This window comes from Mirounga angustirostris, unplaced genomic scaffold, assembly GCF_029215605.1.
Source record: "Mirounga angustirostris isolate CCGP_5_RB_7025 unplaced genomic scaffold, mMirAng1.0.hap1 SCAF_2, whole genome shotgun sequence".
NCBI lineage: Eukaryota > Metazoa > Chordata > Mammalia > Carnivora > Phocidae > Mirounga > Mirounga angustirostris.
In genome coordinates, this window is record NW_026991710.1 from 181,576,410 (window position 1) to 181,693,299 (window position 116,890).

General features: G+C 40.6%; 1 protein-coding gene and 1 long non-coding RNA gene across 2 annotated transcripts; one reads left to right on the plus strand and one right to left on the minus strand.

The window, feature by feature from the left end:
* Nucleotides 1-10,093: 10,093 nt before the first annotated feature.
* On the minus strand, nt 10,094-116,357 carry MTMR7 (myotubularin related protein 7). Its single transcript, XM_064585616.1, has 14 exons — nt 116,232-116,357; nt 74,553-74,675; nt 73,065-73,227; nt 65,666-65,823; nt 55,527-55,655; nt 47,602-47,736; nt 38,605-38,737; nt 21,586-21,695; nt 20,111-20,236; nt 18,268-18,317; nt 16,771-16,971; nt 15,359-15,499; nt 13,706-13,832; nt 10,094-10,456 (listed from the first exon to the last, which is right to left on the minus strand). Exons 1-14 carry the CDS (start codon nt 116,253-116,255, stop codon nt 10,094-10,096), a joined length of 1,983 nt encoding a protein of 660 aa, XP_064441686.1. The 5' UTR covers nt 116,256-116,357.
* On the plus strand, nt 13,829-47,691 carry LOC135363701 (uncharacterized). Its single transcript, XR_010409719.1, has 7 exons — nt 13,829-14,955; nt 21,334-21,702; nt 22,818-22,976; nt 24,038-24,251; nt 37,298-37,440; nt 45,592-45,923; nt 47,553-47,691. It is a non-coding gene; the product is annotated as an uncharacterized LOC135363701 (long non-coding RNA).
* Nucleotides 116,358-116,890: the final 533 nt, after the last annotated feature.

Below are 116,890 nucleotides of genomic sequence, written 5' to 3' on the forward strand. Positions count from 1 at the left end.
TTTTAAAGTTTATTTTGTCTGACATAACTATTGCTATTCCAGCTTTCTTTTCCATTTTCATGTATCTTGCATCCCTTCCCATTCAGTATATGTGTGTTTTCATCTGTAGTGAGTCTCTTGTAAACAGCATCTTGTTTTTTTTATCCATTCAGCCACCCTTTGTCTTTTGATTGGAGCATTTAGTTCATTTACATTTATAGTAATTACTAATGGGTATGAATTTATTGCCATTTTCTTAATTTTTTTCTGGTTGTTTTTATAATCTCTATTTCATTCTTCCTCTCTTCCCTTGTGTTGGTGACTTTCTTTAGTGTTACCCTTGGATTCCTTTTCTCTTGCTGTGTATTTATTACAGGTTTTTTGTTTGTTGTTACCAGAAGGTTCATATATAACAACCTATGTGTATAGCAGTCTTTTTTAAGTTGGTGGTTGCTTAAGTTCGAACACATTCTAAAAATAATACATACAAAAATACAAAAATAATACTCCCCTGTCCCACGTTTTATGTTTTTGATGTCATACTTTACATCCTTTTATTTTGTGAATCCCTTAAATGATTATTATAGATATAATTAATTTTGCTTCTTTTGTCTTTTAATCTTCATGCTATATAATTGGTTGATCCATTATTTTTACTCTATGTTTGTTTTTATCAGTCAAATTTTTTTCTTTCATTTTTTTTCTTATTTCTAGTTATGGGCTTTTCTGCATAAAGGAATCCTTGTAATATATTTTGCAAAGTGGTTTAGTGGTGATGAACTCTTTTAGTTTTTTCTTGTCTAGGAAATTCTTTATTTTCCCTTCAATTCTGAATAATAACCTTGCCAGGTAGAGTATTCTTGGTTGTAGGTTTGGGTTTTTTTTCTCTCAGCAGTTTAAATATATTGTGCCACTTTCTTCTGACCTGTAATTTTTCTATTGAAAAATCAGCTGATAGTTCTATGGGGGAGAGGGCTCCTTTGTAAGTAACTAATTGTTTTTCTCTTGCTGCTTTTAAGATACTCTCTTTATCTTTAATTTTTGACCTTTTAATTATAATGTGTCTTAGTGTGGATCTCTTTGGGTTTCTCTTGTTTGAGACTTGTGCTTCCTGGACCTGCATGTCTGTTTCCTTTCCCAGATTAGAGAAGTTTTCAGCCGTTATTTCTTCAAGTAAAGTTTCTACTCTTTTTTCTTTTCCTTCTGGGATTCCCTGTGATGTGATTTTTAGTATTCTTGATGTCTCAGGGATCCCTTAAACTATCATTTTTTTTTTCCTGTTCAGTTTGGGTAGTTTTCACCACCCTGTCTTCCAGATTGTTGATCCATTTTTCTTTATCATATAATCTGCTGTTTATTCCCTCTAGTGTAGTTTTCATTTCTGGTATTTTACTCTTCAGTTAGGATTGGTACTTTCTTATATTTTTTCTTTGTTGAAATTTTCACCTTGTCATCCATTGTTCTTCCAAGTTTAATAAGCGTCTTTATGGCCATTACTTTGAACTATTTGTTAGATCAACCATCTCCATTTTGTTTCGTTCTTTTTCTGAGGTTTTTAGTTCTAGGTTTTCTTTTGGAACATACTATTCTGTCTCCTCGTTTTGTCTCTCTTTGTTTCTTTCTATGTATTAGGTAGTTCAGCTATGTCTCCTAGTCTGGATAGCTTTTGGTAGGGGATATCCTGTAGGGCCCAGAAGCGCCATCTCCATTGGCCACCAGAGCCAGGTGCTCCAAGGTTGCCACCTGTGTTGGCTGTGTGCTCCCTCTTGTTGTGGTGGGTCCACAAATGCTGTGGGCACAGTGGTAGGCAGGGATGGCCCCTAGCGTGAGTGGTTGCAAGGGGCAACCATGAATCCTGTAGGGTAACTGGTTGGCAGGAGTAACCCTTGGCCTGGAAGGCTGTGGGTCCTGACCTCAACTGCTGCTCATGCGTTGGTAGGTGTGGTCATTCTATTTTAATATTTTGAGGATGCTCCATACTGTTTTCTGTACTGGTCGCACCAGTTTACAGTTCTACCAATAGTGCACAAGTGTTCCTTTCATCCACATCCTTACCAGCATTTGTTATATCTTGTCTTGTTGAGGATGGCCACCCTAAGAGGCATGAGGTGATATGTCAGTGATTTTGATTTGCATCTTTTCGTATAACTGTTGCCTTTCGTGTGTCTTTTATGGGGAAATGTCTAGTCAAGTCTTTTGCCCATTTTAAATTGGATTACTTTTATTTTTGTTATTGTGTTTTTATAAGTTCTTTCTGTTTTTTTGGATATTCACTCCCTATCAGATATGTAGTTTGCAGTATTTTTTTCCCATTTCATAAGTTATCTTTTCACTTTGTTGGTTGTTTCTTTTGCAAAAGAAACTTTTAGTTTGATGTAATCCCACTTGTTGATTTTTTATTTTGTTGTTTGTGCTTTAGGTGTTACATCCAAAAAAGTCATGACCAAGACCCATGGTAAGGAACTTTTTTCCTTTTTTTAATTTAGGAGTTTCATTTTTCAAGTCTCACATATAAGTCTTTAATCCGTTTTGAGTTAATTTTTGTAAGAGGTGTAAGATAGGTGTATAATTTCATTCTTTAACATGTGAACATCCAGTTTTCCCAGCACCATTCATTGAAGAAACTGTCTTTCTCCAGAGTGTTCTTGGCTCCGTTGTCAAGTAATAGTTGACCCTATATGTTTGGGTTTATTTCTGAGCTCTCAGTTCTCTTCACTGATCTATTTGTCTGCTTTTGTGATAGTACCATACTGTTTTGATTACTATAGCTTTATGGTATAGCTTGTACTGCTTTTTTCTTTTTTGTCAGGATGTCTTTGACTATTCAGAGTCTTTTGTTGTTCCGTATAAATTTTAGGAATTTTCCCTACTTCTGTAGGAAAATGCCACGGGAATCTTGATAAGGATTTGCATGAATCTATAAATGGATTTTGGCAAGTATGGACATTTTAACAATATTAGTTTTTTCCAGTCTGACAACACAGGATACCTTTCCATGTATTTGAGTCGTCTTTAGTTTCATCAATTTATTATAGTTTTCAGAGTAGAGATCTTTTACTTCCTTGGTTAAATTTATTCCTCAGTACTTTATTGCTTTTGGTGCTATTGTAAATGGGATTGTGTTCTTTATTTCTTTTTCAGGTAATTTGTTATTGTATAGAAATGGTACAAATTTTTGTATGTTAATTGAGTATCCTACAGCTTTACTGAATTCATTGATTAGACCTAACATTTTTTTTGGTGGAGTCTTTAGGATTTTCTATTTATAAAATCATGTCATATATAAATAGAGAAAAATCTTACTTCTTCATCTCCCTTTTTTTTTTTTTTAAGATTTTATTTATTTATTTGAGAGAGAGAGTGAGAGAAAGAAAGAGCACAAGAAGAGGGAGCGGGAGAGGGAGAAGCAGACTCCCTGCTGAGCAGGTAGCCCAATGCGGGACTCGATCCCGGGACTCCAGGATCATGACCTGAGCCGAAGGCAGTCGCTTAACCAACTGAGCCACCCAGGCGCCCTCTTCATCTCCATTTCTAATGCCTTTTATTTCTTGCCTGATTGCTCTGTCAAAGACTTCCCAATACAGCGTTGACTATGAGTGGTGAGAGTGGGCACACATGTCATGTTCCCTATCTTAAAGGAAAAGCTTTCACCCTTTGACCATTGAATATTGGAATAGATGTAGACTTATCATATATGGCCTTTATTATGTTGAGATTCATTCCTCCTATATGTAATCGGTAAGAGTTTTTATCATGAAAGGATGTTGCATTTTTTCAAATGCTTTTTCTGTACCTATTGCAATGATCACATGATTTTTTTCTTTTATTAATGTCATGTATCACATTGATTGATTGACACATGTTGAGTCATCCTTGCATCCCAGGTATAAATCACCCTTGATCATTGTAAATAATCCTTTTCATGAGCTGCTGAAGTCAGTTTGCTAGTATTTTGTTGAGAATTTTTGCATCTCTGTCATCAGGGATATTGGTTCATAGTTTTCTGGTGGTATCTTTTTCTGGCTTTGGTTATTGGTGATGTTGGCTTGTAAAATGAGTTTGGAAGTGTCACCTGTTTGATTTCTTAGAAGAATTTCAGAAGGATCAGTGTTAATTTTACTTTAAATATTTGTTAAAGTTTACCAGTGAAGACGTCTAGTCTTGGAATTTTCTTCATTGGGAGAGTTTTAATTACTCATTAAATCTCCATACCAGTAATTAGTCTAATTCAGACTGTTTCTTCTCAATTCCAGTCTCAGTAGTAGTAGTCTCAGTTGTATGCTTCTAAGAATTATTTAATTTCTTATAACATTTTCCTGTTTGTTGGCATATGATTGTTCATATTAGCCTTTTATGATTCTCTGTATTTCTGTAGTATCAGTTGTAATATCTCCATGTTTCATTTATAATTTTGTTGATTTGGTTCCTCATTTTTCCTTGATTTATCTAATAGTTTGTCAATTATATATATTCAAAAATCTACCTCTTAGTTTGGTTAATGTTTTCTATTGCTCTCCTCTTCCCTCCTTCATTTAGTTCTTCTGTAATCTTTACTTCCTTCCTTATGCTAGCCTGGGGTTCACTTTGTTATTCTTTTTCTACTTCTTAAGGCCTGGAGTTAGATGGTTTATCTGGGATGTTTTATTGCTATGAACTTTCTTCTTTGAATTGCTTTTACTGCATCTCACAATTGTTATTTGTCTCAAGATATTTTATTTCCACTTTAATTTCTTTGATTCCCTTCAGGAGAGTGTTGTTTAATTTCCATTTTTTTCTGCAGTTTTCCTCGTTACTGATTTCTAGTTTCATACCATTATGGTCAGAGAAGATATTTGGTATGATTTCAGTGTTCTTGAATTTGCTAAGAATTGTTTTTTGGCCTAACATGTTCTATCCTAGAAAATGTTCCATTTACACCTGGGAAGAATGTATTCTCTCCAGAGAGAAAGTTCTGTATATCACTGTTAAGTCCATTTTGTCTGTTGTGTTACTCAAATCTGCTTTTTCCTTATTGATTTGCTATCTGCATGATCTATCCATTGTTGAGTGGAGTATTAAATCCCCAACTATTACTGTATTGTTGCTTATTTCTCCTTTTAGGTCTGTTCATTTTTGCTCTATGTCTTTATGTGCTCTGACTGTAACATTGGGTGCATAAATATTTATAATTGTTACATCATCTTGATGTATTCACCCCCTTATCTTTTATATAATGACCTTCTTTGTCTCTTTTTACAATTTTTTAAAGATTTTATTTGAGAGAGAGATAACGAGCAAGGGAAGGGGCAGAGGCAGAGAGAGAAGCAGACTCCCTGCTGAGCAGGGAGCCAGACATGGGGCTTGATCCTGGGCCCCTGGGATCATGACCTGAGCTGAAGGCAGACGCTTAACTGACTGAGCCACCCAGGTACCCACTTTTTACAGTTCTTAAAGTCTATTTTGTCTGATATAAGTATAGCTACCCCTGGTTTTTTTATTGTTGTTGTTGGTTTGGGTTTTTTTTTTTTGGTTACCAATTGCTTGAAATGTCTTTCTTCACTTTCAGTCTACCTTTAAGTCTGAAATGGGTCTCTTGTAGATTACCATTTGAGTCTTGTTATTTTAATCCACATAGCCTTTCTGTGTCTTTGGAAAATTTAATCTATTGACATTTAAGGTAATTATGGATAAGGATTTACTATTGCCATTTTGTTGTTTTGTGTTTGTTTTGTAGATCCATTTGTTCCTTGTTTCTTATTCTTTTGTCTTTGTGGTTTGATGTCTTGTCATTATCAGTATACTTTGACTTCTTTGTCATCTTTTGTATAATTACTAAAGTTTTTCCCTGTGTTACCATGAGGCTTACATAAAATATCTTAAAATTTAACATCCTATTTTTAACTAATAGCAGCTTTAATTGAATTCCTAAGCTTTACACTTCTCACATCCTCACATTTTAGTTAATTAATGTTGCAATTTACATTTTTCTTATTGTGTAGTTAATATCAGATTATTAAAGATATGGTTACTTTTACTGTTTGTCTTTAAATTTCAAACTAGAGTCTTAAGTGACTTACACACCACCATTACCCTATTACAGAATCCATTTTTTTACTATTTATCATTACCAGTGAGTTTTACACTGCCTTCTTATGTTTCTATGCTATTAACTAGTGATCTTATATTTTCACTCAAAGAGCTCCCTATAGAATCTCTTGTAAGACAGGTTTAGTGGTAATGAAATCACTCAGCCTTTGTCTATCTGGCAAAGTCTATCCCTCCTTTATTTCTGAAGGACAGCTTCAGTGGGTATAGAATTCTTGATTGAAACTTTGGGTTTTTCTTATTTTGAATATGTCATCCCATTGTTTTCAGACCTGAAAAATTTCTGTTGAGAGGTCCACCTTTAGCCTTATTTGGGGTTCCCTTTTTTGTAATCTCTCTTTTCTCTTGCTGCTTTCAAAAGTCTTTGTCTTTGTTGGCATTTAATTGTAAAGTGTCTTGATTTAGCCCTATTTGAGTTCAACCTGTTTGGGTCCTTAGGGCCTCCTGGATCTGGGTATCTATTTCTCTACCCAGGTTTGGGAAGTTTTCAGCCATTATTGCTCTAAATATACTTTCTATCCATTTCTTTTTCTCCTGGTATTCCCATAATGCAAATATTATTTGTTTTCATTGTGTCCTATACTTCCTGTAGCCCCTCTTCACTTTGTTTTCATTTTTTTTCTTTTTGCTCCTCTGACTGAATAATTTCAATTGTTTTTCTTCCAGTTCATTGCTTTGTTCTTCTGCATGGTTGAGTCTGTTTTTGAAACTCTTTATTGAATTTTTTGATTCAGTTACTATATTTTTTAGCTCTAGGATTTGGAGTGTGTTTGATGATTTCTATTTCTCTGTTGAACTTCTTGGTCATGTATTGTTTTCCTAATTTTGTTTAGCTGTCTGAGTGTTCTTACAGTTCACTAAACTTCTTTATGAGAATTATTCTCAATTCTTTATCTGACAGCTCACAGATCTCCATTTCTTTTGGGTCAGTTAGTAGAGCTTCATCTGTTTCCTTTGGTGGTATCGTACTTACCTGATTTTTCACAAGATCTTTGATTCCCTAGGTTGCATTTGAGTAAGGGGTCTCCTCTTCCAGACTTAGCATGTTTGATTTGGCAGAGACATTTCTTACCAGTCAGCTCAGTCTGGGTTTCTGGACATGTCTGCTGATAACATCCTTGGGTAGGTGGGGCCTCCTATTAGAGTCTATTTTTGGGCAAGGCAGCTATTCATGCTCTGAGTTCAGAGGTATGTCAGGGACTGAGAATAGCTGGATAGCACTGCTGGCTTGGTTCCCTACTCAAGTCAGACTGTGGGATGGTCTTTGTGATTTCCTGGATTCTCTGGTTAGGCTTGCTAGAAGGTTGGGACTGGGTATTATATTTAGCCTTTGTTGGGGCTGTGAATTATCCTCTCTGCCCTAGCAGGGCAGTAGGATGGAACCCAGGGCCTGCATAGGTTGTCTGGGGACCTGATTCGGCAAGAGTTGCACTGAATATCCTGGTCAGATGAGACCACTGGTTTTGCTCTACAGACATGGAAAGCCATGTGCTGTGCTCTATTCAAGTGCCCTGTGAATGGGGATGTTGGGTGGGCTATGCAGTTTCCTGTGTGCTCTGGTTAGGTTCCCTGTGTGGGTGGGTTGAAGGTTGTGTTCAGCAGTAAGTGGGGCTGTGAACTAGTTTCCCTGGTCGGGTGCAGCAGGAGAAGCAGCTCAAAGGCCATTAATGCTTTGTGGTCTTGACTCAAGCCAACCCATGCCTCAAGTTCCCTGGCCAAACAAGACCACTGTTTTTTGGTGCTATCAGTTCTGCCCACCTATTTCTTGGCTTAAGAGTTGCTGGATCACACAGCTTCCAGGTGTTTTTGTCAGCCCTTCCTGTCAGATGGAGCAGGAGGCCATGCTTTGTAGATGTGGGGGCTGGAGATGGCTAGGTCTCTGGTTACTGTGTGGGCAAGAGCCCACTTTAGGCAACTCCGAACTTTCCTGAATAGATGTTCTGATCAGGAGGGTAGCTGTGGCTCAGCTCTTCTGCCAAGGCATGAGAAGACCAGGCACCAGGGCCAGCAGAACTCCTTCTTTGGGGACCCACATTTGGCAGGCCTGAACCCTGCCGAGTTCCCCAGATTGTGCCACTGACCTGGTTTGCAGATGAACAAAACCACTGGTTGGGACTATTACTTAGGCTGTGCTCACAGGAACTGTCTTCCAACTCCCAAGTGTTGGTTGTTGGAAGCCCCTCTCCTCTTCTCTTGTCACAGGCTCCTAGTGGTTGAGCCCCATGGCTTTCCCGTTAGTCCTTGTGGAGTGAAACCTGAGGGGCTCCAGCTAAGCAACCCACAACATTGGGTGGGTGGGAGGCTGGATGTCACCCATGGGCTCTCCCCCTAGAGGAACCGTAGGCTCAAGGGGGAATCTCTCCATGTAGTACTGAGCCAGCCTGGAGGAGGGGCAATGTGGTCAGCATGTAGCTGTCCCTCTTACCCTTCTAATGCAGTCTGTCTTGGTCTCTCTTGTGTTGGGGGGGGGCCTTAGCCTCACTCCTGAGCGCTCTAGGATCCTCTCAGTGGTATCTTGTCCATGAACAGTTGTTAGTCTTCTTGTGAAGGGGGGCAAAGTCAGAAACAACCTCTGTCACCATGTTGGTGATGTTATTCCTCTTCCCTCTCTTACCTTATTCCCATTTCAGCAAAATTTAATACCTTATTTAACAAATTTAACCTATTCAAAATACTGATGTAGGGGTGCCTGGGTGGCTTAGTCAGTTTAGCATATGACTCTTGATTTCGGCACAGGTCATAGTCTCAGGGTTGTGAGATTGGGCCCCATGTCAGGCTCCGTGAGCAGCAGGGAGTCTGCCTGAGATTCTCTCTCTCCCCCACCCTCCCCTCATTTGATTATAAAAGTGGGCCCTTTACATTCTAGAATGTAATGATAATTAAAAACCATGCAGTTGTAAATGTTATTTATCTCTGTCTAAACTTTCTCCACTAAGTTTCTTCAGATCAAAAGTTTATAATCAAACTCTTTTCAGAACTTTCAGCAGTCAGTGGTTACTAATGTTAAGTCATATTAACCAGTTACACAGTTTCTAAAACAATAGGTGATAAAACTTATTCTATTGTTAAATAGACAGGACAACCAAATTCTCTAGTTTTTAACTGGTGTTCTTATCAAAATGTTACACTGCTAACTTTGTTATACTAAATGCATCAGGCTGGTGGTTGGCCCACACTGTCGTGGTAATGCAATCTCTGGAATAGTAATAAAAGGTTATTTTAAAATGCTATGTTTTATAACATTTATAATTTAAACTGTTATATTTAATATGATCTGAATTCATATTTTAAGAACCAAAGAGTAAATGTTGCTTCTATTTTATTAGGTATTAGACCCGTGTTAGAGAAGAAGTGAATTATAATGTTTCAGCGTTTTTTAAATGATGAGATTCCAGAAAAAGGAAACAAGATTATAATAACAATTCAAAATATATTATTTAAGGAAAAGTTAAAGTGATCATTAAACCTGAAAGATAAGCTCAAGCAATTACAAAGCTCCTCAGTTAGAGACACATCTGCCAACCAAAAGGGGTGCGTTTCCACAGTGTACTCTGTCACTAGAAATACTGGTAACAGGATGGAAGGCAATGTCAGATATTCTAGAAAACAAAATATGTATCTGGAAGTGAAATACAGGGAAAGACTGAAGATAACAGGTTTGAGGGGAGAAGGAGTCGGGGCACCTTTTGAGCAGATGCATGCTATGACAAGGAAGATTTGCAATGATAACTCAGGTGATGGAAGAGGTCAGCACTACGTAGTGAACAAAACTTTCAGAGTCTAGAACAACATTTAAAATGGGGAATTTTCCGTTTATATATGTTTGATAAAAGAAATGGCTACTTCCTGTTCTTCAACAGCTGAAGAAACTAAGAGTTGGGCTGTTCTTTCCCTTTTCATTGCTACATTTTACAATTCTCAATGACACGTGCCATTTCTTGAATTACTTTTTATTTTAAATTGCACTGCTCCCTTATTTTTGGAAAGCGTTTCTTGTGTGTCCTTTATTTTGGATCCGCACAGGGGAACTTCAGGCGGTGAGAGACACCGCTTCATCCGAGTCACGGTCCTTGCCACTGTCTTCACTGGGTGCACACTCCCCACCACTTGGGGACCGGCAGCTCAAATCCTCCACCCCAGACTCCTGATCACTGTTGGCCGACAGATCTGGATCTGAGCTTTTCAAATTGTCTTGGGGTAGAATGAGAGCAGAATCCTCATCACCTTGGGAAGGGCTCCTGGATGGAAATGATTTCGTATTTCCACTGTAATCCTGAGGAGTGTTGGCTGTGCTGTTGTCTGAGGTGGAAAACCCTGAGTGTTTGCTGGGCTCACTCTGCTTACTCTTCACTTTAGTGTGATTCAACTGGACTTTTTGAATTTTTTCCAGCCTCTAAAAAAAACCGGAAACATAAATAATTTAGCATTTATTACTTTCCAGCTGAGTATAATGTTAAGAACATGGGATTTAAGTGGACATGGGTTCAAAGCTAGATTTTATGACCTTGGACAAAACAGTTAGATTCTCCGAGACTTGGTTTCTTCATCTCTAATTAAGGAAGGTAATACCTGCCTTAGTATATAGATTTTCTGTAAAATGCACAAAAAACAAGCAAAAAACAAAAAAAACTATGTAAAGCACCTGGCAATCAGGAGTCATCCTTCTTTCTATACCTGTAAGGTTTTACATAATGATTTTCATCCTGTGAACTCAAAATACATTTTTTTTTAACATCAGGAATGAGGTGTTTATTATCTAAGTTTATAAATTAAGATATAAGTCAATTACCATAAACTGCCCCCCCCCCAAATATACAATTCGTTGGTTTTAGTATAGTCACAAGGTTACACAACAATTAACTACTACCTAATTCCAAAATATTTTCATCCCCAAAGAAAACCCCATATCCATTAGTAGTTACTCCCCATTCCCCCTTCCGACAGCCCTGGCAACCACTAAGTTACTTTCTAGCTCTATGGATTTGCCTAGTCTGAACATTTCCTATAAATGGAATCATAAACCATGTGTTTTTTCATGTCTGGCTTCTTTTCCCTTAGTTTATGTTCTTGGGGTTCATCCACAATGTAGCATGTATCAATACTTCATTCCTTTTTATGACTAAATAATACTACATTGCATGAATATCCATATTTTATTTATCTCTTCATCAGATGATGGACATTTGGGTTGTTCAAAATACATTTTACCAGATTTCATCCTTTGGCATCAGCAAGGGAGGTGTTAAAAGATCAAGTATTACCTAATCATTTCAAAAGCATTCACCCTAAGTTGTTGTGTGCAAAGAGCATTGTACTGGGCAATATAAGTAACAGAGATAAATACAGATCCAGCCATAAGGAACTTGGAGTATGGAGGCAGAATTCAGGTAATGTAAGAATTTGGAAGAGGTCAAAATAATTTAAGAGGGCAGGTGGGATGGCTAGAGGGAAGAGATCTGAATAAGCTTCAGGAATGAAGGAGCATTTTAACAGGACTGTGAAGGAATTAAACTGGGGGGGGTGCTGGTGATGGTTAGAGCATTTATGGCAGGAGGGACAGTGAGAAGAAAAACACAAAAGTAGGAAGAGGTCATTGTGTACAAGAAGCAGAGAACAGTTAAATTTGAGCAAGGGCAACAACATGGATGGAACTAGAAGGTATTTTGCTAAGCAAAATAAGTCAATCAGAGAGAGACAATTATCATATGATCTCACTCATATGTGGAATTTAAGAAACAAGGCAGAGCATCATAGGGGAAGAAAGGAAAAAACAAAGTAAGACAAAACCAGAGAGGGAGATAAACCTTAAGAGACTCAATCTTAGGAAACAAACTGAGGGTTGCTGGAGGGGAAGGGGTCAGGGGGTGATGGACAGTGGGGAGGGTATGTATTGTAATGAGCACTAGGTAGTATATAAGACCCAGAATCACAGACCTGTACCCCTGAAACAAATAATACATTATATGTTAGTTAAATAAAAAATTTTTAAATTTGAGCAAGGACAATAGTAGAGAATAAAGCTGAAAGGACTGATTACTGAATTATGGGAAAATTTAAATGCCAGACTAAGGGGTTCTGACTTTGTTATAAAGGAAAAAGAGCCAATGTCTTTTAATTAAGGTTTTTCTAAGTAAATTTTTTTTTTCATTTTTAGTATTTTAACAAAAAGAATATTGGAACAGACCAGGAGAATCCTAAGCTTTTCATAAAGCTTGGGTACCTTTAGGAAGAGGAAATAAAACTGGCCTACTGATGTTGTGAGTGGACTTAAAAATGGCAAAAATCATAGAGGCTTTTACACCAGAGCTCTGGAATCCTAAAAACCTAACCTTTGCTTCATTTCAGTTGTCTCTGTGTTCAAGGTCTGTCAGCCCTGGAGGAAATTCACAATCATTGTGGAGCTCGAAAGATTCTCCATCAGAATCTCTGGGCTTAGAGCCCTGGTAGTAGGATTTTTTGTGAGGTGATTTTGATGCACAAAAACTATTTCTCCAGTCATGTAAACTTAAGGTCGAGCTCTCCATACAGGATCAAAGATGGTTTGTTTCACCCTTGCAGATTTATAATAGATTAAGATTTATGCTTGATTTCAAAAATTCTCAAAACCAACAGTTTACTAGTGACAGAATTTGTTTCATCCATCTGGCTCCTGTATGGACTTGAGTGTGCAACCCTAGACCTAAGTTCTTCTGTGGTACTTCTATCTTGAAAGGTGATGTTTCCTGGTAATGTTATGGGAACAACCAGAGAAGTCAGCCTCACCAGCTACCTCTACATGACTATCTATATTGGTGGGGTCCCTGAACCATAGTGCATGTCCCCCAGGCCATCATTCTCAGGGGTGACTATCCATTAGTAAAGGAGTAGACTTTGTTGGAACTCGTCTTGTGATAATTTCGTCAACTTTCATTTCATTAGACATTACCAATCTACACCACATATGATCTTAGGAGCGGGGAGAAAAGGCCTTTCATCTTATTTTAATATTTAGTCTCAATTCAGAATTCTGGTCCAGACCACAGGAATTGGTTGCCAGTTCTTGAGCAAGTGAATGACCTGATGATGCCATGGAGTTTTAAGATGAGTGAAGCAGAATGAAGCAAAGAATCCAAGTGGTTTTAGTGAGTAACTAAACCATGGTATCACTGGAAACAAAGTTATATAATTAGCAAAAATATGTATATTATAACCTTCCTGGCCAATTACTGGGAAATTATAAAAGCCAAAAATTAGGCTGTTGCTAAGTTGGTCTCAGCTATTACCATTCATAGGCTAATGTAATAATAATATTCTAAAAAGTAGAGAAAATTTTACCACATGTGCATATATCTGATTTTGTTCTTTCACTCTGAATCCCATTTTTTAATGTACCTTTCAGAAAGAATTTTAGTTCTCTCAAATAACAGTAATAAATAAAACCTGACCTATTATAGGAATAACCAACAAGTTCAGCAAACCATGTGAGTGAGCCCCGAGCCAGATATCTAGGTGGGGTTCTGTTTCAGGTTATCCACTTAGCTAAAAATATGAAATGGCTATGTTGCTGCGTTCACATATCCTGAGTCATAAGAGGTGTTCATGGAACAGTGGTTGTCAAGAAATAAGCATCAAAAAGAGACGAATAAGAACGAGCGTGTCTTACTTCTTCCAGGGCCTCTAGTTCTTCCTGCAGCTGCTGGGTCTCCTCCTTCACTGCCATAAGGTAATCCGTAACAGACTGTCGGGGCTGCAGTCCCTTTTCAAAGCGATTGTACATCCCATTCCAAAACCTGCAAAAGATGGCAGAGCTTTAGGATACTGCCATAGCAGTCTGTAAATTCACTCCCTCAAGTCTTCTAAGGTATCTATAATGCCGGAGTCCTAAAGTCCTAATGATCACGAATTACGGGCTCAAAGACGACACTTACTTAAGGTAATGATTTCATGTTGATGTTCTCTTTTTCTTGGGTCAGTAAAGTTCTTTCAGGAGGATAAATTCATGGTGAGTCTACTTGTACATATGGTCCTGAAATAAGAAGGCCTGTATCTTTCTAAAGTAGACCGAAGTAGCCATATTACCATATTTTTTTCTTTTTAAGAAAATGGCTCTTAGTTTTGAAGTAAACTTGGAAAATTAGTGATTATATTAACATTTAGAATCTCTCAGTTGCAGATTTGAGGGTTTTGGCTTGTCTTTTTTTTTTTTTAATCACAACCACCAAAAATTGACATTTCCGTTTGCAATAAATCTTTCTTCTTTTATCCTACACAATAAAGCATACTGGATTGCAAAGAATAAATAGTATTATCACAGGGATGTCTGTAGATCTATGCTTTACTTAGAAAAGTACTTTGAGGGCAGGGTTTTAGTATCATTCATTGTTTTATCCATAGTGCCTAGAATAGTGCTGGACCCTCTATAACATATTTGTTGACTGGCTATTACTAACAAATTAGGAGCAATACAATTGATTGCATTGTATCTCAACAGCTCTCAAAACTGCTGTTTTATGGCTTTTTTTTTTTTTTCCAGTGTGACAGTAGTCTTTAAAATTCTGGGCAAATAATTAGATAGAAATAATTAAGAACAAAAGCAAATTGATGAGGGGAAAAAAAAAAACTATAGAGGAAGCCACTAAGCACTAAGTATGTTTTCGGGGGTGCATAGGGAGAAAGAATGTGGTTTCTCAGTTTGTTCTGTGTAAGTTTGTCTTTTTGCTGACCTCTGAGACATCCTTCACATCATACAACTTCCACATAGAGAAGCCAAAGGATAAAATATAACCTACATCTCTAATAGAATCTGTAGGATGCCACCCTGCTCTCCCCATCCCAATATATATACAGTCTTAAAAATAATTTATTTCCACAGGGAAATAGTTCCACTAGGCAGAGTTTCAGCAGAAAAAGAAGGTAAGCTAAGTCATGATCACTACCTAAACTTGTGATTCCACATTTAACTTACAAGACACTTGGTTTACCTGGTCCATCCTTTCCTCTATCCTTTCTTGCTTCCTTCCTTTCTTCTTCCCTCCCTCTCTGTTTTTTGGTTCTAATAATACTGGAACTTACATTTTTAAAGATCATTATTATAAAACACTGACTTCTTAAGAATTCCATATGTAGGGGGAAGGAAGGGGAGAGGGGACACTGGCAAAAATACCAGATCAGGTATTTAAAGCATCCTCTTTTAGTGTGTTTTACATCCAAAAAAAAAGCCTTAAGGCTCAGTGTTCATCTGCTTTGGCCTCCAGATAAACAGTGGCAGAATCTAGGTTCATAAGCATACTGAGTAAGGTCCTAGAGGTTTACATACTTGTACATGAAGTTGAATGGCGTTGAGGGGAGACAAAGTGTTCCCCAGGTCTGACTGTGATCAGCTCTAAATAGAGGATTCATATAGTCAGCCCGATTCTTCCACAGGTGAGCCCATAAAGAGTATGTTCTTTCTTGAATTCTGTTATAAAGAAAAGAAGCCTGAAAATGACCCATCTTGGTTCTTAGCAATTGTAGATATGTAATATTAAAACTGGAAAGGGACCAATAATTGTTAGATGAATATCCCATGTCCCTGTTCTGTAGCAGGGAAATTTACAGTCTGTGTGTCCTCGTGATCTAGCAGAAGGGCACTGTAAGAGTCTCAACTTCTCTGCCATCTGAACTGGCCTGGACAAGATGTTTAATTCCTCTGAGTGTAAAACAAAACTTTATGTAATTTGGGGGAAATTTTTCCCCAAATAATCACTGAAATTTTATTATTTGCTAGGTAGTATTTAAATGCTTCACCTGTTTTCTCTGATCCAGCCCTCACTGAACTCCTACGAGATCTGTCCATTGTACAGGTGAGGAAACCGAGGCTAAGAGAGATTGAGCAGTTTCTCTCAAAGTCACATAGTCACAAAGACACATAGTGAGTGGAATAGCCAGGATTCAAAGGCAAGCAGACACCATTAAAGTGATGGGTCTGTCACAGCAAAGCACAAAACTGTCTAGGAAAAGAGGTGAGCTTGAAGGAAGCACTCTGCTGCTTTTCATCATTTACCATTTAGCAGGAATCACACTTGAAGTTCGTGAGAGAAAACAAACTAGTATGCACCTGAAAAAGCCATTTTCTTTCTGTTCAGACTATATAAAACCAGTAAAGTCCATTTTACTTGAACTGATCATTTCCAGAATTAAATCTGGTATCATATACACCAGAGTTAAAATCATTTTATGAACATTTCAAAACTGTTCTCTCATTGCAATTCATAAAGCACTTTGCTGTTCAGTTTTTGACTTAGCAATTTATTTTAAATTCTACATTTCACTGACTTTCCTCCTGGTTAAAAACAACACAGTTTTAATCTGAGTAAAAGAATGACTGGAGTTTCGAATTTGCTTTCCCAGTTAGATTTGCAGTTCTTACTCGGAGAGTATATCCACTGAAGATGTCTAACTTTTTCCTTTTAAGTACAAAAATTGCTTCCTCTGACTCCAGGAAGTTTCCTTTCAATGTGAGTGCATCAAGTCTGCCACCCTGTCTGTGGATGTCAGTGGGGCAAATGAGCTTGTGTCTATCTTTGTCACTGACATTAAACCGTTTATGAAGTGATGTCAGGAAAAAGAAAATAACTTTCATCTGCCAGTATCGCTACGTGGCTAAAATAGTCTCCAGAATTTTAAAATGTCATCTGAAATTCTCAATCACAAAATCCTTAGATAAAAATTAAACAGGAAAACACTTACTTGAGCTCTTGTCGCTCCTTTTGGCTATTACATAAGAAGTTTCCAAACTGGCAGGAATAAATGTGATGTTGAATGTGAATCAGAAATCTCTCATTGAACTCAAAGGCACAGGGAAATTGTTCCATTAGCTGCCAGACACACTCAATGAACTGATCAATAACTGGAGAGATTTCTTTTGGATCACCATCTAGATTGCCATATCTATACAACAAAATATTAAGAGACTTTATAGGAAGTTGAGGTTTTTTATTTACAAAGCTATAAATGCAAAAGCCCTAGTTTACATACAAGAAGACCTAATTTCTAGACAAACCTTATAAACCTGGGGTGCAGAAGTGGAAAAAATTAACTTCTTAAATTCCACTTTCAAGAGAAACTGTACTGAAGGTCTGGCTAGAAAAGGGACGTACAGTTACAAAAGAAAGCATCAGTGCAAGAGAGAAAATTCAAGGAAACTTGCCATGGCAAAAGAACATTCTTTTTTTTTAAGAGCATTCTTTAATTCAAGTTGTAAAAGTACATTCGCGACTTTTGAAGTAAATCTTCCGCTTTTTTAATAGAGCATTCTTTAATTCAAGTTTCCCAAAAGTACTTCAGGACTTTTGAAATAAATCTTCCACTTTATTTAATTAGCAATTTGTGGGAGTGTTAAGAGTTTTTCGCTTTTGCACTGTTTTGTTGGAAGGGAAGAGGAAGAAAGACAACTTGAAAAAAAATGTGGTTTCCTAAGTTTCTCAGGATATTTTTAGAGCAATGTTAAAACCTGTCCCATAATTTATTTTCCATGTGACAATTCCCATACTCCCAGACTCCCATACCTTTATATCTCCCATCTTTGTTTTTCAAGAGTACATCAGAAGCTTCTCCCTCACATTTGTATTGATTTTTTTAAGTAGGTTCCATGCCCAGCATGAAGCCCAACATGGGCTTGAACTCACAACCCTGAGATCAAGACCCAAGCCAAGATCAAGAATCAGATGCTCGACTGACTGAGCAACCCAGGCACCCCTTGTATTGATTTTTAAATGAAGACTGCCTAGTCCTTTACACTATCATGTGAATTTTAGAATCCAAAAGGGTTATTTGGGTGCCATCAAATTCAAAATAACAATATAGAACCTCATCTGCTCAGCAATGGATGACCAACTTTAGGAATAGAAATGAGTAAAGATCAGTTTAGAGTTCTTCCAAGAACTTCTTCTCAGAAGTTTCAGTTCCACTCAACTTGGTAGCTTTAAAAAGGGTTTCCTCGTGAAACAATTATATAGCTAGTCTTTGTCCATTTCCACATTCTTTCTGTCCATTATCCTCTATCTCAGAGATACTGCTGCCACTAGATGGTAGAACTTCATGATACAATGTATACAACAAAACTTTAACTTTTTGAATAAGATACACAAAATAAGGCTATTTTCCCCACTAAATTGAAAACTTCAGAAACAGAGTTTTTTTTGTCCTACACATTCAAAACAACAGATTTTTAAGTATTTTTTTTACCTGTGATTAAACTTATGACCAAAGGAAATCCAGTCCTTTTCAATTAATACCTATACGAAAAAGAATATAAATATCATGGAGAGAAGAAAACAAGGAAAAATAAGAGACCCCAACCAACAATGTTGAAGGATTCAAAGGATCTTGGAGAAGTCACTATCCTCAGGTAGTGCAGATGAATGCACACTCATTGTCCACCAACACAGATGGGTAGCAGAAGGGCAAGCTGAAGGTCATCCACAGGAAAAATAAGTGGGAATGGATATTTGAAAACGTAATAGCAGCACCCACTGAGTGTTTTCTAGAAACACTGTTCATAGTGCTTCATATATAATCTCATTTCACTGTGGGACAAGTATGATCACTCATTTTGCAGAAGGGGAAACTGAAAAAGAGGTTAAATACGTCTAAGATCACGCTACTAAGAAGTGGTTGATGCTACCTCATAACCTAGTTCTTTCTACACCAAAGCCCATCTCTTAACCAACAGGTCTCAGGGTAATATCAAATACCAACCTTCTTACAAGAACAATTAGGAGTATATTCCTGTGATCTTTACTACACATTAGAAAAATCCTAAAATGACAGGTGTTGGGGACATGATAGAGGAGTTTCAGCCCTGCTTTGGAGTTGGGGTAACATAAGTTTACAATCTCAAATTATCTGGATTTTAAAAAGAATCAAGTAATACAGACCGATCCCATCGCTATCACCAGTGCTCTAAAATGGCCAGAGATTTCCCTTAAAAAATATGGAGTGGTTGAAGTTTGCCCTTGACAACACGTAAATTTAATGGGGCAGAATCAAAAAGAATCCATGGTGGTAGAGGATGGTATGAAGGAATGTGTGAGCCAGAAACCCTCCAGTCTCCAAATGGAAAGGAAGGAACCCTAACCTCAGTCCAGGGGAGGGGTCTGAAGCTGGAGGATCACTCTGATGTCTCAATGCTATCACGGGGAATTGGAAGTTCTCTGACACTTTCCAAAAAAGGAGAAAAAGAAAAAGCCCATAAAGGAAACCTGCCTCTGCCTCTCCTCTCTTGTACCCAGAGTGTCAGCTGATCTTTCTCGGTGAAGGCGATCGAGCAGTAGAGATAGCCCATTCAGGCTCCTCTGTCAGCATCTATCCCTAGCATGGATGCAGGATCCACTGAAGCACTTTCTACCAAATCATGGTGCCAGAGGCAAGAACCAGGAACCACTTAGGAAGCCCCTCCAGTCATGTTAGGAACAGGGCTCCAGCTTGGCCAGAACTTCACCATCCCAGTAACTACACAAATATTCTGCAGGTGGAAGGAACACGTTGCACTGTGATGCACACCTAAAAGGTGAAAATCTAGGAAGGGATGTGCTCATAATTTCAACAGAGAGCACAGAAACACTGAAATTTCAGTACTCTCAGCTATAGTTGTGAAGGACTACCTAAAAAAATCAAAGTAGTAAAAAGTTTTTCCTCTCAAGGACTTTGCATGCAGAGGACAGAAAATTTTTTCTCCAAATATTTTTTCCTGAAAAATGTTTCCTACCACATGTTCACATGCTACCTCAAACTTGATTTATGAGCGAATAATGTATAAAATTCACTATTTTACAGACTACTGAATATATTTTATATTTGCCCCCAAATTCACATTTAATAATTAGCACTAATTTGAATTGGTTCCAATATCCCAGAAATTCACTTCTTTACTCCAAGACCATTTTCTACCTCTTCCCCTTTAATCTTGCTGATCTACTAAGAGAAAAATAACAGAGAGAGGGAAAAACAAGTTGCCAACAGTTGCCGAAAGGGAGGTCCATTTTGTTCAAGGCCCTGCGTGGGGCAGAAGCCCGGCGGCCGCACTCACCATAAAGCCCCTCAGAGTCCGGTAATGCGGATCCAGCAGGAGGCCGGCCACTGAGCACGCTTGGGCAGTCCTGTCCCAGCCGTCCGAGCAGTGAACAAGCACGCTCGCCCCTTCCTCTGAAACTGCCTAACAAACACAGGACCAGCAAAGAGTCAGAAAGAATGGCTAACAAAAAGGAAAAACGTCTCCTCAGACCTAGGTTTGGTTTTTATACCTATAGAAAGAAAAGGGGGAGAAAATAATAATAATTAAAAAAAACATAACCGAAAACAGCTAATTGAGTGTTTCGTGCCCCATCCAGTTAGGGTAGAGCCAAGGAGTCATATGATGCTGGCAACCAAAACTTTTCCTTCCCATTATACCCAGGAGCCACCCCAGAGCACTGCAACTACGTATACGTGCTACGCTTCTGAGCACCTCCAACCCTCCCGTCGGGGTTCGTAAGACCTTTCCAATATTGAAATTCTGCAGCTGCTACTGGTCTCAATCATTTCCAAAAAGGGAAAGACACAAAAATTATATGTAGTAAAACTATGAAATTAGAGATAAAAGGATAGGCGTCAAGTAATGGATCCTGGGGTAGGGGAAGGAAGAGAAAATAAGGTAAAAATTATAGCAGGGAGTCTCAAAAGAATTTCTGTCTGCTACTGCAAATGCACACAATTTTTAGCTGAGTGTTCTGGCAGGAAACATAAACTGGGAGACATAGTAGAGATTGCAACATAGCACTTTCACTACCAGAAATCCTATTTATTATTTATTCACTTTCTGTGTCCCATACCAGAATGCAAGCTCTTGTGAGAGAAGAGACTTGATCTGGTTTATTTGGCATTGCCTGCTCTGCACTTACAAAAGTGCCTTGCACTAAATAAATACTTGGTAAATAAGTGAATTATCTAATAAAGGGGAGCATACCATATCCTCAGAAAAGACATGGTTGTCTTTAGGTATAAATCTGAGAGGTATTTATAAAAACAAACAGAACCAACAAAAAACACTGAGAAAATAGATAATGCATCTAAAACCTGCTTACATGAAAGTCACAGCAAGGTTGTTCCCGTGGCAGAAGGGAACCTACCTACCAGGTCTGGAAACATGACTTGTTTACGCCATCGTGGCAAAGAAGTTGCGGTTTACTAAGATGGAAGACCGGCCTTGGTTACTGAAGTGTCACACATTTGGATGTATGTACTCTCCAGTAAAAAATTCTTTCCTCCATTTAGGGCCAGGCCTACCCGAAGAGAGAATACTCTGAAAATGTTTTACCGTTTACCGCTGTGCCGCCACCCTATCAACGAGCACTGTCCTCTCTTTCGCAGCAGTCACATGTTAAGAGGCCAAACACGGTGGTCGGCAAAGCCAGCTCCCCACTGGGCGAGCCACAGCTTACTATGCGGCAGCCTCAGCAGATGGGGAGGAAACAGCCTCTCTGGTCTGAAGTCAGAGTTCGCTGGCAGCGCTGCCCTTACCCATACCTTCGCGATGAAGATCCCTGCATCCATGATGGCCTTGATGTGCCTTAACCAGCCCGAGTTCTCCAGTCCCCACAGAAAGTCACTCATTGAGGGAGATTTCAGTTCACACACTGCAAGGTAAATCATGTGATGAAAGCAAACTTAAGACAATCTCTTACTTTATATATGCTCATGCGTGCAGGCAGTTTGTTCACGATTCCCTTCATCGCTGTATTTTCTGGAAGAAACTAAGTCAGGATATATGTCCATACTTACTAAAATTGATTCTACTGAACCACTTCAAATGAGGCTCTTCTACCTTCTCTGGTCCTAGGGGATGCTGCACTTGTTCAGAAGTATTATGTTTGTAAGGTTTAAACTCCAATATTAATGAAAATCATGGACCACAGTAAAGGACCAGCAGAGAAGATCTATTTACCCTTCCAGCAAAGATTGGCAGTGGGCCATGAATGAGCGGGCTACAGAGGAAAGTTCTTGTAACGAACCCCAGCACCTGCCCAGTTACAACTCTGTAGCACCCAACCACTTCCGTTTAGGACCACTGTGAAAACACAAAACCACCATCCCAAACATCTCAGAAGGAAATGCTCCAACTCTCCTTGCCAACAACCCCCACCCACTGGGAGGAAAGCCTAGGAACTTAAAACTGAGATCCTGTCCTTCTGAACTGCTTCTCCAGCATCAAGTTAGGGGCTTTCCCTTTGACTGAAAATAAAGGTCAGCTAGAATCATAATATCTGTGTTTACACTCAAGCGGGTGTGTCAACACCTCTATATTATCACAAGCAATTTCAGCTCTAGAGCTTACTTTTAGTTAATGTAAAAGTTTTAGAGCTAGTGTTCTGACTACGTATCAGAAATAGACATTCCACAGTAAATGGGTTTTATACCTATGAAGTAGTTTTGAGGAATCCTGTAAGTCAATGACAAATAATGTTCCATACACGTTTCTGTTTGTTTGCTAAAGTATATTTTCTTGTATTCTGCGATGCTGTGATACACGCAGGGAGTAGGGAGCCCTTTCTCCTACTCCCAGCGCTGTCTGTCCCTAGCTCTACAGTCTTGCACAAGTCATTTCAACCTTTTTGAGCCTCGATCTCTTCATGTTTAAAATAGGCAAGGTGTACTAAACTATATCTAAGTGTCCTTCCAACGCTAAACTCCCAGATTCAACTTTGTTAACTCTTCCAAAATAGAGCGCAGTCGGTTAAGTGTCCAACTCTTGGTTTCAGCTCCAGCTCTCATCTCAGGGTCCTGTAATCAAGTCCCAAGCCCCCAGGTCCTGCCCTGCGCTCAGCGTGGAGTCTGTTGTCCCTCTCCCTCCTCCGCTCGTGCTCCCGTGCCTTCTCTCTCTCGCAAGTAAAGAAGTAAAATCTTTAAAAAAGAGAAAGGTATTGTACATTTGGAAAAGAGTAACTGTTAATTACAATATTTCTTAACTGTCTTTTCCTCAGACATGCCACATGAGAGGGTTCACTCTCTTTTTCCACAATATAAGAGCGACATTAAAACACACACACACATAAATTCGGAGTCATAGAGGACAGCAATGATGAAGAAAATAACACCAAAATTCCCAGCAAAAGGCCCTACTTAAGAAAACCGTATTATAAATGTGTTTAGGCAAAATCCCAAACTCTTGCTGAGCTGGAAGCACAGCTCCAGTGACCTAATAAGCAGCTAGAGAACTGAGTTCTCTCTGGCAGGGCTCTGACTCGCGAGCACTGTCCCTTTGTCTGAGGTTACAGTGCTACCCCCTCCCACTCACATCACACACTCTCCTGATAAAGCACATGCAGAACAATACGGGAAAGCTTTTTTCCCTTTGCTGAAGCTCAGGGAAAAATACACAGACTGATGCACAGAATCAACGGCTCTGTGGGTCAGCCCCGTGCCCCTCGGCACTCAGCAGCAGGGTGTTTGCAAGGTTCTGGTCTCCTTAGTCATGAAAACGTGTTAAGTTGTGAAATATTTGAACATATAAAAGGTTTTAAAATAATGTAACGGACACTCAGACTGGCCACAATTATTTCAGATCTCTCAAAGAAAAAAATGTTACAAAGTCCCATGTTCCTATGTCATCCTGCTCTTCCGCCTGAAGTCTGTGAACATTGCCAGGCAGGGGTACGTCCCTTCACTACTTACTAGCTGTGTAATCTTGGACACTCTAATTAGCCTCTCTGTGCCTCAGTTTACTTGGGTGTAAAGTGGGGATAATAGCCCATCAGTTATTTTACATGTTGCTTTATAAGTTAGTCCTCATGACTATTAATTATCCTCATTCACACTTCTAGCCTTTGCAACTTGATTTTAGCCAACATTTTATTTTTGAGACTTCCATATTATGTAAGTAGATTTCACTCATTTGACAAGCATATAATATTCCACTCTATAAATATATGATTATCTATTTCCCTACTGTTGTTTCTTCTTTTTCAATATTTACCAACAGTGCCTCAAAAGACATCTGTCTACAATCTCCTTGTGGAAAATCCCCGTCCATGCATTTCAATAAGTGAAACGGGCTGGGTCAGAGGGTCCTAACCACGTATTGCCAAACCGCTCTCCGAAGGAGTTGGCCCAGTCTGCATCCTCACCAACAGGGTGGGAGAATTCCTTTCTGGTAGTGCCAATGCTGTCAGTTTGGTCACCGTTATTTCTCTAAGGTGATTAATGCCAGTTTTTTGTTTTCATTTCTTCTACTGTCTGGATGAATCAGTTTTTTTCTGGATTCACTATGCACGCTTCCTTGCGTGCATGCATATGTGCGTGCGTGTTGTCTCCGTCTTCCATGGTGGGCTTTCCTCAAGTGTGTGGTGATCTCTGTCCAATCATAGGTAAGCACGGGGCACTAAAAGGTGTCTGGAAGTGCTGGGTGCACAAGCAAGTCTCTCAGCTGCAGGGCTTTGCTGCGTGACCTGTGGCTGGTGTGAGCCCCCAAACTCCAGGACCAGCAAGTCCTTTCTCGTGGGATGGCTGCAGGCCCCAGGGAGGGACTTTCAAACACCGGAGGGACTCATAGGACTGGCTGTCATTGTGCTCAGAGCAGAGCTGGGAGGTGAACCACAGGTAGTCTTCTCCCTTACTCTTACTTACTGCCTCCTTTTTTGGCCTGGTATTTCCTGCCCATTCTCCCAGCTATGCCTGCTCTCTGTGAGCCCAGAGTGTCTCTCGTCAACCTTTCCGGAGAGTTCCTCATCATCTTCCCTTGTGAAGGTGAGGGAAGAGGCTTCACTGGGCAGCACAGGGGAGAGAGGAGGCTGGGTGTCTGAGGACAAACATTCAACCAGTCCGCCTGTTTCAGAGGAAACTGATGCTTCATTCTGGAGCTTTCTGAGGGTCTGCAGGACTGTCTGGCTGGCTTCTATGTTTCTCACACACCCACCATAAATTTCAGCTTTTGTCTAGTCCATTACTCATGCATCCATTTTCCAGCATTGAAATTTTTGTTGCTGCCAACTCCTCTCCCATTCTCCCACTGTCTCACTCTTTTCTTCTCTTTCTTTCTTTTTATGCCACTTCCTTATCATTTTAGCAGGGGCCAGGGGAAGTGGATGAGTATATGCACCAGTATGCCAAGTATAACTGGAACAGGGATGATCAAATTTTGGGTCTGTGTGAGGCAGGACATGGAACGGAGATTCCCAGTATCAAACTGAGCCATTAAAAAAAAAAAAAAATCCACTTGTGGACTCAGGGTGATGACCAGGATGCCTGGACTCCACATGAGGAAAATAAAAATTTATCCTGAGAAAATAAAAAAAAAATTTTTTTTTAAATGTATCCCCAGGATGTTGAAACCCTAGGTCTAGTCTCATACGTGTTTGGGATCCAAAAGCATCTTTTCCTATGTGCAGGATTCCCTAGTTGAGAAATTACCATATTTGGCCTGGAGTCTTATGATACCTGACAGAAAGAAGCAAACCAAAAAACTGCTCAGGAGCAACACTTGTGGAATCCCACAGAAAAATTGACTGAATAGAATAAAAAATTACAACACACCAAGAAACGGTATTCTCAAGTAAGAGCAAAGAGACAGAGAAAAAAAGATACAGGATTAGCACCCCCAAGAACATGATATACTAGAACAGTAATCTGAAGTGAAGTTTAATATATTTGAATTGGAGCAGGAGAATGGAAGGCTCCAACAGAATATAAAAAGGATCATTTTGCTGATGTGTTTGAGTTCACACTTCTAGCAGCCTGGGGAAAAAGTCACGTTAGCCCCTGCGGTGGGGCTGTATGGCCATCTCTGCTAATTCCCAGCCAGGATTCCCACACTGCCCTCTCCGGGGTGCCAGGTTAGCATTCAGCACAGCTATCTGCAGGCTATCTGGAAGGCAAAGGGACGCAGCCATGTTTAACTCTGTAGAGCAGTGCGGACTCCCTCCTTTATGAACGTCAGGGAAGACAGTAAGTTGTTCTAGAAAGGAAATACAACCAGAGTAACTTTATAAAAAGCCTCAGCTGAAAAGGATACTTACACAATAATAATGTACACACTGAATAAGGAGCTAATCAAAGGAATGTGAAAGGTAGAGAGTGTATGAAAGCCATCATTCCTCCTCCATAGAGGGACACGGGCAGACCATACATAAAGGGGAAAAATGAAGCAACCGCAGTGAACTCGGGTGACACTAGAAACCTGGAGGCCGAGGCCTAAGGTAAAAATAAGCGGTTACCCGAGAAGCAGGAACGGAAGTGGGCATAGTTGGGGAAGAGGATTTTGCTCTTGTTTTGGTTATAAACATAGAATTATTTGATTTTTTTAAAGACCCTCTATAATTGCAAGATTTTTTGAAACATAAAAGCTAAATTTAAGCAATATCTGAAGGCTTCAGCCTTCCCTGAAGGCAATTCCCCCCTCTCTTTTCCCCTCCCCCTCCCCTTTCCTTCTGGGACCTGGAGAGTTCCTCTTCTTTCTTTTCTAACAGTTTTGTGATAGAATTTACTTACAGTGCAATTCAAAGTGTATGATGATTTTTAGTATATTCATGGAGTTGTGTATCCATCACCATATTCAATTCCAGAATGTTTTCATCACCCCTAAAAGAAACCCATTAGCAGTCACCCCCATTTTCCCTCCCCCCAGCCCTAGGCAACCACTCATCTACTTTCTTTCTGTATAGATTTGCATATTCCAGATACTTCATATAAAGTGAAGCATACAATATGTGGTTCATCCTGAGTGGCTTCTTCCCCTTAGTATAATGCAAGTTGCAGCATGTGAGTACTTCATTCCCTTTAAGGCCAAATATTTCACAGGACGGATACGCCCCATTTTTTACCCATTCATCAACTGATGGGCATTTGGGTTATTTCTACTTCTGGGCTCTGATGAATAATGCTGCTATGAATATTCATGTACAAGTTCTACATGGAAGTATGTTTCGTTTCTCATGGGGACATACCTAGGATTGAACTCGCTAGGTCACACGGTTTCACCGCTTGAGAAGCTACCAGAGGGGCTGTCTTCCTCAGCAGCTGCACCCGGTTACATCCCACGAGCAGTGCGTGAGGGTTCTGATGTCCCCACATCTGCACCAACGCTTGTTATCACTTGGCTTTTTGACTCCTGCCTCCCTAGTGGATGCGCAATGCTGTCTCACTGTGGTCTCCATTACCCGAGGGCTCATTCCTCGTCTTGCTTACAAGTTCAGTCACTCATTTAAGGAAATGTTTGCTATATTTATCTGGCATTTCTAGGTGTTCTTATCAGAGGGTGTTTCATATTTAATCTGACATCTTGGGAATTGGGAAGGCCTCCGTATTTCACTTAGATTTTAGTTTTATGTGAACTAACCTGCACACCTTAGTAATAATCGCAATTTGTGCAGGGACGACAGCACGTGGTACTGGTCAAGGCCATGGGCTTCAGAGTCCGATCCTCTGGCATTCAAATTCCAGCTCTGTGCCCCAACAATGCAACCTGGAGCTAGTTACCCAAGCCTTGATTTCCTCAAGCGTGCCATGGGGATAAAACACCTTCCTCAGAGCATTAATTGAAGGGTGAAATGAGATAATACATATACACTACGCCGGGAGATAGAAGATTCAGAAATGGTAGCTATGAAATATGCTTTATTATGTGTTCATCCAGTGTGGTGTCCTGACAGGAAGGAGATACAGACTCACTCACACCCGACCTCAAAGCTGAGGCTTAGAAAGGTCAGAACACAAAGTGATCAAGAGCAGGAGAGCCCAAGTCTTCTGACAAAGAAGCCTAGAGTTTCTGCCACCACACCACAGCTACCCTGGTGGGTTTAACTAGAAATAGTACTACTAGTAGTAATAATAATAGCAAAACTTAAATAGTACTTACCAGGTGCCAGACACTCCTCCAGGTGCTTCCCATACTATAGTTTTTTAATCCTCATGGCAATCATAGGAAGAAGGTACTATTATTATCCTTATTTTATGAAAGTGGAAGCCAATGCAAAGAGAGGTTAAGTAACTTGTCCAAGGTCACCGGCTGATAAGCAGTGAGGCTCGGATTCATTCTGGCTCCAAAGTCCGTGCTCTTAAGCAATGTCTATCGATCTCAGTTATATGATTTTTTTGTAATTCAAACACGGACCACTCTAAATGCTCCTTGCCTCCCACCTACTATCAGCTTAAAGATTACACACTTGGTCACTCAAAACTGTACCATCCAGTGTGTGTCGCATGTGGCTGTTGAATATCTGAGATGGAGCAAGTCTGAACTGAGATACGCTGTGAGTGCAAAGTAGATCCCAAATGTCAAAGACTTAGTATCAAAAAAAGAATAAAAAATATCTCACGAATAGTTTTTGTAATGACTACATGTTGAAATGATAATATGTGGGATGTATCAAATTAAATACAAACGTATTCTGAAAATCCACCCATTTCCTTGCACTTTTTTTGATGCAGCCACTAGAAAATGTATAATTACAAATGTTGTCCGCACGTGTGACTTCCATTACACTTCTCTGGGATAGCAGCTATTTAGACTCTTCGAGGAAGATTAGCCTGATTAGCAGTCTTCCAGCATTTCTGCACATGTACCCTTGCAATAATGTTTTAAATTAGGTACGCTCTCGTGCACCCTGGAATAATACATCATAACAAGACTGAGGATGTGATAAAGGGTGTGTTTGTCTTTTGTAAAGTTGGCAAGAGGGCATTTAGGAGGGGAAATGGCCAAGGAGGGATGGCTTCCAGCCTGGGCCAAGGAACCTTCCAAGGCAGTTTTAGGAAGGAGAGTACCTCGAAGTTGATGCTGTGAAGCCAGCTAGCCAGGGTGCACTTCCTAAGTCTTCCCGCGAGCTCAGGGGTGTGTACCCAGTTGGAAGACAGACTGGATTCTGATGAAGGCAGAAGGACAGCCTCTAGGTAAAACTGGGCAGGCCCTGCTTCCCTTCCCAGTGACACGGCCCAGCAGTACCACTCGGCTCCTGCAGGGGGCAGGCTCGCCTCTGCCCGTGCACCCAGCGGTGGGAAGTGCCTGAAATTCCAGCACTCGCAGGGCCCTCTCGCCACTCCCTGGGCGCCTGCTGTTTGGTCTGTTTAACCCCAGGCCATGACCCAAAGTGTTCAACTTCATCCTAAAATACACACATTCCACCACGTAGAGTCTCAGGACTCCACTGATTCCTTTAAATCTTTCACAGATAACATGACCTTGCAAACAGTTTTGTTTTTTTTTCTTTTCACCAAATAGGCCAAACTTTCTGGTTGTTATTATAGGGCTTAGGGCTAGTTGGCATTCCTGTTTATTTCAAAAGGTCCAGGGAGCCTGAGGGATATCTTGGCATCCAAACCCTGAAGCTCAGCCGGAGAACAAATGATCCTTTTCACCTTCTCTTCCCACAAGGCATGGAAACGACAGCAAGTTTAAAAATAAGACACCAGGCTTTCCAGCTAACCTGGAGATGGTCTGTGCCAAAAGCAAGAGAGGAACAGACAGCTCCCAGAAACAGGGCCCTAAAATGTACTGCCAGAGAGAATGTTCCAGTGTTTCCCTCTTCATTTAGCTCACTCAGCAAGGAGACAAGCTGCTGTATCCCCTGCCAGGCCAACTCCTTTCTTCCCACACTGCGAATGGCTCCTTGTTGAACATTTCCGTTTTCAGGAACACTAAAGCTGGGTACGTTAAGTAAAATAACCTCACCAGGTTTTCAAGAAAGGTACCCACTTCAAGGGTGTTCTCCTGCTAAATGCTGAGCGGCCGGGTAAAAGCAAACAGCTCTGCAGATGATTAATACACACGGACAGATGGGGGAACACTTGAGACTCAAACAATCAGTGCCTGCATTTTTAAATCTAAAACTGGTGGGTTTGTTTGGATAAACTCAGGAAAAGGCAGAAATACTGATTTGTTCACTCTCGTTGCCAAACCCAAACCAATATTGACAAACCATTTTGCTGAACGAAGTTCATTTCAGCTGACATCAGAGACATATGCCACAGAGAGTTGTACTTACTTCGTGGGAGTTTAATGCCCAGGTCTAACAATATTTGTTTTACGTAAAAGGGCAACCATATCCCATAAAACATGTATAGATAACACCAAAAAAGGAAAAGACAGATAATTATAGGACATAAGGAAACAAAGAGGAAATAAGAAATTTACTTGGAAGAAAATAAGCCTTGGATGATCTTCTTTAGAGAGTTCCTAACACCAATCTCATTTCTTCGTGTACGGTTGCTGGGTGGGATGAGGGAGGATGCAAAGAGAGTCTCCGTCTGAACCCCACGGGATCACTCTTTCTTGTCTCCTAAGACCTAAAGTTGAAGAGTTCATGGCCCTCCCTTAATTACCAGCCTGACAGCCACCTGAGTTCTGCTGATGTTTGATTTGTCCCTTTCCCATTTTGGAGTCAAAACGCCAAGCCCAATGAAATGATCTTCAAAGAACCGGTAAAAGGGTAATAATCTCCCTTCACTGAACATCCTAGCAGGTGAACCCATTGAAAGAGGACTTCATGATGGCCTGTGGCATGGAAAAGTTTGGTTAAGCCTGTTTTATGGTCTGCTTTCTACTTAGAGCCCACCATGGTGACACAGAATAAACTTCTGAGCTCTGCACAAATTGTATTCCCTTTGTTAATGTTAGTGGTGTTGCTCCTCCCTCCCCAGGCCAAGCAACGTGGGCCCTCTTTATAGAGAACTCTACATTAACTAGAGAGCTTTGCATATTAGTTTCTCCACAGGACACCAACCAGATTAGTGACTATTCTTTAAAACAATTCCAGCCTTGTGCATGAGGTGCTATTTTCTGGAATCGCTATACAGTAATTCCCTGAAACCCATGGTTGTACAGCCTTGTTTTCTTTTAAAGAATTTGATGATCATATGAATTGGTAAGGTGCAATCAAGCCTCAATTTAGTAGCAGAGAAAACAGTATACACAAGTACACATGTGCATGAGTATGCGTGTGTCCAGCTACTGATAAGCGTGAAAGCGTGTATAGTCCGTGGATACACACATGAGCTCCAGTAATACTAATTACCATTGTCCTGAGGGACATCAAGCAGCAGGTTCACAAAAGAATGCCCTCAGCATTTATTAGCTTTGCACGTGAATTTGTGTCTTAAAAACACCACTTGTGGCAAATAAACGAAAACATGTATGTGCCCATTTATATTACATCCATGTATAAAAGCTTGGGCCTTGGTGGTTTTCTCTCAGTGAGCTAACACAACCTCCCATCTACAGTAGGTTTGATTCTCTCAACTTACAGAAAAGGAACAGGTTCAGATGCTAGTGGCCCAGTAAGGACACGGTGAGAGGAATCTAGCTCCCTTGACTCCAACTTCCGTATTTTTTCCACTTCAGATAGAGAATAATCAAGTCACTATGCAAACTGAGCCAGGATGAACAGGAAGTTAACTGAAGGTAAGGCTTAAAGTCTAAATAGGAAACTTAAAGCACATGGAAATAGAGAAGTCTAGACTGGGAGAAAATGCTGAGAGGCTAGAAGTCGGGGTGGATATGAAGTATTAGCGGCAGGCACTGGAGAGAAGACCCAGGAATCACTTAAGATGAAGATGGTGGCAACAAATAATTGAAGTGGTGAGATAAGCAGCAGGGGAGGGAGCGGGTGGGGGCTCATCCCACCCTGAGAACGCTGCCAGGACCAACATTCTCACCAAATCTCAAACCTTACCATCGCTGGCAAGCAGATACCGAATTGCCAAACCCCAACTACAGCCTTAGGGAAAACCAGCTCGCCTTGTCACTAAAATTAGTCATGTCTACCTTCAGTTGCACGGGAGGCACTGTCTTCGACAGCATTCCTTTTGTACATGCCCTAGTTATCCAAAACCTAACCATCATGATGAACAAAATATAAAACAATAATTCTGACGGTGAAATTAATCTTTGAATTATCTCAGTGAACGTCAAGGGACAGCATAATTATTTTCTTAAAGACTGTATTTATTTATTTGACAGAGAGAGAGATACTGAGAGAGGGAACACAAGAGGGACAGGGGGAGAGGGAGAAGCAGGCTTCCCACCGAGCAGGGAGCCCGATGCGGGGCTCGATCCCAGGACCCTGGGATCATGACCTGAGCCGAAGGCAGACGCTTAATGACTGAGCCACCCAGGTGCCCAGGACAGCATAATTAGGATGAAAATAGCCACTATTCTCATTAAATCATTTTGTTTGTCCTCTCCTTGATAATGTCACCCAGAGATGAAGTCTTTGACTCTGACATCCAGTTAAAACATTCAACCTTACCCAGGGATAGCCCTCAGTAATAAGCAAGCATCATCTTTTCTTCCTGCCCATGATTTTTGCCCTACATCAAAATCAGTACTTCATTTCATATTAATGAATAAAGCATTTTTCTACCCAATGCCCAGCATGTAGAAAATTCTCAATAACTATTTGACGTACAGACAAATGTCGGAGAGAACTTCTGTAGCACCGACTTATTCCATACTTACTCTAAGCAGGGATTGTTCCTGCTACTCTACATACAATCTCTACCAGATGGGGTATTATTTACTCCCAATACACAGATTGGAAAGGTGGCTTAAAGAAGTTTACTGAGTCATCATCCATGGTTACGCGGTCCGTAAATAATTGAGCTGGAGTCCAGTCCACGTTCCCTATCCCCCCAAGGGGCCCACTCTGTTCTCCACGCCTTAGTGCTTAGGATATGCTTGTCCAGATTAGCTGATACCCAGCATTCACTGGCCACATTCTGCATCCTCTTACAACACCACAGAGAGCAAGGTACATGCTCTTGATCTATTTCTTTCCTCCAAGTGACCATGGATTGATAACTAGTAAAGCCTGACAGGACAGACCTGTTGGTCATACCAAACACTCTTTGAAAAACCTCAGATGTGAAGCTATCTAGTTCCATTTTACTGGGAAATTAGGTTTTCTGTGTGGAAAACCATGCCTTGTTGCTAACTTTTGAAGGACAATACCCAGATTTTCAGCCAGGTCTTGTTGGCTGTCTCATTTAACGGGTTAGTAATTGAGGAAATTAATAGTGGTAAAAAGGCAAAACATAGAGAACAGAAAAAAGATGAACTTTTATAGCCTTTCATTAGCTCATATCTGGTAGAACTTTGTCAACCTGTAGGCAATGTAATAGGAAATACTTTAAATTGAAAAACTTAAATCTGAATATCTATAAAGATATCTTCCAGGTTGAATTAGTCATCACCTCATAAAGACATGAGGTGAGCAAGAAAGTCTCCAACAAAGGGGACATTTGAACTGATAGCCACAACCGTAACTCTGAGCAGAGAGAAGTGTTTCATGGGACCCTCAGAGCTGTGTGTGTTAGGGTCTGCTCCTTTCTAGACCTTGGTGTGCCCAAGGCAACTTGGCAGGGAGACCAGAGCAGTTAGTCGGATGACCATAATACCCGCCGCCTCCCATGACATACTCAAAATTCTCTGCTTTCAACCATCCTTTCTACACCTAATGAAGGTTCTGAATAATTGGCCTCAGAAACTTCACACAAAAGTGCAGATCAGATATGATCTCTGAGGCCACCTGATTTTGCCACAAAACTTTCTCCACTGTCAATGTCTACAATTCCGGGGAATATGACAAATGTGGTTACACTTTGGGGCCTGCTAAAAAGATTTCAATCTTTTAAATTGCATCGACTCTGGCCCCTTTCAAACAGCTCTTCACTGTAGTATTGCCCAAATTGCTGAATGGACACTGGCCTTTCTTCCTGTGCTCAGGACCCATTCCCACATGACCTGCCATTGGGCTGAGGTTTGTATCTCTGTGAAATAATTTGCTGAGAAAACGTCCACAAGGCCTCAGAGGTGGTTTATTAAATTATTTTTGATGGACTTTTGCTGAGTGGACATTGACCGTTATCACAAGGCAAGCACTTCCATGCCTCTGAAATTGTGCTGTCTTACTCCATGTCTCTTGAATAAAGAAATTGAGAAAAGCTACTCATAACAAGGCCCGGGACCTCCCAAATATTTATCTTGCTGACTGAATTAATCTATAGCCCATTAACTTACCCATTTTATTCAGTACTTATTTCCAAGTGCAGTATTGCTTCTCAAGAGAAAGCATAATGCACCTTACAATGGAAAGAAAGCACTTTATAGTTTGCAAGGAATCTTTTCAATAAATCTGTAAGTGAGGGATGATACATTACTAATGTTGTTTTACAAATACAGGAAATGAGGTTTGTTCAAGTTTATTCAGAGACTATAAAGCAAGAACCCAAACCCAGGTCTTCAGACTCTCGGGCCAGGGTACTTTCTACCCAACCGGCTACCTAGAGAGGCCATAAAAGCCAAGTGGTGAAGAGTGTGGCATCTGGATCCATACTGATCAGGTGAAAATCTTGGTTCTATCATCTACTGTTGTGAGTTTGCATGAGTTCTTCAGCCTCTGCACCTCAATTTCCTCATCTGTACAATGAGGATACTCTGGAAAACAGTATGGAGGTTCCTCAGGAAGTTAAAGAGCTACCCTACAACCCAGCAACTGCACTACTAGGTATTTACCCCAAAGATACAGATGTAGTGAAAAGAAGGGCCATATGCACCCCAATGTTCATAGCAGCAATGTCCACAAGAGCCAAACCGTGGAAGGAGCCGAGATGTCCATCAACAAATGAATGGATAAAGAAGCTGTGGTTCATATATACAATGGAATATTACTCAGCCATCAGAAAGGATGAATACCTACCATTTACATCGACGTGGATAGAACTGGAGGGCATTATGCTAAGTGAAATAAGTCAAGCAGAGAAAGTCAATTATCATATGGTTTCACTCATATGTGGAACATAAGGAATAGTGCAGATGACCATAGAGGAAGGGAGGGAAAAGTGAATGGGAAGAAATCAGAGAGGGAGACAAACCATGAGAGACTCCTGACACCAGGAAACAAACTGAAGGTTGTGGAAGGGAGGGGGTGGTGGTATGGGGTAACTGGGTGATAGGCATTAAGGAGGGCACGTGATCTGATGAGCACTGGGTGTTATACACAACTAATGAATCATTGAACACTACATCAAAAAACTAATGATGGCTAATGATATATTGGCTAATTGAATTAAAAAAAAAAAAAGAATAGCTCTAACAAGACTGCCCTGAGGACTACTTGAATAAATACACCTGAGAAAATTAAAACAGTGTCGGGTACATAGTAATTACCCCGTAGATGTTATAACACCATTCTTATGTGGGGTGGTTATCTGTGAGCCTGTCCAACACCGTACCCACAAATCAATGAGGAGTTGTGCTCTAACATGATAGAATACAGTACTAGGCTCAAATCCGGCTTTGTTATGAGACCCTGGGAAGTGTGTGTTTTTAAAAACTTAAATATGTAATATAAAATATTTTTAAATGTGGGATGCCTGGGTGGCTCAGTTGGTTAAGTGTCTGGCTCTTGACATCAGCTCAGTCTTGATCTCAGGGTCATGAGTTCAACCCCTGTGTTGGGCTCCACACTGGGTGTAGAGTCTACTTAAGGAAACATATATTTTTTTAATGTAATATACTTAGATTTTAGAACTGGAGAGTTAAGCTTTGAAAAAATAACCTGCCGGGGCGCCTGGGTAGCTCAGTCGGTTAAGCGTCTGCCTTTGGCTCGGGTCATGATCCCAGGGTCCTGGGATCGAGCCCCGCATCGGGGTCCCGGCTCAGTGGGAAGCCTTCTTCTCCCTCTCCCACTCCCCCTGCTGGTGTTCCGTCTCTCGCTGTGTCTCTCTGTCAAATAAATAAATAAAATGTTAAAAAAAAAAAAAAGAACCTGCCATGTTGTGAATAGCATATATAGAGTGGTCCATATGGCAGAGAAATGTGGGCTTTCTTATTGACTGTTCCAATAAAAAAAGAAAAAATAGGGCATCCCTTTATTATTTGAGGGAAAGACATTATATGATCAAGAGGGAAAGCACTGTAGAAAACAATTACAAAATTGCTACATAACTGGAAGGGATCATCATTACTATCTCATTGGGAGGTGTGAATACCGCAACACAGTTTGCTTTAGGACTTATAAATCAAAGCTAAAATTAAGTGACCTTTATAAAAGGACCTACACCGGATGTGAACTTGGTCCTAAATTTCAGTTTCTGATGAAATATCCTGCAGCTCTTGCTCACACACAGAGCCAGAATGCAAACAATTTTTTTCTTTTCTGTTATTCAAAATCTATTCTGATAATGTTAACAGTGGTAAAAAAAAAAAATAATCAAAGACAATAATAACCATGAATAAAAATGCACTATCCCTCTTCCTACCAAGTGACCAGCAACACAAACTTTCCAATCTCTTTGATGCCAAGGACAGCTGTTGGAAGCAGGAAAAGCCCTAGAAGGTGGGTCTGATTGCATCACTTCATCAGCTGAGCCTCCACAAGTGGTTTATAATTTACTTGGTAAAAACAGATAGTCAAACATTGGTCAAGTTCCCTGAAAGGCATCCAGAAGGTTGTCCTTGCTTACTGCACTGACAGAGAGCTGAAAGGTGATGTCCAATTACTGTGATCCCTCATGGAACAGGGACTGCCCTCCAGGACTCTGTCAGTTTGCCGTCCTTTAGAAGAAGAGAGTCAGACCACAGGTAGAGGGCGGGAGAAATGGTTCCTAATAAGAAACCAAATAAATGCTAGCTCCAAAACTCAAGTCAAAGTGATAGGTTATCAAAACTCCGAAGAGCTACTTTCTGCATTGAAGAAAATGTAGGTTGTCGGAAGTCAGCTTATGAAATTACTAAATGAAAAATATGAAGCATAACAACCTAAACGCTTTTTAATGATTCTGACAGCGATGCACACCTTTCGTACTAATGTTAAACTATCCTTTTAACAACAGTACAAAGCTGGTCCGATTTTTTGACACCTAAAAAGCACAGCTTATAGCACGGACAGCCACACGGCCCATGATTATCTCCAGAAGTTTAAGAAGCTCAAACAATCAGGGCACGTGGGTGGCTCAGTCTGTTAAGCGTCTGCCTTTGGCTCAGGTCATGATCCTAGGGTCCTGGGATGGAGTCCCGTGTCCGGCGTCCAGCTCCCTGCTCAGCAGGGAGTCTGTCTGTCTCTCTCCCTCCGCCTCTCCCCCTGCTCATGCTCGCTGTCTTTCTCTCAAATAAAACCTTTAAAAAAAAAAAAAAAAAAGCTCCAACAATCATGCCCAAGGTTCCCTTACAGTGACCTGAGCCATGGCAGATTTCCCGTGAAAATAAGATGGAGATTCTCTGGGGCCGTGATTTTTTTTTTTTTTTTTCCAGATTTAGGATGAGATTTCTTCTAACGATTCAAATGTCCAAAGTCCAAATATTTGCAACCAGAGGCATCAAACTGTAGTCACAGACCCGACACAGCTGGAAGGACCCGGAGAAATTATCAGTCCGAGCTTCTCCTTTTATGGCAGGTAACAGCCCCGTGAAGGTGGCTGCTGGGCGGCAAGTTTCACAGCCCGGGCGCTGACCCAGGGAATCCAGGAGGGAGGATGGAAATCAGGAATGTGCTCCTCAAGGCCCTCCAGCCCCACCCGCAGGTTCTCACTACCCCCCATCCTTCCCATGAAGCAGAGAACTGCATGCTAACTGAGAGCAAACGTGTACCCCTTTAGAAAAAAGGAATTCAGCACGTCCTTTGTCCTCCTTCATTCCACCCTGCCTTTCCTATTCAGACAGCGCACTGTCCTCGCGCTCGGCTCCACCTTTCCAGGGCCTTCACGCCGAGGGCAAGCACAGCGTTCACAGCCTTTCCAGGGCCCCAAGGTACAGAGCAAAGCGTTTCGCCTCCCCCTGTCTCTGCGGCTCCTAATAGAGCCAGAAGCGGCGGACTGCAGCACTAGACGCCTCCTTGCGCGCCTTTATAATCACAGGGAGCATAAGCAGTAAATGAGGCCGGTTTTGCTTGAAGTGCAGAATTTCTGCTAATCAGCTTATGGCTGGTTTGGCCACAAGAATGGCGGTTGCACATTACCTAATCCATCTTTGCCATTTCCTCCCCCCTAAGCCTGTGTGTGTGTGTCCCGCGGCGTAAGGAGCTGGGGGCAGGGGCGGGGGCGGGGGCGGGGGCGGGGGCGGGGCGCGGGGGGCACGTGATTTGGGCGCAGGCGCACTGCCGCGGTCGTGGCGCGGAGAAACGGGAGGCAACGCCCTCGCCTCCAATGGCCGTTCGGCCGCCGGGATTCGTCTCATACGCTCCTCTCCGCACAGGAACAGAGCTGGCTCTATTGCTTTAAATGTAGGACTGTTTTATCTAAATGGCCTTGAATGTGGGTCAAACCAGTATCATGAGGGAGAAAGAAAAAATACCCCTGTGCACTTTGATCTTAGATACTAAGCCCTGGACAGTGCCTGACTTTGCTAACCAAGCGAAAAACCATTTCCCCATGACACTTGCAAGAAATAAGAGAAAGGCTTAAATGTTTAATGCAATACGATATTCTCGTGTGACTTACCCCCCCTCTATAAACAGCATCATGGTAAAAACAATTTAAAAAACAAGACTATCTTATCCTGCTTGACATTACAACCTTTCACTGTGTTTTTTTTTTAATGCTGTGCATAAGGAAATGGCTTACCTTCCAGCATTTTTTGCAGACTGCTCCTCATGACATGGATGTTCTCTATCCCGATAAACTGAAACTTGATATTGCAGTAGTTGTCTTCGTTCTCATAGCCTTTCCCTGCGGCACGATTTGCCATCGCATTGAGCTGCGGTGGTCAGCAAAACAGAGCAGTCACCAATGATATTCAGGGCATAAAACAACCTAAACATCTCACCGACAGCGGTAACAGCATTCAAAATGGTGTGCAGAAACATAACATGTTTGAAATCACTGGAACATTCTACCAAGCTATGTGATTCCAGGCACTCCTGCTGAGCTTATTCTCAACAGCATAAATGTGTTGATGCAAGGAACACTTTCTTAGCTGGAAAGCATTCTACAGAAAAACCCTTCTGGAGATGTCTGTCGTGGTTCCATCAGAGATGCCAAACTGAGTATGGAATTCTGTGATAGAGCCAAGTGGCCCTGACTTAACCAAACGTCATAGCCTGTAGGTTGGCAGAAGAATATCAGCAGATACAGGGGGAAATCCAAAGCTCTGAGTTAAATTATATCTTCCAGTATTATATTGCCAATAAACACATTATCCTATAGGAATGGTGGTGTGATTTTAATCTGCCTATAAGAATCCCCCAATTAAACCTTGAGCAGGACTCACTGACTAAAATGGCAAGCACACGTAGAACTATCTCCACGGCCATTTCTCCAGTGATTTTATTTCAATCTAGAGACCTGCTAAGAGGTCTTTTGGACCACTCTCATTACTACAATTTTGTATATGGTGGGGGTTTCCCAGCAGAAACTGGGTTAAAGAGAACAGACTTCAAAGAAATTTATTAAATGCAAACTTCTGCCCCCATCCTGTGTAACTAAAACCAGGAAGGGGACAAGTCCTGCCTTAGCTGGGAAATACATTTCTGGGATGGATGTATTATTGCTAAAATTCCATCCTTGCTGTTTGGCTAAGTGGGGGTCACAACCTAGGAAACACTACCACTGATCATGTTCAACTTCTGTCCACAAAAGGCAGGCAGGTTCTCCCAGGCAGAGAACTGACACCAGGAACTCACCGCCAGAAAAAATATATCGATTTCACAAATTAACAAATACTTCTCAAAAAGCCAAGTTTAAAAAAATGAAGCTAAAAACTAAGCTAAGTTAAAAACATAAGTATTCTTTGGCCCAGATCTTTACTTCACACAATTAAAACTACCAGCACATAAAGAGAGATGTCCATTAAAACTTTATAATAGTAAAAACCTGAAAACCTATGAGTATCTCAATAGGGCAATGGGTAGATAAATTATGGTATATTCACACCCTGAACTTCTACAGGGGCAAAAAGACATGGATTTTGGAGAGAGACAGACACAGAGACAGAGACAGACAGACTGATTTGGAATTGGCCCATGACATGGTTAAGTGAAAAGAGTAACCTAAAGAATAATATTCATACAATAATCTCATTTCTTGTAAAACAAAGTACAGATGCATATTTATGTTTATACACGTTTGAATAAGCAGATTAAAATGTATGAATGACGATACCAACCTGGCAGCGGTTAGAGCAGAAACACAGAGGTGACAAGTGCCAGGGGACACTATCAATCCTACTTTAGATGCCTCTGTATTCTCTGTTACCAAGATTATATTAGCTTTGTAATTTAACTAATAGACATAACACGTATTAGAAGTGAAAACTGAAGCAGCAGAGGGCAAGCCGGTGCCCCTCCGAGCTGGGGCTGGTGGACACCTCCCTTCTCCGTAGCGGTCCTGCTCACGATTTAGCGCTTATGACATCAGCTGGGGCCCATCAGCCCAAGACACTTCCCAGTGATTGTCACCTTTCTCCTGGGCATGCTATGAGAATAAAGGGTTTGGCCTTCCTCAAGAAAAAAAAAAAAATACAAAAATGATGCTATTTTGAAGACAACTCCTGTTTATGCTTTACAATTTTTATTTATTTATTTTTTTAAAGGTTTTATTTATTTATTTGAGAGACTGAGAGAGAGAAAGAGCACATGAGAGGGGGGAGGGTCAGAGGGAGAAGCAGACTCCCTGCCGAGCAGGGAGCCCGATGCGGGACTCGATCCTGGGACTCCGGGATCATGACCTGAGCCGAAGGCAGTCGCTTAACCAACTGAGCCACCCAGGCACCCTATGCTTTACAATTTTTAAATATTTTAAGGGGAAATTTCTCTCTAAAATTACCTACAGGCATTATTCTTTTGAAACGTACTGTTATAAAATATCACTCCTTTGTATACTTGCAAGAATCCCGATGCTACATGAGCCTTATATTTCCTCTGTATCTTAAATAATTCAAGTTAAACCTACCCACCACATACTTCAGAGATACTCTTTTCTAATAGTGTAATAAATAAAACCCCATATATCATTAGTATTATCATTTGAATGTATGATTAGAACTCTGTGTTCACATTTGTACATAGTTGAGTACCTGTGACCTGGGATAATTTGTTGATAGTCTTTCAAAGGAAAGGATCAACACAAGATGGCTTCTTGAAAGTCAATGGTACTTCTCATAATGAACAGAAGATGGCAATATTTAATCTATCATCCAAAGTGTACTTTGTCAAGGTTTCCACAGATTTCACCCGAGACCTATCAGGATAGTGTAGCAAATGCTGAACCGTCAAAGCAGGAAGTATGGTTTTATGAGTAATAAAAATTCAAGAAGCTACCCTGGACCTATTTTATAAATCTCCAGATAGAGTGTGCCTTATATATACCAAACAGTATTAGAGTAAGTCTAATTTGTCCCCCGTGCCTTTGGCTGAGAACTCCATCTCACGAACAAAGGGAAAGCTGTTCATCTCAACTCCAAAAAATTCTCGAATAAATGAAACATTGGAGGTAACTGCATTCCAGCTTCACTTTATGCATAAGGAATACAACAGAAAAATAACAAGTAGAGCTGGAAAAAAAATACCGCTTTCTCACCCAAGATCACGCCACTATTTGATAATCTCAGCATCTATGGGGGCAGAAAATCTTATCAGTGAAATAAAAAGAACCCACTCATTTCTCCACAAACTCCTTTTTTTTTTTTTTTTTTCTTAATTTGAGAGAGAGTGGGAGAAAGCACAAATGGGGGAAGGGGCAGAGGGAGAAGCAGACCCCCCCACTGAGCAGGGAGCCCAACACAGGGCTCCATCCCAGGACCCTGAGACCATGACCCGAGCCAAAGGCAGACGCTTAATCGACTGAGCCCAGGCGCCCTCCCCACAAACTCCTAATGAACACTTACTGTGTGTCAGATGCTGAACAGAATAAAAAGATGAATAAGAAGCTATCCCTGCCACCATAAGCTTTTGAGTGTGTCCGGGGAAGCACACAGCACCAAATAATAACGGACTCGACCCGCCAGGACTGGGCGTGAGCAGCCCCATGTGGCCTAGGGGATCAGGGGTCACGTCTCATGAAAGCAAGAGGCCTTGAGATGGACTTCCATCATCTGGGAAATGGAGACAAAGGGGAAGGCATTCCAGAAGAGGTGGGACACAAAATCAAGGGGCAGATGGGTATCAGTGAGCCCACCAGTGCCAGTGGGGTCAATGGTTCATGGATGGTAGCAGGAGCGAGAGAGGAGGCTAAAAATTATTTCGAGTCCTCCTCTACAGAGAGGCCCAAGTCAGAAGGTTAGACTTTACCCATGGCGGTGGAGAGCAACTGAAGGATTCTGACCAGGTTTATTTGAAAATCTTAAGATGTAGTGTTGATGGCAGAGAAGATCCCCTGGGCTGGGGTGGAGGACACAGGCTCCATGGGGTGCCTGCAGGCCTGGTTTGTGGCCATATCCCTCCAACTGGCACAGTGAAGATTTACTGACCGGCTGACCGGCCAAACAAAGGACTGAATATTGGAGTGAAGTGGAAAGGTGAACAGGCCAAGAATGTTAAGAAACAGAATCAGATTCTTCCTCTGACCCTCAATCAATCAGTCAGTCAGACACACCAAAACCATGAGAACTTAGCCAATGATAATCTTGGCATCAACTTAATGGTCAGCCTGGTCACTCCGAAGACTACAACTGTCTTAACCCTGCAGTCTCAGATTTCAGCACAGTACATTCTGTACCTGAATAATGACAGGAGCTGATCTGACAGGGTTGGGAAATGAGAACAAAAGTTATCTTGGCAGGAGGAGGATTGGGCCACAGCCTAGCAGCGAGCGTCCCATGACGCTCCTTTCCCTCCCTCCATCTCTAACTGGTGAAATGAAGAACCTGAACTTGTGACATAAACATGAAAATATGAGGTGGCTCGCTTTCTTGCGTACCACCCTGCTAGGGAAATCTTCCTTTCCTACCCTGAAGGACATCTTAGGCAGAATGAATAGCTTTGGGATTACACTCTGAGAGAAAAACCACCATCCAGCTCCATTTAAAATTCCAATTCCGGGACGCCTGGGTGGCTCAGTCGGTTAAGCGTCTGCCTTCGGCTCAGGTCATGATCCCAGGGTCCTGGGATCGAGTCCCGCATCGGGCTCCCTGCTCCACGGGGAGCCTGCTTCTCCCTCTGCCTCTGTCTCTCATGAATAAATAAATAAAATCTTTAAAATTCCATTCCATGTATGATGCAAAATTATCTTTTTCCCTCATTACAGGCTATGAGGACAGGTGAGGGGTCTGCTCTCCTACTCCCTTCCCATTCCTCTTTCTTCTAGGTGCTATCTGCTTTGGGGGGGGGGTTAGGGGGTGTGGGGAGGGGTACAGAGGAGGGATAAGTGGTAAACATCTTTTTATAAAGCTGGCAAGACTGCAATTCTCTCTCCATTGACGTTGCTGCTTTTCTCATCACACTTACTGGCCCTCACTGCCCTCTCGGTGAAAAGAGTCCAAATGCTGCATCTCCCAGGGCACGTATGTGGGCTCTTGTAGATACGGGGTACACAGGTCACTGACACGGGAGATCCCCCTGGCTCGGGCCTCTTCCAGTCCCCTCAACTTCGCTCCCCAGCAGACACATGCAGCTGGGGACCGCCAGGGGACGAGCCCTCTTTGGAGGGACACTAGCAAGATGGCTCCTATGCACTTCCTTCCTCAGTGTGCACTTGACCCACGGGAAATCCCTCCACCCCTGCACTACCAAACAGAAGGAGTGCAGACTGCCCCCGCCTCTGATCGCTACCAGCTCCCTTTCCCCCTGCTCACCGCCACGGTGGCCATCAGCAAGGATGGGATATGTCCCACTAAAAGAGGAGGTCCTAGATTCTCCTCTTTCAGGCACCCCAATCTTTACAACAGATTCTCTCAGACCCCCCCCCCCCGAGGATTTGGTGAGTAGAAACCACCTAATTACCGATCCCAGAGAAACACAAAAATACCCAACATCCTGTAGTGCAACTAAAAAACTGCTTACAGGGTGCGATTAGAAGCCATAACCATAAAGCTGTCTTTGGAGAAGGAGCAAGGACAAGAGGCTGAGCATTAGCGGAGGCGGGTGGTTACCTAACCTCCCCCCTTCTCAGCACTGCTCAGGGCTCCCTCCCAAGGTGCTGGCAGCAGAGCCCAGCTCAGAGCCCTCGTGGCTCCTCTGACCCTGGCCTGATTCCGGATGAGCTTCTGGTTGGTTCTTCAGCTCCGTGTCTCCAGGTTCACTAGGTGTGTGCTCGGAGGTGCCAACCGTCCTGAGGCTGATGTGTACACAAGGCTCCCCTGGAGATTGCTGTGAACAGCACTGTGGTCGAGTGGAAGGAGCACAGGCTTTGGCCACAGGTGAGCCCGGATTGGCACGTGGGCTCTGTCCTGAACTCTGCAACCTTGGGCAGATTATTTAACCTCTCCAAATCTACATCTCCTCGTTTTCAGGATTATTGTAAGAATTAAACAAGCATTATTACAAGCTCAGCAAAGTCCCAGGCTAAAGTAACAAGAAGTCGTCGACAAGGCTGAGAGAAAATTAGTTCCTCTCATTTTACAATTCAACGTCTAATGCATCGATACTGTTTCCTATCTTCTTAAGGCACCAAATCCCAGCAGTAATATATGACCCCAAGGGTATAGTTGTTTTTGAGCAGATATTCAATACATGCTGAGGACCTCACCGCCTCTGCCTCCCAAGATTTTAATGTCAACAAGCAATTCAGAAGGCTTTCATCTCAACAGGCAGCGTGTGGGGTGAGCCTTGCTCCCAGGGCAGGAATGATCCAGATGCTCCCGATCCTGAGAGCAAACCCAGGGCAGGGGCCCCATTTCCCACTGCCACTGCCTATAGCAAGCTTGAGCTCCATCTCCTGGCTACCAAGGAAGCCTAACACTCGGGAACCAAAAATCAACAGCCTTGTTCTTGAACGAACAGATCTAAGCAGTTTAAAACTCATGTGAAGTGTGGGGATGTGTGAGCAAATACAAGAATGGGGCCCTCGGAGGAGACACCAGTTTTCTTTAATGGATCAGCATCAAACTTCTTATCGCCTCAAGTAAACACGCTTCATGCTAAATATACCCTTCAAATCAAAATCCTCTGGATTAATTCATTTTAAATCCGGAATCCGCCTGGCTCAACAACTGCCACACGTCCCAAAAGGTTTATGTGGCATAGTACACACTTGCATCACTGGCCCTGGAACAAGTAGGTAAATCTGTCTGGCTTTTTTTTTTTTAATCTGGGAACACAGGACAGGAGAAGGGCACCCCAATTCAGGAAAGCCCCTGCCCTTCCTTTTCTTACCTCGGGCTCAGTACATGTGCCTAAGACGTAGGCGTTCTTTAATTCACCTCTGGTCACGAGGAAATGCCAAACAGCTGCACTTTACTTACACGGAAGGTACAATGAAGAGGACAGAAAAGAGTCAAGGTTAGCAGGGAGGGGTGACAGTGCGATGGGCCAGAGAGAAAAGCACACATGCAAAGAGAACAGTAAAGTCAGAGGGCTGCTGGTATCTTTCAGGTGAAAATCTACCAGCAGACCAGCTTTGTTTTGTTTTTGTTTTGTCTTCCAGTTGGAAATTCTTACCAGTGTGTTTTGTTTTCAGACTACCTAAAAGGAAGAGAATCCCCTACGTATCATCTGCTGGAACAGGATCTGGCTGTAACATGGGTTGTATCGTTGATCTCCGGGGCAGATTTGCTGATCTGGTATCTGAGAGAGACGACTTCACCGCCGCCCCGCCCACCAGTACCCCACAGCTGCACTTCGGTCAGGAGCTCGGGACTGCTGGAGGTCACGGGGACAACCAGGGCGCTGATCTTACTTACACCAGGAAAACATCAAGTTAAGGGAACCAGGCCATGAATCACAGCATTTGATGACATGAGGCTCAGAGAAGCATTGAAAACTGCCAGGGTCTGAGTGCCCACATAATGGGTAATACAAAATTCTCAATTCTCATATGGCCCATGAGTATAGACTATGTCTATAGTTACCTAGTCTACACATCTGTGTATACTTTTAAGCGACTGGGGCTGTCGGTCATAATTCCTACTTCCTGTTCTAATGTTTCTTGTGTCCTTATGCTCTTTTTAGAAAATAGCTTCGTTGGAGGGGCGCCTGGGTGGCTCAGGCATTAAGCATCTGCCTTCGGTTCAGGTCATGATCGCAGGGTCCTGGGATCGAGCCCCGCATTGGGGTCCCTGCAGGGAGCCTGCTTCTCCCTCTCCCACTCCCCCTGCTTGTGTTCTCTCTCTCGCTTTGTCTCTCTCTGTCAAATAAATAAAATCTTAAAAAAAAAAAAATAGCTTCGTGGGCATATAACTCACAGGCCATACAATTCATCCGCTAAAATTGCACGATTCAGTGATGTTTGGTATATTTAGAGAGTTGTGTAACCATCACCACAGTCTATTTCTAGAACATTTTAATCACCCCAAAATGAAACCCTCTACCCATTAGCTGTCACCCCACTTCCTCCAATCCTCTTAACTCGAGGCAACCACCAGCCTACCTTCTGTCTCTATGGATCTGTCTGTTCTGGACATTTCACATAAATGGAATCAGACAATGCATGGGCCTCTATGACTGAGAGATACTCTGCAAGATGGACTTGGCTTACCCCTTGACAACTAGATCCATTATTTCCTGTTGACTGTTTTATTAAATTATAAAATCAGTATATGAATACATGCAAAATTAAAATAATATTTTGGGGCGCCTGGGTGGCATAGTCGTTAAGCGTCTGCCTTCGGCTCAGGTCACGATCCCAGAGTCCTGGGATTGAGCCCCACATCGGGCTCCCTGCTCGGTGGGAAGCCTGCTTCTCCCTCTCCCGCTCCCCTCCCCTGCTTGTGTTCCCTCTCTGTCAAATAAATAAAACTTCAAAAAAAAATTTTTTTTTTCAAACAAGAGACATGTAGAAAGTTCTCTACCTCTCTAAATCCTCCCTTCTCCATGGAATTTTAACAGGTTGTTGTTTATCCTTCCAGATCTTTTCTTATTTTAACAGAAATTTTTATATGCCTGTAGTTTTATTTGACATAAACACAATAGTATACATATTATTTTGTGATTTTTTTTTTTTTTACTTGACATTGTATATTGTAAATCCTCCCGAGTCACAGATCCAGATCGCTCTACAAGGTTGAATTTGAAATAGTATAGCTGAACACCTCACAAAACATGAACTGTGGGAGCTCCGCAGTAATTTCTTACTGTTAGAGCAGAAACGGTCAATTTTAAAAATAAACCCAATAAATAAATAAATAAATAAATAAACAATTTGGTGTATTTAGGAGAACAAGCTCCAAAATTAAACCACACTCACTGGTTGTCTGTACCGTGTACCTGGCACGATGCTAGGAGCATCTCGAAAGGCTCTGCGTGATGAGGATCCTAGGACACCCCCGGAAACAACTCGCAGGTGCAAACACACTCACCCGCGGAGAAACACTCAGCCGAGCAGGGCGGCCCCATCCTGACTACACAAAGAGGAACAGCGCCTTTGACAGTGAGGCACCCGGAGCGGGGACGACAGTCTGTTTACCTTTGTCTCGTCTCCAGGTTCACGATTCAGGGCTGCAAAGACATGCACAGGAACGGCAACACTTACTTTGGGCCGGGTGTCCACGACGTAAATGAAGTCGCTTTCCGGATTGGCTTTCCTGATGGCCTGGAGCATCTGCTCGTCCTCGAGGCACCGGGCGCTGAAGCCGGACAGGGGCTGGCTGCTTCGGCAGATGGAGGCCTGCGGGACACGGCAGCGTCAGCTCCCACTGATACCTCGAGACCGCGGCCCCAGCAACGAGCCCCAAGCCGGCTTGTAGAAGCATCTTCATGCCTTCCAAACATCGAGCTTGGTTTCTTTTTAATTCAGGCCAGAGAAACCACTACCAGGGCAAGCAGTGCAAAGTTTCTCTGCGTAAGAAATTAGGAGTGAATATGGATGTTCAGATAGGATCTAAATTATGAAATACAAAGCCATTTACGTAGCCTACTTTCCCTTTCACTGGTATTATTTCATTTTCCTGCTGAAGGTAGAAATATAAAGTAAATAACTATCCTCCTAAAATTTACAAGATACTGCTAATAGCAAGACTAGTAAAATATAAATAAATAAGTAAGTTATTGTGTCATGTTTTCCATCAATTTTTACCAGCTCGTTTGGAAACATCACAAATACTAAAAACCAATTCTAATCCTAAATGTCCGGGAAGTTTCTGCTGTGATGAAAGGCCAGGCGGCTGCTACCTTTGCCACCCAGGAGAGCAGGCACTCCCCCGGGCTGCCCCTGGTGAGCTAGGAGCAGGGGGTTCCTCTGGAGTCAGTCTGCGTTCTAGTCTGCCATTTCCCTAGTCTGCGATTCTGACAGCCGACATGTGCAATAGCGTAAACCTTTCCCTGAGGTATTAGGAGGGGAGTATGGGTACATCCTCGCAGCTATAAAACTGAGACTTTTGAGGCAAAGTGCTTTTTAGGGACGTAGATTTTATTTTAACACTTAAAGGAACGACTCTTGCCAAGAATCCACACTGAGGCTGTGAGCCCACTGGATGAGAGTGGGGGCCGGTGAGGAAGAGAGGCCTCTTGCCGCAGGCGGGCAGGCGAAGCAGGGCAAACTCCCTGACAATGGCGGTGGCAGAGCCCGCTCAGGGTGCCCGCCCTGCAGGACTCTGTCCAGGAAGGGACAGCCCAGCTCTGAGTCCAAGCACAGCTTAACTGTCCCTGAAGTTCAACCCAGGACAACTTAGCTAGGGTTTGGGCTTCCCCAGAAAAAAAGGAAGCGTCGGTGCTCCTCACTGGAAAAGGTGGGAATGTTTCTCAATAACTATACCATCCTTCAGCTGAGGACCTGCAGGCAAGCCCGAGAACCGCAGAACAGCTCGATGCATAACTGGGCCACTGCCAGAGCGTTCCAGAACCACCCTGTAACAGCGAGGGCAATCACTGAGGTCGGTCAAGAACTCTGGGGCACCTGGGTGGCTCAGCGGGTTGAAGGTCCGACTCTTGGCTTCAGCTCAGGTCATGGTCTCAGAGTTGTGGGATCGAGCCCCGTGTCAGGCTCCCCGCTCAGTGAGGAGTCTGCCGGAGATTCTCTTCTCTGCCCCTCCCCGCTCACTCACATTCTCTCTCTCCCCCTCTCTCAAATAAATAAATCAATCTTAAAAAGAAAAAAGAGAAAAAGAACTCTGGGCCCTGCAGCGAGGTTCAGAATCCAGGAGAAAGGACTGGGGGGCCCGAACCCGGATGAGGACAGCTGGGAAGAGGGAGGTCCTGGAGGAGAAAGGCAAGCAGGGCAGGGACCAAAGGCGGGCTGGGAACAAAAGGCAAGCAGCTTCGATGGAGAGAAAGCAAATCGCCCCAGAGGGCCTTCCTAATGCTTCCCCTGTGGGTCCTGTTTCTTCAGGCTCTGCCCCCCTGTCCTGAGGGCATTCTGGCAGCTGAGAGAACAGTTCCGAGCTGGTTCTACCTGACACTTCTTTGGGGTTGAAGAGATACTAGTTAACACAGCTACCACTGGGTAATTCCTTAGAGTATCGGAAGAGTTAGACGGGAAGGAAACACATTTACACGCTGAGAATTTGTCTGAGAATGCACACACCACACCTGAACCCCCTGACCCAGAGGGACTCCAACTAGGAAACGAAGCCAGGGAGTGACAAGGACCATCAGCAATTACCTGCAGGATGCGGGCAGCCAGTTTTAAGTGAGGGGTTAAGTCAGAATAGTTACACTAGGCAATGTGGTCAATAAACTAAACCAGATAGATTAAACCAACTATGTTTTAATATTTCATAGTTATATTTTCTTAATAACCTATAGACATACTCCACAGGGACTTCTTCATTGCCTTGGGGCTAACATATAGTTACCAATTTTGTATGGAGCATAAGTAGCCTTGGGTGCGTCTGCTCACCTTGAACATACCCCAGACCGTCCTGCTGTTGAGAGAATATTACCCTTGCCTGGCAGCCTTTCTAACTGATGTCGGTCACCTGAGCGCAGAGGGAAAACTCTTCAATGGTAAACTGTCATGGGAGCATCTCATCTACAACACTACTAGGAATTAAAATACCCAACATTTTTTGAATGCTTATTATGTGGCGAGCACTATTATAAAAACTTTGTTATTTTTTTTCTTCCTTATTTTTTTGATGTAATGTTCCATGATTCATTGTTTGCATTTAACACCCAGTGCTCCATTCAATACGTGCCCTCCTTAATACCCATGGCCAGGCTAACCCATTCCCCCACCCCCTCCCCTCTAGAACCCTCAGTTTGTTTCTCAGAGTCCATAGTTTCTCATGGTTCGTCTCCCCCTCTGATATCCCCCTTCATTTTTCCCTTCCTACTATCTTTTTTTTCTTTAACATATAATGTATTATTTGTTTCAGAGACACAGTTCTGTGTTTCATCAGTCTTACACAATTCACAGCGCTTACCATAGCACATACCCTCCCCAATGTCTATCACCCAGCCACCCCACCCCTCCCACCCCCCACCACTCCAGCAACCCTCAGTTTGTTTCCTGAGATTAAGAATTCCTCATATCAGTGAGGTCATATGATACATGTCTTTCTCTGATTGACTTATTTTGCTCAGCATAATACCCTCCAGTTCCATCCACGTTGTTGCAAATGGCAAGATTTCATTTTTTTGATGGCTGCATGATATTCTACTGTGTGTGTGTGTGTGTGTGTGTGTATATCTACACCACACCTTCTTTATCCATTCATCTGTCGATGGACATCTTGGCTCTTTCCATAGTTTGGCTATTGTGGATATTGCTGCTATAAACATCGGGATGCACATACCCCTTGAGATCCCTACATTTGTATCTTTGGGGTAAATACCCAGTAGTGCAATTGCTGGGTCATAGGGTAGCTCTATTTTCAACTTTTTGAGGAACCTCCATACTGTTTTCCAGAGTGGCTGCACCAGCTTGCATTCCCAGCAACAGTGTAGGAGGGTTCCCCTTTCTCCACATCTCCGCCAACATCTGTTGTTTCCTGACTTGTTAATTTTAGCCATCCTGACTGGTGTGAGGTGGTATCTCATTGAGGTTTTGATTTGGATTTCCCTGATGCCAAGCGATGTTGAGCACTTTTTCATGTATCTGTTGCCCATTTGGATGTCTTCTTTGGAAAAATGTCTGTTCATGTCTTCTGCCCATTTCTTGATTGGATTCTTTGCTCTTTGGGTGTTGAGTTTGATAAGTTCTTTATAGATTTTGGATACTAGCCCTTTATCTGATATGTCATTTGCAAATATCTTTTCCCATTTTGTTGGTTGTCTTTTGGAACTTTGTGTTATTTTTATTTAATCTTCTCAATTACCATCTATGATTTGCTTCATTTTACAAATGAGGCAACCGAGGCAACAGAGAGGTGAAGTAACTTGCTCAATGTTACACAGCTAATAATTAGGGAAGCCAGAAATTCCATCCAGGCATAACATTTTCTGATCCTGAGTTCTCAACCAAAATAATATAGCACCGAGGTACAGAAATAAGTCAGGAGGCATGAGAGAATTAAGATGCGGCATCCAAGAAGGTCTGGCTTTCAATCCACAGTTTGCTTTCACTCGGTATATGATCTTGGGTAACTGACCTATTGTCTTTGAACTTTGGTTTTCTCATCTACAATATGAGGATAATAATATCAAAACTACAGAGTATGATGAGGTTTATAATTTTCCTAGAACTGTACCTAACACATAGTGAGATTTAATAAACATTAGTTATAAAAGGAAGAGAAAATGTCTATTTTTCTTAAGGGAAATCACTTCTTTGGAAATCTTACAGAGTTTGGTTTCCCAGAGATTTGTACTGTGAATTTGGGAGATCACGCTATTAACCATTTAAGTAAAACTGCTTTCTTAAAAATGAAACAAGATGAAACCAGAGAGGGAGACAAACCATAAAAGACTCTTAATCTCAGGAAACAAACTGAGGGTTGCAGGAGTGGAGGGGGGTGGGAGGGAATGGGGTGGCTGGGTGATGGACATTGGGGAGGGTATGTGCTATGGTGAGCGCTGTGAATTGTGTAAGGCTGATGAATCACAGACCTGTACCCCTGAAACAAATAATACATTATACGTCAATAAAAAAATTAAAAAAAACATAACTGAAACCTTTAGTAAGAAAGAACAAAGTATACGGCAATTATAAGGGCTGGTAAATAACATGCACAGGCTTCCGAATGTAAGCGGCATTTCTAATTTATACATCTCTAACTGTTATCTACAAAGCTGTTAGTAGTTTGATATCCAAAGGGAGTATGGATGGCTCTATATAACCCCTGGGCAGTTCAAGGCCTAAACTTTTTATTCTGGGCTCTCCCTTGACATCGGTAAAATTGGGAGGACCTCAAATGACCAACAACAAGTGCCCCTTCACCCCTTGCTCCTATGGATAAAGCCCCCCGGCTAACCCTCCCTCCAGACCTGATTCAGCTCCTGCACCTGCTCATCTCTGAGTAGCGGCTTTCAGTACCCTGCCAGCCCATGGAATTCAACAAGCCAATCACATGCCCCCGTAGGAACCTGAGGCCACCGTACCCCTCACTACAAAGCCTGCCTCCCACAGTCCCTGCTGGTTCACTCTATTCCTGAGCGCCACCCCCGGGTGCCCTGCATGGCAGGCAGTGTCCTCCTCCCCTGGGAAGTGAGTACACACAACTCAGAAACCGCTGAGAACCGCTTCTGCCCAGTGTCGGGTGTCATGTGGGCAGCCTTCCCTGGAATCCTAGGGCAGGGATCCTCTTCTCACCAACAAATGACTAGGAAGTGATTACAACACCACGTATCACAAAAGCTGATATGAAAGGAATGATGCCCCCTCAGCAGGGACATTTATATCAAAGGATTCTCCCCCAGGACTTCTAGCTCATGCAACGATGTGCATTTCCCGTCATAATCTAACTCCCGATCCCACTACCACACATTAGCCAAGCCACCTCACCAGCCAAAGGGGCCCTTAAGTAACACAAGGATATGGGAGGAACAATAGTTTAACTAAAAGATATGATATTTTTATTCACAAGCAGTAAGTTTTATTGGCTGAGGAATACATATTCTTAAGTCTAAAATGTCTAAAATCACAAAAAGGGAAGAAAGATAGATCAGCAAATTTACATAATCCACCTGTTTCCTTTTTTTTTTTTTCCCCTGTTTATTTTTTATGGAAGACTGCCTGGTTTATGTATGCGTTTTCCAGAGCAATGACAGCATGAACTGCTGCTTTGTTATCTCACACATCATCCATTTAACCACAGAAATCCACCTTTGACAGTATTTCCCTTTATAAAAATCCCTGGATGCATCAGAAGCATTTACATCATGAAACTTGATATTGAAACCTAAATGTTGTTATAAAACACAAAATGGATCATTCCGCTCCATGCAGGACGGAATTCAGTTCCTGGGGTTGGGAGAGTGGGTATGCATGTCCGGGCACATGAACTGTTTCCCTGGGGTAACCAGTTCATCGAGCAATGCTCAGAAGCACATCTCTATTTTGTACTTTGTAAGAAGAGCTAAAACATGAAGCATTATCTTCCTGAAAGTTCTAACTACAGGAAATCAGTTATTTTCAACTATAAATGAGGGCTGCATGGCTCATTTTCAAGCCTGGAGATCAAGTCAAGATCTTCCAAGAGGAGGAATATAACTATGAAAAGCTGAGGCCAGTAGGTGAAGAGCTTCTGGGGTCTAACTGTTAAGGCTTCTATCCTGTTCTGAGACTTCGCACACTTGCCCTTCGCAATAATTACAAATGACCAAGAAAAAAGTCTCTTTTCTCAAGAACATCAAAACAGAAGGAAAAGAAGTAGGGTAGACACTACGCTCACTTTTTAAATACCTAACCCACCTTCACCTCTTAAACAACAATAAAAGAAAGGATCCTCCCTCTCTTACTTCTTTATCAATGGATGTTACAAAAAGTGTCAATGTTACCGGCATCCTAATTTCAAATACAATGTCATGAAATTCCCTATTCCCTCCATCTTTTTTTTTTTTTTTAAAGAAATTCACATCTTTCTTTTACCACTTCTCCAGTTCTATGTAGGCTGAAATATAGTTGGAGTCAAGTAATACAGAACATTAATAATATACTTGCCTTTTTTAGACCCCAGTGAATGTAACTAAAAGTAAGACAGTTTATATCCTTTCAATTAATGGAACTTGCACTGCTCAATGAATATTTGCCTCCAAAGCAGGCAGCACAGAAGGTTATAAGCTTACTTGGGTGCAGATGGCATTGCTCAAGGTATTTCTGGAAACCTCCTCTTAGAATCGGACACAGACCTGACCCTCCCTCGCCCATAGGTACACGTGTGAGCAGTCACACACACATCTGTTGCAATTGTTTATGGCTGTGAATTTGCCTTTGAATCCAAAACTATATCATCTAGCTTGAAAACCCAACTTTTCACCCCACTGAAGTCAAATAACTTCTGAAGTGTGTGGCAAAGACCATTCTTGGCTCCCCAAATTTGTTTTCTTGTCCTTCCCAGAAATGGAACCACAATTTTTAGTTATTTACACAATTACCCAGGAGAGTGTATTTTCTCACCTGCCCTGCACAGTTCTGACCAACAGGATGTGAGCAGAAGTGTCGCGTGGCAGTTTTAGGTTTCCTCAGAAAGCTGTGAGGGCCTGTTATCCCCCCACCCCCTGCTGCTCTGTGGAAATAGTGGCCGGTACTAAAGTCATCTCCTATACCACTCAATGAGGATCAAAGACAAAGGAAGGCAGAGCAGAAAGGTGCAGGAGCTCAGGTCTCTGAGGGCTGAGTAATGGACAACCGAGACTCTGGGCCTGGACTGCCCACTTTTGGAGTTTTACGTGAGAGAAAATAAAGTTCTATCCTGTTTAAGGCACTGTTACTTAGAGGCCCTGTTAGTTGCAGACAAATCTAATCCTAGCTTTTATAAATAATTCTTTTTTAAGTAGGTTCCACACCCAGCGTGGAACCCAACACGGAGCTTGAACTCATGACACTGAGATCAAGACCTGAGCTGAGATCAAGAATCAGATGCTTCACCAACTGTGCCACCCAGGTGCCTCTTATAAGTAATATTTAAAAAATAAAACCTGCTCTCCGTAAACAAAGATTTCTTATACTGAGGATGCTCAGAAGAGTGTGCCATTAAAAAAAAGAAGGTGCCATGGATTCTGGAAGCTTTACTAAAGCAGGCATTTCAAAGGATCTCTAGCGCTGTTTGAAGGAGCACAGAGCTTCCCAAAGTGACCACTTAGAAAAGGACAGGCATTCATTTGGATGATTAGGTTTAGGTATTTTCTGACAGTATCCCATTACTTTATTATCAAATAAACATGAAAGGTCAGCTTCTACCTGAGGTAAGAGTTTAAGCAGAGTTGTGTTATGTAATAGTACACAGCAATACCCACATACCTTTAAGAATTCAAACACACACACACACACACACAGAGCAGAAGGCCGCTAGAAAAATGCCTGTTTATGATAAAACAAGAAAAGCAAAGCATAAAACAAAAGCATGCCTTGAGACTTACGTGGTTATCTTTATAGTAGTAAGAAAGGGCAGGAAATCGCCGTCTGCTCCGGAATTTGGAACTCCCCACAATGATGTGTGCCGTGGCCGATTTGGGAACATACAGTTCAGTAGGGTAAGAATCACAAACCTGTCACGGGAAACACATGGGGACTTTGAGGCCATCTCGTAATGCTTTGTGAACTGCCGCAATATATTCCATTCACCAGACTTACTTATAAGTTGTACATTTAAGTTTTTTGTTTTTTTGGTTTTTTTTTTTAGATTTTTTTTTACTTATTTGAGAGAATGAGCGAGAGAGAGAGAGAGCGCGCACAAGCCATGGGGGGAGGGGAGGCAGAGGGAGAAGCAGACTCCCCACCCAGCAGGGAGCCTGACGTGGGGCTCGATCCCAGGACCCTGAGATCATGACCCAAGCCGAAGGCAGACACTCAACCAACTGAGCCACCCAGGCACCCCCATTTTTCTTTTTTTTCTTTACAATTTTTTTTTATTATGTTATGTTAGTCACCATACAGTACACCATTAGTTTTTGATGTAGTGTTCCATGATTCATTGTTTGCATATAACACCCAGTGCTCCATGCCCATCACCGGGCTAACCCATCCACCCACCCCCCACTCCTCTGAAACCCTCAGTTTGTTTCTCGGAGTCCATAGTCTCTCATGGTTCGTCGCCCCCTCTGATTTCCCCCCTTCATTTTTCCCTTCCTTCTCCTAATGTCTTCCATGCTATTCCTTATGTTCCACAAATAAGTGAAACCACATGATAATTGACTTTCTCTGGTTGACTTATTTCACTTAGCATAAGCTCCTCCAGTTCCATCCATGTTGATGCAAAAGTTGGGTATTTATCCTTTCTGAAGGCTGAGTAATATTCCATTGTATATATGGACCACATCTTCTTTATCCGTTCGTCTGTTGAAGGGCATCTCGGCTCTTTCCACAGTTTGGCTATTGTGGACATTGCTGCTTAAGTTTTCTTAACCAAGTTACGGAGGAGGCTATTTTGAAGAAAGCAACAGCCATTTCAAAGAAATGAAGAGCTGTTGATTCCATGACATCAGAGCAAAGGGAAGCAAACACTCTTTAGCAGTCTGTCCTGGTGCACTGTCCCTTCTGAGGGCACTTCGAGGGGCAAGACAGTGACAGGTGAGCATTTCTTTCATCAGAAAGGGAGAGATTATAGTTCGACATCCTGGTAGCTGAAAAAATTGAGCCGCCTGTTTTGAGTGAAAGATAGCCCACCAGTGGGTGGCAAGCACCAGCAGTGTGCCCATGACAAAGCCCATGCCCTCGCTGGATACTTCTCCCCCTCCATCTTCCCAAATCTCTCAAGTCTCCTCCATTCTTCAGGGGACAACCCAACTCCGCCTCCTTCAAAAAGCTTCCTCCCTGGGCTTCCAGCTCAGACAAGTTTCTAGATCTGACTTGGTACCACACAACATAACAGCTTTATTTTTGTTTCTTCTGTGTGATTTCACCAATGGTAAGAAATGATTTTACTCTTTCTGTGCATTGCTAGTGGTGATTCCCACAGTGGAAACTCTAGAGCCTTGGAATGATCTTGTGATTTAGTAAGGAATCAGTTTAGAACGTGGCTCTGATTTGCCAACTTCATGACCTTCAGAGAGTCAAACTACGCTGACCTCTAAAACTGATAAAACACAGAAATAATATCCCACGGGGTTGACAGAAGGGTCAAATCAGATAACACCCATGACAAAGCACTTTATAAACCACTGGGTCTGACAGAAATGTGAGGGGTGGCAATGGTAATCACCAACTTGTTGCTCAGCATGTATTTCATTTTGACATCAGCCCATCAATCTCTTTGCAATGTGAAGATTGCTCAGATAGCAATTCCTGGGTTTTGCCAAAGAGCCGTTTCTTTCCCAGAAGTCAAGCATCTTCCTGGCCATTTCAAGAGGAGTCCTCCAGGAGGAGTAGCAACAGGGAAATCTGTCAGCCGCACGAACTCTGTTCAACCCTGCTCTCACCTACCCCTCTGGAAAGATAGAACTGGAAGGAATGAAAACCCACCCCAAGTAAGAGCCCAGCCTCTGCACCACAGCTCATGACAATTGTCCTGTGAGGATGCCGGCCCTCCCCCCGCCCCCCGCGCCTCCATCGGTTGTCTTGGTTACCAGACTGGTGAACAACATCAAGCAGGAGATAAAAGGGCCACAAAAGTGATGTTGTCAGGCTCAACGTGTAATTTCAGCAATGAGCCAAAGACATTTTAGGGAAGATTAGCAGACTTCAAAGATTTCCAGTCTCTGGCACTGACACTCTAGTGGAAATCCCATTCCAGGAACACCGATACTCTGGAGGAAAATCTTGTACCGAGAACAGATGGCCCAACCTAGTTGGACCCCAAGAGCTTTGACCAGAATGACTACCACAAGACACTACATCTTCTTGCCCATGCAAATCTGGTGCCCGAACCTCTCTTCGGTCAGCCAGCTAGAACATTACAACACAGACCACATCTGCTTGTCTGAGGTTCAAGAGGCATGTAGTCATTGCACCAGGCTTACAACATTTTCCTAAAATAACAGTTTTAAAAAGGAAATTGGGAGGGTTTCAGAAAGGTGGGAATCACCTACTTTCTTTATTATAACAACACTAAGGAATTGCAAAGTTATTTATGATGAAATAAAACAAACACTAGGTGAGATTTCTCAACCTGCCTATTACGTACAGCCTTTCTGAGTAAGAGAGGTGAATTAGGAACTGGGAAGCTCCTGCCGGGTCCCCTTATAGCTTCCCAAGGCCGAAGGAAGCTCAGCTTGTCTCATGCCTGTAACCTTTATGTGCACCGTAACTGCTATGGGACCAAGAGAAAGGTAAACCCTTGGATCTCACTCTCCTTAAGACTCTTGGCCCCACCCTACTTAGGGACCTGACTGCCATCCACCCTGGGTCCTCCTTCTTCCCAAAGAGAGCAGGGAAGGCTTTCCCACCCTCTGAGAATACCAGGGCTCTCCCCCTCCACAGTGTAGGAAAACGTGGACCTTTTAGGTTGGCATGAGCAAGGCCCAAGAGCTCAACACCTCAACCTAGTCAACAGTAGTCAGGCTCACACAGGGGTCATAGCCCCCCATGTAGGGACACGACAGATGCCAGTCACAGGGACTCCTGTTTTTCCCAGAGCACTAGCACTGGGTCTAGGTGAAAAGAGTTCAAGGCTCAGAACTGAAATATGGGCATTCTGATAAGCATTTGTGTGGGAAGCTCTAGGAGAAGCTAAAACAACTTTGGAAAAAAAGTCAGATTCATGGTGTCAGGGAAGCTCAGGTTTCAAGATACAACTTCTTAACCAAGCTGGAAAATAGGGAATTCATCCTGCTTTCATGAAATCTGACAGCACTTTCATGGAGAAAACAGCCCTAAGGGCGCCTGGGTGGCTCAGTCGGTTAAGCGTCTGCATTTGGCTCAGGTCATGATCCCCCAGGGTCCAGGATGGAGCCCTGCAGGGAGCCTGCTTCTCCCTCTCCCTCTGCCCCTCCCTCTACTCAGGCGCACGTGCGCTCTCTCTCTCTCTCTCTCTCTCTCTCTCTCTCCCTCACTCGTGCTCTCCCAAATAAATAAATAAAAATCTTTTAAAAAAAGGTCCTGCATAGCACTGACCACTGTCATTTTTACAACAAGCCCACTTGGTTAGAGTCAAAATTCTGACAATGAATAATGCACAGCACAGTGCAATTTATGCCACCAAATTCTGAAACTAATCAACGCAGCTTCCCCAAATTTTGCCTGGTTTGGAAAATCACATAAGAGAGAACGAGAGTTCAGAAAAGTACAAAAGGCTTTTCCTCTGAATTTTCCTTCTTTACACTGACTGCCTGAGCCAATGAAAGTGGAGTAAGTTAAAATCATTTCTGCGTACTTTTTTTTTTTATTAATGAGGAAATTATTTTCCTTGTCCTTCACTAAATAAATTAGCCTGCCTGGAATGCCTGCATATCTTGGTTTGGCCTCGCCAAGAAAAATCTCTTCTGATAATTCTTCCACTCATTCAACAAGTGTTTTTTTAAATATATTTGACATATACTGTTGTACACATGTTAATTTGATACATTTATATACTGTGCTAGGATTGTCACTGTAGTGATAATCAGCACCCCTATCACATTACATAATTCTCCTTTCTTTTCAGTGGTCAGAATCATTAAGTTCTAGACTCTTGGCAAGTTTGCTGATTACAGTACAGTACTGTTGTCTATCAACAAGTTTCTACCGAATACTTCACATGTGCCAGGCATTATGTTAGGTGCTAGGGAAGTAATGAATAACAAAAGAGTTATTGGCTTCAAGGACTTTACATTCCCAGTAAAGGTGATCTCTGTTGACCTGATTATACTCTTGCAGTAAATGCATTTACCACTGTAGGGTAGTATCCATCTGAGATGCCATCCAAGGCATCTTAATTAGACCTCTGTATTTATTGAGGACCACTCAACTGAGCACGTTGGAGAGTTAGTTGTCAGAGACTGAGACAGATCTACACAGACAACTTTCTTCTTAAGCATTTAGGATCTAAAATTTATTTCAAGGAATTTATGATATACTATGAGGGGAGAAGGAGGGTATGAGCCACATAAAATGATTTATATATAAATAAAATAAAGTAATACATAATATATAAAACACAGCTATAGAAAACTGAAACAAGATTTCAGTTACTGGTTTAGATTATACTTTACATTTTATTCCAAGAGAAACAGGTTAAAATTTTAACCTAGTAATGAATGACAATTATTTTATTTAAGAAAGACAATTTCAGGAGTTATGTACAGAAGGGAATCTTCGCTTTGAGAATTGGACTACCATAGACAAGTCTTATAAGTAGGACTAAGTAATAATGATAGAAATGATGATGATGATGATGATGATGATGATGATGATGATGATTAGCCTCCCAAGACCACACAAACAGAAAAAAGCAGCACAGCCTCTGAACCTGTTTTGTTCTAATTAGAAAGAAATAGGGGCACCTGGGTGGCTCAGTCGGTTGAGCATCTGACTCTTGATTTTGGCTCAGGTCATGATCTGAGGGTCGTGAGATCAAGCCCCATGTTGGGCTCCTCGCTGGGCGTGGAGCCTGCTTAAAATTCTCTCTCTCCCTCTCCATCTCCCTTCCCCCCCTTCTCTAAAAAAAGAAGAAAAAATAACTCTTATAAAAGAAGGGAGGAAAAAGTAAACATTTTCTCAACCACGAGATGAAAAGCAAAAGTAATGGATGACATCATAACTTTCTCAATGGACTATTAGAAAGTTTTTGAGAAAATCAACTTTTATTATAGGTCTAAGTTGGTAATAAATAAGGGTACATAATCCTTTCTCCCCATTTCAATGGTATTAGTAAAATCAGAAAATCCCCTAAGTTTTCACCTCTTCTATTTCAACACAGTTTGTTGGTTGTTAGTTTTGGTTTGCTGTGTGTTACTTTGGAAAAGAAATGCTGAGTAACTCATGTTTTGTAGTCTCTACATGTAGGACTTAAGTGACTAAATATGAGTCATGTTTGTGGCGCTAATTCGAGAAGGAAATCTCATCGAAAATAGGAAGAACCTGTGTTTCCAAGAAAATATTATTCTACAAGATGTAGCTTAGATTCATTTTCTTCCTGACTCAAGGGCGTGTTATATTTTTTAAAAATTTAAAAATGTATCCAATTTTCTTTTGTAAACTTGGATTTTCCTCCCTTTCATTTCAAGGCTAAAAATTCATTGCCACATACTTCATAATAAGTGAAACAAAGAAGCCCCAAATGTCTACTCACAGAGTAGAATTATGGTTGTTAGATTTAAGTGTAATTATGAAGAAAATTCATGAACATGTCCATTCTACCCCAAATAATCTATAAATTCAAGATATCAGAAGAATGATGTGGAAGGAACTGACCTATACAATATCAAGTCTTATTATAAAACCATACTAACCATAATTGGTACAAATGTAACTATGGAAATTATATAGTGTAAAATTGGGACAGAGTTCATAAGTAGGCCAGGATCAAAAAAAAAAAAAAAAACAATATGCTAAAACATGGAACAAAACAGGAAACACTAACAACTCAAAACTTCTGAGGATCCAAAGATTCTCCAGGGGCAATATTTAAACGTCTCCGAAGAAGAGAGATTTGCAACAGCTTTACATGGTAACACACTATTAGCTAGAATATGTAAAGAACTTCTACAAATCAATAAAAAAAGACAACCTTATAGAAAAAAGGATAAAAAATAACAAATAGCAAATAACAAATTTCCTTATCAGTAGACAGAAATCTTCCATATTTTTTAATGGTTACACATTAATTTAATTATATGGAGAGAGCAAAACTTATTTAACTCATCCTCTATTAAGAAATTTGGGTTTCTTCTAATATATGCTGTTACAAACAATGCTTCAATAAGTCACCTTACACATACTGTGTGTGTGTATGATGTTGACTCTTTAGAATAAATTCCCAAAAGTAAGATTGCTGGGTCAATGAGTAGGTCTATCACCAAACAAAGGCAGTACCAACTGTCAGTGAGTCTGTGGAGTAGGGAGAACTTGTATATCTTGCTATTAAGTCTATAAGTCCATGCATACACTTTGGAAAAGAACCTGGCAATACCTGGTAAGGCTAAAATCCACATACACTGTAACTCAGAAATTCTACTCCTAGATGGAAACTCCCAATATACTATGAGTCATGTGTAAGCCAGTTAACAGCTTTGTGATGATAAAACAAAAAGAGAGGGAGAGGGAGAAAAGGATAAGAATAATTTTTTTTAAACTGTGGTCTATCTGTAAAATGCAGTATAATACCACAGTGAAGAATGAAGGAATGAGAGCTGTAGGTCTCAACAGTCTCTTCACTTCTCGATGGCTTAGACAGTTATTTAATCGGTTTATGCCTGAGTTTCTCCATTTGTAAAGCAAGGATGATAACAATGGCTATCACATGGGACTGCTAACATTTGTCAGGTTTTTAGAACAGTGTCTGGCACATGGTAACTATTATAGATGTGTGTGCTAAAAATGAAACGAATCGGGCGCCTGGGTGGCTCAGTTGGTTAAGCAACTGCCTTCAGCTCAGGTCATGATCCCAGGGTCCTGGGATCGAGTTCCGCATCGGACTCCCTGCTCTGCGGGGAGCCTGCTTCTCCCTCTCCCACTCCCCCTGCTTGTGTTCCTGCTCTTGCTGTGTCTCTCTCTGTCAAATAAATAAATAAAATCTTTAAAAAAAAAAAAATGAAACGAATCTCATAAATACAATGTTAAGTGAAATATCAAGTTTCAGTAAGCTACATTCATCATAACACCATGTATAGAAAATATTAAAAAAACACAAAATAATACATTTTTACCACTTACATATGTAGGAACATTATAAATAGAGAAGGACAACACCAAATGGCAGTCAGTGACATTGGAGCAGAAGGTGATCTGGAGGGAACATTAGGAGGTTTAATAGCATTGATCTATGTGTCTATTTTTGTACCAGGACTGTACTATTTTTATTCCTTTAGCTAGCAAATAGATGCATTTGTATAAATATTACATGCTTTTTATATATATATAGTTAATTATTACTATATTTATATAACAAACTATTGGGACTACACCAAAATAAAAAGTTTTTGCACAAGGGAAACTATCAACAAAGCAAACTGAATGGGAGAAGATATTTAGATATTTGCAAGTAATATATCTGATAAGGGTTTAATATATAAAGAATTTACACAACTCAACACCAAAAAATCGAAATAATCCCAGGGAAAAACGGGCAGAGGACATGAAAAGCTGTTTTTCTAAAGAAGACCAACAAATGGCAAGCAGACACATGAGAACATGCTCAACATAACTCATCACCAGGAAAATGAAGACCAAAACCACAATGAGGTATCCCCTCACACCAGTCAGTATGGTTAGTATTAAGAAGACAAGAAGTAAGGAGTGTTGGCAAGATGTGGAAAAAAGGGAACTCCCTTGGCACTGTTGGTGGGAATGTATATTGGCGTAGCCACTGTGGAAAACAGTATGAAGGTCCCTCAAAAAATTCAAAATAGAACTACCATATGATCCAGCAATTCTACTACTGAGTATTTACCCAAAGAGAACAAAAGCACTAATTTGAAAAGATATATGCATCCTTCTGTTCATTGCAGCACTATTTACAATAGCCAAGATCTGGAAGTAACTTGTGTCCATTGATAGATAAATGAATAAAGAAAATGTGGTATATATATATATATATTACACACACACACACACACACACACAGGAATATCACTCAACCATAAAAAAGAATGAGATCTTGACATTTCTGACATAAATGGACTTAAGAGGGCATTATGCTAAGTAAAATGTCATATAGAGAAAGACAAATACCATATGATTTCACTTATGTGATTTCACTTATGTGAAATCAAAGAAACAAACAAAAAACAGAAATAGACTCATAAACACAGAGAGCAAACTGGTTGCCAGCGGAGAGAGGTAGAAGGGTGGGAGAAAGAGGTGAAGGGGAGTTAGAGGTACAAGCTTCCAGTGATAAAACAAATAAGTCACAGGGATGAAGAGTACAGCACGGGAATAGAGTTAATAATATTGTAATAACATTGTGTGGTGATTATACTTACCGTGGTGGGCATTACATAACGTATAGACTAGCTGAATTACTATGTTGTGCACCTGAAACTAATATAACATTGTATGCCAACTATACGTCAATAATAAAAAATTTTAAAAATGTAACCAGAAATGGTCAATAAACAGGAGATAAGATATAAATGGTCAATCAGCATATACAAATCTACAAATCAAGAAATCAAAGCATGTAGATTAAATTAAAATGAGACATCACTTGTCCCACTATCAAGTTGTTAAAAAAACTTTTTAAGAACTGACATCTTTCTCAGTGAGGGAACAAAGAATCAGGCATTCTCATACACGGCTGCTGAGAATTTATATAAATTGGTCCAACTTTTCTGCAGTTCTTTTTGACAACATGTACAAAAATTTATGTAAACTTTTTGACACAGAAATTTCACCTTTAGGAATTTGTCTTTAAAAAGAATTTGAACATGGGCAGAAGTATAGGTATGAGGATGTTCTCACTATGTTTATTTAAAATCATAAAAAATAATAATAATCTGCATGTCTAAAAATTGGAGATTAGGTAGAAAGAACAGGATATAGCCATACTATGTGATTTTATAGAACATTTTTAAATGATATAAAATATATTTATTAGGAAAAAACAGTATGATGGGTGAAGAAAAGCAAACACAAGGCATGTGTAATATGATTCCATATTTGTTATATATACTGGAACAGTTCCCTTTCCTCTGTACTTTCCAATTTCGAATCATTAAATGCATTGCTTATATAAGAAAAGAGCTATTAAAACTATGCAGATGAGAAAAGAAACTGAAGGAAAATTTTAAAACCTAATAGACGAACATTAGGGCACTGAGATGGTGGGTATTTTTTCTTTTTTCTTGCTTTTATAAATTCTCTGCAACATTCTTGCATTGCTTTTATTACCTAAAATATTTTAAAAATTAATAGGGAAACCAACATTGATTTGTAAGCCCATCATTAGGGACAATATGAGATTGATTCTGCCCCTCCTGCTTCCCTTCCTCTCCATAGGCCTTTCTGTAAGCGTAGACACATTTCTCCACATTTCTCTAGGGAAGCCTCTTGGTGACCTTGTGTACCAATCAAGAGTTCAGTGAGTACAGAGAGGAGCTGGTGCCAGACTGCCATCAGAGTCCTTGTGACTTCCCCACTAATCACTCGCTGCACTATAAAAAGAGCTGATGGGAGAACTTGGCCCTGGCCGGCTCTCCCACCCACTGCCTGGCCATGACGCCCGCCACTGGGCTTCTCTGGGTTTCCATCTCCTTAACCATTAGGGGAAGGTGTCGGGGGGGGCGGTTCTCTAAGGTTCCCTTGGCCAAACTCTTTGATTCTAGATGCAGGTAGGAAATGCAGCTCACAGTAACCAGGGGAGACTTGCAAATCCACATATCTGTATCTACAAAGAGCTGTAAAAACTAAAGGAGATTAAACAGAGGTCATGCTAAGCTATGTGAATCATGAGTTCCCTTGGATTAAGTAATGCCTCCGCACTCACTCTGTAGTCTCTATTCACATCGCTGAGCTGCCAATAATCATTAGGGAGGCCCATTCGCTTGTACTCTTCACCGAGATCGATCAGCATCCAGCCCCGTTCTCTTTCTTCTTTATCCAGCTTGGGGTTGAATGAAAAGCAGTATAACTCTTCATATTTCACTGCAAGATAAAGGAGAATAAAGCCAAATCAAACCAAGTCAAATCCAGAACCAAATCTCCTCAAAAGCATTCTATCTGGGCTGGATTACATCAAGAAGCCAAAGCAGCTTCTTGCCCCTCGGGACACTGCAAGGAGCACCCCGTCTCTGGGGGCAGGTTCACCCACCTCCTCCCAGCAATGACATGGAGACCTTGCAACAAGCGAACTCAATTTTGCAAGAGCTCCTTTCCCTTCAGAAACAAGGCCTTCTCCATTTTGCGCTTTTTTTTTAAGTTGCTTTTGAAGCCAAACATATTCTCCAGAACACGTAAGAAAGGGAACTTTAAAAATTAATTAAGAATGTATGTATCCTTAGACATCAAGAACTCAATCTGTTTATGTATATCGAGCTTGGATTTGGGATGGCCTCTCGGAGGTGGATGGAGGCCCAGGCCGCTGCCCCATGTTGATACTCACCATATGAAAAAAAGAAATAACATCTGTGAAATGTATACAGATGTTTGCCCTGAAAACATCTGAACTTACAGCAGACACATCAATGTCATAATTGCACTGCTCACACAAAATTCATAGGATTCATAAAAAAAGCAATTGATAGTGTAAGTCACCGTGGTCATGAGGGGCAAACTCGGGGCTGTCTGATGAAAGTCTGCTTTCAATTCTGCCAGGATGTCTACGTCTTTATGTACCACCCTTTCTGCTTGTGAGGCCAGGGCCAACAGCCTTCCCCATTTAGAGTGAGGATTTGATTTTCCTGCCCTGATCTTGTTATGTTGAAGGAAGCAATTAGGCCAGGGCTGTCCAACAAGAATATAAGCAAGCCACATGTGTCACTTAAAATGTCCTTGCAGCCATATTAAGAAACTAAAAAGAGACAATGAAATTAATTTTACGGATATATTTTCTTAGAAAGCCAATATATCCAAATATTATCATTTCAACATGTGTATAAAACTTTTTTTTTTTAAGATTTTATTTATTTATTTGCGAGAGAGAATGAGAGACAGAGAGCACGAGAGGGAGGAGGGTCAGAGGGAGAAGCAGACTCCCTCCTGAGCAGGGAGCCTGACGTGGGACTCGATCCCGGGACTCCAGGATCACGACCTGAGCCGAAGGCAGTCGCTTAACCGACTGAGCCACCCAGGCGCCCCTAGTGCCTTTTTTTTAAAAATTATTTCCAATTTAACGTGATTTTCTTTCCACTTCTTTCTTTTTTCTTTTTCTTTCTTTCTTTCTTTCTTTCTTTTTTTTTTTTTTTTTGAAGTAGGCTCCATGCCCAGTGTGCTTGAACTCATGTCCCTGAGATCAAGACCTGAGCTGATATCAAGAGTAGGATGCTTAACCGACTGAGCCACCCAGGCGCCCTGTATAAAACTTTTTAATATTTTATGTATCTTATTTCATAATGTCTCTGAAATTCCACGTGTATTTCACACTTGACAGCATATCCTCACTCATTCTACCTACATTTCAAGTGCCCACAAGCCACATGCAGCCATGTTGGATAGTGCAGATCCAAGCACCTCCGGTAAAGATGAATCATGGCTGATTATCACTGAACACGTATTTCATTCCAGATTCTGTTCTTAGTAAATGTATTAACCCATGATGGGCCTGATTTTACAGATGAGAAATCTGAGGCAAAGGTAGGTCAAGGAATATCGCCAGGGCCACAGGGCTAGTAAGTGGAGACTCTGGATTTAAATTAGGCAATCTGGCTATAGAGTGCATGCTCCTAATCACACGCATTGCCCCTCTAAGGCAGATCCTTCTCCCCAGACGGACCACTTTTGTGTCTTCTCCTTCCTTGTTCCATCCCCTGAATCATCTTCTTTTTCTCCAATAGGTTTCTTTCTCCTCAATTTTCTTAGGTCCCCCCATTTATTCCTTAATCTGTTGATGACATTCAGATGTGGTTAATTTAATGGCTCTTCCACATGTGTCTGGAGGCCCAAGAAAGGATCTCACCGTCAGCAAAAGGCCACAGAAACACACAGGCAGCCTGAGAGCTAACCTCAGTTTCAGGCTTGTTGTGATTACCATGGAAGTAACTCATCTACAAGGAGGAAGAAAGATAAGGATCATATTTTAAGGACCAGATTTTTTCATTAGACATGCACTCTTTCTTGTAGGAAAGAAGCAAAAGTAAGTTTATCAGTTAGATAAACTATGTTCTATTTCAGTTTCTCCTGATATATTTCTAAACTTCAAGCTTTGAGACACTGACAATTTCAACCAATAAGAAAGCGCACGCCCACAGATATCTGTACACACAAACATGAAGTCGACGCTCTCAGTAGGAACTGTCTCTTATAATCTTAGCTACTGGAGCAGGAAGACTACGAAATTGAGATCCTGTTCTGGGAACCATCGGCTGGACACTGACACATCTTTTCCATCCCTCAGTACCATTTCATGACTCAGACCTCTGCTACCATAACGTTAACCGCAAATGCAATTTGGTTAAGAGGCCAAAAGAATCTCTTGAGAAAGCCTCAGTCCCTCAGTGAAAGAAGAGCTTATGAACACGGGGTTAATAATGGACGTTAAGTTCCCTTTGTCGAGTAGTTACAACTAGGTTTAAAGGTAGAAGGAGAAAACCATTCTAGAACTATGGATAGTTTTCTTTGTATGGGCTTACGCCTGCTGTCATTGGGAGGAGGCAAGCACACAGAACAGAAATTAAAGCAAGAACAGTTTATAGCAGATATTAAGAAGATCATTCTTGAACTGGGAGGCATTAGGATTGGTTGCCACTAAAACTGTGAAATGTTTTCTTTTAGTTATTTTTAAGCAAAAGGGTGATCAACCATAGCTCTAGCCCAATTTAAGTAAAATTCTACACAAGGGCAAAGAAACCCACATTTTTGTCAGCCAATACTCAGTCTTATTAACATAGGCAAGCTTCTTACCCAAAGGCCAGCCCAGGGGAAGCCTTCAGTGGATGACTGCCTACTCTGAGAAATTAAAAAGTACCATTAACACAGATGTAAATTTCACTGAATATTTCCCATTCACAATGTTCTGTTCCTCTCACCTCCATCTCCTGCAAAATACGTAGCAGAATTCTTAGTAATCACAAGGAGGTGAGTTAAAAACCACACCAAAAGTAGGGCTAAAGAAATCTCTAGTCTTTACAGAATCTGAATGGAGAATACGTCTCCTTCAGAAAGGTCAGATCCCTGATTCCTCACCCTCATCTCTTAAAACAGACAGGTTAAATACTCCACTGGCTTCTCACCCCACGGAGTCTGAGCCATCACACCCAACCTCAAATGTCTTTTGCTATTAGTGAGAGCAGGGTTCAACAGGAGGTGCACCAAAGGGCTCTCCTCCAGAGCTCTTTCCGTAAGAAGCAAATACCCCACATGCCTTTGCACTGTGGGAGTAAGCTGAATGTGCACCTCCAATCTAAAAAAAAAAAAAAAAAAAGGTTTTTCAGAAAAAGTTATGCAGAAATCATTCTAGTATTTACTTTATTTACCTATTTAAATCTTACAACTGCCAAGCAAAGGCAGACTTGAAGGTTTTTCTATCCAGAAAGAAAAAGAACAATTTCTAAAATACTGCCTTAAATTAAGAATGGATAGCATTTAAAAAAAAAAAAAAAAGAAGAAGAAGAATGGATAGCATTTTGGGTACGTTTCTAGGAAAGCCAAATCAGCGTTTCGGGACTCAGGAGATGGCCTAAGAGATGCATGTGTTGACTGACTTGGCATTCCTTAAGCACTACTGTTCAGCTGGACTCCTTAACACAGGGAAGCCCTCGGCACTGCGACGGGGTCCATACCTACTGCTCTCATCAAAGCCTTGGCTCTCGGGCAATCCCACTTCCTACTCCCTGGGGGGGGTATTTATGCCATCACGTGGCAATTTTCAACTTGGAACCACCCAGCCTCCAAATGGCCCCGTCTCTACACCCCCACCCCTTCTCTCCTGTAAAAAAGGAAAGGGTGTTCACTCCACCAGATAAGGCAGCTGTGGGCAAGACAAAGCAATTGGAGAAAAAAGAAAAACAACCTGGTTTGTTTCCCAGGTATCAGGCTAACTGGTTATGTAAACAGAATATTTTGGAAAAAAAAAATAGGGTAGGAATTACCGTGATAGACTAATTGGGAGAAACAAAAGGTAACAATAGTATAATAAAAAAAAATACTTTAAAAAGAAAAACTTGCAATGACCAATGTAAAACCTGAATAATACAGTTATTTTACTGATTGTTTCCCTTGTGCAAATTTTTTAAAACTCCAAAGGAAAGAACAAACACAAATGGGCATTCGCAGAATGAGGAGGTGGGTCTAGGAAGGGAAAAGTGACCGGCAGTCATCAGGCGGACACACATATGTGGAGTTTATTAGAACCAAAAGTAACAATTGAAAGCTCAGCTGCTCCCAACCTTCTGCTTAATTCAGGCAATCTAAAATAGCAGAGCTGAAAAACCAGTGAAACAAGGTTAAGAAGACAGCCTGGTTATTACTGGACTTTGCAGATTTAGAATAAAAATAAGGAGACGTCTGCTGTCTATTTTCAACAAGTAAGTGTTTGAATGAAACACCAGGGCTGTGGAAAAGGACTTCTGGACTCAGAGATCAGTATCGTCAATAAAAAGCAAATTACCACTGCAGACACTACATAAGCAGCCATGACAGACAAGGGTATCAAAAGTGAAATTAAGCCCCGCCCCCCCAAAAAGTGAAATTGAGCAAATGAGATGATGTCAATCACAAGATTTGTAAAATCATAATATGTGTGCAGAAGAACTGGGGACTAAGAAGAACTGAAAAAAAAAAAACTATCATTTAGAAAAAATGGGAAAATAAACAAAGATGGTTTAAATGTTGAAGGGTCCAGGAACACTACAGAGGGAAAGATAATTGATAGAAAAATAAACAGCAGAAGCCAAATCAGAGGGAGGAGAATGCACATGGGAAAAATGGAAGCTCTCTGAGAAATAGGGGTCTTTTCATCAGAAAAATGTATATCCTTATTAGTACACTGGATCTATTTCTCATTGGGGCCAAAGTTTTACTTTAACCTAAATTATTCTTTATTAAGAATTAAAGAGCTTACTGACTTTGGCTACTTTAATTTTTCATTCTTACCAATCTGAATTCACACCAAAGACCAACCAATAAAATCTCGCTAAATGTTTTAGTAGTTTGATGTACCCTTATCCTAGAAATCCTAATTCAGTGAAGAGAGAATCTCAAGAGTTCTGAAAATCTCCTTCATAGGACTTGACTTAAATGGACTCCCAAGCATTTCTTCTTTTGTACATAATAAAATAAGAAAATCTGTCCTCTACAGGACCTTGAAACTTAGCTATATCTCTAAAGGTACTGAAAATAGGTGATTCGTGTTGGTGACAAACCAGAGCAACCACAGAGAGCTGTATCGTGCTAACACACACACACACACACACACACACACACACACACACTCTGATAGACCCAGAGGAGGGGGGAGGTATATTTTGTAAAAGATCTTCAGATGGCTCTGATAAGCCACCCCTATTCCCAGCTGGGACCCCCTCCACCTTTCTCTACCTCCACCCAGATTCAAAAGCCTGCTTCCAAGGTTGTAGGCTGTAACAGATCCTAATTTTAGCATTGCCTCTAACATTAAACTGTGAAACTGTCTGGGTTCCATTTCATCTTCCCACACTTATTAAAGTACTGTGTTTTATGTAAACTGACATTTCTAATACCAGGGTTTCAAAATGCTGGTGGCTTTCTAAAAATCTTCTAAGGTAATAAACTTAATTCAATTCATTACTATGATTTCCTTTTTGGCTCTCTGGCTATGTCTAATACCTACCTCCCAAACGTCACCTTTAAGAAAAAGTGGGAGTTTTAAAAAAAGTGAGGAACACAGAGATTTTCCTCCATGGGGACCCTTGCAATGACTGTCAGCACCAGCCACAGCCCTCACGTTCACTGTGATCTGCCCTTCCAGCCACTCAGCTCTTTCCCAGTTCTCTGGGCTATTCCTAAATCCTATTAGTCCGGTCAGAGCACATTTATTACACAGCCCAGCCATTAATCAGTGATACAGAAATTGCTGATACACAGTTCTCCTCGCATTCGCTGTTGCACGCAACCTAACACACATCTTCCCAGAACTTCTGTTCCAATTATAGTGCACCCTCTAAAAAGTTCAACTGCTTTTCTGGCTAACTTTGCATTTCTGTGCAACACACGGAGATGAAAAATCCTCCACCAACTGCTTTGAAAGGGGAGCAAAGTCAAGTCAAAACTATCAGGTTTTGACAGCTCCCTAGCATCATTTTCAAGAAATAACTTGAGTTCTTCGCTATCTGCAGATGATACGGTCACACCATATGAAATGGAGGACCCAGCCAAGCCCCTTGCAGACGTTACAACCAAACTTCTTGTCCTGAATCAAAAAGCATTTAGCACAGTAACTATAAAGATATATTCCATCTCCCTTGTCAGCAATTTTGGTATAACACTACCATGGAGATTACTCTTATATAAAAGATTTATTTTTACTGAATTCTCCCCAGAAACTCAGATGTCTATTTCTTTTAAGCAAAAGGACACCGCAACCCATACAAGCCACACAGAGAGACAAGAAACGCTTCTCTAGAAGTGCCCAGGAAGCCATAAATTGGAAGACCCCAAGCCGAGGGATAGAACAGAAGAGAAACTGACAGCATCTATTTTTCAAATCAACTAAACATTCTTCCCACGACACTTAAGAAGGTTTTGTTTAGGAGAACCAACAGATCCACACTGTGAATACAACTGATGCTAACAAACGTCTGGTTATACCAACCTTGGGAAACCTCTATCACCATCACAAAGCAATAAAAAACCAAACCTTAAAAGCCCCAAGAGGGGGAAGTACCCTTAAGCTGTTTGATATTAATGTTTTCCACACAAAACAATTTGTCAGTTTTATCTTAGGCTTCAATAATCATTGTATGGGAAGGGCATGATTTTAATACGAGTTCACTCCAAAAGGAACAGCTATAAACCCTCCCCCCCCACCCAAGACAAAGTGAATACTAAGAATAATGAAAGAGGTTCGTATAGTGAACAACTTAGGGAGAGCCCCTAAAAGGCAATGAATCATTCAGAATTCTTGGCCTCATTGGAGGACTTGGGAAAACATATAATTCCTAAAACACCATAATTCTTAAGCTATGCATATTTCTTGAACACGATTTGTGAACCTCAGGGTGCGACGTACACAATGCTGAGTTCCTCTGCCCTACCTGGCCTCGCAAGGCGTATCAGAGAGATGTACACATCATGGCAGTCTCGTTCCTGCGGGATGATGAGCTGTAACAGCTGGAAGTTCTTGCAGCGAATAAGCAGAGGGCTCCCGGTAGCAGTTGTTGCCTGTTTTTCAATGGTGGAAATCTGACTGTGAAGAATCTACAACCAAAAGTCATGCGGAGAAGCTAAGCACTGATAACTGATAAATGAGACAAGCACAACCCAGATCTCCGAAGGAACACGGACAAGAAACACTTCCCCCTCCCCCCCCCCCCCCCCCCCGGCCTTTAGCTAGCTCAACACCTGCACTCAGACAACAAGAACCAATGTTCCGGGAAAGAGCCATCTAAGTTTGTCATTTTATTTTTCATTACCAAGTCTTCTGATAGCCACGCTAATTATTTAGAGCCAACTATTCAGCATACAATTTTGTACAAGTCCAGGTAAGGGAACATTTTGGTAGTCAAATGGTGAACGCACTTAATAGCTAAGATTAAATAAGGTCATGAGAAGTTAGTAAAATAAACCTCGCAATCAACAAAAGTTAGAGATGGCTCCACAGGGAGGTGCCACCATGCTCCTTAATTCCACATGGGATGCTCAAGTTCAATAGCAACTTGAGACTGTTGTTTTCTAAGCTGCTGGTAGTCAGGCAGGCTGGAGAAGAGATTTATGTTAAAGAAAATCAGGCTGAAGTGCATCTCTCTGGTGCTTCAGTGTGTGGTGGGGGGTAGGTTTCTGCTCAGTCAATGGGAACATTTGTTATCTTTTGTTATGTAGATATTGTTGACACACACTGTTACATCAGTTTCAGGTGTACAATATACTGACTCATCAACTCTATACATTATGCTATGCTCCCAAGTGTAGTCACCATCTGTCACTATTTCTCTCCACACAATAATGCCTGCCACCTTCCGCTGAAAATGTAACAATGTCCACAGAATACAGAAAAGGGAAAAATCTACAATTCAGGGATTCTGATTCTAGTCAGAGTGTCGGGAGTTGGATGGCTATATAAAATAAGATGTATCCAATGGTCTCATTACTAAGTAGCAGAAATATCTGACATTCGGACTCTTCCCTAGCTTTGCTTTCCTCCGTTTTCAAATTATCAGAAAAGTGAAGACAACATAATAACTAAACGGTCTGCATTACTGGATCCTACAAATACAATGTATTGCAAATAAGGCCCTAGCTAAGTGCTATACCGGGCACTGATGTTCTCGAATCTCTGCTTGACAGCTGTACCATGAAGCATTTACATCTCTATTTCTAGGCCTATCTTTGATGATGTTTAAATAATTAGTGTTTAAAATGAATAAGTAGATCAAGGGGATTTGACTCTGTGCAAAAGAACGCGAAGCTGACCCTCCAAAAACAGTCCTCTGAACACCCAAATATCAAAAAGCCCAACCACAGGGTCAAAACTTGTTACTCAAAACAACAGAAAATGTATAAAGCCAAAAATAAGGAATGCATACCCATGTTTCTTTTCTTGTGTCAGGTGCGTTTTCCACAAATATGACATGAGTTGCCGTCAAATACAAAGTACCTAGGGCCGCTTTTTTAGAAGATATTCGATCTACCAAGCGGACATTTTCGACCTAGAGAAATCAGTTTGACAGAGTTATCATAAAGCAAAAGACTACTCATAAAAATAAATAGTAAGTAGGTAATCTTATATTTAATCCAAAATATAATTTTGAGGATTCTCCCAATAAGAAAACCTAAAACTCATCCTCTTAATTAGATCTCAGTATGTGACTCTGTAGATCAAAAGATAAAAATTCACCAATTACTTAAAATATCATTTTAAATGTACCACAAAATTTTATAGACCATATTCTTTAAGAATGCCCTCTTTGTATTTTAAATAAGTCAGCATTTTTATTTCACTGTAATTATACAATTCCAATGGAAGGCAGGAAGTGTATGCATCATAGTTCTGAGTTTTTACAATAACCATGTATGAATTATGCCTATTAAAAGGACAATATTATATCTATGTATTTCTCGGTAGTAGAAACAGCCTTAAGGCAGTTTGCTTCCACATAAACTAGCAGGAAATATATGAGAGCAAAAAGTATCAGAGAAATGTTCTGCGTGTTTACAAGGAACACCTACCAAATTAAAATGCTCACATTCATTTATAATAAAATCTCTCTAATAAGTGGAATTTTCACCACTGACCTTGGAATGGTTAAGAGAGATCTCTGGAAACAATTTTCATCAAGCATACCTCTCTTATAGGCAGAGCAGTTTCAAGGATATGTGGATTGGGATCAGTCCAATATAAAATATAATGGACATTCTAAGATCATCTCTTCAGGGCAAGTGGAAACTGAGGGAACTATGACTCTAACAAGGCAGGGCCACCACAGTGACCAGAGGAACACTCCTATAATGATGGTGGGCTTGGCACTGCTCTCACTGAGGATCAACCATCTACAGACAGACGCTGGCTCGACCCTCACCTCTCAAGCCAAGAGGGCTGCTCGCTTCCCCGAGGAAGCTTCAGGGACTAGTGAACCACATTTGCTCCAATCTTCAGTCTAATATGGAAGTTGTGGCCCTGATGTATTTGGAGAGCACAGGGCATCCCCCCTGCTCTAGGGAAAACCTTGGAGGAGAGCAGACCTAATGAGTGCCCCTCAGGACACCAAGGTCAAACAGCACTCAAGACATTATGTTGCCTTTGTCTTCTCTGAGCCCTAGAACCAAAGCAGCCTTCTGAGAAGAGCACTGGACGGTCCCATCCCACTTCTGCCCAATTTTCAGGGATCTGATGAGGTAAATAAAAAATGTGGTATTTAAAATATGTTTTTATTCATACGACTTAGTCTGAGATGGTTGTATTATTCCTGAGGCCCTGTGAATGTCTACCTAAAAGATGCTCATTCGGGCGCCTGGGTGGCTCAGTTGGTTGGGTGACTGCCTTCGGCTCAGGTCATGATCCTGGAGTCCCGGGATCGAGTCCCGCATCGGGCTCCCTGCTCAGCGGGGAGTCTGCTTCTCCCTCTGACCCTCCCCCCTCTCATGCTCTCTCTATCTCATTCTCTCTCTCAAATAAATAAATAAAATCTTAAAAAAAAAAAAAAAGATGCTCATTCAACAGGAGGCTCTTAACCTATTAACTCATAGTTTTAAAAAGTATTTCCTTCATTACGGATATGTTCCTTTCATATCGTTATTCACCACTGTGTCTCTTGTAAATGGCCTTCATGTCGCTGGTTTATTTTCCTACTAGATGATCATCATTTCTTATGTACTCATAAGAACTCTATCAGTAAGGAGAAGAGCCTACAGCCGAATTTTTATTTGTGTGTTTTATAATTTCTTCTTTACCAAACTCTTTTACTGCCTCTACTAATTTTCTCAGTGAGGTCTCTTGGACACTCTGATAGGAATATTTTCTGTAATAATCTGTTTCTTCTTTTCCAGTATTCATACATCTTTTCCTCTCCTTGTTTACTGGCAGATTGCTGTGAATACCAGCAACAGCATTCATGCACATTTTCATTTGTTTCTTTTTTTAATAACATCTTTATTGAGATACCCACCCACTTAAAGTGTGCTACACTGGTTTTTAGCATATCCACAGCATTGTGCATACCATCCTCATGCATCCATCACCACGATCAATTTTAAAACATTTTCTTCGCCCCTCAAAGAAACCCTGAACCCATTAGCATTCACTCTTCACTTCTTCCCCAACCACCTCAGCACTAGGCAACCGTCAGTGTACTTCTTCTCAGTGGATTTGCCTATTCTGGACATTTCATATAAAGGGGCTCCTACAATATGTCGTACTTTGTGACTGGCTTCCTTCATTCAGCCTCATGTTTTCAACCCATGTTTCAATCCAAGTTGATCCATCTGTACAATGTGTCAGTACTTCATTGCCTTGTATTGCCAATAATATTCCATTATAAAGATATAGATACATCACATTTTATGTATCCATTTGTCAGTGGATGGACATTGGGGTTGTTTCTACTTTTTTTTTAAATTTTACATTGTTTTTTATTTTATTATGTTATGTTAATCACCATACATTACCTCATTAGTTTTTGATGTAGTGTTCCATGATTCATTGTTTGCATATAACACCCAGTGCTCCATTCAGTACGTATCCTCTTTAATACCCATCACCAGGCCAGCCCATCCCCCCACCCCCCTCCCCTCTAGAACCCTCAGTTTGTTTCTCAGAGTCCATCGTCTCTCATGGTTTGTCTCCCCCTCTGATTTCCGCCCCCCTTCATTTTTCCCTTCTTACTATCTTCTTTTTTTTTTTTTTAACATATAATGTATTAGTTGTTTCAGAGGTACAGGTCTGTGATTCATCAGTCTTGCACAATTCACTGCGCTCACCATAGCACATACCCTCCCCAATGTCTACCACCCAGCCACCCCATCCCTCCCACCCCCCACCTCTCCAGCAACTCTCAGTTTGTTTCCTGAGATTAAGAATTTTGGCTATTATGAATAATGCTGCTATGAACGTTCTTGTGCAAGCTGTTGTGAGGACATTTGTTTTCATTTCTCTTGGGTATATACATATACACACACATACATCCAGGAATGGAAATGCTGTGTCATATGCTAACTCTGTTTAACATTGTAAGGAACTTCCACATTATTTTCCAAAGCGGTTGTACCATTTAACAATCCTACTACCAATGTATGAAGTTCTAATTTTTCCATATCTTTGAGAACACTTTTTATGCTCTCTCTTTCTGATTACAGCCATCCTAGTAGGTGTAAGATAGTATCTCACTATGATTTTGCTTTGCATTTCTCCGATGATTAATGATGTTGAGCATCTTTTCATGTGTACCTCTATTTTTAATGGGAACACTTCCAATATTTCACCATTGAGTTTGATGTTGATGTTTTGTTATCACATTGTGGAAGTGACCTATTCTTCATTCACTAAGAATTTTGATTTTTAAAAATCAGGAATGAACACTGTGTTTTTTAAAATATGTATTTGGATGAATATTTGCTTTTTTACTTTAGTCCTACATTACAATAGCAATAGATTTCTTAATCTTTAAACAAGTCTTGGATTCTCAGGATTGGTGTTTTAATATTTCTTGTATTTTACCAGCTATAACTGTTTTGTTTTCTGTTTTGTTTTTGCATCTATACTTTTAAGAGAGACTGACATGTACCAGCCTATTTGTTCTACTTTTATCAGGTGAATTCATCACGATTATGATGACATTAATTAGAAAGATTTCATCATACACATTTTTTGAAACAAAAAAATACAAAAAAGGTACTTCTTTATACAGAATTAATTATTTAATAATTCTTTCCATTTCTTATGTGGTTATATATCTACTCAATGTTACCATTTTTTAAAAAGATTTTATCTTTTTTAAAAGATTTTATTTATTTATTTATTTGACAGAGAGAGACACAGCGAGAGAGGGAACACAAGCAGGGAGAGTGGGAGAGGGAGAAGCAGGCTTCCCCCCGAGCAGGGAGCCCAATGCGGGGCTCGATCCCAGGACCCTGGGATCATGACCTGAGCCGAAGGCAGACACTTAACAACTGAGCCACCCAGGTGCCCCAAAAGATTTTATTTTTTTAAGTAATCTTTACACCCAACGTGGGGCTTCACAACCCCAATTTCAAGCGTCACACGTTTTACCGACTGAGCCAGCCAGCTTCCCTTCAATGTTACCATTTTTTACTAAATCTCATTTTGACATCTATTGTCTTTACAAATTATCTTCTAATCGCTGGTTTTCAAATTCTTAGACATTTTTAATTCCTATCTGTGGGTGAATCCCTCCCCCTTTAACCTTTCTCTCATTCCTAAATTGTGAACTATGTTTTAACTTTCTTGTGATTAGATAGGCAAAGGGTTTTCTTCAAAGTAACAAGTCTTGGATCTACAAATTTACTAATTTTTCTCTTTTCTAATTGTTTAATTTCTGCTCCTTTGTTAATAATATTTCAGCTTTCCTTGGTATATCATGTGTCTTTGTTTGTTTCTTTGTTCCTTTCTGAACTCTCAGGTTCGAGTCAGCTCATTCATTGTCATTCTTTTTGTTTAATAACAAGTCTTAAAGTCCAATCATTTTCCTCCAAGTAAATCTTTGGCTGCACCTTATGGGTTTTATTTGCAGTATTCTTGTTCTTCGTCCTTTCTAGAAGAGTCTATAACTGCATTTTTTTTTTATTGCTTCTTTGACCCAGGAGTATTTAAGGAGAATATTTTTCAATTCCCACATGATCAGATTATTTTATTTAAACTTTTGTCATTAAATGTTCTATTCTGAACTAACAACAAGAAAGGTCTTATGGAAGACAGTTGTGGGAGAAGAAAAAAAGGAGATATATTATTTTTGGAACATTTCTATGGGAAAATACTGATTTGCATGCTAAAATATAACTACCTAAATTAAGTGGAGGTTCAGGGGTGATACACTAGTTAACAGCATCTAAAAGCGTAATGTAAATGATTTTCCCTGCCCTTAGGACTAAGGAGACAAAACTTTATTGGGATAATCAGATTGAACATAAGGTAATATTTTGAGGCAAACGTAATTTAGTATGGATTATTCTCTCCATAGAAGTGAAGGAAGCTATACAGCTCAGATTATTTTTAGAAAGGCTTAGTGAAACAGAACGAGGTTCGCAGATGGTGGTAGATTAGAATACTTAATGAGATTTTTTTTTCTGTGTCTTTTTGTTAACTTTGGCTGCTGTTGCAGGAAAATTACATTTCCAAAATTTGGCAATAGTTCTTATAGGTCCCATTGCTGTTAAAAGTAATTTTGAAGTAGAGGGAGAAAAAAGGAAATAAAAAAATGAGGGAAACAAGAAGAGCACAATTTCCCAGTGATCTGTAACAACAAAATAAATGAGTAATAAAAATTAAAATTCAATTGTCTGAGAAGTTGTGTGATGATAGGGAGCACTGCTCAGAGGCCACCACATGGTTTACACTAAGATAACCAGAACATTCTTGACTATGACTCTAGAGTCAGTCAACTGTAGATAAAATGAAACAAATCTCAAGAGTTTGGACACCATCTTGACGATCCTCTGGCTCAATAACTCTGCCTCATTGTTCAGCTAACTTAATTCTACCTTATTTAGACATATAATAAGCTATATGGTAATAAGGCCTATTTCATGCCTGGAGAGACAGGACTCAGGAAACTACCAGCTTCCCTAGACAACGTTATTATGATTCATTTGTGCATTCCAGGAACACCATGCTTAAGACACACTAGGTATTCAATACTCTGCAAATTGCAGTTCATCTATGCAAAAACATTTTACAGCATATTATTAATTTTTTTTAAAGATTTTATTTATTTGACAGAGACAGATATAGCAAGAGAGGGAACACAAGCAGGGGGAGTGGGAGAGGGAGAAGCAGGCTTCCCTCCGAGCAGGGAGCCCGATGTGGGCCTCGATCCCAGGACCTGGGATCATGACCTGAGCCGAAGGCAGACGCTTAATGCCTGAGCCACCCAGGCGCCCCAGCATATCATTAATTCTTGAGTGTGCCTTTTTCATATTCTGACATTTCTGAAAATGGAATTCGTCTTACAGTTAATGTGTAAGAAGCTGTTATGTCATGTAATTGGCAGTACTTCTGTCTTTCTTTGTGGGATATAAGATCTTGGTGCATCTTACCATCACTGATGTCTTAGATTTGCTGAAATGCAGTTAAATTTGTAGTCAGTGGCACATAAATTATATTTGAAATCATGAGACCCAGAGAGGTTACCCAGGGAGAACATGTAGAGTGAGAAGAGAAGAAATCTGAGGAAATCCAATCTTTAAAGATCGACAGAAGAAGAGGAATCAGAAAAGCGAACTAGAAAGGAATCCAGCTGGAAGAGAACCATCAGGAGAGCATGCTGTCAAGGAACCATGTGCAGAAGAAATGGTTTAAGAGAAAGGAAGTGTCCACTCCCAATGCTGCTGAGAGATCAAGTAAGGCAATCATTGCAAACTGCCCACTGGATTCAGTGACATGGAAGACACTGGTGACCTTAGCGGGAGTGGTCCTGGGAGCACAAGGATCAGTAAGAGAGGAATGAGCTCCACAGGAGCTGAGAAAGAGAGACTCTTCTCTTTGTCAAAGTTAAGGGTGGAACTGGGCAGAAGCCAGAGTGGGATAGCCTGAGCATTGAAACTCCATCCTGGAGCAGCAGAGGACCAAAGAATAGGAGGAGCCTTCCAGAAACAACTGGCACGTCAAGACATGTTAAAGAAAGAATCCTAGGGCGCCTGGGTGGCTCAGTTGGTTGAGCGACTGCCTTCGGCTCAGGTCGTGATCCTGGAGTCCCGGGATCGAGTCCCACATCGGGCTCCCTGCTCGGCGGGGAGTCTGCTTCTCCCTCTGGCCCTCCCCACTCTCATGCTCTCTCTATCTCATTCTCTCTGTCTCAAATAAATAAAAAATAAAATCTTTAAAAAAAAAAGAAAGAAAGAAAGAAAGAATCCTATTATGCTGCCAATGAGGGGGCATCTGGAACTGTGATACAGAAAATACAACAACTCCCATTAGGAGGAACTCATGAGAAATACATTTTAAAAGATCAGAAAAAGGAGATGAGGTTTGCTGGGCAAGGACTTATTTCTCCTGTTAATACCAAAGTCTTCCCCAATCCTTGAAAGCTCTCTCCCCTGGCCTTAAAAACTGGCCTTTTTGGGGCGCCTGGGTGGCTCAGTCGGGTAAGCGGCTGCCTTCGGCTCAGGTCATGATCCCAGGGTCCTGGGATCAAGCCCCATGTTGGGCTCCCTGCTCAGTGGGGAGCCTGCTTCTCCCTCTCCCTCTGTCTGCCTCTCTGCCTACTTGTGCTCTCTCTCGAGATCTCTCTGTCAAATAAAATCTTAAAAAAAAAAAAAACCTAGTCTTTTTTTTTAAAAAGATTATGAAATGTGTACTTATTTACATAATGTTTAAAGTTTCAGAAATATAGAAAGAAGGAAAGAAAATTACCCCTAGTCCCACAATCCAAACATAAGCACTTTTAATTTTTTGGTGTATTTTAGAAAATATTTCTATTTAAGCATTATTTGATTAGGTAATGAAGTGCCAGAACCAGAAGAAATCATTCCGGGATGGGCAGGAAAAGTCTTTTGCTTTACTGAGCCTCGCCTTTGCCCCATTTCTTCAGGACAGTTTTTATCCACCATGATGTGGTGATGGGTTGGACGAGGACAGTGTAGCTAGGTAAGAGGCACGTTTTAATTCTCCACAGCTGGGTCACGGAACACAGACACATGAGTGGGAGTGGGTGGTGAGACAATCTCTGACCTGACCACCTCAGTGGGAGCAGAAGATTATGCCAGAGAGGGCTGTGGAAACGCAAACCTCCATGGGAACTGGCAGGAATTCCAGGGAGAGTTTTGGATTTCCAAAGGGAAAAAATGGGAGTGTTCAAAATAGCCTTCCCAATAGTTTATAGATCAGGCCAATCTCGGCTGTCATTTGGTTTATGTCAAAATTACCAAAATAATAATAATAAAAACAAAAACAAATATTTTTAGAGTACTTACTCTATGCCATGAACTGTGCCGTCACTTTGCATGAGTGACCTCAGTTAATCTCCACAATAACCCCATTAGTTAGGTCCTTACATAATCCCCAGTTCGCAGTTCCTGGGGACCAGTTTCCCCAGGCCACTCAGGCAGTGTGTGGTGAGGCTCAGCCTGGAGCTAGGGTCTGCCTAACTCAGAGCCCAAGTTCATCAGGCACCGAAATGTGGGCACCGGTGAATGCCTCTGAGGTCCTTTTAGTCCTGTTCTTCAACATCAATATATATGGAATAATCGATAAACAATTCTTTTAAAACCAGTTTTATACATGAAAATTAGTATTTGAAAATTGAATGCTTGCAGACAAAATTATACGATAAAACCATATTCACAAACCACTATCAGCATAATCTTTGAGATTAACCCAAAGACAGAAAGCCTGGGCATTGAATACAAGAGCCCAAATGCTGGCAAGAGGGTTCTCAGAACTAATAAAAGAGAGACCCCCAAACGTCCAACTCCATTCAACAAAATGCCCATGCAGAGCACCATGTTAGGTCCAAAGAAGAACAAAAGGGTGAATAAGAGTGAACCTTTGTTTATCCTCAAGAATCTTACAGACTCAATGGAAGAGCCTGTGCCCCAGGTTAACGGCCTTTTCATTCCATCCCTGCTCTGCTGGCTTTAGATTGAGGGGGAAAAAAAGGTTTTATCAGCTTTTCTAGGCCAAGGCTGAAAAGCTTCAGTGAAAACCCTGAGCCCTGCCACGTCACTGCCAGGTCTGAAACAGGACACCCGGCTGCAGAACACAAGCCTGCTCCGTCCTTCCCTCGCCCCCTGGGAATCAGGGGAACCTTGGAAATCACTGAGACACAGAGCCTCTCTTCAGCAACTCTCGATCACAACACCTTCTAATTTCAGTCTTAATAATAGAATATGAGCCTTGACCTTCTACTCTGTAGGTCGAATATTGGATTGTGGAACATTCTGGATTCCAGAATCATACCAGACTCTCTACAAAGGTAAAGCTACTCTTCAGGACAGCAGTCTGCAGTGCGGGCTAGGATTACCTTCTACCGAAAAAGAAGAGAGGCAAATGTCACTGGCCACCAGCTTCGCTTGGACCAAAGACCAAGTCCTCAATACCATATAAATTAGGCTGAAGGTCACTGCCAATCATCTGGGGGAAGGGATCGGATCCAGAGGTTGCTGAACAGGGAGAAATCAAAATGCCTGCAGTAGCCAAAACCTGGGACAAGTTTATGTTCTAATCTAAGAAAAGCAGCTAGATAAATAGTTTGTTGTGCTAAATTTGGTATCATGACATTTTCTAATTCTACCAACATGAAAAGTAAAGTATTTGCGAGTCAGGAGGCCTGGACTCTGGTGCCGGTTCTGGTTTTGGAACTGAACTCTGGGGGCGCTGGGCAGTTTACTCACTATCTCTGGGTTTCCACTTCTATAAAGGACCTAAAGGATATTTAGTGTCTTTCTCCACTCTACCAGGCTGCAGTTAGAACTCAGTGGTATGGGTCCTTTACAGAGAGGCCAGAAAGCACATGCAACAGTAACTGTGAAAATACAAACCATAATGATTCCGTGTTCACTTCTCCGGAAATTCAGCCACTCGGTAACATGGTTGGCCAACAGAACTCCTGGGGTCCCCTAAGGAAAGGAAGCACCAGAGTCTGCACCCACATCCAGCATTCAGGGCCCAAAGGACAGAGATGAACAGGGCAAGCCTACTAGCCTGGGGGAGAAGCAGCCTGAGCAGAGAATGGCTCTTCCCCAGTCTCCAGGCTCCCTTTCCCTTTCCTCTTTCTGGAGTCTGAGGACTTGGCTTCCTGTGAATCCTGGAGGACTTGGTAAGACTTCTTGGGTTATTTCTACCTCTGATAATTAAGTATCATGTGGTTTTCAGTCTGAATTAATAAAGTATCTTACTGTAGTATTTAAAAGAAAGTACTCTGGTTGCCTTTCTATAACAGATGACACCAGACTGCATCTTTGTTAAAGTATTATATTTAATCTTAATGCTCATAAAATTCTTTAAGATAAAATGAAAGAAAACATCATATACAACATACGTGTATGTCATTTCTGAAAACATAATATTTTAAAATCTATCAATCTAGGCGCCTGGGTGGCTCAGTTGGTTAAGCGACTGCCTTCGGCTCAGGTCATGATCCTGGAGTCCCGGGATCGAGTCCCGCATCGGGCTCCCTGCTCAGCGGGGAGTCTGCTTCTCCCTCTGACCCTCCCCTCTCTCATGCTCTCTGTCTCATTCTCTCTCAAATAAATAAATAAAATCTTTAAAAAAAAAAAATCTATCAATCTAGTCATCCACTTTTCTACAGTCTTTAATGGTGATATTCAGGCTACACAGCATACAGACCAATCTGGCTTCTAACTGCCCACCCATCACATTCCCACATCACTGGTCAGAAAGTGGCTAGGTGACAAGGGGGGATGAGAGCAGACACCAAACTTGAGGCCGTTACAATAATGAAAAACTAAAAGTCAAGGCAGACTTCATTTTTCCTAAAGGGTTCTTCCATTATAAGCAGAACAGGTCAGATGAGCCACAAAATGTGAAGATGGACGACACAAAAATGTGCAATATTACTTCAGTTTGAAATACACAATCGTTAATGTAGGTCTATTACATTGTACAGTAATTAGCACAGTGATTAGGAGAAGCGGTGCATGTCCCAAAGCTGGGACATGGAAGCTCCCGGGTTGGGGAGCCATCCCTGGACATCCACAGGCCTGGGTGCGGAGGCCGCTCTGGCTTGAAGTCACGCCCACTCCCTCACTCCCCCACTAGCTAATTGCTGAGAATCACAATCAGGCCAATCCAGGACTACTTTTCCAGAAAAGCCAATGGTAAAGAAGGAAGCACAATTATGGCAGATTCCTTTCAACTTCTCCCTTTTGAGCAGAGGGATAACGAAGGAAGGGTAATAAGAACAGCAACACTATGATTTACTGAGCAACTAGCAAGTGCCAGGTATTGTACTAAGTGTGGTCCATACACTATTTCTAACCCTAGCTGAAAGGTAGACGTGATTATCCCATTTTACAAATGATAAAATAGAAGTACATGAAGAGTAAACCAATTGCCCATGGACTCACAGCTAGAGAGTGGCAGACCCAGTTTTAAACCAGAAGTATCTGATGCCACATCCATTTCCCCAAGCCCCTCCTGTGCTCTACTTCTGCAGTCCAGAACTAGTATTGTAAATAAGGAAAGGCATCATGGCTGAAAGCCTATCTTCTATTTTCCCTAAAATTTCCATTAGAGAGTTACATAGTTAACAAGTAAAAAGCTCTGGCTAAAGCTAAGGCATTGATAATTCACTATAGCACAGTCTGGTTGGCCAGTGAACCCTATTCACTCCATCTTGTCTGGAGGGGCCAACCCCCATGGTACGGCGGTCATTACAGCCTGGAGAGCCTGGTTCCCCAAATGGTCCCAGGACTAGCTGGACAGTCTTGAAATGAGTATTGGCATGTTTTACATCCTAAGGTGTAATGCCATCCTGCAGCAGCATCAGGAGAACCATTTAAGAAATCAAGTTCCACTTCTAGCCAGCCATGCATTAATTATAGAAACATCTACCCCATTAGAAATTCTGAATGGTTTTATTTACGGTAGGTGTCTCTGTGTTGCCAAGCAAGATGTTGTAAGTTTGAAGCCAGAGGTCCAGGATAATGAATGATCCCACCTATAAGTGCATGTGTGAGAGAAAAAAAAAGCGTGTATCTTGGTGGTTGTTAATAATAAATAGTAATGGATAAACAAATCCATAAGAGAGACTTCGAGATTTAATTCTTGCTCCCACTGAATGCTCACTTCACGTCTGCGACTTCATTTTCCCCTGTGGAAGTAGTGGGAGCAACAGAATATACAAGGAAGGTGGGCTACATGATTATTGTTGCAAAGTTATCTTGACGAAGAAGAAAGAGTGAAGCAATAAAACATTCCTCAGACCGTTTTGAATCTCTTTAGAAGAAAAAGCATTTGATTTTTCCAACTTAAAAAGAAGCACTTCTAATACCGTATTGTCTATTTGAACGTTGCTAAGAGAATAGATCTTAAAAGTTCTCCTCACAAGAAAAAAAATTTGCAACAATATGAGGGGATGGATGTTAACTAGACCTATTGTGGTGATCATTTTACAACAGGAACATATATCAAGTCATTATGTTGTGTATCTTAAGCTAACACAATGTTACATGTCAATTATGTCTCAATAAAACTGGAAAAATAAAATCATATTGTAAAATGTTACATAATAAACTTGTCTGCATAAAAAATTAAAAATAAAGAGCACTTTTTTTCGTACTGACATACAGTTGTTTAAACAAATAATAAGGGTAGTCAAGAGGCTTCAGGAGTTTTCTAATATAGCCATTTGATAGAATAATCAGGAACACTAATCCTTCTCCCAAAAGGCAGATTTAAACTGTTTAAAACTATAAAACCAACGCAAGTCTTTTCCCAGGACCATTTTATTCAGAGGTCAGATATTGGAGAGGAACTAAGGGCAAAAATCACAAAGCACAGTCCAAGAAAATATATGACATGCAACCAGAAGAAATACTTGGACATTCTGCCCTTCATAAAACCCCTATCTTTGATATAACAGAGACAAATGCTAGTGGGATACACACATTGAGACTGTATAAAAATAATCCTATTTCCAAGCTGCCTAAAAATGTATCCTGCTGTGAAACTAAATTGTTTTTGAAAACAGAGTTAATATAGTCGGATATAATACAAAGCAAGGTACCTATGACAGAATCCCATGAAAATTAGCCAGCTGCCATCCATCAGCTTTTAATTAAGCCCTTCTAATTTGTTAATGTTATTGATTTGTTGAGTGGCTACTCTGTACCAAGTACCCAGACTATTCATCAAAAGGCTTCTAACTAGTAACACTGCCTGCAGATTATCTCCCTCCACCTCTGTGAGGAATTTTCCAGGAGCAAGAGAGAAAAATCTCAACATCATATTGCTTAAGACAAAAGGGATCTTACTGAAGTATGCATCCATAAACATCTGTGGTGGGGCTGGCTTCAGACTGGCCAGAGGTTCAAAACACCCAGCTGCTCGCCCTCATCTCTCTGTGTTCCCCCTCCGCTGGCTCTTGGCTCTCTGCTTATGGCAGCTCTGGCAGCCCAGCCACACCTTCCACCATTCCCATGGCCGGTGTAGAAAAGCACCAAAGGCCCAAGCAAACACTCAGTGCCTTTCACTGGGTCACATGCTTATCCTTAAACCAGCGATGACTTGATGGCCAGACTTGAGGTGCAAGACACACCACAAACACAGGGACTGAGAACCGAGCAGGCATGCCCCCGAGAGGGAGTGGTGAGAGCAAATGGTGACCGGCCAAGGCCAGCGCACGCCCACCACACGAACTATTCCCAGGGCTGTCGCCCAAGCACTCATCCCACCACACACTCCTGTCACGTCATTCCATATTCAAAACCCCAGGGGCTCCCTGCTGCTGCTGGGCTTTCCACAACCTGTCCCCCCTACCTTTTCAGCAGGTTCCCTTTTTCATACCCCAAACTACTGCCAATATCCTATGCCAGATGCCACTGATTATTCTCTGAAGATACACTGATCTACCAGAGTCTATGCATGTGAAGATAATCCTTCATCCCATTTCTTCCTCTACCACCTAGCTGGTGGAGCTCTCATCTTCAACCTTACTTCCCCAAGCACCAACTCCTCTCTGGACAGAACTAGTTTCAACCAGCTTAACTGAAGTAAGAGGGTTCAAATTTGAAAAGATGAAAACCCAGTTTGAAACAGACTCGTAATCCAAGGGGTTTAGACAGATCCATGGGTAGATATTCATAGAAAAGTTCATCCCAGTAATCTTGATCTAATTTTCAAAAGTAAGGGGGAAAAGGATAGATGTGTCTACCCAGGCTATTTTGTTATGGTAGTTGCACAAAAGGACACTGAAAATGAATAAAGATTCTGGAATCATATGCACATTAGAAGGATATTTATTTGGTGTGTCAGCTTCCAAAGTGAAATATCTACACATTTCCCCAATTTGCTGGAAAATTGGAAATTGGGTACTTGATAGACCTATTTATACAGATTTTTAGGCCACCTACAAATCTCTGAATAATTCCAACAAATAATGTTATACTCTGGGGAAAACATAAGCTTTGCAAAATTTGCTTTTAAAAGATTAAAAAAATCAGTCAAATTTCTCTATAGATAAGGATATTTTTACCCAGCTTAAGTCAAGGTAAAGGAAACATCTTGATGATTTCGGACAGCCTTGAATGCCTATAAATGGGCAGGTTGTTGAGTTCCATCTACCTATACAATCGTTAAAACAGTAGATTTGGCTGAAATTTAGCTAAGCTTAAAAAAAAATTCCCCGAGAGGGATAATAAAGCTAAAATAGTTAGAGACATGGAGCCATAGCTCCTTAGCTGCTAGGAATTCTTGGAAAAAGCAGAGACAAGAAAAGGGGAGACCATTTTTGCTCAGGGGAAACTACAAACGTTATGCCAGCCAAGTCTCATAAATAAAAAGTCAGGCACTTGAGAGTTTTGTACAGGGTCCATATAATTTATTTTGGTAGGATGACCCTGGATGTGTAGGCTTAAAAGAACATGTGCTGTTGAATAAGAGGACAGTCCCAGGATTTATTTCAACACCACCTTAAAATAACCTCCACCAAAAATACCATTTTCAACAAACTCAAATAAGAGAAAAAGAGGAAGAAAGATGTTACGAGGAAAGTAAATGGAGAACAGATGCTAGGCCCATTGTAACTCAAAGAATAAATGTATGGAGTAATCTATTAAAGATCATTGGTTTAAAAACAATAATCATGTTAAAAAAAAAAATAAAACAGTCTCAGGAGACTGAGTCCTTCCCATGAAGCACTACAGAAAGTCAAGGGCTTATTTTGATGGTGATTTTCCTCCAAAAGTATTTCCAAAATTCTAAAATGCTTCTGAAGTTGACATATTTTTGACAAAGGCACTATTAGAAAAGCATAGACCGTTTACTTATATAGCTCTATGGGAAAACATTTTTCCAAGGGCAAGTTGTGCCAGTTGGAACTTAATGCTGGTCCAAAGAGAGGAGACAGCCGGTCATGGAGAGAACCAAGTCGTACACACCCTTCCCACCATCTTCTGGCAAGTATCAGGGCCAGAGGACAGAAGGGTACAGCCGTCGACCCAGGGCAAGGCCATGTTCCAGCTCATTTACACATTCGCATGCCTCACCCAGGGCTCCCAGCCCCCGAGGACAGACCCATAATCCACACCACATTCTTCTCCTTCTCCTCCCTCTGGAAGCCATTGCTGCCATTCTGAGAAATAAGGATAAAGCAGAATGCTTTGCAGACACCAAAATGTGGTAGCCTCTTCTGGGCTCAAGAAGAAAGGCTGCACTGCTCTCCTATCACGATGAGCTGAGGCTACCAAGGACAGTGAGGACCCACTCACCCAGCACTGCGTGACCTCTCCAGCTGGACACCCAAGACCTGCCTCCGTAAGCCCACCTTCCCTTGACCACTCCACGACACAGCGACCACCCTCTACCCTGTGGATGGCTGGGACCTTTCTGGTCATTGCCATTTACTTCGCATTTACCCTGTGCTGCCTGCTCTTTTCACCGGACAACTTGCATTGTTTCTGCAAATATACATCCTCAAGGCAGGCATGGATTCTTTCATTCCCACTATCCTCTGCAGCACCATGAGCAACGCTAGGTCCACACTTACATTAGAACTGTGGGAAGAAAGAAGGAGGCACAGTCTGCAGCTTATTGGCTTCCTGAAATGAGAGTCCACAGAAGTGATCTCAGAGCAACATCACAACCCATGACTGTAGGACCCGAAGGGCAGGCACTGTGCCCTTTTCACCTTTCCATCCTGATTCCAAGCACGGGTATGTGCTAACGTATTTTCCAGTGAATCAAAATTAACGTTATCGTAAAAACGAAGTATGTGAGGGCTTGTAGGTAGAATCCGGCAAGATTAACTAGGAATGTTTTATTACTGAATTTGAATGTTCAGACAAGAAGGTAAGAAAGGTTCAAGCGTGGAAGATGTTGTGAGTACAAAACAAGAAACAGAGATGGAAAAAAAAAAAAAAAAAAAAACCCTTCACGTGTGAAAGGGAAAACTAAGTGCCATGCAAACAACTTAGAACTAATAAGACTTTTGACTTTTTTCCACAGCTGGGAGACGGTATGCTGCTGTCGTTGAGAACTCAGTCTTTAAAAGCTGCTGTGAACACAAGCCCGCAGGTAAAAATAAAAGCTACACCATTAAACTAGATTTGAGATTTTTTTTTAAGTCCACTAGTCGTGACACAGGGTGAAGGTTACCCCACTGGTGCAGAATCTGAGAAGTTTCAAGAAAGGTAGTTTGCCTCTGCTTTAGGTCAGAAGTTCCCTACGCGACCACTGTATATGAATACATAGCTCTTCATAACATCCTTCTTTGTCGAGTTGAGACTAATCAAGACACAAGTGTCCTGTCAGTTTGCGGGTACGCTGCGGAGCTGGGCTTCCAGTTCCTATGCAAGATGTTTTCTTCATGCTGTCATTTGTAACACGCTTTGTGAAAATCCGTGGGATTACAGCTTTGGTTACACTGTTAAATTTAAAGCCTGATTTTCCTTGCAAAACTAAAATCTGTGAGGTTGGTACCAAGTCCATCCTTCTATTTTCTTGTAAAGTACTTCTGAATTAACGAAATATTAGCATAACTGTGTAAACAAATAAGAATAAAAATGGTAAGGAACAAGGCTGTTGAAAGGTAGTGAAGCTTGGACACAAGATCACATTAAGCCATTCCCTTCATGCATTCATTCATTCAATGACTGTTCATTGTGCATCTCTACTCTGTGCCAGGCACAGAGTGCTCTGGGCACTGGGGATATAGCAGTAACAAGACAAAGGCACTGCGAACATGGAGCTTGCATTCAGTTTGGGAATGAGTGGGCAGGAAACAGGTAATAAGCAAAATAAATACACGTATGCATGCCAGAAAATGCTAGGGAGGAGAGTCAAACAGGGTAAGCAGCTGGGTGTAGAGAGGCACCAGCAAGTCCAGGAAAGTCCCCTCGAATCAAATTATTGGATATTTCAGTCGAGAACCAAAGTAAGTAAGAGAGCCGGCTGTAAGGAAATCTGGAGAAAGAGCATTCCAGGCAAAAGGAACCACAAGTGAAGGCCATGAGCTGGAACAGTTTGGACATGCTCAAGGGTCTACAAGGAGTTGATGTTTGGACCAGAGTCTGTGAGGGGTGAAGAGCAGGAGAGGAGGGGCCCCAAGTGGCCAGGGTGATCTGTGGCATCTTCCAGGACAATGTGGGGACTCTGGCTTTCACTCTGAGTGCAGTGGGAAACAACCAGGGGGTCTCCAGGGGAAGGGTAACAGGATTTGGCAAATCTAAAAAAATGGAAGATTTTCTAAGGTCTTGGCTTACAGCGATTATATGACTACACACGTGTTTAAAGAATATGGCAATATTTTTCAATTTAATTCTTTCCTACAATGTAAGTTCCATGAAACTAGGGACCCCGTCTGTCTAGTTCACCACTGTATTTCCAGGGGCCTAAAACAGTACCTGGCCTCCAGGAAGCACTTGAGAAATATTTGATGAAGGTACATGTGAACGATTAAATGCATGAATAGGGTCTTTGAATCTATCCACTTAGCTCAAGAAGGCAGAATCCCTTTCTCCAACCTCCACTCCCCAAACTGGTTGAACAGTTTACTTCGACATGTAAGTACTGTGTAAGTGCACCTGGAATGTTCTAAATGACTTTTATGTTGCTACATGCCCTAGGGGATGATTTTCTTTCATAGCTTGGCAATAAATTTATTTCCCCGGGAATCTGTGATAAGCAGTGTTTTAACAAATGAAAAAAGAGGAGAAAAGTAAACACACAATTTTTATAAAGTTGTCATAGCCTGCCACAAAACTTTAAGTGGGGGTTATTTTTAAACTATTTTAAATGGCTGTGGGAGGAAGGGTTCGGTTTATATCCTGGGAAGTACTTTTACTCCCAAAGGCTTCAACTTCGCTGTCCACCAGGGGAAAGGGCACTAAAAAAAAAAAAAAAAAAAAAGTTTAGACTGTTCCTGGCGTAAGAAATATGGTACAAAATGAGCTGCTTGGACTCTGAGTGCAACACAAGAATACAAAACTGAACCATCACACGGGACAAAGTCATGGAATCCTGAGTGTTTGGTCAAATGGTTTAATTTCATGTATACTTCACAGCTTGTCCCATTCAGAAAAGCCAATAAAAATAAGCTTTAAATAAGGATGAGAAAAATATATGTACATCTGCTCTGTGAAAACAAACATTCCAGACACAGTTTTTCTGGTGGGGATAGGACAGAAGTGATAACCAAACAGAATCAGTTAATGATGAAAGTTCAAGGACAAATACTGAAATTTACTAATAACTAAATAAAGCACACATATACAACGTGACAGTTTCAGGTCTGTCATTCCTCACAAGATTTCCAAAGTTTCAAGGTATATAATGCCTCCATTATATCCCTTTTGAAAACTTTAATGTTATCATGTTACTTTCGTCCACGAACAAAAATCAAAGTGTGTCTCTCTGCATGCAGGCACTGGAAAACACCGCAGGGTGATGTCACTGAGGCCTTTTCTCGAGCAACATCGGCCACTGCAGAGGCTTCCTGAACAAAACTCGGCACCTTCCCTAAAATCCATGCTGATCCACATTCATCCATGTTGGATAAGTCAATGTTTTGATGAAAGAAAAATATGCTCTCAAGTATGGGTGTGAAGTTGAGTAGGGTTAGAGGAAGGCAGCCTTTCCAGAGCACCTTCAGAGGAAACAAGGTCGCCCATTGTACAGCGGGGAAGTTAATGAGTGAGTCAAACGAAATGCTTGGATTAAGAAAATGTTTTCTGTTATCAAATTTCATAGAAGTTCTTTCAGTATACAAACCTGGGGCCACCTCTTTGTGCAATAAAGATGATAATAAAAATAACAAAGCAGCTGTAATGTGCTGAATGCCAAGTTTTTATGTGCTTTAAATGTATTCTCCGGTTGGGTCTCCTAACTAGGTATAGATGAGGACAGCAAGGCTTTGAGAGACCTCAGGTGACTCATTCAAGATCCTGTATCTACTACAATAATCAAGACTGTGTGATACAAGTTAAGGATGGACATGAAGATCAGAGGAATACAGCTGAGAGTCCAGTTAAGAAACTCATGCATCTATGGTCTATGCAAAATCAATTTGCTAGGGAACTGATTTTCCACAAGGATGCCAAGACAATTAAGAAAAGACTTTTCGATAAATGGTGCTGGGACCACTGGAATTCCACATGAAGACAATGAATTTAGACCTCTAATTCACACCAAATATAAAAATTAATTCAAAATGGATCAAAGACGTAAAAGTGTAAATCTTTGTAACCTTGGATTTGGCAATGTTTTCTTAGATAAGACACCTAAAGTACAAACAACCAAAGAAAAATAGACAAACTTCTATTCATCAAAATTAGAAATGTTGAGCTTCAAAGAGTAAGAAAGTGAGAAAAACAACCCATGGAACAGAAGCAAACATTTGCAACTCATATATCTAATAAGGATCTGGTATCTAGAATGTATAAAGGTCTAGAATCCAGAATATATAAAGAAAACTCAACAATAAAAAGATAATCAATTTAAAATAAACAAAGGGCTTAGAACATAACATAGGAGAAAATCTCAATGATCTAGGATTTGGAAATAACTTTTTAAATACAACACCAAAGGCATAATCTACTAAAAAAAGAAATGATAAGCTAGACTTAATTAAAATTAAAAACTTCTCTGTGAAAGACACTGCCAAGAAAATGAAAAGCAAAGCCACGCGATTGGGAGAAAATAGTTGCAAAAGACATTTCTCATAAAAAAAAAAAAACCTGGTTTAAAAAAATGGGCCAAAGACTTTGACACCTCACCAAAGGTACACTGATGGCAAATAAGCACATGCAAAAATGCTCCTCATCATATATCATCAGGGAATTACAAATTAAAACAGCAATGAAATACTACTACACACCTATCAGAATGACCAAACTCCAAAACTCTGACACCAAATGCTTGTGGATGAGGTTGTGGAGCTTCAGAAACTCTCATTCATTGCTGATGGGAATGTAAAATGGTACAGCCAGTTTGGACAACAGTTGGGGGATTTCTTACAAAACTAGACATCATCTTGCCATACAATCCAGCCACGCACACTTGGGCATTTACCCAAAGAAGCTGAAAAATCGTGTCCCCACAAAAACATGTTACAGCGATGTTTATAGCAGCTTTATTCACAATTACCAAAACTTGGGAGCAACTAAGATGTCCTTCAGTTGGTGAATGGATAAAGGTGGTACATCCGGACAAAGGAATATTATTTAGCATTAAAAAGAAAGGAGCTATCAAGCAATGAAAAGATATGGAGAAAACTTGAATGCGTATTACAAAGTGAAAGAAGCTAATCTGAAAAGCCTACGTAATATATGATTCCAACTATATGATATTCTGGAAAAAGGCAAAACTCTGGAGACACTAAAAAGATCAGTGGTTGCCAGTGGTTGGGGGAGAGGGGGGAAGAGGGATAAACAGGTGGAACACAGGATTTTGAGGGCAATGAAACCATTCTATATGATACTATAATGATGGATACATGTCATTATAAATGTGTTCAAACCCATAAAATGTATAACAGCAAGATGAACCCTAATGTAAACCATGGACTCTGGGTGATAATGATGTGTCAGTGTAGGTTCATCATTAGTAACAAATGTACCACACTGATGCAGATGTTGATAATGGGGAAAAGCATATATGTATCAGGGCAGGAGGTATATGGGAAATCTCTATACCTTGTGCTCAATACTTCTGTGAACTTAAAACTGCTTTAAAAAACCAAAAGGTACTTAAAAAAATAAGCAAAGCGTTTGAATAGATATTTCTCCAAAGAAGATATACAAATAGCCCACACGCACATAAAAAGGTGTTCGACATCACTTACCATCAGGGAAATGAAAAGCATCACAATGAGATCTCACTTCACACCCATCAGGATAGTTATAATCAGAAAGACACAGACAATAACAAGTGTTGGCCAGAATATGGAGAAATCAGAACCCTCATACATTGCTGTTGGGCCTATAAAATGGTGCAGCCGCTTTGGAAAACAGTATTAGTTTCTCAAAAGGTTAAACATATAGTTACCATATGACCCCAATATTTCAATCCTGGGTATATACTCAAGAGAACTGAAAACATATGTTCCCATGAAAAAACTCGTACATAAGTGTTCATAGTAGCTTTATTCACAAAAAACAAAATGGGAAAGCAACCCAATATCTATCAACTGATGAATGCATAAACAAATGTGGGTGTTGGGTGTATCCATACAATGGGATATCATCCAGCTATGAAAAGGAACATAGTACTAATTTATGCTACAATATAGATGAAACTTGAAAATGAAATGAACAAAGCCAGTCACAACGGACCACATACTGTATGACTCCATTTACAAAGAACGTCCAGAACAGGTAAACATACAGAGACAGAAAGCAGATTTGTGGTTGCCAGGAGTGTGGGCAGAGACCCATGAGGACTGCCTGCTAACGAGTATGAAGTTTCTCTTGAGGGCGGTGAAAATGTTGTAAAATTAGATAGTAATGATGATTCCACAAAAAGCAACAAAATGCACTGAACTGTACATTTTCAAAGAGTGAATTTTATGGTATGCAAATTATTTCTCATCTTTAAAATTATGCCAAAAGTAAAAAAAAATAAAATAAAATGTATCCATAAGTAAGTGGCAGAACCAGAATTTAAACCATGGACACCTGACTTCAGAGCCACACTGCCTCTCACTATCAGGCTAATAATTGATGTACATTTGCCAAATTAAGGATAGCAGGAATTCCTTCCTTCCTTCCTTCCATCCTTCCATCCTTCCTCCCTCCCTTCCCCCTTCCTTCCTTCCTCCCTCCCTCCCCCTTTCCTTCCTTCCTCCCTCCTTCCCCCCTCCTTCCTTCTCTATCCCCCTCCTCTCCCTTCCTCCTTTCCTCCTTCCTCCCTCCCTGCCTCCCTTCCTTCCCTCCTTCCTTCAACAAATTCACCGAGTTAATAAATACAGGCAATGTATTTGTTGGCTTCTTTCTTTATTGTGGCTAAATACACATGACATAAAATTTACCATTTTAACCATTTTTAAGTGTGCCATTTGGTGGCATTAAGTGCATTCTTAGTATATAACCATTTCCACACATTTTCATCTCCTGAAACTCTGTAATTGTTAAGCAGTAACTCTCACTTCCCTTACCCCCAGCCCCTGGTAACTTCTATTTCTGTCTCTAAGAATTTCGTCATTCTAGACACCTCATATTAAATGGAATTATACAGTATTTGTCCTTTTTTATCTGCCTTGTTTTACTCAGCAAAACATCTTAAGGTTCATCCATTTTGTACTATGTATCAGAACTTCATTCTTTTTATGGCTGAATAATATTCCATTATATGTATCCACCACACTTTATTCACCCATTCATCTGTCCCTGAATACATGGATTGTCTCCACTCTTTGGATATTGTGAATAATGCAGTGATGAACATGGGCATACAAGTATCTGTTTGTTTTCCTGTTTTTAATTCTTTTAGGTGTATAGCTAAAAGTGGAATTGATGGGTGATATGGTAATTCTATGTTTAACTTTTTGAGAAACTGCCAACCTGTTTTCCACGGCAGCTGCACCATTTTGCATTCCCACAGCAATGTCTAAAAGTTCTAATTTCTCCACAACTGTGCCAATACTTGTTATTTTCATTATTTTTACAATGGCCATCCTAATGGGTATGAAGTATCTCATTGTGGTTTTGATTTGCATTTCCCTAACAGCTAGTGATGTTAGGCATCTTTTCATGTGCTTATTGGTCATTTGTCTATCTTCTTTGGAGAAATGTATATTCAAGTCTTTCACTCATTTTTTAATTGAGCTGCTTGGTTATTGTTGTTATTGTTAAGTTATAAATGTACTTGTTTAACAGATGCAAATATATGAACCAGAGAAAATAAAGCAAAGCAGGATCTCTCATATTATAAAAGAATCATCCAGCATACCTTTAAATATTACATGCCTCTCATGCTAAGAAATGTATTTGTTTATAGTCCATGTTGGTGGGTGATTGGTGAAGTCAGCAAAGAAGAAAGATTAAGCTATTGAAAGTAAATATATTATTTATGTACATGATATATAATAGACTACTCAACATTAAATAGTCCTTAAAAACAATGGAATCCAGAGGGAACTATGATCAAACACACAAACATACATGTTAGAAAATTTTCCAAAGTGTGTATCTATTGACCGAATTTATTTCATCAGATTACTTTCAAAAAGACTTGAGGCCTTTCTAAAATATATATGATAAAAAAGAAATAGTGCTATCAAAAATAAAGCATGTCACTCTTGTATTGTCATTCTGTAGTTCCTTAAGGGAGTACCCAGGTTTTACTAAGGAAATCACCTGTGTGTCTAACAGAACTCTCAAACTGATCCTGGATTCCCTCTCACCCTGCCTCCAATCTTCCTCCCGTAGCCCTTCCAGTCTTGACAATCCATTTTTCAGTGCTGGGGCCAACAACCTTGGTGTTATCTTTGACTCCTCTTTCCCTCTACTCTCATATCTACTCCATCAGTAAATCCTCACCACTCTACTTTTAAATTATTATATCCAGTTTATTCTTACTCCACTCCTATACCCCCGTCCTCTCTTTCCATTTTTGCTTACCCTCCCACCTCCAACCACTTTACTTTACCTGAGACCCTGCTAAATGTAAGTCAGAGCTTGGATCCCTTCCACAGATCTCCACACCCAGAAGGAAGGTCTGTACATTACTTGTACTGCTCGCTCCTTGTCAAACCTCATTTCCCACTACCCCACTTGCTGACTTTGACCACACTGTCTCTCTGCTATTCCTGAAGATTCTAAGCACAATCACTCAAGGATCTTGGCTCCAAATGTTCCCTCTGCTCTCCTTAGATATGCAGATGGCTTGCTTCCTCACTTTCTTAGGTCTCTGCTCTAATACCATTTTATCAGGAAGGCCGTGATATCGTTATATATAAAATAACAATCCTAACTCACTCCAACCAACATTCCCCTCCCCCTTTATTTCACTATTTTTCTTGTCATTTTCTCCATCACACACATACATGTGCACACACACACAGAGTCGGTATCCCCCTAATTAGAAAGCTACCTGGTTCTGTGACACAGTGTGTGTTCTATACACCCAAGCCCCACATGGGACAACCAGACTTCCCCAACTAAACTTCTGCTGAACCTACAAGAAGTGAGGATCTCAAGAAGTGCAAGTGGTTTTTAAGGAATGCTTAACCACAACTCCTGTGGTAATTTGGTTCAGACAATCCATTCCCACTTGGAAAACTAAAGAAAATATAACTGTCACAGCTCTACTTCTAAGTAGATTGTTTTACTATGACCCATCAGCCTAGTGTTTGAAGTATAAGAGCATATTTGATGACCAAGACTACCCCCAATACTGTTAAATGTTGTGCAATAAAAGAACCTCTAACAATTGGGCAATAATCTGTCTTTAGACAGATCTGAATCAAAACACAATGTAGGGCTTGATTCCTTTGATAAAATCAAGCTGCAAGAATAAGAAAACATGAGGGGAATGTTTGATAATACAGAGGTAACCCCTTAACTTGAAGGCAAGAATGCAAGAAAGGACCGCAGAAGTTCCCAGGATTGTGACGGTAAAACCACTGAGAACCCAAACTGCATTCTCTTGCCTGCTCTCAATAGCAAAACACAAGATTGTGTAGTTGTTGAGAGCATAGGCTTTTGAAGCCATAATGTCTGGTTTTGAATCCTCACTCTGCCCCTGATAGCTGGCTGACTTACTTACCTCAGTTTCCTCATCTGTGAAATGGGGCTAATAATAGAAATTACCTCATAGCGTAATTTTAGGGCAAATCAATTAATATAGTGCCTAGCACTTAGCAGTACTATTTAAAGATTTCCTTTCATCAGTACTATTACTGTATTGCTACTGTTATAAACAGCCACAAAAAAACATTCCATCTTACCAATAGTCAGAAATATAAATTAATGAGAAGCCATCCTTCACATACCATTCTCAAGAATAATAAAAAGAACGTTCCTCTGCTACACTGGTTGCAGAAAATTCTAGAGTAAAATCCAGCATAAATCATCAAAAAGATTTAAAATATATATAATAACCAAGTAGCAGAAAGTGAAATTAAGAAAACAATCCCATTTACATTTGCACCAAAAAGAATGAAATACCTAGGAATACATTTAAACAAGGAGGTGAAAGACCTGTACTCTGAAAACTTTAATACATAGATGATAGAAACTGAAGATGACAAGAACAACTAGGGAGATATTCCATGCTCATGGATTGGAAGAATGGATATTGTTAAAATGTCCATACTACCCAAAGCAATCTACAGATTCAACGCAATCCCTATCAAAATGCCAACAGCATTTTTCACAGACCTAGAATAAACAATCCTAAAATTTGTACAGAACTGTAAAAGACCCTAAATAGCCAAAGCAATCTTGAGAAAGAACAAAGCTGGGGGTATTGTAATACCAGATTCCAAGATATACTACAAAGCTACAGTAATCCAAACAGTATACTACTGGGACAAAGAGAGACACATAGATCAACAGAATGGGATAGAGAAGCCAGAAATAAGCCCATGCTTATACGGTCAGTTCATCTATGACAAAGGAAGCAAGAACAAACAATAGGGAAAAGAGAGGCTCTCAATAAATGGTGCTAGGGAAACTGGACAGGTATATGCAAAAGAATGAAACTGGACCACTTTCCTATACCGTATTCAAAAATAAAATCAAAATGGATTAAAGAGGTAAGTGTGAGACCTGAGACCATAAAACTACAAAAAGATAACACAGGCAGTAATCTCTTGGACACTGGGCTCACCAACATATTTATGGATATACAGATATGTCTCATCAGGCAAGTAAAATGAAAGAAAAAATAAACTACTGGGACCCCTCCAAACTAAAATCTCCCGCCCAATAAAGGAAACCATTAACAAAACAAAAAGGTGACCTACTGAATAGAAGATATTTGCAAATGGTATGTCCAATAAAAGGTCAATATCCAAAATACATAAAGAAATTATACACCTCAACGCCAATAAAGCAAATTATCTGATTTAAAAATGGGCAGAGAACCTTAATTGACATTTTTCTAAAGAAGAAATACAGATGGCAAACAGACACACAAGAAGATGCTCAGCATCACTTATCATCAGGAAAATGCAAATCAACACCACAATGAGATATTACTTCACACCAGTCAAAAAGGCTAGCATCAAAAAGATAAGAAATGAGTGTTGACGAGAGTACCCTTGTACACTGTTGGTAAGAATGTAAATTAGTGCAACCTTGGTGGATAATACTATGAAAGTTTCTCAAGAAATTAAAAATAGAAATACCATATGATCTGGTAATTCCACTCTTGGGTATTTACCCTAGGAAAATGAATACACTAATTTGAAAAGATGTACACACCCCAATGTTCACTGCAGCATTATTTACAATGGGCAAGATATGGAAGCAACCCAAGTATCCAGCAATAGATGAATGGAGAAAGAAGATGTGAAGATGTTTTGTGTACATACACACATACACACACACATATATATATGGTGGAATATTACTGTCATAAAGAAGAATGAAATCTTATCATTTGCAATGACATGAATGGACCTAGGAGGTATTATGCTAAATGAAATAAGTCAGACACAAAGACAAATACCATATGATTTATTTACATGTGGAATCTAAAAAACAAAACAAATGAACAAACAAAAGAGCAGAAACGGACTCATAAATACAGAGAACAAAGTGGTGGTTGCAATAGATGAGGGGAGTGGAGGGATGGGCAAAACAGGTGAAGAGGATTAAGAATTATAAACTTCCAGTTATAAAATAAATAAATTACAGGGATGAAAAGTAGAGCATATGGAATATAGTCAATAATACTCTACTAACATTGTATGGTGACAGACAGTGACTTAAAATGGTGAGCACTGAGTAATGTAGAGAATTGTTGAATCACTATGTTGTACACCTGAAACTAATATAACATTGTATGTCAACTATACTTCAATAATAACAATTAAAAATAAATAAATAAAAATATATAGAAAAAGAACCTGACAATATACCTTAGAAATTTAATCTGAGGCAACAGGGATTGCACAACAATTTAAATACATTGATGTTTATCACAGTTCTTTATTACAGGAACAAAAATGGAGACAAATTAAGCATCAAATACTAGGGGATAAATTGTCAAAAACTATGAAGTGTCTGAGATTTTAACCTACTTGCAACATATAAGTTAGCATCTCACGGTTTCATGGCTGCTGACAGAAGACACTAGACTCCTGGGTCAGAAACAAAGGACTTTATTACTCATTGCACACCTAGAATCATGAGTATCATGTTTCCATCAGCTCTCCATGCCCCCAACCTACCTCCAAGTCTAAGGGGCAAGATGGAGCAGCCTGGATGAATGCTGCACAGAGAGTAGATCTGTGTCACACATGAGGAAACTCGGATCTTAGAGTTTAAGAAAAGTCAATCTCATAAGAAGTATGCCAGCAACCCTAACCAACCTCTGCCTCCAAGGAAAAAATAATGTTTATTATCTTGGACTGCAAACAAATTTTCCTTTTGCCCCTGAGGGAGAAACTATTTCTATCTTCCAAGGCCATTTGCAATAAAATCATCCTTGAGAAGGTAGTTCAGAGCAAAAGCGCAGAAACATTTAAGAGCCACGGAGAATCGCCTCCCAACATGAAATAATTTACGATGTATCCAACGTGAGATGCTGTAGTTATGACCGCTTTTCATAAGAATGTTTAATAAAATGAGAAAAAATATTTATAGTGTATTATGACATATAAAAACCAGGTCTCATCCCCCCAAATTATATACACACACAAAGAAAGAAAATGAACTTAACTTTTTATATTATTTTCTATTTATATGTAAAGAAAGGGCTGATAATCTATACCAAGTTAACAGCAGCTTTTCCTGGGTTTTGAGATATGCATGATTTTTATTTTCTTTCTGCTCTTTTGAACTAAATTTTCTGTGATATACTTTTATAAGCAGAAAAAAAGGCTTTTCAAAAAATATACATAAATATGACTGACACCTAAAGTACAAGTGATAAAAGAAAAAAATGCATAAGTTAGACTTCATCAAAATTAAAAACCTTTATGCTTCAAAGGATGCCATCAAGACTACAAAAAGAAAACTGACAGAATGGGAGGAGACATTTGCAAGTCATATATCTAGTTAGGGACCTGTATCCAGAATATACAAAGAACTTTTTTGCAACTAAATAAGTAAATAAATAAAAAGACAAATAATGTAACTTAAAAATGATTAAAGGATTTAAACAGATGGTTCTCCAAAGAAGATAAAACCAATGGTCACTAAGCACATGAAAAGACAGGCAACATAATTAATCATTAGGGAAATGCAAACCAAAACCATGATAAATACCACTTTACACCCACTAAGATGAATAAAAGAAAAAAGACAGTAATAAGTGCTGACAAGGATATGGAAAGCCTGGAATCCTCATACATTGTTGGTGGAACTCTGAAACAGTACAGCGACTTCATTACAGTTCCTCAAAATGTTAAACCTAGGGTTGCCATATGATTCAGCAATTCCACTCTTAGAGAAGTGAGATTCCACCCAGGAGAAAGAAAAACATATGCCCACACAAAAACTTGTATACAAAAGTTCACAGGAGCTTTATTCATAATAGCCCAACAATGGAAACAAGACAAATACCCATCAATTGATAAGTAGATAAACAAAATCTGGTATATCCATAGAATGGATAGAAAGTAATGAAGTACTGATACATGCTACAACAGGGATGAATCTTGAAAACATTATGCTAAGTGAAAAAAGCAAGCCACATGTTGTAGGACTCAATTTATATGAAATGTCCAGAAAAAGCTAATACACAGAGACAGAAAGTGCATTAATGGTTGATGGTTAAGCAGGAGGGAGAAATGGGAGTGATCGTTACTAAGTATGGGTTTCTTTTTGGAGTGATGACATGTTCTGGAATTAGATAATTGTGTTGGTGAATATACAAAAAAGGACAGAATTATATACTTTAAAAAAATTAATTTTATAGTATGTGAATTCTGAATAAAGTTATTAAATATATATGTAAATATATATATACACACACACCATCCACATAATAAAATCACCAATTATTAAAATGAAAACAGATATAAGTAGGTAATATAGAAAAGTAACAAAATGTCAAAAAACATGTGTGAAAAGGTTTCAACATCACTAGTAAAAAAAAAAACACAATGAAAGAATGAAGTACCATCCTCCTTCTTTAAATTAGCAAATATTTTTATTTTTATTTTTTTAGGCTTTCTTTGCCTTTATTTTTTGTATTAATAACATATATATTTGGTTTCAGATGTACAGGTCTGTGATTCATAATACCCAGTAGCAAATATTTTTTTAAATAATAAGCAATGACACAGTGAGAAGGACACTATACCTAAAATCAATTTCTAAAAATTGATGTTTTTGTAAAGTCATTTGGCAATATATATCAATCATTCATCTTCTGTGACACAGTAATTCCATCTAGGGTTCTATCCTAAGGGAGTAATCACATATGCAGATAGTAATTAATAAACAAGATTTTCATCATAACATTATTGTAATAGCCTTATGGGGAAATGGTTAATGTGATAATGATATTTCTGTATTATAAAACATCACATAGTCTTCTAAAAGCATGTTTTCAAAGACCACAATACAGTAAGGTAAAGAAAGCATACTACAATATTGAGCTGGGTGATCCTTAATTTCTAAACAAACAAATAAAAAGGTTGAGTATTCATGCGATGAAAAAAATGGCAGAAGGAAATATATTCAAATATTAACAGTGGTTAATTTCTATATCAACTCTAATATAAAATCAAAAATAATACTTTTATAACCTGAAAATTATTATTTGTTAAATGAAATTGAAAGAAGAGATAACACTTAGTGCTAATGATATACTGGTAGTGAATGACACAGAAAAAGAATCTTCTCAGGAGTCTATTGAACTCTCTCAATTACAGAGAACACTTGCAAGTCAGATCACTATTTTCAAATGGGGGACATGAAATTTTGTAATTATAAGTTGGTAAGTTTGACATTAATTCAAGGCAAGATTCTAAAATTGCTTCTTTAATGGAATTTTGTATGAACCTAGAAAAGGAAACCATCAGTCCGCAGGAACATTGTGGATTCACTCAGTCATCATCACAGACAACTTCATTTTTTTCTTCAATAAGCTATCTGGAGAGGTGATAAAGGACAAGTTTCTCAAATGGTAGACGGCACCAAACTGAAAGAACAAGTTAATCTGCTACCAGGATTGAGATCCTGGGAGATGGGGGCAAAGTAGCTTTGGTTACTAGGAAGTCACATCCACCTAACCTAGTTTCTTTCTTGGATGAGATCATGGATGAGGTAACAGGAGGTGAGCTTGTTAAAGTGCCAATGGTACAAACCAAGAGGGGCAGAAGTGTACCAGATCAAAAGACAGAATAAGCGATTAAGCAATAAACCAAATCCAATGAGACTACATTCAACAAAGATAAGGGTAAGACACTAGCACTCAAGGAAAAGGCAGGGCAGGCTTGACTGCACAGCACAATGTGGGGAGCTAACTTAAGGTTTCTCTTCCACACTCAGTTCACCAAAAGGCCACTGAGATGTGGCTCTGTGGAACACACGATTTAAAAATCATTATTAAATTTTACTGATTCAACAAAACCTGCAGTAATCATATTTTTGTAACTCACTGAGTAAAACATCCAGGATGGTAAAGGAACTTAAACGAAGCCACTGGTTGGTTACCAGAACAGGTGGCACTAAGCTAACTACTCAGGTAGGAGGGAAGCATTAGGGGGATGGCAACATCAAATGAAATACTTGAAGGGCCCTTTCCTGGAAGGAGGGTTGATGTACTGGGCAATCTCCCAATGAACAGAGCTAGACCTAACTGCCAAAAACTAAAGTGAAACAGATTTTTACTAAATATAAAGAAAACTTCTTCATGTTTAGAGCTGTCCATGGTCATTATGGACTGCCAAGGGACACAGTGAGTTCTGTGCATGAGAAGTATGAAACTCGGAGTAGCTGGGGACTTGGCTTCGAGGAAACTCAAACATGAACCTAGAACAGAGAAGAACTACAAAACCCACCAGAAAAGAGCTAAAAAAATAGCAATAAATACATACCTATCAATACTTATTTAAAATGTAAATGGACCAAATGCTCCAATCAAAAGACACGGTCTGACTAAATGGATAAAAAAACAAGACCCATATATACGCTGCCTCCAAGAGACTCACTTCAGACCTAAAGACACACACAGACTGAAAGTGAAGGGATGGAAAAAGCTATTCTATGCAAATGGAATGAAAAGAAACCTGGGGTAGCAATACTTATATCAGACAAAGCAGACTTTAAAAACAAAGACTGTAACAAGAGACAAAGAAGGTCATTACAAAATAATAAAGGGATCACTCCAACAAGAAGATACAACAACTGTATCTATGCACCCAACATAAGAGCACCTAAATATGTAAAGCAAATACTAACACACATAAAGGTAGAAACTGACAGCAATACAATATTGAAGATTTTCACACCCCCTATACATCAATGGATAGATCATCCAAAGAGAAAATCAATAAGGAAAGAGAGTCCTTAAATGATACATTAGACAAAATAGATTAATAGATAAATAAAAAACATGCCATTCAAACACAGAAGATTCCTTTCAAGTGTACACGTAACATTCTCCAGAATAGATCACCTGTTAGGCCACAAAACAAGTCTCAATAAATTTTTTTTAAAAGATTTTATTTATTTATTTGAGAGAGAGAGAATGAAAGACAGAGAGCACAAGCGGGAAGAGGGTCAGAGGGAGAAGCAGACCCCCTGCCAAGCAGGGAGCCGATGCGGGACTCGATCCCGGGACTCTAGGATCATGACCTGAGCCGAAGGCAGTCGTTTAACCAACTGAGCCACCCAGGCGCCCATAAGTCTCAATAAATTTAAGAAGACTGAAATCAAGCATTTTTTCCAACCACAACGATATGAAATTAGAAATTAATTATAATAAAAAAAAACTAGGAGAAAAAACCACAAGTACATAGAGGTCAAACAACATGCTACTAAATAACGAATGGGTCAACAGAGATCAAAGAGGAAATCCAAAAATACCTTGAGACAAATAAGAATGGAAAAACAATGGTCCAAATTCTATGGGACATAGCAAAAGCATTTCTAAGAGGGAAGTTTATATTAATACCTCAAAAAATAAGGAAAATCTCAAATAAGCAATCTAACTTCCACCCAATGGACTATAAAAAGAAGAATACACAAAGCCCAAAGTTAGTAGAAGGAAGTAATAAAAATAAGAAGGGAAATAAATGAAATATAAACTTTAAAAACAATATAAAAGATCAATAAAACTAAGAGCTGGTCTGGTCCAAAGATAACAAAATTGAAAACCCTTTAGCCAGACTCAATAAGAAAAATACAAAGAGGGCCCAAATAAAATCGGAAATGAAAGAGGAGAAGGTACAACTGACACCACAGAGATACAAAGGATTATAAGAAACTACTATGAACAATTATATGCCAACAAACTGGACTTAGAAAAAAATGAATAAACCTAGAAGAAATGGAAAAATCCTAGAAACATATAATCTTCCAAACTGAACAAGGAAGAAATAGAAATTCTGAACAGACCAAGTATTAGGATAAAATTGAATAGGTAATCAAGACACTCCCAATAAACAAAAGTCCAGATGGGTTTACAGGTCAATTCTACCATATGTTAAAGGAGAGTTAATATCTGTCCTCTCAAACTATTCCCCAAAAAATAGAAGAGGAAGAAAACTTCCAAACTCATTCTATGAGGCCAGCACTACCCTGATATCAAAACTAAAAACACTGCAAAAAAAAATAAAATAAAATAAAATTACAGGCCAATATCCCTGATGAACATGAACACAAAAATCCTCAACAAAATATTACCGAACTAAATTCAACAATATAGTAAAAGGATCATATAGCACAATCAAGTAGGATTTTGAAAGGATGGTTCAATATGTGCAAATCAATCAATGTGTACACTACATTAACAAAATGATAAAAACTCTCAACAAAGTGAGTATAGAGGGAACATACCCCAGTATAATAAACACCATATATGACAAACCCACTATCATACTCTACGATGAAAAGCTGAAAGCTTTTCTTCTAAGATCAGGAACAAGACAAAGATGCTCACTCTCACAACTTTTATCCAACATAGTACTGTAAATCCTAGCCCCAGTAATCAGACAAGCAAAAGAAATGAGGCATCCAAGTTGGTAAGGAAAAAGTAAAACTGTCCCTATTTGCCAACAAAATGGTATAGAAAACTCTAAAAACTCCACAAAAAAACTATTAGAATAAACAAATTCAGTAAAGTTGCAGGAGACAAAATACATACCCAGAAATCTGTTGCTAATAAATCTATACACTAATAACAAAGTATCAGAAACATAAATTAAGAAAACAATCCCATTTACAATTCCATCAAAAAGAATGAAATACCTAGAAATAAATGTAACTAAGGAGGTTAAAGACTTGTATTATGAAAACTAGAAGACATGGATGAAAAAATTGAAGACAGCACAAATAAATGAAAAGATATACTGTACTCATGGATTGGAAGAATCAATATTGTTAAAATGTCCATACTACCTAAAGCAATCTATGGATTCAATGCAATCCCTATCAAAATACCAATGGCATATTTCACAGAACTAGAATAAATAAATCTAAAATTTGTATGAAACCACAAAAGACCCCAAATAGCCAAAGCAATCTTGAGAAAGAACAAAATTGGAAGTATCAAGCTCCCGGATATCAAACTATACTATATACCTATAGTAATCAAAACATTATGGTACTGGCACTAAAACAGACACATAAATCAATGGAACAGAACAGAGCCCAGAAATAAACCCACATTTATATGGTCAATTAATCTAAAACAAAGGAGGCAGGAATACACAATGGGGGAAAGACAGTCTCTTCAATAAATGGTGCTGAGGAAACTGGACACCTACATGCAAAAGAATGAAACTGGACCGCTTTCTTACATCATATACTAGACTCAATATGGATTAAAGACCTATATATTAGACATGAAAACATAAAGCTCATAAAACATAACATAGGCAGTAATCTCAGTGACACCAGCCTTAGCAATATTTTTTTGGATCTATCTTCACAGACAAGGGCAACAAAAGCAAAAATAGACAAATAGGACATCACACTAAAAAGCTTTTTTCACAACAAAGGAAACCATCAACAAAACAAAAAGACAACCTACTAAATTAAAGAAGATATTTGCTAACAATACATCTGATAAGGGACTAATATACAAAATATATAAAGAACTCATGCAACCTGACTCTAAAAAACCCCACAACAATCTGTTTAAAAAATGGGCAGAGGACCTGAACAGACATGTGCCAAAAAGACATACAGATGGCCAACAGACACATGAAAAGATGCTCTACATCACTAATCATCAGGGAAAGGAAAATCACCACCACAATGAGATATCACCTCACACCTGTCAGAATAGACAGTATCAAAAAGAAAAGAAATAACAAATGTTGGCAAGGATGCAGAGAAAAGGAAACCGTCATGCACTGTTGGGGGGATGAAAACTGGTGCAGCCACTATGGAAAATAGTATGGAGGATCTCAAAAAATTAAAAATAGAATTACCATATGATCCAGCAATTCCACTGCTGGGTATTTACCAAAAGGAAACAAAAATGCTAATTCAAAAAGATAGGAGCATTTTGCAGCATTATTTACAATGACCAAGATACGGAAGCAACCCGAGAGTTCATAGATGAATGGATAAAGAATATTTGGCATATTTATGAAATGGAAAATCACTCCATCATAAAAAAGAATGAAGTCTTGCCATTTGCAACTACATGGATGGACCTAGAGGTATGATATTATGCTAAGTGAAGTAAGTCAGACAGAGAAAGACAAACACCATATGATTTCACTTATATGTGGAATCTAAAAAACCAAACAAAGTAGAAACATACTCAAACATGCTCCTAAGTACAGAGGACAAATGAGTGGTTGCCAGATGGGAGGAGTGGTGGATGGGCAAAGTAGGTGAAGGAGATTAAGAAGTATAAACTTCCAGTTATAAAATAAATAAGTCACAGGATGTAAAGTACAGCACAGGGAACAGTCAGTAATATTGTAATAACCATGTAGGGTGACAGATGGTGACTAGACTTATGGTGATCGTTTCATAATTATGTAAATGTCAAATCACTATGTTGTACACCTGAAACTGATAATCCTGTATGTCAACTATACTTCAATGAAAAAAAACCAAAACATTATTCTAGTCCATTCTCTTCTCAGATGCCTGAAATATCTCCATATCTTCACTGCCAAGAGTCAACTGTTTAGATGCCTCTATTCTTTTAAAAGATAAACTAATGTCTTTTATACAAACAGATATAATTGTGGGAAACAACCCTCTATATCAGCAAGACTTTCTCCTCTGCCATCTCTATCCTTTGTTTCTGCTGAGACTATGAAGAATTTGCCTAAACACTGGGCCATATGAGAATCTTTCAAATACTGAAAGATATCCTGTAATAACCTCATAAGATTGTTCCAACTCTAAGGCTTTCTAGTCTGGGCAATATATATTAAGAAAACTGTACCAGGGATTTTCACAGGGGCTCAAAATCCAAATCCCTAATAGTAGAGACAGGTTACACAAACTATAGTTACATGAATAATATGCACTCATTAAAACAATAAATAGGGGTGCCTGGGGGGCTCAGTTGGTTAAGCGACTGCCTTTGGCTCAGGTCATGATCCTGGAGTACCGGGATCGAGTCCTGCACCCGGATCCCGGCTCGGCAGGGAGTCAGCTTCTCCCTCTGACACTCTCCCCTCTCATGCTTTCTCTATTTCTCTCTCTCAAATAAATAAACAAAATCTTTTAAAAAAATAAAACAATAAATACGTGAGTGAATTCTGAATATAAAATATATATACAAAATAACAGTGGGCAAAAAGTTCAGTATGAGAGGAAAAGCACACTATGACTGTGTAAAAAGGGCCATTGTCACAAATTAGAATTGATTTTGGAATGATAGAAAGAGAACTTCATGCTCACTGGGTTGGTTTTCTAAGAAACTGTTTAAATGTTCAACAAATTCCATATCCCCTTTTGATGTAAATCTATTTATTCATACCATCTAAACAATTGTTTCCAAAGTATCTAGGTTCTGTACACCATACAATTCATTCTATATTGTTGGAATCACATGAAGAGGAAAGTTTTAGTAATATCAAACGTAAGATGTGATCATAATTTCCCCAAAAAGTAGCACTGAATTATTATATGACCCAGTAATTCCACTTCTAGGGATACACCTAAGAGAATTAAAAACTTATTTTCAGGGTGTGGGGGATTGGGCAAAATGAGTGAAGGGGAGAGGGAGATACAGGGCTCCAGTTATGGAATGAGTAAATCTTGGCAATAAAAGAGCATAAGGAATACAGTCAGTGATGTGTCATAGCCATGTAATAGGCCAGGTGGTAGCTACACCTGTGGTGAGCACAGCATAATGTATAAATCTGTCAAATCACTAAATTGTACACCTGAAACTAAGGTAACATTGTGAGTCAACTATACTCAAAAAAAAAAAAACAAAAAAAAATTTTCACACACACACAAACAAGTATAGGAGTGTTCATAGCAGCACCTATTCATAATAATCAAAAAGTGGGAGCAACCCAAATGCCCATCAATTGATGAATGAATACACAGCATGTGGTATATCCACATAGTGCAATATTACCCTGCATAAAAGGGAATATTACCCTGCATAAAAGGGAATGAAGTATCATTACATGCTACGACTTGGATGAACCTAGGAAAAAATTATGCTAAATGAAAGAAGTCACAAGAGGCCATATCTTAGATTATGATATGAAATGTCCAGAGTCGGCAAATCTAATAGAGACCGAAAGTAGAATCAGCACTGGGTTTCTTTTGGGGAGTGATGAAATGCTCTGAATTCGAGACTGGTGATGGTTGCACAACATTGTAAATGCACTTAAAAACACTGAATCGTATAAAATGACTGAAATGGTAAATTTAATGTTATTTGGATTCTATCTCATTAAAACTACATATAATCACAAACTACACATCATTATATATATGTGACATAATATACTGACATCGACAAGAACTCGACACTAGATCTATTAGAGGATTTACAATACTGTTCCTAGTCACGGGTACAACACACAAGGCCTGGATCACTAAAGCAAATAGTAAAAACTGAAGAACTGAAGCTAAGAATTACTCCTATTATCCAATTATTAATTTATTTACTGATGCTTAATCGGTGCCAGGAACTGTGTTGGGGGTGAACAAGACATGATCCTCACCTTCATAGGGCTCCTAGTCTAGCAGGGGAGCCAAACATTAAACACTCAAATCTAAAACTTGTAACAAGGAGCATAAGGTGAAATATTGCATTTGGTGATACAATATAACAGGCAAACCTGACTCAGAGGAGGAACTGGGCAATAACCACTCTGAGGAAATTCTATCTAGTCTGTAACTAGAGAGATGAGTTCTAGCCAGGTGAAGAGTGAGAATAAGAGCATCCCCTAGATGGAATAGCAGTGCAGACGTCCTGAGGCAGAAAAGAACTCACATTTGAGAAACCCACAAAGGCTAGTTGTGACCAGAGGGTAGTGAATAAGAAAACGATTGTCACAGAATGAGGCTGGGGAAGTGAGGAGGGGGTCAGTCTACACAGGGCCTTATGGGTCACTCTGAGCATCCTCATTTTATACACTGGGTACAAAGGGAAGCCACCCAGGGTGGCTCAGTCGGTTAAGCATCTGACTCCTGATTTCGGCTCAAGTCATGATCTCAGGGCTGTGAGATAGAGCCCTCTGTCAGGCTCCGCACTCAGCACGGAGTCTGCCTGAAATGCTCTCCTTCTCTCCCTCTGTCCCCCACCCCGCACTCACATTCTCTAAAATAAACAAATCTTTAAAAAGAGACAAAAACGAAGGGAAGCCACCCAAGAATTTCAGCGAGCAAGTAACATGACCAACTTGTGCCATCAAAAGCATCCCAGGCTCCCTCTGTGCAGAAGGGGTTAGAGAAGAGCAGAGGACAGTTACCAGTGAGTAGGCTATTCCAGTTAATGGCTCAGACCAGGAGGAAGAGGTGGAAAGAGAAGACATTTTCAAGGTCAGTTTTGCAGTTTGGGAGGTCTTCACATATTTTATTTTACAACTAAAATTTACTGATGTGGGGGGAATAAAACAGTTTCCCAGAAAGATCAAAGCATAAAAAGTAGAGATTATTTAGCCAGGATCTTAGACACACTAGCTTCAGTCCAGTACAAAACCAAATCCTACAAAACACTTCAAGCTATGTCCAGGAGTCCTGCAGCCTTTTCATATAACTGAACCCAAATTATCCCTAAGCTTCTTGCAGGGTATTTTCTTACTAGCAAGCTTTCAGACTGGTTAAAAAAAAAAAAAAATCCAGACAGTGAAGTAAAAACCCAGAAGTTCACTGTGATGAGTGCAGGTAATGCTTGGTGTCCTCACTTTGACCCAACTGCAAACTAGCTTGTCCTTAGAACATTTTTTTTTTTCTATAAAGGAACCATTCTGGGAGAGAAACACCCTGCTTAACATATGCTCTGTTAAAGGCTTCAGTTAAACATGCACACACACACAGAAAGAAATATGTGCAAAGTATTCCAGATTATTCATGTGCATCTGTCTCCTTAAACTGCACTCCAGAGACTGAAGAAGAACAGAGGCTGTGATGGATATCAAGCAGCTTATAAAGAGTAAATGAATGACTTTCATTGTAGTAGCAAAGCAACTGTACATTATACACACATACATGCATGCACTTCTTTTCCTCTTAAAAGCCTGCTATCTACATGGTAAATATCACTTCAAACACACAGATCAGAAAACCGAAATTTGCGAATATCCTTATATCCTTTCTTATAGCCCAAGACATGAATCCTGAAATTGAAGGCAAACTAGCTATCCAGCTCCCCCAGAGCATACTGGAAGCAAATAATAAAGATGAATATAACCATTACTAATGACATACTTTGCAACACATACTCTGTAAGTAGCCATGTTCTATTTTTCATTTATACTGTGAAAATTAGTTTTGCATTTAAAAATGCAAAATGGAGAGAGATGTTGTTTAGCCTCAAGCGATCATTTCATCATTTCCGTCTTTATCACTCCTAAGGTTTCAGCCTCTTTGAGGTTTTCATCTTACATCATATGGACACAATTGCATGACAGCTATTTCAAGTGCTCCTGGTCCTCCTTGACTCCTTACATGTTAAGACTCCGCTCTTCTTTAAGAAGACTTCACTCACCCTTAATAGTTGAGCTCATTCTCATCCATTCTCTTGTATATATCTCTGTCCAGACTTACAACTGTCCCCCCTTCCAGACAAGGAGTTCCCTATGTTTCATGCTCCCAGGACCTAACAGAGCCTCACACATGAAAGGTTCTCAAAGGCTTGAGATGAAATGGATGAGTAAATGAATCTGCTCCACCCAATCTCTAGATTTAATTTTTTCTACCTGTGTTATCCTAAATGTTAATGACCCTCAATTCAATGACATTTCAGATGATTCTCCATTTTCCCCCATTTTTTTCCATTTCCTGATAGAAGAGGATTTCTGATTTGAGGTACTACACTGCGTAGAGAGTGTTCATGAAAACCAATTATAAGTAGAATATTGTTTGCTGTTCAGGTTTACACACGTGGCTTTGTACAGAGTTTGAACACAAATTAGAAAAGGCCTTTAATCCCCAAATTCATATTCTATGGTGCCATGTCACTCTATCACTCTTGCTATTGACATTCACAACAGATATTTTTATAAAGGGCCCCCTTCATCATGACAAAGAAAAAATGCCCTTGGCAAGGACGAAGGGAGTCCATGAGTTAAATTTGTCATTCCGGAATAAATTATTTAGCACGACTTAAATCCTGAAAGCTCTGAGCCACCTACCTTGTGGTTTATGGTGCTCTCTTCTATGTTTACAATTTCCCAATAGTAAAGCAACAATTTAATTCTATAGTGCAAAATCAATACAATTTAAATTTACTATTGGAATTGACACTATCTAGCAAACTAAAAGATTTATTCTTCCACTGACCTGAGATCATTGTAAAGCGGCTTCTACAATGAGGTACTTAGGAACCATTCTAGAATTTAGGAATGAATTCTTCTTACTGGATGCCCACCCCCTCCTCCCTTGCATGAAATGAGCGGGATCCCTGGGGCCGCCTAAATTCTGACCACACAGACCCAGCTTTGACTTAACTCTATCAAGGGCCTAGATTTTGAACGTGAGATCATCCCGGAAACACAAGGAGCTGTGGTGGTAGTAACGAGAGACAGCCAACTGGCTTGAAATATATTCTCATCACTAGTTTAGGGTTTTTATCAGACAGGAATTTGATCATCGTTTTCACTCTAAATTACATTACTAGTGCAACTATGAGTGGGGAAGTTTAGTGCAGCCGCCAACGATTCCAGTGTAATTTATCTGGAATGACCAGGGACCAGGCGCTTTTGTTAAGTGGCAAAAGCTGCTGCTGTTTTCAAACACACCAGTGGATGAATCTGTAAGCTGCGCCCTTCTCCTCAATGAACGAAAACTGGCGGAAAAAGCAAGAAGATGGAAGGACTGATAATAACAGTCACCCCACAGCGAACACTGATCATCTGCTCCGTGTAAGTGCACTGCAGCTGACAGCCTGAGGATGGGGTAGCTGAAGGGTGAGCCCTGTGGGTCTGAAACCCTTAGACTCAACAAGCTTCCGAGGTGCCTTTAATCCACCTGCACGTAACTCCTTCCCTTGCACCTGTCATCAGGAAGGCTTGTTTCTCTTTCAACTGCTCAGAGCAGGCAAGAGGAAACTGAAGGGGGGCTGGGGGGGCAGCAGCACCCGCAACCTAGTGCCAGGCTACAAGGGAGCGTTTATCAGCTCATCAGCAGCCCTATTACTCCACGGACGATTGGGGTTCCCTCCCGTCCCCCCCTGTCCAATGCGCACTCTCGAGGACAAGAGGTTAGATCCAGCAACAGCCACAGTTAGGCCTGTGAGACAGCGAGAGAAAGACCAGCCTCACAGCGAACCCGCAGATGCTCGAGCGCTGCCTCCTCCTCCTCCCTCGCTCGCGCGCCGGCTCGGCCAGCGCCCCGCAGGGAAGCCGGGCCTCCCGCCCGCTCAGCATCCCTCCTCCAGCTCCGGCTCTCCCTCTTCCGCCCGCGCCCGTGCCACCAACCTTGGGCGTGCGGATGTGCTCCATGGCGGGCCCGCTTCGGCAAGGCCCCGGGCGGGCGCGGCCTCACGCACCTGCGCGCGTCTGCAGCGCGGCGGGAGGGGCGCGGGGAGGGGGCTTCGCGCCCAGGAGCGGGCGGGCCACGGGGCTTGGCTCCGCCTCCAGGTGCGGCGGCGCCCGCGCGAGGCGGGCGTGCGGGCCCGGGGCGCCGGCGCGGCCCTAGAGCGCGCGCGGCTCTGCGCTCCTGCCACCTGCCCTGCGTGCGGCCGCCCAGCCCACTGCCGGCTGGGGTCGCCAAGAGCCGCCGGCTGCTCTTTAAGAGGGGCAGCCGGCGTAATACTGTGAGGCTACTGTTCCCCAAGACACAATGGGGGCCTTGTGTTGGGTGTGGCCTCTTGGAGGATGGCTGGGGAGTACGCGCAGCTCCGCACCGAGCATTGATGGGCTTCCTTCCCGAGCATCCCAGGATAGGTAGGACTTCAGGGTGGGGCGGGAAGAAGGCTGCCACTTGCACTCCCGATCTGGGACGGCCTAGTGGGCTATGTCTGTATGTTTGAGCACGTGAGCAGCTGGTACAGCATTTGGGATAAGGGTGGCAATAAGAGCAACAGTGTTAGATCCTTAGGAGGTGATCTGTTAAGTCAGGAATCTCACGTCAACCT

Excerpts from the sequence above, each read along its gene's own strand:
- MTMR7 (XM_064585616.1), bottom strand. The coding sequence starts at position 116,255 with ATGGAGCACATCCGCACGCCCAAG. Across the intron at positions 15,500-16,770 it reads AAGGAGCGACAAGAGCTCAA|AATTCAAGAAAGAACATACT; the intron begins GTAAGTGTTTTC and ends TCTTTATAACAG. Across the intron at positions 13,833-15,358 it reads CCATTCAACTTCATGTACAA|GTTTTGGAATGGGATGTACA; the intron begins GTATGTAAACCT and ends CATCTTTTGCAG.